At 40.0% G+C, this 144,179-nt stretch overlaps 4 protein-coding genes and 1 pseudogene across 4 annotated transcripts in view; 3 read left to right on the plus strand and 2 right to left on the minus strand.

The window, feature by feature from the left end:
- LOC102185916 (putative olfactory receptor 2W6) overlaps positions 1–757 on the minus strand; it is a 1,000-nt gene extending 243 nt beyond the window's left edge. The window contains exon 1 of the mRNA XM_005682830.2: positions 1–757. This exon is cut by the window's left edge and continues 243 nt beyond it. Within this exon, the coding sequence (XP_005682887.2) occupies positions 1–702 (702 nt within the window). The 5' untranslated portion in view covers positions 703–757.
- Positions 26,733–27,774, plus strand: LOC102174383 (olfactory receptor 2B11). Its single transcript, XM_005682801.2, has one exon. It carries the CDS (start codon positions 26,750–26,752, stop codon positions 27,704–27,706), a length of 957 nt encoding a protein of 318 aa, XP_005682858.2. The 5' UTR covers positions 26,733–26,749; the 3' UTR covers positions 27,707–27,774.
- On the plus strand, positions 29,532–56,142 carry LOC102185650 (olfactory receptor 2H2-like). Its single transcript, XM_005682829.2, has 2 exons — positions 29,532–29,599; positions 55,185–56,142. Exons 1-2 carry the CDS (start codon positions 29,532–29,534, stop codon positions 56,140–56,142), a joined length of 1,026 nt encoding a protein of 341 aa, XP_005682886.2.
- On the minus strand, positions 63,417–111,024 carry NLRP3 (NLR family pyrin domain containing 3). Its single transcript, XM_005682796.3, has 11 exons — positions 110,987–111,024; positions 108,965–109,026; positions 108,476–108,778; positions 104,230–104,334; positions 101,969–103,724; positions 96,193–96,360; positions 90,014–90,184; positions 88,814–88,984; positions 67,537–67,707; positions 66,895–67,065; positions 63,417–64,008 (listed from the first exon to the last, which is right to left on the minus strand). Exons 3-11 carry the CDS (start codon positions 108,756–108,758, stop codon positions 63,909–63,911), a joined length of 3,096 nt encoding a protein of 1,031 aa, XP_005682853.1. The 5' UTR covers positions 108,759–108,778; positions 108,965–109,026; positions 110,987–111,024; the 3' UTR covers positions 63,417–63,908.
- On the plus strand, positions 141,962–142,345 carry LOC102185357 (annotated as a pseudogene).

Genomic DNA, 144,179 nt, shown 5'->3' on the forward strand with positions numbered 1-144,179 from the left:
GCGCCCTGCTGCTGACTTGATCCTCAGCACAGCAGCAGTGATCATGCCATAGGAGATGAGGATCAGAGAAAGGGGTACCAGGAGAAGAGCAACCCCCAGGACAAAGGCAAATGCTTCCACCAGCATTGTGTCTTCACAGGATATGGCAATAAGAGCAGGCATCTCACACAGAAAGTGGTCCACTTCGCAACGCCCACATCGGGACAGGTGCATCGTCTGGGGACACATAACAAAGGAGTTTAGAAAGCCACAGCACCAGGCCACAGTCACCAGTTGCAGGCAGAGATGTGAGTGCATGACCGCAGTGTAGTGCAGTGGCCGGCAGACAGCCACATAGCGGTCGTAGGACATGACAGCTAGGAGAACACACTCAGTTGAGCCCAACACCATATAGATATAGAGTTGGGCCACACAGCCATGGTAGGTGATGGTCTTCTCTGGACCCCAAAGGTTCCACAGCAGCTGGGGAACAATGCTCGTTGTAAAGCAGAGGTCCAAGAAAGATAGGTTCCCAAGAAAGAAGTACATGGGTGTGTGGAGCCTGGAGTCCACAACAGACAAGAGAATGATGGCTGTGTTGCCCGCTAGAGTCAGGATGTAGAAGATCAAGATAAAAGCAAAGAGAATTATTTCCAGTTGAGGCCGGTCAGAAAAGCCCACCAAGATGAATGCCTGATGGTAGCTGTCATTGTCCCTTCCCATAATCTTCACCAGTTGTTATGGAGACACAGAGAAAAGAATTAGGTAAGATAGCAGGTGAAGACTACCCAACACTCTCCAATTTCCACTTATGGGTCTGTGAATTTTGGAAGGTCATTTGCCCTTCCATTACTTTTTTAGCATACACTTATGGATATATTTCTTATGCAAAGCAGTGTGCTTGATACTGCTGAAGATTAAAGGGTGAATTGACTTGGGAGTTGTTCTCCCTAGTGAATAATATATGCAAATAATGACAAAGAAAGGAGAAAGTGGAAGTTCTCTAAAAGAAAACTTGTTTAAAAGCTGAGTGTTTTGCAAGTTATTTCCAGTTGATCAGGAAAGAACTTATAGAAGTGTGTATATTACAAGAAGGGCTTCCCAGTTGGCGCAGTGGTAAAGAATCGGCCTGCCAATGCAGGAGATGCAAGAGACACAGGGTTGATCCCTGGGTCAGGAACAAGCGTTGGAGTAGGAAGTGAAAACCACTCCAGTATTCTTACCTGGAAAATTCCATGTACAGAGGAACCTGGCAGGCTGCAGTCCATAGAGTCACAAAGAGTCAAACAAAACTAAGCACACATACACATTGCAAGAAACTGTTTTACCTGAGAGGTTCTCGTTTTTGCCTGTTTTTCAAATACCAAGTAAGAATTTTACATGTGGTAGATTGAACAATATGTTTCAAGGAGAGAAAGTAGTACATAAAAAGGCCCAATGGTCTAAATTCATTGATGATATTCAGGATATCCATGAATGTACATGTCAGGCAACTTCTTAATGACATGGAATTTTATTGAGATTAAACACAATACCTTTGACTCTAAAAGGAGGAGTTGAGATAGATTGGATTCTGCCTCAAGTCTGCAAATGTGTGGCCTAATATCTGACTTCTTTCTCTGTATCTTGGCTTTTCTTTGTGCAAGAGAGAGGCTAGATCCTTTCTACATCTCCATCCAGACGTCACATGTTTTCATGATTCATGACATCAGGTATATTCCACGAACATTGTTAACTTCTCATGATTTCTACAGTCAATCCCAAGGGATTTGTTGGGGCTCTGCCTTTTAGGAGAGCACTAGCTTTCACCCAAGCTTGTATCAACTGTGGTAATAGAAAATGGCATCATTGCAACACACAAGAAAGAAGCAGTAAGAACTAGAGTACAAAAGCTTTTTGAAAGGTGAGTGTCTCCATAAGGTTGCTGTCACCGCTGTTTCGAGCCTGATAGTGAAAAAGTTATGAACACTCTCCAGTTGAAGCTGCAGGTAGAAATTCTGTAAGTTCCCTTTCAGTTCAGGCATAGGACTGAATCTAATTTCCCATTTCCATTAAGGCACAAGAAGCTCAGCAAAATCCCATGAAGAGATTAAAGGGTGCAGGGAATGATCAGAAATAACCAGGCAAGTACCAAAGACTTTACTAGGTCAACTGAGTATTCAAAAAGGAGACTTTCCTACACAAACACGCTGCTGGCATTGGTTGTGAAAAACAACTTGCACTGTTTTTCCCACAGACCTGTCACAGCTCTCACTCAAGTTTAAAAGAATCAATAAACAGATCCTGTGAGTGACAATTACAATGTACACAAATTGCTTAGCTATATATATAACTTAGGACATGACTCCTCAGCCAAATTGCAAACATCACATTTATTTATAACTTACCTATTCTAAAAGACAGTTTATGAATGTGTTATTCTTTCGTTCCAAGATGCCCTAATGCTCAGTCCTCTGTCCCTTACCAGAGACTCACCCTGTTTCAAGTATAATGTACTTGATTTTTCATGCTTTTCTTTTTTTAACTCATCCTTAGTTCAGAATCATGAAATTGCAAGGAATAAAGCTGTTGCAAATGGAAACTGAAAAGAATTAAGCTGTTCAAACACCAGTAGTAGTATAATTAGCATTGTTGTTCAGTTGCTCAGTTGTGTCTGACTCTTTGCAACACCATGGACTGCAGCATGCCAGGCTCCCCTGTCCCTCACTATCTCCCAGAGTTTGCTCAAACTCATGTCCATCGAGTTGATGACGCCAACCAACCATCTCATCCTCTGTTTCCCTCTTCTCCTCCTTCCCTCAATCTTTCCTAGCATCAGGGTCTTAAAACTATAAACTTGTACTAATTTTGAAAACTTTGGCCTAAAAATCTGGACAGATGCATTGGACTTGATTCTCTGACTAAGGATTATACCCAAAGTTGTACCACCAACTCATAAAGGAAGACTACCTGAATGGGATTTAACAATACCAAGTAGTGGAGCTATCTTTATCTGCTTCAGGTGTAAACATATCCTAAACAATCATCACTCTTTTCACAATTACAATACATTACATGTTTTGAAGAGCTTTTACACCTACGCTTGCCCACCATCCTCACAACAACTCTGTGATGTGGGCAAGCCAAGCATTAGGATCTCCATTTCAGAGATGAACAGTCTCAATGACAGAAGGGTCAAAAGAATAGCCAACACTTGCAATTTCGTATCATAGCAGGAACCATAAAGCCACATGTGTGTGAAGTTGCTTCAGTAGTGCTGACTCTTTGCTGCCCTATGGATTGCAGCCCACCAGGCTCCTCTGTCCATGGGATTCTTCAAGCAAGAATACTGGAGTGGGTTGCCATGCCTTCCTCCAGGAGATCTTCCTGACCCAGGGATCAAACCCATCTCTTACATTTCCTGCATTGGCAAGGCCATTCTTCACCATTAGCTCCACCTGGTAAGTCCATAATCCTACTCATTAGCACAAAGTTTAATTTGCTCTGCTTCCTCCCCTATTCCTATCTAATTACACTTGTTTAAAGATGATCTTTTATTACTACTCCCACATGAATCTGCACATACAGACCTAACTATTATATTCTGAATACTTGCTGGGGTGAAATTTGTGATCATTCTCAACATTACCAGAGAAGGTTTGCAATGCTTGACAAACAGAACTGTGACAAAACAGAACAGCAGCAGAGGTTTTCTGCTCAAATTGGCTATTATTTCAAGAGGAGATTAAGAAGGATAATTTGATATGTGTAAATCTAAGGTGACAGGAGGCCCTTGGATTGTCTCAGCTATGAATGAGGAAACAAGTAGAATGTAATTTATCCTAATCTACCTGTCTTGGATCCACTTTGTTAAAATGTGATGTATTCTGTTTTTTAATTGGACACAGTTGCTGTATTCCAAGATGAAATTAAAGCATTAGTTGGCTTTGAGAACTTTCTTACTCTGTCACCCTAATAGATAAAAACCCTACTAGAATCATCACAAACATAATCATAAACCCTTCAAATGACCAATGGTACAGAAATAAGATTCATTTCTATAGCAAAGCACATATCAAAATCTTCACTGTCTTCCTCCCAGAAAGTAGAAGACCTAACAGTCTGTCGGCCCTCCTTACTTTGATTCCAGAGAGTTTTCTCAGGTATAAGGCAGCTAATTCTGGTCCCTTTTAGTTTCTGGATCTTCTGAAGGAAGGAAACTCCAACAAAAACTGATGGGAGATTGAGCACAAAAATAATTTATAGCCTTTATAGCCCATTAATGCCTTGAAGTGAAACTTTAAGTATCACAGCTTGAAAAAGAAATAGTTAACTGTAGGCAAAAGTTATCAGGAATGGCCACAGATGGTATCTCTTCTTAGCTAAACGGATGAGGTGGCATGGTGCCGCATTTCAAATCTGTATGTTTTATCTTACTCCTATATAAATAGGCACCCTAGGATTAAGGAGATAGTAGATGTTCCCCAGGGATGAAGGGAAGCACACATCACTAAGAACTGTAATACATATGGTGTTATTTCATTTTTGCATAATAAGGGGATGGGAGGACAACTTCAATGTCATGTCACCTTGGGGAATTGAAATAATCTAGGGGCCTGAAGATAGATATCAGTTTGTTTACAGAGTTAAGACCTTAGGGACTGATGCTCTCATCTAGAGATCAACTCAGGTCCCCACACGTGAAGGCAGAACTCACAAGGGACGTATCAAGGGAAATTCCAAAGTATGGGAGTCAGATTTTCTTGAAGAGAGAATAAATACTGAGTTTTACATAAAAATTAAGTTAGATCAATTTATTTTGATCCTGGACTCACAAAATTAAAACCATGTAATTGTGGGGAGTCAAGAAACTCCAAAGAGCTGAATCCACACCTTCTAACATGGGGGAAAATGGGGTAAGGGAGACCAGATATTATAGAGAGTGCTTTGGTCTCCTGATATATTGAGAAGTCAAGAGAAAAGTTGCTTCTTCCTTCTACTCCACCCAATGTGTCTTCATCTTGTATGGATAGCGCCAGAACTTGAGGCTGGTGTTCAGCCAGTCCAATCTATTTCAAGTGACTAGATAGTGTCTCTGCCCCTCTGCTTTCCACATTTACTGTTCATATGACTTTCCAGAGGCCAAGGCTGCCTTGTCTTGCCTCTTGCAGACCCACCAAACACAAACATGGGAAGGGGATATCAGTATTCCACATACTAGTAAAAATAATTTTATTATAATGCTTCATTTTATTTTTTCTTAGGCTTCAAAATCCCTGCAGATAGTGACTGAAGCTATGAAATCAAAAGGCATTTGATCCTTGGAAGTAAAGTTATGACAAAACTAGACAGCATATTAAAAAGCAGAGACATTACTTGGCCAACAAATGTCTGTATAGTCAAAGCTATGGCTTTCCATTCTTCATGTATGGATGTGATAGCTGGACTATAAAGAAGGCTGAGCATTAAAAAATTGATTCTTTTGAACTGTGGTGTTGGAGAAGACTCTTGAGAGTTCCTTGGACTACAAGGAGATCCAATCAGTCCATCCTAAAAGAAATCAGTCCTGAATATACTTTGCAAGGACTGATGCTGAAGCTGAAACTCCAATACTTTAGCCACCTTATGTGAAGAGCTGACCAATTATAAAAGACCCTGATTCTGGGAAAGATTGAAGGCAGGACGAAAAGGGGACAATAGAGGACAAGATGATTGGATGGCATCACTGACTCAATGGACATGAGTTTGAGCAAGCTCCAGGAGATGGTCAAGGACAGGGAAGCCTGGTGTGCTGCAGTTCATGGGGTTGCAAAGAGTAGAACATGAATCAGTGACTAAACAACAACAACAACAAAACAGTGTTTTATTTAGCTCTTTAAATTGGTGTTGGCACTACCTCTTGCAATAAGATAAGAATTTCTTTGAGAAGTTGTAGAAAACAGAATATATCTGATTTTCTTGGAGCACAGCTGGTCACACTTCATTAATTTAAAGAATACAGTCCTACATACAGTTTGAAATTATTCTAACTTTATATATAAAGAAATTAATTTCCAGACACGTGGTGAACTCAAAGTTAGATCGCTAATGGCCAGTGGCTGCCAAATAGGACAAGCTCTCAGACCTTCTTAACACACAACCTTTCCATGAAATCAGATAAAATGCAATGCTACTCATTGAAGTAAGAGATAATTAGTAATAAAATTCAAACTATGCTGTTAAGGCTACAAGTTTAAGCTCTTGTTTTTATAGAATAAAAATATGTGCTCACTGCACAGGATTCTATATTTTCTTGGACTTTGAAAATAGGAAGGCTTATGGAAAATTGGAGAGAATTTTTATATTGGGGCCTAAATATAATACCTTTTCTCTTCTGTAGTATGGCAGCAAGACTTTGAGGATCACTTATCACCTAATACCTGTCAGAATGGCTATCATCAAAAAGACCACAAATAAGGACTTCTCTGGTCATATGGTAGTTAAGAATCCTCCTTGAAATGTAGGGGACACACATTTAATTCCTAAGTTGGGGAACTAAGATCCCACATGCCGTGGAGCAACTAAGCCCATGCACCACAACTGAGCTCTCACGCTCCAGAGTCTGTGCATTACAACTAGAGAGCCCGCATGCCACACCTAAACAGTTGGTATGCCACAGTGAAAGATCTTGCATGATGCAATGGAGACCCAACTCAGTCAAAGAAATAAATAAATAATTCTTTAAAAAGAACACCTTGAAAAAAAAAGGCCACAAATGATAAATGTCTGTGAGAATGTGTGGAGAAAAGTGACCCCTTGTACACCATTGGTTGAAATGTAAATTGCACAGTCACTGTGGAAAACAGTATGGAGGTTTTTCAAAAAACTAAAACTGGTACTGCCATGCTGCTGCTGCTGCTGCTGCTGCTGCTGCTAAGTCGTTTCTGTCGTGTCCAACTCTGTGCGACCCCATAGATGGCAGCCCACTAGGCTTCTCTGTCCCTGGGATTCTCCAGGCAAGAATATTGAGGTGGTTTGCCATTTCTTTCTCCAATTCATGAAAGTGAAAATTGAAAGTGAAGTCGCTCAGTTGTGACCGACTCTTAACGACCCCATGGACTGCAGCCTACCAGGCTCCTCTGTCCATGGGATTTTCCAGGCAAGATTACTGCAGTGAGTTGCCATTGCCTTTTCTGGGTACTGCCATATGACCCAACAATTCCTGGGATTCCTTAAAAAACTGGTAATAGAACTGCCATATGACCCAACAGTCCCAATGCTGGGCATATACCCCTAAGAAAACAGAATTAAAAGAGATACATGTACCCCAATGTTCATTGCAGTACTATTTACAATAGCTAGGACATGGAAGCCACCTAGATGTCCACTGGCAGATGAATAGATAAGAACATTGTGGTACATGTATACAATGGAATATTATTCAGCTATAAAAAGTAATGCATTTGAGTCAGTTCTAATGAGATGGATGAACCTGGAGCCTACTATACAGAGTAAAGTAAGTCAGAAAAAGAAACACAAATACTGTATATTAACACATATATAAGGAATTTAGAAAGACGGTACTGACGATCACACATGCACAGCATCAAAGGAGACACAGATGTAAAGAACAGACTTTTGAGCTCAGTGGGAGAAAGTGAGGATGGGATGATTTGAGAGAAAAACACTGAAACATGTACATTATCACATGTAAAATAGATGACCAGTGCAAGTTTGATGCATGAAGCAGGGCACCTAAAGCTGATGTTCTGGAACAACCCAGAGGGATAGAGTGGAGAAGAAGGTGGGAGGGGGCTCAGGATGGGAGGACATGTGTATACATTTGGCAAATGTTGATATATGGCAAAAACCATCACAAAATTGTAAAGCAATTACCCTCCAATTAAAATAAATTAATTAATTTTTTTTTAAATTCCACTCCTGGATATTTATCCAAACAATATCAAAACACTAATTCAAAAAGATACAATGCACCCCAGTGCTATGTTCATAGCAACATTATTTACAATTGACAAGATATGAAAGCCACTTAAGTGTCCACCAACAGATAAATGGATAAACAAGAGATGTGTTATGGTGGGGGGGGACCTCCAAGATGACAGAGGAGTAAGACATGGTGATTACCTTCCAACCCCACAAATACATCAAAAATACATCTGTATTTGAAGCAACTACATAACATCAACTGAAAACTGGCAGAAGACCACAGACTTCCAAAAAGGTCAGTTGATTTCCCCATAATGGAGTAGGGCAAAAGAAGTAATGAAAAAGAGTGAGAGAGAGAAAGGAATCATGATGAGACCTGTGCTTCTGGGAAGAAGCTGTGAAGGAGGAAAGTTTTCCATACATTCAGACACCCCCTCACTTGTGGAGACAGTAGGGAGCTTCAGAGCCTCAGAGAAGAGTGCAGCAGCAGTTGTGCAGAGGGAAAAGTATAGAGAATTCCACACAGAGATTGGTACCAACCAGCATCCCCCAACCTGAGATGTTTGTCTGCATGCCTGATGAGGCAGCTGGAGACTGGATGTTGAGGCTTAGGCTTTGGAGGTCTGACCCCAGGGAGACGACTGGGGTTAACTGCCATGAAAACAGTCTGTGGGGGCTAATATGACATAGACAAGGAAATCCAGGGAAAAGCTTCTGCTTGCCAGAGAGGCAAGAGATCCCTGTCATGGGGTATACAAGAAGAAGGGCAGGCCTCCCAAAGACCCTCTAACTCCATAAATCACGGATGGCAGAGCACCAACATCATGAGTTCCAGAGGCAGTGCAAGCTGTGGCTTCTATCTCTGACCCCAGATGTGGCCACAACAGCCACCACTAATGCCACTAAGCTGTGAGCAAGTACAGGTCACTGCCCACACCATCCCAGAAGATTGTGCAGCCTGGCAATGCCAAGGGACCCAGGGCCAACTCCCCAAGGAGAATGCATGGCCCCCCTCAGGCTGTAGCAACAACCTGAAGATCTCTACCACCACAGGCACATTCCAGTTGTAACTGCTGGATTCCTCACTCTGACCAAACTGAGCAAGTGAGCCCTAATTAGCCCACTGCTTTTGCCCCCCTTCTGTCTGGGAAGGCAACTGGAGAGCAGCACATAAGCAGAGGTGGGGCCAAAGCTAAAGCTAAGCACAGTGGCTGTGTGACTAAAGAAGAGGACAATTGTGGACACTGAAAGCAAGTACAAGCTGGAGTAAAGCCAGATTAGAATCTGAACTGGCCCCACAGTGCTATAGCATGTACAAACTCCTTCCTAGAATTATTGAATGACTTCCTGAGTAGGCAGATTGGCTGGAGCTCACTGTGGGGGGCAAGAGCACTGACAGCTGAGGCCACAAGAAAATAGTCTTCTTACTACTACTCTCTCTATATTTAATTTTCTTCTGTTCTTTTCTGTTTTGTTCTATTGTTATTTTTATTATTCTTTAAATTTTTATTCTTTTACTTACTTTTTAATGCTTTCATTTTTAAATAAATTTATTTTATTTTATTTCCTATTTCTACTGCACTCCTTTACTATATTGCATTTTTCTGGACTTAGAAAAGGCAGAAGAACCAGAGATCAAATTGCCAGCATTCATTGGATCATAGTAAAAGTAAGAGAACTCAAAAAAAAAACATCTACTTCTGCTTCATTGACTATGCTAAAACCTTTGACTCTGTGGATCACAACAAGCTGGAAAATTCTTCAAGAGATGGGAATACCAGATCACCTTACCTGTCTCCTGAGAAACCTGTAGGCAGGTCAAGAAGCAACAGTTAGAACCGGACATGGAACAAAAAACTGATTTAAAATTGGGAAAGGAGTACTTCAAGACAAAGGTGTCCACTCTCATAATTATCATTCAATAAGATTTGGAAGTCTTAGTCACAGCAGTCAGAGAACATAAAGAAATAAAAGGAGTCTAGATTGGAAAAGAAGTAAAACATTCAGTGTTTGCAGAAGGCATGATGCTATACACTGAAAACCCTAAAGATGCCACTAGAAAATTACTAGGGCTAGTAAATAAATTTAGTAAAGTCACAGGATATGAAACTAATACACAGAAATCCTTTCCTTTCCTATACACTAACAAGAAAAATTCAGAAATAGAAATTAAGGAAATAATCCCATTCACCTTTGCAACAAAAAATTAAAATATCTAGGAATAAACCCACCTAGAGAGACAAAAGACCTGTATGTACAAAACTATAAGATACTGATAAAAGAACTCAAAGACAATACAAACAGATGGAGAGATATATCATACTACCCAAAGCAATCTACAGATTCAATGCAATCTCTATCAAATTACCAATGGCATTTTTCACAGAACTAGAACAAAAAATTTCACATTTTGTATAAAAACATAAGAGAGCCCAAATAGCAAAACAAACTTGTCAAAAAAAACTGAGCTGGAGGAATCAACCTGCCTGACTTCAGACTATACTGCAAAGCTACAGTCAACAGGCAGCATGGTACTGGCACAAAAACAGAAATATAGACTAATGGAACAAGATAGAAAGCCCAAAAATAAACCTATTCACCCATGAGCACTTTATCATTAACAAAGGAGGCAAGAATATATGATCGAGAAGAGACAGCCTCTTCAATAAGTGGTGCTGGAAAAACTGAACGGCTATGTGTAAAAGAATGAAATTAGAACACTTCCTAACATGATACACAAAGATAAACTCAAAATGGATTAAAGACCTAAATGTAAGGCCAGAAATTATAAAACTCTTAGAGGAAAATATAGGCAGAACACTCAATGACATAAATCAGAGCAAGGTCTTCTATGACTCACCTCCTAGAGTAACGGAAATAAAAGCAAAAGTAAACAAGTGGTACCTAATTAAACTTAAAAGCTTTTGCACAGCAGAGAAAACTATAAACAAGGTGAAAAGACAACCCTCAGAATGGGAGAAAATAATAACAAATGAAACAACTGACAAAGGGTTAAGTCCCAAAATATACAAGTAGCTCATACAAGTCAATACCAAAAAATCAAACAATCCGATCAAAAAGTGGAAAAAGACCTAAGCAGACATTTTTCCAAAGAAGACATAAAATCCCATGGACAGTGGAGCTTGGTGCAGGCCACTGTCCATGGTGTCACAAAGAGTCAGGCACGACTGAGCGACTTCACTTTCACTTTCACAATGGCTACCAAATACATGAAAAGATGCTCAACATCACTCATTATTAGAGAAATGCAAATCAAAACTACAATGAGATATCACCTCACACCAGTCAGAATGGCTATCATCAAAAAGTCTAAAACAATAAATGCTGGAGAGAATGTGGAGAAAAGGGAAAACTCTTGCACTGTTGGTGGGAATGCGAATTGATACAGCCACTAAGAAGTATGGAGATTCCTTTTAAAAGTAGGAATAAAACCACCATATGACCTAGCAATCACACTCCTAGGCATATACACTGAGGAAACCAAAATTGAAAAAGACACATGTACCCCAATGTCCATTGCAGCACTATTTACAATAGCTAGAACATGGAAGCAACTTAGATGTCCATCGACAAATGCATGGATAAAGAAGTTGTGGTACATATACACAGTGAAATATTACTCAGTCATAAAAAGGAATACATTTGAGTCAGCATTAATAAGGTAGATGAACCTAGAACCTATTATACAGAGTGAAATAAGTCAGAAAGAGAAAAGATAAATATCATATACTAATGTATATATATGGAATCTAGAAGGATGGTACTGAAGAATTTATTTGCAGGGCAGCAATGGAGAAGTATGGAGACATAGAGAACCGACTTATGGACACAGGGAGAAAGGAGGAGAGGGTGAGATGTATGGAGAGTAACATGGAAGCTTACATTACCATATGTAAAATAAATAGCCAACAGGAATTTGCTGTATGTATCAGGAAACTCAAACAGGGGCTCTGTAACAATCTAGACAGATGGGATAGGGAGGGACGTGGAAGGGAAGTTCAAGAGGGAGGGAACACATATATACCTATGGCTGATTCATGCTGAGGTTTGGCAGAAAACAACAAAATTCTGCAAAGCAATTGTCCTTCAAGAACAAAACCAGAGCATTAAAAGAAGTAACCAAGATGGAATCTAGCTTCTCTGTTCAGCTTTAAGTAAAGTCATATTCATGACTTCTTTTAAAAAGTCATACAGGACTCTTTTCTTCTTTCAGGAGAAAAAAGAGTAGTCATCATAATTTTATGTTTGAAAAATTGAAAGGACATATAAATAAAGATCATTTATTTTAAAAAGAATGAAATTAGAACCCTTCTTAATGCCATACACAAAAATAAATTTTAAATGGATTAAAGACCTAAATATAAGGCCAGAAACTAGAAAACTCTAAGGAGAAAACATAGACAGAACACACTTTGACCTAAATTGCAGCAAGATTCTCTTTAACACACCTCCTAGAGTAATGGAAATAAAAACAAAAATAAACAAATGTGACCTAATTAAACTTAAAAGCTTTTGCACAGCAAAGGAAACTATAACATGACGAAAAGACAATTCTCAGAATAGGAAAAAATATTTGCCAATGAAGCAACTGACAAAGAATTAATTTCCAAAATATGGGCAGAATATGGGAGGGGATATGTGTATACCTATGGCTGATTCATGTTGAGGTTTGACAGAAAACAGCAAAACTTTGTAAAGCAATTATCCTTCAATAAAAAATAAATTAATTTTTTTTAATTTACAAACAATAAATGCCAGAGAGGATGTGGAGAAAAGGGAACCCTTTTGCACTGTTGGTGGGAATTTAAATTGATACGGCCACTATAGAGAACAACATGGAGCTTCCTTAAGAAACTAAAAATAAAACTACCATATGACTCAGCATTACCACTTCTGAGCATATAACCTGAGAAAACTATATTTTAAAAAGACCCATGTACCCCATTGTTCATTTCAGCACTATTTACAATAGGACAACAGTCTATGAAACACTTTTGCTTATACATTGGGGAAAGTAAGCACTTGTCTGCACATTTTTAAATTGCCTTCAGCCAACTATTTTTCATTAAACAGTTGCAAGGGAGTATGCTATGGTACATTATTTACCGTTTGTTTGACTTAAAAATGTTAATCACACTTTGGATTTGTGTTTAGTTTATTCACTTCTTTGAAAATGTCTCCCATCTACTTCCATGACCCAGTTCTCAATTTCTAATGAACCAGTCTATTAGATTTATCATTCATCTGAAAAATCTGAAAATAATAAAACTACTTTTATTAAATGTGTCTTTAAAAATGCATCCCTGTGACATTGTTGTCAAGTCTGCATTTTAACCTAGAAATTGACATTAACAGAGAGATGAGAAACAGAGAAAAAGTAAATCGGCAGAGATAGATCGGTTTGGTTAGATGAGAGGGAGAAGGCATGGGACTCATCATATTCATCATCGTGGGAAATGAGGCAATTCTGCCTTCAACATTTCCTACCTAAGCTCTCTTGGGCTCTCTACTATAAGTGATACTCCTTTAAAAGTGATACTTAAAAAAGAAATCATCCCTTTGTTTTAATTAGCCTCTTGTTTGCAATATAGAATCATCTACTCAGAAATATTCAGGATAGGTGAAAGAAATACCTGTTCTGCTATATGTGTGTGTGCATGCGTGCTAAGTCACTTCAGTCACAAAGTGTCTGGCTCTTTGCGACCCTATGGACTGTAGCCCACCAGGCCCCTCTGTCCAAGGGATTCTCTAGGCAAGAATACTGCAGTGGGTTGCCAAACCCTCCTCCAGGGGATCTTCCTGACTCAGGGATCAAACTCACGTCTCTTCACATCTCCTGCATTGGCAGGCAGGCTCTTTATCACTAGTGCCACCTGGGAAGGCCACATGTGGGCTATATGTGGGAGGAGATTAACTGTGTAAAGGAAGATGGGGAAGAAAAACTAGCAGTGAGCTTCTGGATTCTCAGAGAAGCATTTTGGGGGAAAGAACATGTGAAAGTTGAAGCATACCTCCCATAGTATCTATCAAACATCATCTTTCAGTTTCTTTGTAATACCTCTCATGAAGCCTTTGTGAATTTCAGAAATGATTTAATTTTATAATGAAAGATTGTACAGGTCAGAAGCTGTTTGGCTCCTGATTCTAGAAATTGGGAAAACAATGTTATCTGGAAGATGAATCTGTACTCAGTGAGAAAATCTTCCCAGTGCTATGTCCTGAATATCTGAAATATTCCCCAAAGCAGAACAAGGAAGAACAAGGAGCTACAGAGGTGTGGCATCACACAGGGGACCTCAACATTCAGACTCAGAACTGGAATGGCAGTCTAAACAGAGCCTCAACTAAAGCCAGATTACAAGATGTAATATCATACAGGTTTGCCGGTAGCTCATTTCTGTGCTATACAGCAGATCCTTGTTGGTTATCTATTTTAAATATAGAAGTGTGTACACTTTGTTGTACACCTGAAATTAACACAACATTGTTAATTAACTATACTCCAATATAAAATAAAAAGTTAAAAAATATAAAGGTAGACAATTATATAGGTATGTTTTATACAAGGTACATACTTATGTAATTTATATTATATAGTATCGCTATAAATATAATATAAGTGAGCACGTATTTTACATATGTATATGCTGAGAATTCTGTGGATGCAGAGACCTATATTGAAGAACACATCAGCACATTCAGATTGTCAGGGCAATGAAAGAAAAAAATGTTCTGGAAACAAAAAGAGTAGGCAGAGAGAGTGGAAGATAAGTCTGGAAATCTGGATAGCCCCTGATTTTTCTCAGAGCTCTTCCTGCTCCTACTTTTGCCCCTAAAAGCATCTCTCATTCATTTCCTGCCTCTCATAGCTTGTCAAAGCCACAGCAAACACATCATAAAAATTAGGTTTCTTTTTTTTCTCACCCATCTGGACAATTTTTCTTATTTTAATTTAATTATCCTATTTAATTTGAGTCTAAGCGAGAAACATGGCAGACGGTATGGTCCAGTGGCAATCCATCCCAAAGCTGATCTGAAAATAATTACCTGTATTTTTCTTCTCCTGGTCTCCCATAGAGTGTGTAACTATCTCTGCATAGCCTGTTAGCTCTGGACTCTACCATATCAGTTGAATAATTAGAGCAACTATCTGGAAGCAATTATAAATTAATTATTCCAGAAAAACCTCTAGTAGTCATAAGGTATTAGCAAACATAAAGTTTTAATCCAGAGTCATACTCTCAAATGACCTGGAAATGATTTTAATAGTATAAGTTCAGTTCAGCTCAGTTTAGTCGCTCAGTCGTGTCCGACTCTTTGCGACCCCATGAATTGCAGCACACCAGGCCTCCCTGTCCATCACCAACTCCTGGAGTTCACCCAGACTCACGTCCATTGAGTCCGTGATGCCATCCAGCCATCTCATCCTCTGTCGTCGCCTTCTCCTCCTGCCCCCAATCCCTCCCAGCATCAGAGTCTTTTCCAATGAGTCAGCTCTTCGCATGAGGTGGCCAAAGTACTGGAGTTTCAGCTTCAGCATCATTCCTTCCAAAGAAATCCCAGGGCTGATCTCCTTCAGCATGGACTGGTTGGATCTCCTTGCAGTCCAAGGGACTCTCATGAGTCTTCTCCAACACCACAGTTCAAAAGCATCAATTCTTCAGCTCTCAGCTTTCTTCACAGTCCAACTCTCACATCCATACATGACCACAGGAAAAACCATAGCCTTGAATAGACGGACCTTTGTTGGCAAAGTAATGTTTCTGCTTTTGAATGTGCTATCTAGGTTGGTCATAACTTTTTTTCCAAGGAGTAAGCGTCTTTTAATTTCATGGTTGCAGTCACCATCTGCAGTGATTTTGGAGCCCCCCAAAATAAAGTCTGACACTGTTTCCACTGTTTCCCCATCTATTTCCCTTGAGGTGATGGGACCAGATGCCATGATCTTTGTTTTCTGGTAGCTCATTTCTGTGCTTTAAGCCAACTTTTTCACTCTCCACTGTCATTTCATCAGGAGGTTTTTTAGTTCTGTTTCACAAATACAAATTAAAACCTGTCATGTTGTCTGTAACACTGTCTCTCATAAAGGGTGCTATTTAATCATTGTTGTTCCTTCTTTTCAGTCTTTCTATTCTCTTTCTTCTCTTAAAAAAAAAATCCTGGGGTTTTTTTTAAATTTTTCTTAATTTTATTTATTTTTCCCAAATATTATAAGTCTTTATTTTTTCCCATTTGGTTTTTCCTATTTGGTTAATCTGAAAATACAGTCCTTATAAACCAAATTTAATTTTTGAAACATTTTTCCCACAGAGGCAGTCCTTCATTTTTCTTTCATTAATGGTGTGGTGGTGGTGGTTTCCTCGCTAAGTCACGTCTGACTCTTGCGACCCAGGAATCAAACCCGGGTGTCCTGCATTGCAGGCAGATTCTTTACCAGCTGAGCCATGATTCATACCCACATGACTGACATAAAGTTGTCTGAAACTGATTATTAATTTATGTACAATATATGATGACTTTAGTATACTTAACATAGTTTTTATTGTGACACAAATAAATTTTGATGATCTGAAAGGAAACCTTGCTTTTCTTTTTTTTTTTTTTTTTCATTTTAATTGGTTGGAAAAGATGCCAAAGAGACCAAATCATGGATGTTAATAAATAATGATCTTATCATCTTCTATTTATTTCTGAGCATAGGTCTTATTCCATATAACTAGTAAAGGTCTTATTATACCAATCAGTGAACCGTTTGACATGGATACTGTGGACATTACCATCCAATAGGGTACGTCGAAGGTACTGACGTGCAATAATTATCCATGCCTGCATCACATGGATTGCATGTTTTGCTCAGAGACAGGTCAATTCCAACATCTTTATGGGTTTAAGACAAATATAACTCAGAAGTGTGATTATGTGTCATCTCAGTCAGTGTTTGCCAACGACCATTCCTGAAGATCGAAAACCCAGGGCTCCTACATTGCAGGCAGATTCTTTACAGTCTGAGCCACCAGGGAAACCCAAGAATACTGGAATGGGTAGCCTATCCCTTCTCCAGGAGAGCTTCCTGACCCAGGAATTGAACAGGGGTCTCCTGCACGGCAAGCGGATTCTTTATCAGCTAAGCTACCAGGGAAGCCCAAGTGTAAACTACTATTTATTAAATTATATACCATGAATACTAAGAAATTTACATTTATTATTTCAGTTTTTCTCATAACAACCCAGGGCTCAGATATTACTATTTCTATTTTACAGATAAATAGACTGGGCCTCAGAAAACTTTTGCAACTCATTCAAGGTCCAATAGTGAATAAATGGGTGCTGGGATCAGAATTCAGTTCATTTGATTACAAAAGTCTATTTTTCACCACCAATTTTTATTGATTTCATGTTCAATAAATATTGGTCTGGAGATGTTTCTTGTGGTTATCAAGTACAAATATTTTTCTCCTTCAATTTTAACCATACCTGAAATAACATGAAATTCCAGAAATATAGGCAATCTGTATTCTACGCTCCCCCTCCACAAGAGAACCTTCCAGTCCATTCCAAGGAGAAGAGGCATCTCTCTTCTCCACTAACTATAGCCACATTAAGTATTTTTATCACACTTGATCATTAAACTGATCATTCATTTGTTCACTATTAATTCAATTATTAATCTGTTTAATCCATATCAAGACAGACTGCTTCAGGTTATATTCTCCCAGAGTTTGGGAGATTGTTGGAAATACTGATATCAATACTTTTTTAATAGCCTAAATATAAAAATTTTAAGAAAGAAATTTCAGAAAATCTTGAAAGGTCTGTCATAATTAGGTTCAGCTTTCTAAAGCATAAAACCAAATTGGTGCTAAAAACAAAGTGGAAAACTCTCTCTCATATCACAGACGCTAGAAGTCAACAGCTCATGGCACTTCCGTGATCATCAGGGACTCTGGCTTATCTGAATGCTCCATCATTCCTGATGTGCAGCTTTCATCTTTAAGTTTGCCTCAAGGAGAAATATGGCTGCTAGAATTCCAGCCATCAGGTCTAAACTGGACACCAAAAAAATGGAGAAAAGAGAATTGACATATATTTCTATGAGATTTCCCAGCATCTCATTCATCTCATTACAGTCTTCTATCAAAGAAAGTAAAAAATATAACTCCTTCACAAGGTTCCTCACAGTCTAGAGTAAAAAGGACTGCCAAAAACAAGAGTGGCACAACAGATATTTGAAGCGTGGAAGTTTATCATTAGTATAAAGAGACTCTGTCTCAGTCTTGACAGTTTCTATTTCTACCAGCATTTTCTTATCACAAAATTCTAAACTTCATCTATTTTTTTCCAACTTCACATATATTTAAGCCTCTATATCTTTGGAAATCATCCCATCTGAACATCAAGACAGTTCCCAAGAATTCCTACATCCCACATCTGGCTCACCATGAAAGAGAGCGCATGTGAAATAAATTGGAATTAGGGAATTGTCCCTCCTTATCAATGTCAAAGCGGAGAAGGCAATGGCACCCCACTCCAGTACTCTTGCCTGGAAAATCCCATGGATGGAGGAGCCTGGTAGGCTGCAGTCCATGGGGTTGCTAAGAGTCGGACACGACTGAGCGACTTCACTTTCACTTTTTCACTTTCATGAACTGGAGAAGGAAATGGCAACCCACTCCAGTGTTCTTGCCTGGAGAATCCAAGGGACGGGGGAGCCTGGTGGGCTGCCGTCTATGGGGTCGCACAGAGTCAGACACGACTGAAGTGACTTAGCAGCAGCAGCAGCATCAATGTCAAAGAACGTTCAATCTACTGTACAGTCATGCTCATTTCACATACTAGCAAGGTTATATTCAAAATCCCTCAAGCTAGGCTTCCACAGTACTTGAACCAAGAACTCCCAGATGTAAAATCTGGATTTTGAAGAGGCAGATCATATCACCAACATTCATTGCATCACGGAGAAAAGGAAGTTCCAGAAAAATATCTGCTTTGGCTTTGTTAACTACACTGAAGCCTTTGACTGTGTGAATCACAGCAAACTGTGGAAAATTGTTAAAGAGATGAGAGTACCAGATCACCTTACTTGTCTCCTGAGAAACCTGTATGCAGGTCAAGAAGCAACAGTTAGAACCAGGCATGGAACAGTGGACTGGTTCAAATTTGGGAAAGGAGTACAAGGCTATATATTATCACCCTGCCTATTTAACTTATATGCAGAATACATCATATGAAATGCCAAGCTGGATGGAATCACAAGTTGGAATCAAGATTGCAGGGGGAATGTAGGGACTCTTGGGAACTGTCTTGTTCGGATGGGATGATTTCCATTGCTGGGGGAAATGTCAACAACACCAGATATGCAGATAATATCTCTCTAATGGTAGAAAGTGAAGAGGAACTAAAGAGCTTCTTGATGACCGTGAAAGAGGAGAGTGAAAAAGCTGGCTTGAAACTCAACATTCCAAAAACTAAGATCATGTTATCCGCTCTCATAACTTCATAGCAAGTAGATGGGGAAAAAGTAAAAACAGTGACAGATTTCCTTTCCTTGGACTCCAAAATCACTGTGGACAGTGACTACAGTCATGAAACTAAAAGACGCTTGCTTCTTGGAAGAAAAGCTATGACAAACCTAGACAGTGAATTAAAACCGCAGAGACATCACTTTGCCAACAAAGGTCCACATAGTTACTCAAAGTTATAGTTTTTCCAGTAGTCATGTACAGATGTGAGAGTTCAACCATAAAAAAGGCTGAGCGCCAAACAATTGATGCTTTTGAATTGTGGTGTGGGAGAGGACTTTTGAGAGTCCCTTGGATTGCAAGGGAGATCAAACCAGTCAATTGTAAGGGAAATCAGTCTGAATATTCATTGGCAGGACTGATGCTGAAGCTGAAGCTCCAATACTTTGACCACTGGATGCAAAGAGTCAATTCACTGGAAAAGACCCTGATGCTGGGAAAGATTGAGGTCAGATGGAGAGGAGGGAAACAGGATGAGATAGTTGGATGACATCACTGACTCAGTGAACAGGAAGTTGAGCTAACTCTGGGAGATAGCGGAGGACAGAGGAGCCAGGCATGCTGCAGTCGATGCGATCACAGAGTTGAACATGACTTAGTGGCTGAACAACAAAAACCCACCTCATCACCCAGGCACAATTCACCATCTTTTTGCAGGCAAGCTTTCTCTCCTCATTCTAATCCTAGACAAAATGCTTCCTAAAACTCCAGAGCATAAAAAGAAACCACTGCCATAACCTAATATCATGCCAAATCAAGATATCTAAAACTACAGGCGAAAATAAATAAGTTGAAACCTACAGAGTAAAAATAACTCTCCCCAAATGTCATTATCCATGATGTTTTATGGTACACACTAGCTTTTATTTACATGAATTAAAACTTGTACCACTTCACACTGGCTGCCTACCAAAAGATGTTTTTATCCATCCTTTCCATGTGACAAATAGAACAGGCAGTTGAAACCATGTGTAGTAGTCAGAAAAAAAAAAAAATCCAAAGCTATTACTCTGTGCCAGTCACTGTTCTGAGTGCTTTATGCTTTATAAAAATCAACTCATTTTTGCACTTGTAATAGACTGAATAGTGACAGGAGGGTTTCCTGTAGTTTTCTGATCATGAGTGAGGCACACAGAACTTAGGTAACTTGCTCAAAAACACACAGACAGTGACTAGCTGAGTTTGGTGCTAAAGGCTGTTCAGTGTCCACTTTCGGATTGAACTATGTGCTAAACAGATTAATCTTTCATTCTGATTTTAAAGCAGTCTTGAGCTACCTGAAAAAGTTAAAAATACAGAGTTCTCATTCCTCATTATTGGTCCATTTCCTCTGGTCTTCTGGTCTTCTAGGATTTACCATTAATTGCAATACTCCAAACTCTCACACTATATCAATTATCAGATAACCCCTCAGATACTAATTAGACAAAACATCAGGGATAACTTACAGCCAGAGGAGAACAAGGTTTTTCTCTCAATGTCTTAGGAGAAAGAACAGAGCCCTTTTAGACATAAATGTAGACAATGAGGTCAAATTTCATCTAAGGGATAATTTTGAAGTGAGCATGGAGCATGACATGGGAAGGTTTGTCATCTTAGAGTCTTATCCTCAGAGGTAACCTCCACTACATAAGCACATAAGCTTGCTCCACCAAATCAAAATGTCTGCAGGGACTCTGGAGACCAAGACTATAGCAGATCCATGGAGCTCACCCAGAAAGCACTTAGTCTCCGCAGCAATCGTATTGTGACGGAAGGCAGTCTTTTCTTCTAGACTAAGAATAACCTCTCCACATCTACTCAGAGGGCAAGCTGCAGGTAAGGGTGAAGTCCTAGCAACTTCATGAGAGAAAGCATGTTGTATCTTTCTATAATATAATGTTTCCAGTGACTTCATCCCTAAATGTCTCTCCCCAACAAAAGGCACCACATGCTGCTAATAAAGCCTCCATTCCTTAACCAAGCTAGCCCTTAACTCTAGACAAACTAAAACCTGCACCGTGCATAGAGGTGGTCAGTCTGTGGCATCAGGAACACTGGTCTGCAATGGAGACCAAGGTGATATGGGACAGAGGACAGGCAGATCAACGAAGAGTGGCCAAACATTAAGCAGCGTATATAATACTGTGCACCATAGAAGCTAGAAAAGACATCCAGGAACAGAACAGGCTGCCCCTGCCTCTAGGTAGATGAGCTATTCAATATTCACTGGAAGAGTGGATGTTGCTCAGAGTAAATGAGACTCCAATCTCATTTATGCTGCCTCTGAATATTTTTGACAATGTTGAGTCATAGTCACAAAAACAATATTAAACCCTGTATGGCCATGAAAAAAGAGAAACAGAGCAAGTAAAGCCAAACAGTCCCAAAGACAGCAACTTTCCAGCTGCATTTTAGCAGGAAAATGAAATATAAAGAGAACGTCAAAAGGCAATGGAAATGGGTAGGGGACCAGCTTTATGCAGGAGAGGCCATCCTGTCTCAGTGACATGTGTCTGCTTGCAGAAGCTGGTTGCCCCCGCTGTGAGGGTTTGTGTCCCTTCTTTCTGGTCCCAGAGACCCATCACTACTGAGTTCCAGCTCCTTCTTCCTTCCTCCCTATCTCGACCCTATCACCACAAGAAAGAATAACCCATGCAGCTCAGCACTCTATATACCATCTGGAATAAGGAGTTATTTGAAGAATGAGACCTTTGGATTTATGAACATAATCAGTTATCACTTCATAAATTAATTGCATTACTCATGCTAAGTGCTTTGAATGGCACAATGTGTAAGACTTTCATTTTTAGAGAAATTACAATCTCTGCCAAAATTAAAAATTAACATATTGGAAATTATTAACAACATAACACTTATAAGATTTTCCTTTATGCAAGGTCTTTAATATTTTTCAGAATATTTAACAAAGATTTGTGAATATAAAAGGGAGTTGTTCATACTTCGGAGGCAATGATGTCCTGGCTCAGCAGTTATGACATCTGGGGGCTTATGAGGAGGTAACTTACCCTCTGGATGAACCAATATCAATGGACTTAAATATTTTACCCCATGGAGTCATACTGCAGCTTCAACCTGAATGAGGAAGATGTTCTTAAGCTTTGTGAACTTCTCTGCTTCCCTGGAGTTATTGAAGTAGGACCTGAAACAGTCCATATATAGTGTCTGGTACACAGACTAAGTGGTGGCACTCATTCAGTACTTCCTATCCTTTCTCATGGTTTGCTAGAAAATGTTTGTTTGTTTGTTTGTTTTATAATCTCTATAAGTAAAACTCTTTGAAAAATCATACCTCAGGCTTCTTGTGAGGATATGATTACCTATGCTCCTCAAACCTCTCTGTCTATGGGATTTTACTGGGGATGACCCATAGTGAGGATGCTTTATGAAAGAAGTAGAGGTTGAGCTATAATGAAATCAAGCATATGATGTACAGTAAAACAGCCCAGATTTGCAGTTGAGGTGTGTGTGTGTGTGTGTGTGTGTGCGCTCGCGCGCACATGCATGGTCATCCAGAAATGCCTGGTACACTGAACTGGAAATTACAAAAAATCTCTTCCCAATTCCCTTACCACTCTCCCGCCTGTGACATTACTCTTCTCTTTCTGGCATTTTTTTCATCTTAGTCATTTGCACAAATGCTGCTGCTCTCCCAGTCACTAACTGCTTTTACAAAAGCAAAGTTCTAGATGAAAAAAACAAGAGCAAAACTAAACAAGTGGGATTACATCAAACTAAATTTCTGCATAGCCAAGGAAATTACCAACAAAATGAAAAAGCAAATTACTGAATAGGAGAAAATATTTGCAAATTATAATAACTGATAAGGGGTTAATATCCAAAATATGTATATAAATTCTCCATCCATGGGATTTTTCCAAGCAAGAGTACTGCTGTTGCTGCTGCTAAGTTGCTTCAGTCATGTCCGACTCTGTGCGACCCCATAGACGGCAACCCACCGGGCTCCCCCATCCCTGGGATTCTCCAGGCAAGAATACTGGAGTGGGTTGCCATTTCCTTCTCCGAAGCATGAAAGTGAAAAGTCAAAGTGAAGTCGCTCAGTCATTTCCGACTCCTCGCGACCCCCTGGACTGCAGCCCACCAGACTCCTCCGTCCATGGGATTCTCCAGGCAAGAGTACTGGAGTGGAGTGCCATTGCCTTCTCCATTGGGTTGCCATTTCCTTCTCCAGGGGATCTTCCTGACCCAGGGATCAAACCTGGGTCTCCCGCATTGTAGGCAGACACTTTACCATCTGAGCCACCAGGGAAGTCAGTTGTGTAAAGCTGTTATTAAATACTCTCACTCACACTGAGTGTTTAATCAAGTAAGATAAAAAAAAAGCCAAGCCAAATCTGAAAAAAGAAGAATATCATATAAGAAACGAATCACCAGTCCAGGTTCAATGCAGGGTACAGGATGCTTGGGGCTGGTGCACTGAGATGACCCAGAGGGATGGTACTGGGAGGGAGGGGAAGGGGGGTTCAGGATGGGGAACATGTGTATACCCGTGGCAGATTAAAGCTGATGTATGGCAAAACCAATACAATAATGTAAAGTAATTAGCCTCCAATTAAAATAAATAAATTTAATTTTTTTAAAAAAGAATAACTTGTATTTATTATTACAATAGCCTGTATCTATTTTTTCTTTCTTCCTCCATACTTTAAAGATTCCTTGGTGGCTCAGACCATAAAGAGTCTGCCTGCAACGTGGGAGACCCAGGTTTGATCACATGGATGGAGGAGCCTTGTGTGTTACAGTCCATAGGGCCACAAAGAGTCAGACACGACTGAGTGACTTTACTCATACTTTTATCTTTTTCAATATCCCTGCAACGTTTCCCTTTCTTGTATAGTTTAGGTTCTGAGAGGAAACCTTAGAATCAGAAATTAGGAAAGGAAAGCAACATGATCACTTTTCATTTTAAAAAGGGAGCAAACCTGATTTTGCCCTGCTGCAAATGTATCAAAATCTAAGTGCTGATTTCCCATTAGAGATAAAATAATGAAATTCAGTAAGAACTATCCTAGAAGTGCTTTTGATAGAATGGGGTGGGGGGAGAAGTGTAGCAACTGGATGTTCCACAAGAATATTGTAAACTTTATAGGAAATATATAGTTTTGCAAAAGCAGGGGAAGAAATGTAATTTGCATTTATTTATCCATTTCAACCCCACAGTTTGAGTTATTTTCAAATGTATTAGAGTTCTTTAGAATGTAAGACTGTGGGGGTGGGAGGAAATATGTTTATTACCTCATCTAGACTGAAGAGATCTCTATGAATTTTAAGAGTTTATGTATAAAGCACCAAACATGCAGATGTAGAGAATGGACATGGGGTTGGGGGCAAGGGAGGGTGGGATAAATTAGAAGAATAGGATTGGCATATATATATATATATGTCAGTACTATAATATACATATTATAGTACTAGCTAGAGAGAAGCTGCTGTATACACAGGGAGCTCAACTTGGTGCTCTGTGATGACCTAGAAGGGTGGTGGGGAGTGGGGAGGGAAGCTCAAGAGTGAGGGGATATATGTATACATATAGGTTATCCACTTTATTGTTCAACAGAAATTAAAACAACATTGTAAAGCAATTATACTCCAATTAAAAATATAATATAATTGGCATTTAAAATACCAATTTTTAATAAAATTGGAGAAGGATTCTAAGGATGAGATGGTTGGATGGCATTGCTGACTCAATGGACATGGGTTTGGGTGGACTCTGGGAGTTGGTGATGAACAGGGAGGCCTGGCGTGCTGTGGTTCATGGGGTCACAAAGAGTCAGACATGATTGAGCAACCGAACTGAATTTGGTATAAATAATTTTAAAATGAATACTTCATAGGTTACCTGCACACAGGACTCAATTCCCTTTCAATAGTTTCATGGATTATATCATCTCCACCAAGAGCTTGAGGGCATACAGTCCTATGGGGAGTGCAGGAGTTTGGAGACTGACGCAGCTCAGTAGTAAGACCCCTTGAATCAGCAAATAGCAACCCAGTTGCTTTCTGACAGCAATGGAATCTGGAAATCAAATCAGTTGTGTCTTTCAACTCCGAGAGGAAACAGCTACTTGGCAAAGAAGTTATAGAGGGAATTCAAATGGCATTCAAACTGTCTGTTTTCTCTAGAGGCAATTGGATCCTTCAGTAGAAAACTTGAGGTGCTGTGTTTCTTCCACTGATAACACTTTTCTCTGTTTGCTCAGAATTCTATGTTCTGGGGTCTCTTTAGTTGACATGACTGAGTCAAACGTGGGCGTGACTTAGCTCCTCCACTCAGAAGATGTTGAACTGTGTTTTTTATTTACTGACAAAGTGAATAATAGTGCTGCGCATGTATGAACCGTCATGGAGGGAGAGACCATCATGGTACGGAGGGCCAGGGAGGCAATACAAGCCTTAGGAGGTGAGTAGGATGTGTTCTTATCAATAAACCCCTTATCTGTTTACAAAGCCCTTATTCTTATTTTATACCACCTTTAAGCTCCCTCCCACTACCACCTCCAAAAGGCAAAGCAAGAATGCCTAAGAAAGTGATCAATGCCCTGTTAATGACTATGTAGAGAGAATTCAAACCTTCTGATAGTGATGGGAGCTATAGCAGACTCTGACCAAACTGGAAGAAAATCACTTTCACAAACCTAATGTCCCTTTATCATCCTCAAGACTCTGTAGTTGAAGCAGGTACTTTCTCCCCACATTACAGATGCAGAAATTAAAGTTCAGAAAAATTAAATGGCATAGTCAAGGTCACAGACTAGGAAGGAGAGCAAGACATATATGTAACTCTTCTAACTCGTGGTTCTGATTTCCCCAGTATTTCAGGGTCCCTACAGAGGTAAGGCTTCCCTGGTTGCTTAGGTTGTAAAGAATCCACCTGTAATGCAGGCGACCCCAGTTTGATTCCTGGGTCAGGAAGATTTTCTGGAGAAGGAATAGACTGCTTATTTCAGTGTTCTTGGATTTCCCTGATAGTTCAGCTGGCAAAGAATCTGCCTGCAATGTGGGACAGTTGGGTTTGATCCCTGGGTTGAGAAGATCCCCTGGAGAAGGGGATCTTGACTACCCACTCAAGTATTCTTGCCTGGAAAATTTCATGGACTACAGCCCATGGGTCCCAAAAAGTTGGATACAACTGAGTGACTTTCATTTTCACCTTCAAAGAGGTAAGGAAAATCAGATAGGTGGAACCTGTGAAAACAAGAGCAAGCGCAGGAATGAGAAAGACAATTTTTCATTTCTTTCTTTCTTTCTTTCTTTTATCCCAAATTTCTCAGTTCATCCCAGGTGCTGGAAAATGCCTCAGCATGAGAAGTGACAACCAAAGCATTTGGGGGGATCCCCCTAAGAACTTCATCCTTCTGGGTGTTTCTGACAGGCCATGGCTGGAACTCCCTCTCTTTGTGGTCCTCCTAGTGTCCTATGTGCTAGCCATGTTGGGGAACATTTCCATCATCTTGGTGTCCCGCCTGGATCCCCAGCTCCACAGCCCCATGTACATCTTCCTTAGCCACCTCTCCTTCTTGGACCTCTGCTATACCACCACCACTGTTCCTCAGATGCTGGTCAACACGGGCAGCTCCAGCAAGACCATCAGCTACAGTGGATGCACAATACAGTATGCAATTTTCCACTGGCTGGGATGCACTGAGTGTGTCGTTTTGGCGGCCATGGCCCTGGACCGCTACGTGGCCATTTGCGAGCCCCTCCGATATACCATTATCATGCACCGCCCTCTCTGCCAGCAGCTAGTGGCTGTGGCCTGGCTCAGTGGCTTTGGCAACTCCCTCGTTCAAGTGGTCCTGACAGTGCAGTTGCCTTTCTGCGGGCGACAGGTGCTAAACAACTTCTTCTGTGAAGTGCCAGCCATGATCAAGCTATCATGTGCTGACACAGCTGTGAATGACACCACACTGGCGGTGCTGGTGGCCTTCTTTGTACTTGTCCCCCTGGCTCTCATCCTTCTCTCCTATGGCTTCATTGCCCGTGCAGTGCTCAGAATTCAGTCCTCCAAGGGTCGGAACAAAGCCTTTGGGACCTGTTCTTCCCACCTGGTGGTGGTCTCCCTCTTCTACCTACCTGCCATCTACATGTACCTGCAGCCTCCTTCCAGCTACTCCCAAGAGCAGGGCAAATTTATCTCCCTCTTCTATTCCATAATCACCCCCACCCTCAATCCCTTCATCTATACCCTGAGGAACAAGGATGTGAAGGGTGCTCTGAGAAGACTTCTGGCAAGGATCTGGAGGTTCTGCATAAGGTAAAGACCTGAGATGCGGTAGTTTCCATTAGTTAGAGAAAACTAGGCAGGTGTATTGTGTGCTCAGAGTACTTTTCATTAAGGAGTCAATAAGGAAACAGTGTACTTGTGTTTGAGAGAGCCCAAAATTCCCTACCCAAAGTATCTCACTTCCTGTGTTCTCACAGTATCTAAAGTCCCACCTTTCCCAAGGATCTTTAATTCTAAGAGGCTATAATTAGGAATCATTTAAACAGAATGGATGAAAAGACGCTTGCTCCTTGGAAGAAAAGCTATGACCAAGCGAGACAGCATATTAAAAAGCAGAGACATTACTTTGCCAAGGTCTGCCTAGTCAAGGCTATCGTTTTTCCAGTAGTCATGTATGGACATGAGTGTTGGACTATAAAGAAAGCTGAATGCTGAATAATTGATGCTTTTGAACTGTGGCACTGGAGAAGACTTGAGAGTCCCAGGGTCTGCAAGGAGATCCAACCACTCAATCAAGCCTAAAGGAAATCAGTCCTGAATATTCTTTGGAAGGGCTGATGTTGAATCTGAAATTCCTATATTTTGGCCATCTGATGCAAAGAACTGACTCATTTCAAAAGACCCCGATGCTGAGAAAGATTGAGGACGGAAGGAGAAGGGGGCAACAGACGATGAGATGGTTGGATGGCATCACTGACTCAGTGGACATGAGTTTGAGTAAACTCCAGGAGTTGGTGATGGACAGGGAGGCCTGGCATGCTGTGTCCATAGGGTCATAAAGAGTGGGACACGACTGAGCGACTAAACTGAACTGAACTGAATTGATGTCCAGTTAAGTATCAAATTATTTAGCTTCTAATTTCCTGATCTTTTCCCTTTTTCATGTTCCTGTTTTTCTTCTGCTTTTCCCATTTGTCTCTTTCTAAACTTTCTTCCTTTTCCCATTACTTCTAAGCATAAGTAAGGTGAAACTAAGCCAATCTTATACTACTTATAAGAAATTTATGCTCTTCTTCATTTATTTAAATCTTCATAAATTATATGTGCCTTTGAAAAATTTCCAAAACTGAAGTAGATTGCTTTCTTATTCCTGTCTTAAATGGTGCTTTTTTTGAGCTAAACTTTTTTCTATAGAAAGTTTTTCCACCATTGACTGAGAACTAGTACAAGCATATGTATTGTGAATATATAAGACTCTATATTGGTTCTATGAGTACCAAAAAAAAAAAAATGGTATAATCTCTTTTCCAAAAAGGGGAATACACTCTAATTGAGAACACAGGATATGAATACATCATAATTAATGACAATAAAAATTTTAAATAACAAGTTCAAGTTTATTGCAATAGCTAGTATTTGTAGAAGACTTCCAAAATGTAAGAAGTAGATTAGGTGTATTTACACAGACCATTTTGTTTAATCCACAAATAACTTTATAATATAATCACCATTATGATTCTTCATTGTCATAAAATAAATTGATTATTAAAGAGGTTGCAATAGCTTGGGCAAGGTCTTTCCAGTAAATGAAAGAACTGAGACCAGAACTAAACCAGAACTGTGTGGGCCACTTCTCTTAGTAGTAGAACAGATGATAATGTTAGAACTTTATATTTGTATTTTGTTTTTTCCTGTTCTAGATTTATTTAAATTTAATTCATTCATTTTTATCCCTCTGCCATGCATATGCCAAATATGCAAGCATAAGAAATAATGTATAACAATAGTAATATAAATAATGTATAAAAATTAGGAAAAAGCAAAACTGAAGAAGTCCTTCTACAGTAAGGACAAAAAAAGGAATATGAATCACAAAGCTAAAGCATTTGATTTAAGAGGAGTGAAAAAGTGAAAAAACCATGACTATTCCTGTTACCAAGACAACAAAGGATTTTCCCCCGCTGGGCGACCATGTATTAGCCACTGGGTAACAGTGAACATACATAATGATGCATGAGAGCTTACTCTTCTCATTTTTTCCTAATGACACAGATCCAATTCAACAAAGCAGTGTGACATGGAGGAAAGTCAATCCACACATATAGCTATGAAATGAACTGACCTAATTCTAGAACACATTGATAGTATTAAGTTTCTCAAAAAAGATGCTAGATTAAAGATGATCTCAAGGTCTTTTCTATCTTGCAATGTGAGGTGGAGACTAATTTTCTTTTTAAATAAGGACTGACCTTAGTGACTTGATTGACCATTTGAATGAACTTATGGTTGCTGGGGGAAAGGTAGAGGGGGAAGGATAATTAGGGAATTTGGGGTGGACACGTACACACTGCTATATTTAAAATGGATAACCAACAAAGACATAATGCATAGCACAAGGAACTCTGCTCAGTGTTATGTGGCAGCCTGGATGGGAGGCGAGTTTGGGGCAGAATGGATACATGTATGTTTGGCTGAGTCCCTTTCTTGTTCAGGCCTGAAACTATAACAACATTGTTAACTGAGTATATGCAATACAAAATAAAGTTTTTAAAAAATAAATAAATAAAGATAAGGTTGTAAGAAAAATCTGGCAGCTTCCAGATAATAATATTCTTTCTGGGTCCCTGAAATCCCTAGGTAAGAAGTCCAGCTACCCTAAGACATCCTTACTAGGGAAACTGCAGGTAATTCTACTATACAAAACAAACGAGACTTCAGCCAGCTGTGCCACACCTGAGTGGAACCATCCTAGACCTGCCCACTAGTTAAAGACCATCCAGTGACCTCGGTAGACATAATATGGAGCAGAGGAGTCTCCCTCCCAGCTGAGCTCTGCTCAAATTCTTAACCCACAAAATGGTGAGACAGAGAAGTCTGGGGGGCTACAGTCCATAGGACTGCAAAGAATTGGACACAACAGAACTGACTTAGCAATAAAATGGTTGTTACTCTAAGCCACTAAATTTCACTCTGGGTGGGACAGCAGAGGGCAGTGGCAGGCAGCCATAGATAACTAGAATACCAGGGACCCCTAGACTATTCAATATTAATTATATAAAGCCACAGGTAATCATGGTGAATTTTCCAGAAGCATCAATGTTATGCAACATTTTCGGGGAAAATATTTAAATAACTCAACTAATAAGTAAATAAAACATGTTTATATTATAATCAACTGACATGATAGATATAAAAATATAGGTAAATTTTTATAATGAAACACAAGGCTCTAAATATTTTATATGCTCTTGGTGCTCTGCTTTGTTTTACAGTAAACTTCTTGAAATTCACTTTCCTCTGCCTTTATAACTACTTTGTAGAAAAATGAGAAAAACTCATGAAAAGGAAATAATAGAATGTGTGTGTTTTTCATGTATTCTTTCAAAAATATCATTTTTCCCAACAAAGATTTGGAAATATGTTGGTTTGTACTGTGAATATAGACAGACTCCTTAAGAGGTTCTTGGATGTAGTTGTATGTTGCCAATTAAGAGCAAAGCCATGGTCTTCAGTGGTCACATCTTGAATACTTTACTCAAAATGACTCAGTGTCTAACCTGGTGTCTCAAGGCGTCTATCCTGAGTAGACACCCTCTTCAAGTGAACATGAAAGTCAGCAGAATATCAAAATCTTCCTCAAGAAAGCTTGGTAATATATATTTTAAAATTTCACTGCCACCTATAGAGGGTCAGCCTTTGATCGATAAAGGTTTTTCACCCGCTAAATATGGGGTTTGCAAAATATTCAGGAGTTGTTAACCATATTATCTTGTGGCAGAATCATTAGTTATTGAGATTTGTTACTCTCATTTATTCTGGGGGTGGAGGTGCAGTTAAGCCATCACAGTGTTTCTCTAAGTGCTTATTTTACTGAAAATCACAGACTTGGCATTTTATAATACAATTATGGTGCATGGTTTATATTAATATTTTCAAAGTCATCACATTTGGCCATCTCGAGAACATAGTAACAACCAATGACCTTGAGAGTTGTTGAGAATAGATATTACTGCTGGCACATCCTGACAATTTCTTTTTCGTTCCCTTTTACCCCAAGGAAATCTGTTCACTATGTTGCTGACTATGTGTCTGACACTTCACGACCCCATTGACCACAGCATGCCAGGCCTCCCTGTCCATCACCAACTCCCAGAGTTTACTCAAACTCATGTCCATTGAGTCGGTGATGCCATGCAACCATCTCAACCTCTGTCATCCCCTTCTCCTCCTGCCTTCAATCTTTCCCAGCATCAGGGTCTTTTCAAATGAGTCAGCTTTTCACATCAGGTAGCCAAAATATTGGAGTTTCAGCTTCAACATCAGTCCTTCCAATGAACACCCAGGACTGATCTCCTTTATGATGGACTGATTGGATTTTCATGCAGTCCAAGGGACTCTCAAGAGTCTTCTCCAACACCATAGTTTATTTTACTGAAAATGACAGACCTGGCATTTTATAATACAATTATGGTGCATGGTTTATATTAATATTTTCAAGTTCATCATATTTGGCCATCTCGAGAACATAGTAACAACCAATGACCTTGAGAGTTGTTGAGAATAGATATTACTGCTGGCACATCCTGACAATTTCTTTTTTCATTCCCTTTTACCCCAAGGATATCTGTTCACTATGTTGCTGAACTCAGGTTTGGCTGCTCACTGCTCAAAAGTCATGAAAGAGGCCAGGTTGGTGGAAATGAAAACTTGCTTTGTTTCAGAGATTGGCAACCAGTTGGAGGTGGAGGGAGTGGATGACTGTCCAAAGGCCAACTCCTTTTGGCAGAAACAGCACAGTCAGCTCAGGCAGTCATCTTGAAATTGGTCATTGGTAGTCCAACCAGCATCATCTTAATTGTTTTTGTTTGTTTGTTTGCTTTATTATTTTATATTGAGATATAGCAGATTAACAAACAATGCTGTGACAGTTTCAGGTGAACAGTGAAGAACTCAGCCATACATATGCATGTATCCATTCTTCCACAAACTCCCCTCCCTTCCAAGCTGCCACATAACATTGAGCAGAGTTCCATGTACTATACAGTAGGTCCTCGTTGGTTATCCATTTTAAATATAGAAGTGTGTACATGTCTATCTCAAACTCCCTAACTGTCCCTTCCCCCCTTACCTTGATTATTTTAAGTACCGTTGATCTTCGGTTCCAGGGTCAGTTTGTTCCCATTTCCTTGAGGCCAGTTATCAGAATTCTGGCAGGTTATGTCACCACTACAGTCTGGTCATCATGTAATTAACTTGTCCACAGGGTAGATGTTTCAATATCTATAAGACAGCTCACAGGACATGACTCAGAATATTATCTACAGCCTCTGAGAAGGAACCAAAAGGCCTTGACTATGCTTAATGACTAAACTATTATTATTTAGTCTCCTTTGTCTACTTTCCTTTGTTTCTATATGTCCTCATTTCTCTGATTAAACTTATTATTTGCCTAATGTTTTTCCACAGAGAAAGGCAAGCTGAGAACATGGTGGAGGTGGGGGCAAGCACCCTAGGGTCTTGCTGTTTCAATTATATAATGTGCGAAACGCACACCACGAAAATTAGAATCATGATCTTACCCTAAGTATACTGAGATTTATCATTTTCTTCCTTTGAACCTCAATATCATCTATTTTAGGAAATCTTCCTTGCTGAGCTAAAAGAGACACACCAAAAATTCCTCTAGTCCCATTTCCTCAGCCCCAGCTCCTGAAACCTCCCTTGGTCATCTCTTGGCACACATACTCAATTCTCATGTTCACTTTTTATTCTGGCTCTAAAGCTATTGCCTCTCAACGTCAAGTTGACTCCTTTGCATTCCTCTTTGCAGAACTGGGACTCTGAGTAAAAGGCTTCTTACTGGTTGGCAGCTTCCTCTAAATTCTTCCAGTTAGAAGCATGGTAGTCAGGCTATAGGAGACAGAATTACTATTTCATCCTGCTTTCTTATATGTCTCAAATTCATCTCAGATTTACCTCAGCTGCAGCAGCATATTCCAGAGGCAGCAGCTGCCCCAGTATGCAACACTTAAAGAACCAGACCTTCATATCCCTCCGGAACAGCAACATCAACCCAGCAGCTCTCCTTTCTCAGAGGCTGAGATTCAACCCCATGGGACCCTCTTCCAAAGATCCAATAAATCCAACTTACCTGCTGACTGAAGTTGCTTCCCCCATGAAACTTTTGTCTTTTTCTCTCTTGTCAAGTGGACAATCACTAATCTAACCATTCCTCATGTTCAATTTTCTCTGTTAAAACAACTGGTCTGGTTTCTATCATGACTATAGTCAAAGAGGGCAAAGACAATACAGAGAGTGCATAGGATCAGTGTAGAAAAAAGTGAAACCAATGTTAGTGGAGTGTAGACTTCATAATATGTCAAGGTTGGACATAGAAGCAAGTCAGCGGAGTAACTAAAAATGCATCCTTGGTAATGCATTTCAGATCATTGCCTGCATGTCCATGAATATAATTCATTGTTATCCTCGTCCATACTCAGTGTCAGCCATGCCACGGAGAAATGTCATCCCACCACTGTGTCCACCAGGAAAGGCAGTAGTTTGAAGCAGTCTCTCCACCTAGAAAAATATTGCAGTCAATAGTTTACTACATGACATCTATTCTTTTAAGGATAAAAATCTAAGTTTTAAAAAATCCTCTATAGTGAGAGAAAATGTCAAAGGACTAAATCTTCAGGAAAAACATGTAGCAAAATAACCCTCTGAGATATACTTCTTTTAGGTTTAAAGCCAACGGTTTTATTGAGGTGTTACTTCATATCACACAATTCATTCATTTATAATGTACAATTCAATATGACACCTAAAGCACAAGCTACAAAATTTTAAAAATAAACAAGTGAAACTGAAAATGTTCTGAACAGCAAGAGAAACCATAAGTGAAATGAAAAGACAACCTAAGGAATAGGAAAAAATATTTGCAAACAATATATCTAATACAGGGTTGATATTCAAAACATATAGAGAACTTGTACAATTTAATAATAAAAAATAACCCAGTTAAAAACTGTCAAGAACTTGAGTAGAGTACATGAAAGGCCAAAATGTACATGGAAAGATACTCGACATCACTAGTCATTAGGGAAATTCAAATCAAAGTCACAGTAAGCTATTACTTCACATCTGTTACAATAGCCATCATCAAAAAGACAAGGGCTAAACGTTGGCATGAATGTGGAGAAAAGGGAAGATTTGTGAACTATTGGTGGGATAGTAAATTTTTCAGCCACTACTGAGGTTCTTCAAAAACATAAAAATAAAACTACCATATGATCCAGAAATTCCACTTCTGGGATAGGAATGTATCCAAGAAATAAAAACACTAACTCAAAAACATATTTGCAGTTATGTTTATAGCAGCATTAGTTACAATAGCTATGACTTCGAAACAGTCTGAGGGCCTGTCAATGGAAGAATGAATAAAGAAGTTGTGACACAGATATAAGTGTAGATAGAGATAATGAAATATTACTCAGCCATAAATAATGAGAAAGCCCTGCCAATTGTGATCAGGATGGACCTTGAAGGCATTATGCTAAGTGAAATAAATCAGACCAAAATAGACAAACATTATATAATCTTATTTATGTGTAGAACCTAAATAAAAATAAAACCTCATAGAAAAAGAGGTAAGACTTGTGTCTGGTGAGGAAGAAGGAGGTGAGAGAGGGAACTAGAGAAAGGGGGCCAAAAGATCAAAGTTCCAGTTATAAGATAAACAAGTAATAAGAATGCAATGTACAGTGGGATGATATGAGAGAATAGCATTGAAACATGTATTTTACCCTATGTGAAATAGATTGCCAGTCTGGGTTCAATGCATGGGACAGGGAGCTCCAGGCTGGCGCGTTGGGATGACCCTGAGGGATGGGATAGGGAGGGAGGTGGGAGGGGTTTCAGAATGGGGAACACATGTACACCCATGGCTGATTCATGTCAATGTATGGCAAAAACCACTACAATATTATAATTAGCCTCCAATTTAAATAATTTTTTTAAAAGAATGCAATGCACAACATGAGACTATAGCTAACATGGCTGTATGCTATATAGGAAAGTTACTAATAAAGTAGACCTTAGAGTTTTCAACACAATGATATTTTTTTCCTTCTTCTTCCTTCTTTTTTATTGTTTCTATATGAGAAGATGGATGTTATTGAATCTGTTGTGGTAATCATTTCACACATATATAAATCAAACCATCAAGCTGTACACCTTGAACTTGTATAGTGAATATGTCAACTATTTTCAATAAAACTGGAAAAATAGAAAATTCAATGGCTTTTAGTATAGTCACAGATTTGTAAACTCATCACAATTTTAGATTTCTTTGCTTCAGAGAATGCTCACTCCCCTTAGTCATCACACTGCAAAAGTTCATTTCAGCACACCCCTAGTCCTAGGCACCCATCTACTTTCTATCTCTATGGATTTGCCTATTTAGGACATTCCTCTGAAATATTTGAGGTGCATTTTTTCTTCCCAGTGATTCCTGGTACCCTAGAGTTTCCCCACTGAGGCTGAAGCACCTGCTGTTTCAGTGGTGTAAAGAAACCACTCTTAACCTTGACATTTATCTTTAAAAACCTAAAGGAAAACAACCATGAAAATTCATTGGAAGGACTGATGATGAAGCTGAAGCTCCAATACTTTGGCCACCTGATGCAAAGAGCTGACTCACTGGAAAAGACCCCGTTGCTGGGCAAGATTGAAGGCAAAAGGAGAAGAGGGTGGCAGAGGATGAGATAGTTAGAGAGCATCACCGACTCAATGGACATGAATTTGAGCAAACTGCGGGTGATAGTGAAGGACAGGGAAGCTTGGAATGCTTCAGGCCCTGTCGTTGCAAAGAGTCAGACACGACTTAGTGACTGAACTGCAAAATTCAGTTTCTCAACAAAATTTCCTGGAAATTGTTCTATCCTTTCCATATGGAATAGTTTTGGTACTCTTGTCAAAAGTAACTTGACCCTATATGTGCAGTTTTATTTGTACATTCAATATTTTATTTCATTGGTTTATATAACAATTTCTATATATATGGAATAATTACTTGATAATCATAATTAAAACTTTAAGAACCATAGAGTCTATGTAAAAGAAAAAAAGCTAAATGGAAAATGTGGCCATGATTATTTGAGGGTCAGGAATTTAGGCAGGACTCTACTGAATAGTTCTTCATTGACATCGGCATGGTCCCAAAGAATCAGAGTTAGGAGCTCTCGCTTGGTGTGATGTTCCATAAGAGCTAATAAGGAAAGGATACACGTTCAAACTTTTCAAACTTAAGACTACAGAAGCAGGGACTTCCTGATTATGTGGCTAAGACCCCATGCTCCCAATGCAGGGGAATTACTAAGTTACTAAGATCAATCCTGGGTTTGATCCCTGGTCAAGGAATTAGATACCACATGCTGCAACTAAGAGTTCGCATGCTGCAACTAAAGATTCTGCACACCAATGAAGATTAAAGATCCCCATGCAGTCAAATAAATTAATTAATTAAAGTAACATACACTTTTTTTAAAAAAAGAACTACAGAAGCAGAAGTCAAAACTCAACAAGAAATGACCATTTTCCACCTTTTCCCCCCACATATAGTCATGCACTCCCTCATTCGCTTCATTACCTGCAAGGTATTTGTCTTTGTCCTTCTTACTTTCTTCTCAGTCTCTCTGTGTAGTTTCCCAGCTAAACAACTTCAACCTGAGAAGAGAATGCAATGTAACCAAGCACTTTGGTGGTTGTGTTCTAGGATGTTGGTCTCTTTGCTGGTCAAGGTAAAGTTCACTCCCCAGCCTTCCTCTCTAATCTACTTCCTAACCCACCCTGTGGCAGGTGGCCTGACAATTTAGTGCATGAGAAGAGTTTTTCCTAGTACCTCAGACCTACATATTTTTACAGAACCAAATGAAGGAGATGAAAGTGGGTAGGCAGCAACCAGAAACAGCTATGTTGACAACTTCTCAGTTCTTCCTATAGATATATAAACCCTGGTTTTACAATGGTACCAAAATATGCATTCACTATTCAGATATGTTTTTATTTCAAGCACTGGCATTTGAACTATGTAAGTCATTGTTATTAGTAATTACTTGATAGTGTAGCCATAACAAAATCTAAGTGGCAAAGGGAAGGTGCAGGCATCCTCTAGTCCAAGGCCACAGTATTAAGGAAGAGGAAATGGAGTGCCCCAAAAGTAAGGTAATATTCACAGGCTTCTAAATGATAACTAAGTGATAACTGACCTGAGATGGAAACTTAGGAAATATGTTTGTGCTTTTTAGAAACACAGCACTTCCCCTCTAGCATTTTGCGGATTTTGGTTTTTGTAAAATTTTTTGTACTTTGTGCTATGAAGTAAGAGAAAGAGAAAACCTACAGATAGATCTTTCCCCCTTGATGTTTTTCAGCCTATCATTTTGTCTCTACCATAGGCAAAAAAAGAAACTTCTCTTCTGTATAGCTCAGTCGGTAAAGCATCTACCTGCAATGCAGGAAACCTGGGTTCAATTCCTGGGTCGGGAAGATCCCCTGGAGAAGGAAATGGCAACCCACTCCACTATTCTTGCCTGGAGAATCCCATGGACAGAGGAGCCTGGTGGGCTACAGTCAATGGGATCACAAGAGTTGGACACAACTTAGCGCTATCTTTCTTAGGAAAAAAATATGTATATAGTTGGCTTTGCATTTGTGCTTATGTACATACATAAAACTATGATGGTGACTACTGCAGGAAAACAGAATGGAGTTAGAATGAGGAAGTTTAATGCTTCTCTTTACATAAACTCAGTATACATGTGGGGGCTTCCCAGGTGGCACTAGTAGTAAAGAACCCTCCTGCCAATGCAAACGATGTGGGTTCTGTCCCTGGGTCGGGAAGATCCCCTTCTCCCCCCCGCCCCCCCCCCCCCGAGAGAAGGACATGGTAACCCACTCCAGTATTCTTGCCTGGAGAATCCCACGAACTGAGGAGCCTGGCAGGCTACAGTCCGTAGGGTCCCAAGAATAGGACACAGCTGAAACAACTTAGCACACACACACGCAATACGTGAATTTTCTTCTATAAGGACATATATAATTTATTTGTGCATGTGTTCAACTGCTTTTCACATTTTTCAGTTTCCATATCAAAAATTTTAATTTACACTTATAAACAATTTTTGGTTGCAAAAAATTTTAAAAAAAAAATACTTAGCTGGCAAAAAGTCATTTGAGTTTTTCCTTAACATCTTACAGAAAATCTAAACAAACTTTTTGACCACAGTAGCACTTTTCAGCTGACAGAATTTTTAAAAATATTTGGGTCAGTATTATAAACACAAAGATGACCCACCAGCTGAAGGATACATATAATTTAGAATATATGTATATATATATATGAAATACTTTCTCCTGAATCCCAAAATCTTTTCTGAGTATCTTTACATTTTTGTCCATGAGGAAGAAATCACCAGATTCTGAATCCAAACACCAGGCCAGGGAAAGCATGAGAATGGGACCCAAACTGAGAAGGCCCCAAGGTCAATAGGATTTATTGAGTTTTCTGCTTACGGAATGGTTTAAAAACAGTAAAATCTAACTTAGGTGAATGGAAAGACAGGGGGAAAGTCCCTTAAGGTGGATACCTATAAATTTTCCATCTCTAATAACTAGGAGCAGATATGGTTAGGTCCCAAGGTGATGGAGAACTCACCATAGGAGACATTCAGACACAAAGCTGATTTTCTTCTGGGAAAGGAGTCCCAGTTGCCTCATCAGTCTCAGCAAGCTTGAGGTTTCTTGAAATAGGCAGGAAATTTCCACAGCACTAGTACTGTCATCTCTTCATGATTCTGTGCCCAGGATGCTAATAAAGACAGGTCTCTAATATCAATCCTTCTTCAATGACTATGGTGTCCTGGAGGTAAGTCATTTATACCCTTGCTCAGGCTGTGATCAAACTTGGGCTGAAATACTATAAAATGCACATGAGAAGGGAAAAGGAACATATGTGATGCCTTTGGGAATGGCTATGATTAGGTACATCGAGGGGAAAAGTAAACCTATTCCATGTACAAAGAACAATATGAGCAAATCACACTGGTAAAAATAAAAATAAGAAAACCAGAACTGTCTTATGAAGTTTGAGGATGTGAAGTTCAAACACGATAGGATATTATTGAGCTATGAGAAAGAAGGAAATCCTACCATTTGCAACAACATAGATAGAATATGAGGGCATTATGTTAAATGAAATGTCAAGAAAAATAGGTAAATACTATATGATATCACACCTGTGGAATCTAGAAAAACTGTGTCCGACTCTTTGTGACTCCATGAATCGCAGCATGCCAGGCCTCCCTGTCCATCACCAACTCCCGGAGTTCACTCAGACTCTCATCTATCGAGTCGTTGATGCCATCCAGCCATGTCATCCTCTGTCGTCCCCTTCTTCTCCTGCCCCCAATCCCTCCCAGCATCAGAGACTTTTCCAATGAGTCAACTCTTCGCATGAGGTGGCCAAAGTACTAGAGTTTCAGCTTTAGCATCATTCCTTCCAAAGAACACCCAGGGCTGATCTCCTTCAGAATGGACTGGTTGGATCTCCTTGCAGTCCAGGGACTCTCAAGAGTCTTCTCCAACATCACAGTTCAAAAGCATCAATTCTTCAGTGCTCAGGTTTCTTCACAGTCCAACTCTCACATCCATACATGACCACTGGAAAAACCATAGCCTTGACTAGACAGAACTCTGTTGGCAAAGTAATGTCTCTGATGTAATGGACCTATTATTGATGCTTTGGTGGTAACCATTTGCAATATATAAGCATATCAAATCAACACATTGTACACTTTAAACTTATGCAATGTTATATGTCAATTAAATAAATTGACAATAAAGCTCTCTCAATAAAGCTGGAGGGGCAGGGAAAAGAAGCAACTTCATCTGAAAAAAAATTATGCCCAGAGTACTTGAAGGCGGAACAATGAGTCAAAGGATAAAAGCAAGATTTGTCTTACTAAAAGACTAATTAACCTGGATTTAACAGGAGGAGAAGGCAATGACAACCCACTCCAGTACTCTTGCCTGGAAAATCCCATGGATGGAGGAGCCTGGTGGGCTGCCATCTATGGGGTCACACAGAGTCGGACATGACTGAAACGACTTAGCAGCAGCAGCAGCAGCAGCTGAATGAAACCCAATGAGAATGATTACCATTTTTGGTGTGTGGAAGATATCAGCATACAAATATTTGGGGGGATGCTATTTTTTAATTAATAAAATTCATTTTCAGAGAAATTTTAGGTTCACAGCAAAATTGAGGGTAAAAAATTCCCATATATTCACTCCCCCTATACATGAATAATCTCCCCACTATCAACATCCCACACAACAGTGGGATGTTTGCTACAACTGATGAATCTACATTGATAAATCATTATCATCCAAACCCATAGTTTACCTTGAGATTCACTCTTGGTGTTGTACATTCTATATATTTTGATAAATGTGTAACGATGCATATCCACCATTATAGTATTGTACTATAATTCCACTGCCCTAAATATCCAATATGCTCTGCCTGAGAAAAAATGATCTTTGTTTGAAAATTCTGTCAGTGATTTGTCTATCTTTTCCTGGATTTATAAAGTGAGGAAAACATACAAACCAACATTTTCTATAATCATTTTGGACATTTTTACTACCAATTAGCTTGTGTTATAACCAGAAGTTTATCACAATAGCTACAGTTTATCTGTGCTCCACAGCATTATGATTTTTGTGTAATGCTTTGTATTCATTTTACATTAAATTATTTTCCAAATAAGTAGTAGAGATAGATGTGAATTCACCAAGGATGAGCCCAGTTCCACTCAAACCAATAGGTTTTAAGATTTATGCTTTTGCATTGCAGTATTCTGACAATTCTCCCCAGATGATCAGCTCTACTGGTCATGCAGAGTATGTGGTCCAGGATGGGTGAATTTCTCAAAACCAAGAAGGGCTAAGGAGAGTTCATGGAGAATGGCCAAAAGGGGGGCTTCCAGGCTGCTAGGACAGGGCAACTGAGAACCAGAAAGGTGATAAAGTCAATCGACATTTTCCACCTCCTAGGATCTGTTATTGCCCCTCACTCTCTATAATCTCTGCCCTGGTACATGCCAGCTTTCAGCATCAGTGATGTCCTTACATAATGGGAATACTTTATGGCAAGTGGATCTACGTTTGTTCACTCAAGAGTGCTCTGGAAAAAACACGGGTGCTGGTAAGAACAAAACAAGGAAAAGAAGTTTCCACAAATTCTTGGGTCTTCAAGGATTTGCACTAACCAGCGTTGGGAAGATTGACTTGAATAGCTGGAGCTTTGCTTAGAAGGGTCACAACAGCTGTGAAAATAAAGAGTTTCAGCAGTTTATCATTGATAGTCTAAACATTGTATGACTGAAGATTTGCCATTATAGAACAGGATGCTGCAACACAGATAACAGATGATGGTTTCTGAGATTCAAGTACAAGGGTTTCTAGAACAATATAATCCTAGACCTGGAAATATTATATTCCATTTTTATAAGTTATTAAATTAGAGGCTACAGATAAAGTGAATATATTTCAAATAAACACATAGTAAGTAAGTGTTAGTGCCTTAGTCATGTCCGACTCTTTGAGATCCCAGGGACTGTCACCCACCAGGCTCCTCTGTCCATGGGATTTCCCAGGCCAGAATGCTCGAGTAGATAGTCATTCCTTGCTCCAGGGGATCTTCCCAACCCAGGGATTGAACTAGGTCTCCTGAATTACAGGCAGATTCTTTACTGTCTGAGCCACTAGGGAAGCCCCAAAATAAATAAACCACAAATAAACACATAGTGGTGAACAAAATAAACTCCTCATAGAGCCATTAAGTGATAGCTGAGTACTCCCCTAGAAGATAAAGTAGGATTACCACACAAATCTCATGACACTTAACATTAGAGGCTTCCCCTATCAGAAGTGCAGAGCATTTATCAATAGCATGTTACGTTGGAAAAGAGAAACTTGGGGCTACAAGGGAACAGAGATCATTTAGATGAATATATATATATATAGCTAAGGAGTCAAGGAATATGGAAAATGGAAGGCAGAATTCACCAGAAGGAAACTCAATCTACCTTTGCCACATCCCTACTATAGCATAGCCCAGAAACTACCTCTTCCCTTCATACATTTCCATAGTGCCATGTTAAGCTAGCACATTCCAGACTCAGCTTCCAGCTCCAAGGAGGTATCTCCTACCTGAATTGATCACAGGCTGGAGGGTGATTAGAAAGTAAATGAAATATAAGTTCCTCCTTGAAATAATGATATTGATACAAAATAAATGCATCATAAGGATTGTTTTGGGGTAAATGATATCAGTTAGAAAGTAAATAAATGTAGTCACAAATATTGAGCAATAATTAATGTTGGCATTATTACTGAAAAGTATTAATGAGAAACAGATACTGTTATGACATCTGCTTGAAAACCAATGGTCAGAAATGGCACTGTTCTCGTAAGTGTTAAAAAATGGGCAAAAAGAAAAGAAATGGCACTGTTCTAACTGAAGTTGCAAAGTGATAAATATTTAGTGAGTGCTTCACTTTGAAAGTCCCTTAGAGGGATGCTGAAATGAATTAAGTAAAGTTCTTGTCTCAGTTCAGTTCAGTCACTCAGTCGTGTCTGACTTTTTATTCAGCTAATTTCATACTAATTTCAAATAATGCATTTTTTTAAATTATCAACCATTGATGTAAAAGAACTACAGTAGGAGTGCTTGGGTGATACAAACTGAAATTGTCAGCAATCCAAGTATTTAAGATTTAGACCAGGATAGAAATGTGAATATATTAAAGTCTCAAGGGAACATCTTCCTAGATTCCAAGTAGCTGAAATAAAAATAATCTCCATTTGGCCTCAGAGGTGGCAGGCACCATGATGATATGATCATCAGAGTAGCCAGAGGGCATCGGAAAGAAGCTTGCTGCACTTGTACAAGAACAGGTTCAGCATGATGTCAGCTAATGGCAGGGCTGTGGGGAGGTATCAGAAGATGTGAAATAATCAGAGATCCCTAGCAGGGTGAAGAGGGGACCTAGTTATGACTGTTCATCTAATTAATTAAATTTATGCTATGGGAAAGAGAAGGTCCTAAGCAGATAGAAGAGGAGGAGGATGATAGAACAGCTATTTCCAAGAGGACTGTGTGAGAAGTCCAGGACTTGCTTCAGTATCAGCATGAGGGAAGCTGGACCTGCACTGCTAGTAGTGAGTAATAAAGAGGAAAATGCCAGGGAGCACCGCCAGTAACACAAGGAAAGTTTGGGCATGCACTTAACTTATGTGTTCAGCAGGGAGTGGAGAAGAGGGTGTTCTCAGCTTCATTATTTCTCCTATGCCATGCTTCATATCATTATTTTATATCCGACTCAGAAACACTTTATGATTCTCCAAAATATGCACAAAGTCCAGGTGAGACATTGCCCTTCCGTCAATGACCATCTCTTTTGTTGTTAGTTTTCTTTTATGTTTTCCTGGAGTTTAGGAGCATATACATGGATTCTCTATTCTTCTCCACCACCCGTAACTATGACTTCCTTTAGTTTAGGCCCTGAATGGGGTTTTCATGAATTATCAAGACTAGACAAACAGAAAGACAGGGGAGGAAAGGCAAGTTAGGGACCAGCACCCTGAGGAGGAACCACAAAGCCAGCACCTCAGGGTTTTGGCAGAGGTTACATCCTAAGTACAGCCCATTAGACCACCCAGTGCTGGTTACAGAGGAAAGACCTGCAGTGAAGAGTAGGATGTCCTTACTCTTTTTCTAACCCATCTCCCGCAAGCAAAGCCATCAGTAAAATCAATGTAGCAATAGTAATAATGCCTCATACCTGTAGAAATTCTCACACAGGGTCACAGGACACCAATGGAATTCTCAAAATCATCAGGGTCATATGGGCAGTTTGAAAATGTCCCTGAGTCAATTTTGATATTTATTGCTTAAGTTTTGAGAAACATCAGTTCAGTTCAGTTCAGTTCAGTCGTTCAGTCATGTCCGACTCTTTGCAACCACATGAACTGAAGCACATCAGGCCTCCCTGTCCATCACCAACTTCCGGAGTTCACCCAAACTCATGTCCATCAAGTCGGTGATGCCATTCAGCCATCTCATCCTCTGTTGTCCCCTTCTCCTCCTGCCCTCAATCCCTCCCAGCATCAGAGTCTTTTCCAATGAGTCAACTCTTCACATGAGGTGGCCAAAGCATTGGAGTTTCAGCTTTAGCATCAGTCCTTCCAAAGAACACCCAGGACTGATCTCCTTTAGAATGAGCTGGTTGGATCTCCTTGCAGCCCAAGGGACTCTCAAGAATCTTCTCCAACACCACAGTTCAAAAGCATCAATTCTTTGGCACTCAGCTTTCTTGACAGTCCAGCTCTCACATCCATACATGACCACTGGAAAAACCATAGCCTAGACTAGACGGACCTTAGTTGGCAAAGTAATGTTTCTGCTTTTGAATATGCTATCTAGGTTGGTCATAACTTTCCTTCCAAGGAATAAGCATCTTTTAATTTCATAGCTGCACATAGACATGTATTATTAGGAAAAAAATCACAGGCGGCTCCATAGAGTTGGGGGTAAAATGGGACAAACATATCTTATAAGCTAAAATGTTTTGGAAGGAAGATCAGCTAGCCAAGGCTTTTCCAGATGTGGGAAGAGAGTATCTTAAGAGGCTGCTTGTTGCCTGAGCACTTGCGCACACATTGACAAAAAGTACATATCAGCTCACAAAATCTTGGTGGCTTCATTACTGCTTGATGGAAATGCCATTCAGTGACACAACATTAGATGTTGAATTCTGCTCACTAGCAAAGAGGTAGATATGCCTCAGGATGAGTACAGAAATGGATTGCTTTTGGGGGCGGGAGGTGGTACAGGAAGTGGCATGGGGGTAGAGTTCCAGTTAGAGTAAACAAATTTTAACCAAAATCACTTACATAGAAGCTAAAGGGCAGCCTTGATTCCAAAGAAGAGAATAGAAGAATCACTTATGCTACTACCGAAGGATGGCAAGGGTTGAGGTGTTTTGTGGAGGCTTTATTGAAGTTTTACTGAGTTATAGTTAACATATATCACTGTGTATTTGACAGACATACATTATAAAATAATTACATGCTTCATCTCATGTAGATATTATAGAAAGAAAAAGGGAGAAAAAAGTCCTATCCTTGTGATAAGAACTCTTAGGATCTGTTATTAGTAACTTTCATGTACATCATAAAGTGAGAGTCTAAGTTGCTCAGTCATGTCCTACTCTTTGCAACCCTATCGACTATAGCCCACCAGGCTCCTCTGTCCAAGGAATTCTCCAGGGAGTGGATAGCCATTCCCTTCTCCAGGGGATCTTCCAGACCCAGGGACTGAACCCGGGTCTTTTGCATTGCAGGCAGATTCTTTACCATCTGAGCCACCAAGGAAGCCCATCATAAAACAACGTTAACTATACTTATCATGTTGTATTATATCCCTTACTATTCATTTATCTTATACTGGAAGTTGGTACATTTTGACAACCTTATTCCAATTCCTGTTCCCCCAACCTCTGCCTCTGATAACAACAAATCTGATCTATTTTTATAGGAGTTGTGTTTTGTTCTTTTTGCATTCCACATTTAAATGATATCATACTGTATTTGTCTTTCTCTGTCTGACTTATTTCACTTAGCATAATGTCCTCAAGATACAATGACATTGCTGCAAATGGTAGGATTTCCTCACTTTTTTTTTTATTTTTGCTAAATAATGTTACTATATATATATATATATATATATATATATATCACAGTTTCTTTATCCATTCATTCAACAGAGAGGTTGTTTCTAGGTCTTGGCTATCGTAAACTCTGGTACTATTAACATAGGAGTGTAGATATCTTTTTGAGTTATTGCTTTCATTTCCTTTGGCTCTATTTCCAGAAGTGGATTTGCTGGATCATACGGTAGTTCTAATCTTAATTTTTTGAGGATCTTATATACATTTTCCATTACGTCTGCACCAGTTTACTATCACACCAACAGTGCACAAATTTTCCCGTTTCTCTATATCCTTGTCAGCATTTGTTATCACTTGTCTTTTTGTGATGGTCATTCTAATTGATGTAAGGGGATATATCATTGTAATTTTGGTTTATATTTCCCTAATAGCTTGTGATGTTTAGCATTTTCTTGTGTTCCTATTGGCTTTTTGTATATCTTCTTTGAAAATATCTATTCAGGTTCATTACCTATTTTTAATTGGATTATTTGGTGTCTTTTTTTGTTTGATTGCTTGGTTGGGATTTTGAGGGGGTGGGTTTTTTTGTGTTTTTTTTTTTTTTTGCTATTGAGTAGTATGAGTTCTTTATATATTTTGGATATTAACTTCTTATCAGATAAAGGATTTGCAAGTATTTTCTCCCATTTTGTTGGTTATCTTTTCATTTTGTTGAACATTTCTTTTTGCTGTGCTGAAGTATTTTAGTTTTATGTAGTCATGTTTATGTTTTATTTTGCTGTTTATGCTTTACGTGTCACATTTTTAATATTGCAAAGACCTATGCCAAGGTGTTTTCTTCCCTATGTTTTCCTCCAGGAGTTTTATGTTTCAAGTCTTACACTAAAGTCTTTAATCTATTTTGGATTAAGCTTTGTGAGCTGTATAAAAAAGTTTCATTCTTTTTACATGTGAATATTCAATTTTCCTAGCACCATTTATTGAGCTCTCTTATTGTTGGTTGGCTGTCTTGGCAAATGTTAGTTAAAAGTATATACTAAGTTTATTTCTGGGCTCTATGTTCTGTTCCAATTATTCATTAGTCTGTTTTTTTGCCAGTGTCATACTGTTTAATTTCCTAATTTTATACTATAATTTGAAATGGAAATGTGACACCTCTCACTTTGTTCTTTTTCATCAAAATCAAAGTGAGAGTGATAGTTGCTCAGTTGTGTCCGTACATTAACTTTGTATCCTGAAACTTTAATGACTTTGTTAATTTGATTGAATAGTTTTTAGATGGAGTTTTTAGGATTTTCTATACCTAAAATTCCCCTTCATGGATCACTGTCTTGTTGTAGCAAAGGAGCTCGCATAACTCAATGAAGCTAAGAACCATGCCGTCATGCAGCGTCATTAGGATGAGTCAAGACGGATGGGTCATAGTGGAGAGTTCTGACAAAATATGATCCACTGGAGGAGGGAATGACAAACCACTCCAGTATACTTGCTGTGAGAACTCCATGAACTGTATAAAAAGGCAAAAAGGTATTGTTGTAGCCAAACAGCCCAGGAAACAAACTCACTCAGAAGAACAGTGGAGATAGTGGAGTGCAGTTTATTACACCAGCAGGTCCAAGGTAGAGTTTCCTCTTTAGCCAGGGACCCTGACAGTTTTTTGTGTCTACCTTTTATACCTAGTGTGTATGTACCCAAGCCTACATTCCCAATTTTCTCAAGTCTGCTCTGGAAAATGTTACAAGGAGATATAATTAACTTACAGTCATGTTTCACGTTCTGAAGACCAATTAGCCATACAGTGTAGCCCACATCAATAAGTACCATTAAGATTACAGAAGGTATTTGATAATATAGTGAGTTATCATTTTCTTCTTCTCCTAAGAAGTCTAGGTATGAGGTCAGCCTGGTCTGGTGTTAATCCATCCGGGAGGCCTGCTCGGCCACTGGTATGTTATCTCCATGGTTACCAGATATGTAGTCCAGAGTTCATTAAAAGTATAAAGTGGAGTTAGTTCAGTCTGAGCGATCTGCTTCTTCCCTTCTTCAATATGATACCGAAGGATGAGCCCTCCAGGTCAAAAGATGTCCAATATGCTACTGGGGAAGAATGGAGGACAAATACTGATAGCTCCAGAAAGAAGTGGCTGGGCCAAACTGGAAACGACACTCAGTTGTGGATGTGCCTGGTGATGAAAGTAAAATCCGATGCTGTAAAGAACAGCATTGCAAAGGAACTTGGAATGTTCGGTCCATGAATCAAGGTAAACTGGACGTGGTCCAGCAGGAGATGGCAAGAGTAAAATGACATCTTAGAAATTAGTTAACTAAAATGGATGGGAATGGGTGAATTTAATTCAGATGACCATTATATCAACTACTGTGGGCATGAATCCCATAGAAGAAATGGAGTAGCAAGAATCTGAAATGAAGTGCTTGGGTGCAACCTCAAAAATGACAGAATGATGTTTTGTTTCCAAGGCAAGCCATTCCACATTACAGTAATTCAAGTCTATGCCCGAACCACTGATGCTGAAAAAGCTGAAGTTGATCAGTTCTATGAAGACCTTGGGCTTCCCTGATAGCTCAGTTGGTAAAGAATCCACCTGTAATGCAGGAGACCCTGGTTTGATACCTGAGTCAGGAGGATCTGCTGGATAGGGGATAGGTTACCAACTCAAGTATTCTTGGGCTTCCTTAGTGGCTCAGCTGGTAAAGAATCTGCCTGCAATGTGGGAGACCTGGGTTCTATCCTTGGATTGGGAAGATCCCCTGGAGAAGGGAAAGACTTACCCACACCAGTATTCTGGCCTAGAGAATTCCATGGACTGTATAGTCCATAGGGTTGCAAAGAGTCAGACATGACTGAGTGACTTTCACTTCACTTCATGAAGACCTAGAAGACCTCTGTTGACAGCCAAAAAAAAAAAAAAAGTCTTATTCATCATAGAGGATTGGAATGAAAAAGTAGGAAGTCAAGAGATACCTGGAGTAACAGGTAAGTGTGGCCTTGGAGTACAAAATTAAGCAGGGCAAAGGCTAACAGAATTCTGCCAAGAGAATGCACTGGTCATACCAAACACCATTTTTCAACAACAGAAGAGACGACTTTACACATGGACATCACCAAATGGTCAATACCAAAATCAGATCAATTACATTCTTTGTAGCCGAACATGGAGAAGCTTTATACGGTCAGCAAAAACAAGACCGGAAGCTGACTATGGCTCAGATCATGAACTCCTTATTGCCAAATTCAGACTTAAATTGAAGAAAGTAGGGAAAACCACTAGACCATTCAGGTATAACCTAAATCAAATCCCTTACAATTATACAGTGGAAGTGACAAATAGATTCAAGGTATTAGATCTGATAAACAGAGTGCCTGAAGAACTATAGACAGAGGTTCATAATATCGTACAGGAGGCAGTGAACAAAGCTACCCCAAAGAAAAAGAAAAGCAAGAAGACAAAGTGGTTGTCTGAGGAGTCTTTACAAATAGCTGAAGAAAGAAGAGAAATGAAAAGCAAGGGGAAAAGGGAAAATACACCCAACTAAATGCAGAGTTTCAGAGAACAGCAAGGAGAGACAAGAAGGCCTTCCTCGATGAATAATGCAAAGAAATAGAGGAAAACAACAGAAGGAGAAAGACTAGAGACCTTTTTAAGAAAACTGGAAATATCAAAGGAATATTTCATCCAAAGATGGGCACAATAAGGGACAGAAAAGGTAAAGTCCTAATAGAAGAAGAAAAGATAAAGAAGAGATGGAAAGAATACACAGAAAAACTGTACAAAAAAAAACTTAATGACCTGGATAACCACGATGGTCTGGTCACTCACCCAGAACCAGACTTTCTGGAGTGTGAAGTCAAGTGAGCCTTAGGACACACTGCTGTCAATAAAGTTAATGGAGGTGATGGAATTCCAGCAGAGCTATTTAAAATCCTAAAGATGGTGCTATCAAAGTGTTCCTCTCAATATGTCAGCAAATTTGGAAAACCTGACAGTAGTCACGGAACTGGAAAAGATAAATCCTCATCCCAGTTCCAAGAAGAGCAGTATTAAAGAATATTCAAACCACCAGACAGTTGCACTCATCTTTCATGCTTGTAAGGTTATACTCAAAATCCTTCATGCTAAGCTTCAGCATTGCATGAACTGAGAACGTCCAGATATTCAAGCTGGGTTTATTTTTTTTCACCATATATTTAAGGTTTCTTTATTTAAAAACACATAGGGGAGGCAAATAAGAAGATATACTTTGAATCTAAGCTTGCAGATTACACCTTTTCTTTAATAGCCTGATTTGCCAAAAAAATATATGATAAATTGCTGAAAATGAAAGGTATTTTTTCAGTAGTTACTGAGTTTTAAGGTTTCCCTGGTGATGGTAAATAATCTGCCTGCAATTTAGGAGACCCAGGTTTTATCCCCGGATGGGGAAAGATTCCATGGAAAGGAAATGGCTATGCACTCCAGTATTTTTGTCTGGAGAATTCTATGGCCAGAGGAGCCTGGTGGGCTGCAGTCCACGGAGTCGCACAGAGCTGGACATGACTGAGCAAACATACTTTTACTTTTTCACTGAGTTTTAAATTCTAAGACAGATATTAACACCTCGTATACATACATACACATACATACACATACATATATATATGATATTAAAATAACAATTGATTCAGACTCATCAGATTCATACATACATATATTAAAATAACATTTGATTCAGTATATATATATTTATTAAAATAGCAATTGATTAAAATAACAATAGCTTAGACTCATTAAAACAACTTTCTTGTTAAGTAATAATTATTTTTCTTCCCTCACACAATTCATTTCTCATCTAGATTTTTCCAAAGAAGGCTATGTTATTGTCACAGACCCTTCTGTTATTAGAACTTAGGAGGTCATTTCTTATAGAGCAAAATATCTGATACTTACATGGAGATTTCCAAAGATTTAGCATCTTTATTAGTTCTTAAAATCTACTATGATATCATTGCACAGAAAGTCAACTTCTAGTCAACAATTTTAAAATAATCTGACTCTGGATGTTCAGAACTTTCGTTAGCTCTCATTTGCTGTAACTGTGGATTTTTTTTCCTCCTCTCTTGAAAATACATATCAATAAAACCAGAAAGCAACAATCATTCATTAGCAAGTAAATAGCTGCCACATTGTATATGTTTTATTTAGAACACCAATGTTTCAGTCATTAAATGGAGGCAAAATGATTTGTAAATACTAAGTGCCCAGAAAACAGGTATTAGCATCTATGAATTTTGCATGCCACTTGGACTAGTCTGTTAAGCTGGATTTAGAAAAAGCAAAGGATCCAGAGATCAAATTGCCAATATTTGCTGGAACATAGAGGAAGCAAGGGAATTCCAGAAAGACATCTACCTTTCTTTCATTGACTACGCTAAAGCCTTTGTCTGTGTGGATCATAACAAACTGTGGAAAACACTTAAAGAAACAGGAATACCAGAACATCTTACCTGTCTCCTGAGAAACCTAAATATGGGTCAAGAAGCAACAGTTATAACTTTGTATGGTGCAACTGACTGGTTTAGAATTAAGAAAGTAGTACAACAATGTTGTTTATTGTCACCCTGTCATTTAACTTATACGCAGAGCACATTGTGCAAAATGCTGGGATGAATGAAACACAAGATGGAATCAAGATTGCTTGGAGAAATATCAACAACCTTAGATATGTGGATTATACCACTTTAAAGTCAGAAAATGAAAAGGAACTAAAGAACCTCTTGATGAGGATGAAGGAGGAGAGTGAAAAAGCAAGCTTAAAACTCAATATTTAAAAAGCCAAAGCCAGGACATGGAAACAACCTAGATGTCCATTAGCAGATGAATGGATAAGAAAGCTGTGGTTCATATACACAATGGAGTATTACTCAGCCATCAAAAAGAATACGTTTGAATCAGTTCTAATGAGGTGGATGAAACTGGAGCCTATTATACAGAGTGAAGTAAGCCAGAAAGAAAAACACCAATACAGTATGCTAACACATATATATGGAATTTAGAAAGATGGTAATGATAACCCTGTATGCGAGACAGCAAAAGAGACACAGATGTATAGAACGGACTTTTGGACTCTGTGGGAGAGGGCAAGGGTGGGATGATTTGGGAGAACGGCATTGAAACATGTATACTATCATGTAAGAAATGAATCGCCAGTCTATGTTTGATACAGGATGAATGCGAGTCTGAGTGAACTCCGGGAGTTGGTGATGGACAGGGAAGCCTGGCGTGCTGTGATTCATGGGGTTGCAAAGAGTCGGACACAACTGAGTGACTGAACTGAACTGAACTGAACTGACAGGATGCTTGGGGCTGGTGCACGGGGATGATCCAGAGAGATGATATGGGGTGGGAGGTGGGAGGGAGATTCAGGATTGGGAACTCATGTACACCCGTGGCAGATTCATGTCAATGTATGGCAAAACCAATACAGTATTGTAAAGCAAAATAAAGTAAAAATAAAAATTTTTTTAAAAAAAGGCCAAGATCATGACTAGAGAAGGAAATGGCAACCCACTCCAGTATTCTTGCCTAGAGAACTCCATGGACAAAAGAACATGGTGGGATACAGTCCACGGGGTCACAAAGAGTTGGACACAACTGAGCAACTAACACTGAAGATCATGGCATCCAGTCCCATCTCTTCATGGCAAATAGAAGGGGGAAGAGTAGAAGCAGTGCCAGATTTCCTCTTCCTGGGCTCTAAAATCACTGCGGATGGTGAGTGTAGCCATGAAATTAAACATGATTGATCCTTGGGAAAAAAGCTATGACAAAACTAGATAGTATGTTAAAAGCAAAGACATCACTTTGTCAACAAAGGTCTGTATAATCCGGGCAAAAGTCTTTCTAGTAGTCATGTATGGATGTGAGAGCTGGACCATAAAGAAAGCAGAGCACCAAAGAATTGATGGTTTTGAATTGTATGTTGGACAAGACTCTTGAGAGTCCCTTGGACAGAAAGGAGAACAAATGAGTCAATCCTAAATAAAATCAACCCTGAATACTCATCAGAAAGACTGATGCTGAAGCTGAAACTGCAATACTTTGGCCATGTGATGTGAAAAGCCAACTCTCTGGAAAAGACTCTGATGCTGGGAAAGATAGAAGACAAGAGAAGAGGACGACAGAGGATGAGATGGTTGGATGGCATCACTGATTCAATAGACATGAATTTGAGCAGCCTCCAAGAGATGGTGAGGGACAGGGAAGCTTGGCATGCTGCAGTCCATGGGGTTGTGAAGAGTCAGATATAACTTAGCAAATGAACAGCAACACAGAATTAAATCATCTGCAAATTGGAATCCTTTCCAATTCTATTGCCTTTTGTATATCTTTCATGCCTGATTCCTCTGGCTAGGACTTATAGAACTATGAGTGGTAAGTGAGTGAACCCTTGTATTATTCCTGATCTTAAAGAAAAAGCTTTCAAACTTTTCACCATTGAGTATGATGTTAGCTGTGGACTTGGCATATATGGCCTTTATTATGCTGAAATAGGCTTCCCTGGTAGCTCACTGGTAACCAATCCACCTGCAATACAGGAAAAGACCTTGGCTCAACCTTCCTTGGGTCAGGAAGATCCCCTGGAAAAGGGATAGGCTACCCACTCCAGTATTCATAGGCTTCTCTGGTGGCTCAGATGGTAAAAACTCTGCCTGCAGTGTGGGAGACCTGGGTTCGATCCCTGGGTTGGGAAGACCCCCTGGAGGAGGACCTGGCAACCTACTCCAGTGTTCTTGCCTGGAGAATTCCCGTGGACAGAGGGGCCTGGCAGGCTACAGTCCCTAGGGTTTCAAAGAGTTGGAAATGGCTGAGTGACTAAACACAGCACAGCATGCTGAGATACTTTCCTTCTATACCTAATTTGCTAAAAAGTTTTATCATGAACAGATGTTGAATTCTATAAAATGATTTTCTGTATCTATTGAGATTGTCATATGATTTATCATTTCATTTTATTAATGTGGTGTATCACACTGATTGATGTACCTATGTTGAATTATCCTTGCATCCCAAAGCCAAATTCCTTTTCATCATGGTGCATGATTCTTTAACGTGCTGCTAAATTTGATTTACCAGCATTTTATTAAGAAATTTTTCACCTATAGGTACCAAGGATATTGGTTTTCGTTTTCTCTTCTGGTAGCATATCTGAAATCTGACTTTGGTATCAGGGTAATGCTGGCCTCATAAAATGAGTATGGGAGTTTTCCTTCACCTTTGATTTTTTGGAAGAGTTTGAGAAGGTTTGGCATTATTTGTTCTTCAGGTATTTGATAAGATTTACCAATGAAGCCATCTAATCTTCGGTATTTCTTAGTTGGGAAATTTTTGATTACTCATTCAATCTCCTGACTAGTAATTAGTCTATTTTGATTTTCCATTTCTTCCTGATTCAGTCTTGGTTGTTTGTATATTTCTAAGAATTTTTCCATTTCTTGTAGGTTCTCCAGTTTCTAGCATGTAGTTGATCATAGTGGCAAGGGTTAATTTTGAACATTCACTTACCATATTCTTGGCTTCTAGGAAAATGCTAGAATTATCCAAGTTTGAAGAAAGGAACAGATGAAAATATCCAAAAATTAACAGGATGAAAAAAAAAGTCAGCAAAACACCAGAAAAATTATTAATATAAGATAATAGATACAGTTTTCTAAAATTACAAATCACTTTTCTCTGCCACCTGTAGGTGATATTCTAATTGATGTCTTGCTTCTTGCAGTCCCAGGTGGGCACTAGATGGACATGTCAATGGCACCATCCCAGATGACTTCATCCTTTTGGGTTTTTCAGATAACCCCAGCCTTGAAATGACCCTTTTTGTGACTGTGTCTGTCTCTTACATGATCACCCTAGCGGGCAACACCACAATCATACTTCTGTTCCACCTAGACCCTTACCTCCACACCCCCATGTACTTCTTCCTCACCAACCTCTCCATCCTGGACCTCTGTTTCACCACCAGCTGCATTCCCCAGATGCTAGTCCATCTCGGGGGCGCAGACAAGACCATCAGCTACCTGGGATGTGCAGTCCAGCTCTATATCTTCTTGGGACTGGGAGCTGCTGAGTGTGTGCTGCTGCTGGTCATGGCCTTCGACAGATATGTGGCAGTATGCCGACCCCTACACTACACAGTCATCATGCAGCCTCACGTGTGTCACAAGCTAGCATTTTTGGTCTGGTCAAGTGGCATATTTGGCACCTTGGTGCAGTCACCCACCACCATGAAGCTCCCCTTCTGCCATCATCACCGGGTGGACGACTTTGTCTGTGAAGTCCCTGCACTGATCCGTCTGGCCTGTGGAGATACACACTCCAATGAGCTCCAGATTTCTGTTATTGGCTCTGTTTTCCTGATGGTGCCACTCCTGCTCATCCTTATCTCCTATGGTCACATTGCCCGGACAGTGCTGGCCATACAGTCCCTTGAAGGGAGGAGGAAGGCCTTCCAAACCTGTTCCTCTCACCTGGTGGTTGTTTTCCTCTTCTACTGCACAGTCACTGCTGTCTACATCCAGCCCCGAAGCCATTTTTCCCAGAAGGGAGGAAAGTTTCTAACTCTTTTCTACACTGTGGTGACCCCCACTCTCAATCCTCTCATCTATACCTTGAGGAACAAGGACATGAAGGGGGCTCTCAAAAGGCTATTTGGGAAAGACAGAACCTCCAATGTGTAGTAAGCAAATCAGCTCAGATTCATGAGCTAATTTGTCAGCCTTTGTCCAGTTCAGTTGCTCACAGCATTAAATATGTGGTATTTCTTTTGTGGGAACTCTCAATTATCAACAAGAATGTGAAAGGTCAAAAGCCTGATTTGTCCAGACAAAAGATCTGTCAATACTAAAATCTGATGCATCCTGCAATGTTCTTCTTAAATTTAAATGAAAGTGCAACATTGTTCCTATCAGGCTACCAGCACATAATAGACACCATTTTTTTTTCAATTTTTATTGGAGTATAGTTGCTTTACAATGTTGTTAGTTTCTGCCATACAGCAAAGTGAATCTGTTATACATAGACATATACCCCTCATTTTTAGTTTTCCTTCCCATTTAGATCACCATAGAACATTGCGTAGAGTTCCCTGTTCTATAGAGTAGCTTCTTATTAGTTATCTATTTTATATATAGTGGTGTATGTATGTTAATCCCGATCTTCCAATTCATCCCATTCCCTTCCTCCTTGGTATCCATAAGTTCGTTCTCTATGTCTGTGTCTCTATTAAAAGAAAGAACTTATTATAAGGAATTATTAACTAGCTATTGAAGGAGGGAAAGGCAAAAGGAAGTAGCTACAACCCCTAGCACCGAGGGAACACAAGAAAATGACTGAAATGGCTAAATCTGACTATTGAGAAGAGCAACCTTAAGATGCCGCCAAGCAACAAGCAAGGTCACCTGGACAGGCTTTTTCTACCTGCAAAGGTTTTCTTTCAGTGGAGACCAGTTAGACCAACTCCAGCTCATTGTCAGCACCATTGGGTTTACCTTCTGTGCTGTTTCTTTCACTAGTACCTGGTTGGGAGACTGCCTTGGAAGGGACAGTATCTATAATAGTAAGTGGAATTCTTGACCAATTTTCACAGCTAATGACATCACCTCAGTTTTGGCCCTAAAATGGATCAGGCTGCATCAATTCTGGCTGATAGGTCTCTGGGCCAGATATTCCAGGACTAGGAACAATTTGAACAACAGGGATTAAGAAGGGAAAAACTTATTAAGTTATGTCACCCAGTTTGGCCACAATATCAGTTAGGAAATTGAAAGTGGAGTGAAGTACACTGTGTTCAAATTTTCATGGCCTTGCATTTAGGTAATAGAACCCCAAAAGAATTTAAGGCATGTGTAACTTGGAGGGATAAATCCAGGAAGTACATAGAGGACATTTTAATAGAGCCACCCTACAGGACCATTCAGTATACTTAGTAGCGAATGAGGCCATCCATGAGGAAAACCCACAATGGAATTACTTGGTGATTTCAATTGATAGAAATAGATGGGACCATATGATTACCTTTTTAATAGAAGGTATGAAGAAACTTACAGTAAAACTTGTTAAATATGAAAAGGCAAAAGAGGTCCAATAGGGGTAGGATGAAAATCCTGTGGTATTCCAAAGGAGACAAGTGGAGATTTTTTAAAAGTATACAAACAGATTCCTCCTCTCCTGAAGGACAGGCCCTTTTGGATTCCATAGGCCAGTCTTCCCCAGACCTCAGGCACAAAACTCTGAAAGTGATTTCTGAATCACTTCAATGAATGAGTTGTTCCAATTAGCTTATTCAGTTTCAATAATAACCATATGGCCTTAAATGCTGAATGCACCCAGAAAAATATTTTAAAGGCCCAAATGTTGGCAGTGGCTTTTTCTGCTCAGAGAGCCACAAAAGGGAAGCTGATTTTTCTGATCCAATCTGGCCCTGGAAGACCAGTCAACATACAGGTACCCAGGCAGGACTAGTGTACTCCATGCAGACAAAAAGGGCACTGGAGGAAGGATTGCGATCAAGGTGCCCCTGGCAAACAAGCAGCACATTGGAAGAAAGAATGCCCCAGATGCCAGAGAGTGATGGGTGGCCCCTGGGCCATTGATAGTTTTGCAAACAGAAGACTGAAGGAATCAAAAAGTGGCTCTGACTAAAGATACCACCTACCTAAGTAATGTCAAGCCTTGGGTAGTCTTTGATGTGATGGACCGCTTGATAGAATTCCCTATAGATTCTGGAGCAACCTCTCAGAATTAACCCAAAGAACTGGAAACCTTAGTAATCACAATGAATATGTAATGAGGGTGTCAGGGAGAGGCAGGGGCACACTTTCCTGGAGCCCTTTTGTGCAGCATCAATGGCTGATTGTTTCTAAATTTCTTTCTGTTTGTGTCTGGCTCTCCCATCCCTTTAGTGGGATGACACTATGTTAGGGGCCACTCTGTTTCTCAAGGGGCAAGGGAACCAACCTCATCACCAAATAGTTCTAACAGAAGATAAAAAGGAACAGACGAAATCTGAAGCTAAAATAGAAGCCTTAATGGACCCTGCAATGTGGAATATCAATGTTCTGGGCTTGGCTGAAGATATCCAGCCAATGATTGTCAAGTCAAAATGATTATATAGAGTATCTAAATACAAGGTGCAAATTTCTTAAACTTAGAGAAGATCCACAAAAATGTTTGTAAATTGAGTACCAAAATGAGAGGTCACTAGTTTGACTAACAATAGTTGATATTTGGAGCCTGATGGAAGTTTGGAGGGGACGTTTTCTCCCCTAAGCTAAATGAGGGAATGTAAAATCTTACACCATAGGTGAATGGGTGCATCAGTCCTTTGATAATCATTGAAGTGGCTATCCGATTCTTTGAAAAAGGAAAAGAAAAAAAAAAAAAACTGTCCTTATTTTACAAATGCAGTGTTTATAGGACCAAAGGTATGGCTTCAAAAATAATCCAAAGCCCATCAATCCTTTTACCACTCCCCAAATCTTCCCTATTTATCTTAAGAGGGTTCTAAGCATTAAACAAAAGGGAAATAAAGTAAACCAAGAAGAAATTTGCCTGTACCTTTGAGATGTAAATGTCCTACCTGGTCTTCCCAGGAACCTTTATCTCCAACACCTTTTCAAGACAAATTTTGAAAAGCAAGTAAAATAACTTAGAACTTGACTTGTCAAGGATAAATAGAAATCCTAAGAGTCTTTTCTGTTGTTTAATTGCTAAGTCATGTCCAACTCTTTTGTGACCCTGGGGACTGTAGCCCTCCAGGCTCCTCTGTCTATGGGATTTCCCAGGCAAAAATACTGGAGTGGGTTGTCATTTCCTCCTGCAACGGATCTTCTGACCCAGAGATCAAACGCACCTCTCCTGCACTGGCAGGTGGATTCTTTACCACTGTACCATCAGGTAAGCCAGTCTTTTCTGTAAATATTAGTAAAAAGATTTAGCCATCTAGAAAAATGAGTTTGATTTGTTCCATCTGCCAGAAGCCTAATTGCAATCCAACAGTTTGTAACTGATGAGTTTTATGATATTGTACCTGACTCAAGGCTGAAATTTTGTAAGAGGGACTATGAGACCTCTGTGCGTGTGTGATTGTTAAGAATTTGTATGTGTGTTACAGCTGCATGGTATTGCCAAAAATTAATTCAAAAGAGTTCTATTTAATTGGCTTAAAGGAAATTGAGTGCTTATACAAATACTCAGAAACAGAAAATAATCTGGCCAGAATAAATTTCAGGTTCATGTCATCTGGAAAATATTCAGTACTAAACTCATATTTAGTACAAAACGTGGCTTAGGCTTGTTGGATTAATATAGACATGTCTTTAGAATAATCAATGTTAAGTACAGAACTTCTGTTGTACCTATATTTACTAGAGATCAAATAAGACCTTATTCTGTTACAAATTTGTTAACAGGAAAGGTGAACTTAATGTGGAAAAAACTTTTAAAGAAAGTAGAATGTGTGCTTTCAGTAAAGAAGATATAAGGAATCGAATTGTATTTTATTAAGGGAGAAGAAAGTAACTCTGTCTTAAAGCTGACTGTTTCTGAATAGAAAACAAATTAAGTGATGTATATAGAAAATGATGGGAAGGTTTTTGGAAAGTGGACCCTGAGAAAAGCGTTTTGTGCATTGTCAGGATTGACTGAGTTTGGAATAAATTTAACTGAGTAATGAATTTTAAAAGTAAGCTGATGTAAGACTTGAATGGCCTTCCCTGGTAGCTCAGACAGTAAAGAATCTGTCTGCAAATGCAGACCAGGGTTCAATCCCTTGGTTGTGAAGATCCCCTGGAGAAGGAAATAGCAACCCACTCCAGTATTCTTGAATGTGGCTTTTCTCTCTGTTAAGAAGGAGACCCAGGTTTGATCCCTAGATCAGGAAGATACCCTGGAGAAGGGAATGACTGCCTACTCCAGTATTCTTGCCTGGAGAATTCCGTGGACAGAGAAGCCTGGTGGGCTACAGTCCATGAGGTCACAAAGAGTCAGTTAGCAACCGAGCATGCACACATACATACATTGTGAAACAATCATCCCAATCAACCTAATTAACGTATTCATTATCTCACATAGTTGCACTTTTCCTTTTGTGTATATATGTGTATTTGTGTGAGATGAGAACATTTAAAACCTACCCTCTTAGCAAACTTCAAGGATACAATTCAGTATTGTTAACTGTAGTCACATTGTTGTACATATAGCTTTGTTTTTAAAATGTGTTTTCATTATATTTGTAATTTATTTATATTATATAAGGCAGAAATATAATGTTTCTATATACATGGCTGCTTGTCCCGGTCAGATTCATTGACTAGTCTTTGCTTTTCTCAACATTTTTGGTGTCATAAATCATATTTCCATGCATGCCTATGCTTGTGCATGAATTCTATCCTGTCTATATTACATCAATTAGTTATTAATCTCTAGTGTGGCAAGTTCTGCTATGTTGTTGAGTTTCTCCCAGATATGCTTTGATTCTTATTTTTCACATTCATTTAAACATTATCTTGCTCAATTCTGTGGAAATCTCTTGTCAGTATGTTCATAACAATTGCATTGAATTTTAGTTTGAGGGGAGGAATAATGAGCAGTGAATGCTCCTGAATCTTCCCATCCATGAATATCACATATCTCTCAATCTCTCCATTCATTCAGGTCTTTTTTGTATGATTTTTACATTATTTTTAAGAAATTTATTCCAGGTGAATATTGACTGAAAGAAAAATGTACAAGTTAAATTTTATTCAAGATCTCACTGAGGACTTTAGTCCAGGAGATAGCCTCTCAGATACCTCTGAGGAACTGCTCCAAAGAGGTGGGGAAGAAGCCAGTATACATGAGATAAATCCAAGACAAATTCTTAAAACTGAAGGCCTTAGGGAATGAGTATAGCTAAGAATACATCTTGGTAAAAGATTATTGCTAGTCATACAGAAAAAATATCTCAAGTTAATGATTACTGTGCTTTTTTATGTAAGGTAAGATGAAAGAAACTGGGTTTATTAAAATTCTTCCTGAGATACATCTAACTAAGAAACCTGTTTGCCCACACACAAAGCATCTTATAGTCATCTTTAATTTCCTCTGTCTGAAGCACAGAGTGCACTGTTGGTCAATGACTACAGTGGATGAATCTTTGTAGATTTGGATGGTGACAAAAATTATCTTTGCTTTTCTTTTGCCTGTACACTTAATAACTTTTATTGCTATGATTAATAGGATTTTGTTATATTTTAAGTTGCAGGTATTTAGAAATACCATTTTTTTAATTATTTAAACTTTTTATTTGGAAATAACATCATATGTACATAAAAGATGCATGAATAAGAACAGTTTGAAGGATAATTTAATAACTTCCTCACCCCAACATCTACCCATTATTAACACTGACATTGACATTCTTGAAGAATATAGTCTCCTTTCCCTTTTCATAGAACTTCCTCATTTGGAGTTTGTATGGTGTTTGCTAATTAAATTTTGGGTTCTCAACCAGAAACACACAATAGTGATATCAGTTTCTCCTCAAGTCATCTTACCCAAAAGAAGGCATCCATCTGCCCTCCCTGATATTTGTTATTATACCATCAGGGTACTGTCTAGTTTCTGCTTTTTATATAGTTAGTATTTTTCTTCTGGAACTGATTAGCCAATGTAAAAAGATAATTTCAGACTACATAAGAATCCTGCTCATCATTTAAATTTCCTTCTAGGTTTTAGCACCCATTGCTGCTTCATGCCTGACCTAATTTTTACTATGATGATTGGAAAGAATGATTTCTTTCCAACTGCTTGTGTTGATGTTTGCATACTGATTTTCTATCCATCATCTTTACTAATTTTTTAGCTCTCCTAGTGAGGAAAACTTCATGGATTTTTCCAAGTTAATAGTTATACTGTGGGGTCTTTATTCAGATATTTCTCTTGACCTTTTAGAGGTAAACTCTTAATTCAATTTTGAAATCCTATTGCACAGAAATTTTTCTATCTTTCCAGCTTAGCTGTCTGTTTCTAATTATATTTTATCCTGAATGTCAAGGTATTTTCAGCAGAGAGGCAGTCTGCAATACCTCACTTTACTAAGATGCAAAAATACAAATATTGAGACTAGAGTTACTCAAAAGTGCTGGTCCTACAGAAGACAAAGACAAAGACTTTGCATCAGAATATAAATTACATACTGCTTCCCTATTGAAAGAGTCTTAACATGAAAAAAATTAGCTCATCTGGAAAAGCAGTTTTGATCCCTGTGTCTGAAAGATCCTCTGGAGAAGGAAATGGCAACCCACTCCAGTATTGTTGCCTGGAGAATTCCATGGACAAAGGAGCCTGGACGTCTATACTCCACGGGGTTGCAAAGAGTTGGACATGATTGAGTGACTAAATTTCACTCTTTTCAGAAATCCATAGGCTACACTTTGACAAGCAAGGTCTAGATGACTCACTTGAAAAAGGAAGTAATATTCCTATCTTGAACAATTCCATATGGTTCGAGAGTTTCTCCATGTGTGGAAAAGTAATTAATCAATACATATTAATGAGTTAATGCTATGTGAAGTGTGATAGATGAAATGCTCTTGTGATGAGATAAATCCAAGACAAATTCTTAAAACTGAAGGCAAAATGCATTTTGTATGTAATACTTCTATTTATGAATATAGGCTCCATCTACCCTAAAATTTTCCTTTGCATGATTTTCAATCTCCTGTCTTACCAGAACTGAAATTTCAACCATCAGAGTTAGAGGGATTGTTTTTCCTCATTCATTACAATTGAATCATTTGGCAAAGAGATTTTGTAAATACATGAAGCAATTTAATTTATCTTTAGTAGTTTAGATAAATAAGTAAAAGGCTTTCTAGGCACCCTCTCTTAAAACCAAGGAAAGGAAACAATTTAACTCAATAAATACAATAAAGTTTTTTCTATTTTCAAAATTTCCAACCAGCTACAATATAATAAACATCAATTATTTTATTAGAATATATAACAGTTCAAAAAATAAAAATAAATAAGTTGCTGCCACAAAATTGCAGCATAATATATAGTTAACTCATTCTGTTATGGTCAGTTAAGAGAAAGATGGCAGGAAAGATGATATAGTCAAAGAAAAAAAGTAGGAGAGGTACAAAAGAAAGGAGAGTTAGAGTAAAAAGAGAAAAAGAAAGAAAAAGTGTCTTCCTGAATGAGTTAGATACATGAGGTCACCAAGAGGAGCACATCCTCTGACTGAGCCGCTGCGGTCAGAACTGTATCATTTGATGATCTTACTGCACTGTGTCTTCAACCTAAGGGTAAAGGAGAGTCTCACATTCACCAGGCAGAAGGACCATCAGCAAGTTTTCACTCTTCCTCACTGGACCAGAAGAATTGCAGAGATGATCTTAATGCTGAAGGAGGAATGCTCACTACCACTTGTCTACACCCGAATGACAGAGTGTTTCCGCCACTACCGAGAAGGCTCAAAGACAATGGTTAATTCAGGCTTTTCTTCTTGAAGTGTTTCTAGGGCACGTTTTGTATCATAGTTGAAATACATTTCACACAACCTATAAAAGCAAAAAGAGAGCCTTGGATTACACTCTTCAAATGAACACTTTCAGAGTTCATTTTTCCTTTAAAAATCTCGTCTCCTCTCTTAACCTCACACTTCTAAGCTTTCCAGTGCTGCACATCATGCCTAATGTGGTTTCTGTTACATTTTTAACCTTCAAGTTTGGAAATGTTTAAACATGCAAATATAAAGAGAATAGTATAATTAATCCTGCCATCTAACTTTGACAGTTAACAACTCATAGACAGTGTTGTTTCATCTAAAACCCACCCGACTCCTCACATCAGTGGATTATTGTAAGCACAGCAGTTCAAGCATCTATAAATATATCAATGTGTGAAATGAAACAACTTTTAAGAGAGAATTACAATGCAATTATCACACCCAAAATGGTTAACAATAACTTTCACATATCAATATACGTGAAATCAGTGTTTCAATTTCCTCAATGGTCTGATAAAAATTTTATATTATATTAATTTAATCAGGAGCCATATAAAGCCCACACATTGAGAATTCCCTGATGGTCCAGTGGTTAAGATTTAGTGCTTTCACTCCTGTGGTCTAGGTTTAATTCCTTGTCAGAGAAACAAGTTCCCACAAGCCACAGCCCACTCCTCCACTCTGCCAAAAAAAAAAAATCCACATATTGTAATTGCTTGGTACACCTATCAATGATATGAGTTCTTCTTCCATCTCTCTTTGTTTTTTTAATCTCCCTTACAACTTAAATTGTATTATGCTATTTGTCTTGTATCATTTCTAGCAATCTTGATTTGGATGTGTTATGGATGGTTTATGTTCCTTCAAAATTCATGTGTTAAAGCCTTAACCCTCAATGTGATGGTATTTGGAAATGGAGCCTTCAGGATGTAATGAGGGTTACATGAGTTCATGGGTATGAGTCCTCAAGATGGGATTAGTGCCCTTATAAGAAAAGACACCATAGCACGTACTCTCTCTCTCTCTGTCTCTGTCTCTGTCTGTCTTTCTCTGTGTGTACCACATGAGAATACAACAAGCCCAGAAGAAAGCTCTCACTAGAAACCAAATCAGCCAGCACCATGATCTTGGATGTTCCACCCTCCAGAACTATGAGAAATGAATGACTATGATTTGTTTAAGGCATATAGACTATTCTATTCTGTTATGGCAGCCTGAGTTCACAAGGCAGGTTGACTACATCCATGGATTCCCCAGTCTGTGTTGAGCTTGTCCCTCATCTCCAGAGTGTCCTAAAGATATAGATAATAAGTAAACAAGAAAATGATATATGATGTTTCTCAACACAGTGGAGGGAAATAAGCAGAGAAGAGGAAAGGCATTGCTGGGTTGCTATTTTCAGTAGGATGGTTATAGTCAGACTCACAGAAAAGACCTTTGAGCAAATAATTTAAGGATTCACAGGAATAAGACATGTGGACATCAAAGTGTAGGAAGTCCCAGGCAGAGAGAACAGGAAGAGTATAGTGTCGGAGGTGACAGAGATTTTTGAAACAGCAAAAAGAACAATGTGAATGGAGAAGGAACTAGGGTTAGAAGATGACTACAGAAATAGCAGAATAACGTAGGGCCTTAGACACTGCCATGAGTTTGTGGCTTTTGCTTTGTGAAACAAGCATGTTAGTAGGAGTGATATGCTCTGACTCACGTTTTAGCTATACCCTCCGTCTGCAGTGCTAGATGCAGAATAGCCTAGTAGAATGCCACCAGGACAGTCCAGACAAGAGGTGACAATGGCTTGAGCCAGGAAAGGAGATGTGAAGCTGGCAAAAAGTGGTCAATGAGTGGGCATGCTGTGAAAACAGAGTTAAAAGGACATGCCAATGGAAAAAGTGCCAAAGACAACACAAGGCTTTCTGCACCTAAACAGTTCAGACTGAGCTGCCATTGACTGAGATGGGTGAGAAACAGATTTTACACAGAGGGGAACAGCACAGGTTTGGGTTTGGACAAGTCAGGTTTGGGTGGCTTATTAGATATCGAAGCAGAAAGGTGAGACAAGCATTTAGACATGGAATTCAGGGAGATATGAACTGGAGGGAGGGGTACAGCACATATGTGGTCAAACCAGAAGACTAGTTGATATTTAAAAAAAAAAAAAAAGAAAGAAAGTATAGAGAAGAAAAATTAACTCAGAGATTGAGTTCTGGGTATTCGGCATGCAAAGGTCAGATGATGAAGAGAAACCAGAGGAGACTGAGCAGAAATAGCCAATGTAATAGGAGAAAATTCAGAGTAGAGTATGTTGTCCCTAAAACCAACTGAAGGAAATGTCTTTAGTGAAGGATGTGATTACCAATGCTAGCAGAAGTTACAAAGAGTTAGGAAGCTCTTACTAGAGAGGTAATCAATGGGTGGCTTAGTGGTATCAGTGATGATGGAAGGGAGCAGATGGTCCCAAAACCCTGAAGATAGGCCAGATTTTACGAATTTATGATCTTGATGTTGCTGGAGCACTTTTCAACTAGAAATTCTCATAAACGAGATGCACAACACCCTACTATGCAAGGACTTTTACAATAGACGGGTCTAATTTTACAAAGTACAATACCTTGTATAGAAATATAATTCTATTTAGCTGCTTTCATTGGGAATTGTGTTTCTTTCAGGAATATTTCACACCCAACTAAAATTTTATTGTTCCAAACATCTGGACGAAGGTGAATATGGAGGTCATGACTCACACACAGTATATATTAAAAAAAAAAAAAAATCTGCAGTTGGACAAGGTTCAGCCTTCAGACTGAGCAACTAAACTGAACTGAACTGAACAACCTTGCCCAGAGTTCAAATGAAGCCGTCCTGGATTTTGGAAACTGCAAAAACTTTCTTTAGCACTGTGAGCCCTGCCATACAAATCTCTGCAGGGCACACTTACCTCAGGCTTTTCAGGAGGCAGCCCTGCTGTTTGAGCACTTCACAGAGAAGCATGACCCCCAGATCACCCAGGTCGTTGTTGCCTAGGCTCAGCTTTCGCAGGCTCTGGTTAGAAGTTAGAAGTGTGGAAAGATCCCAGCAGCAGTGTGATGTGAGGCTGCAGTTGTCTAACCTGCAAGAAAGAAGGTGACTTTTTAAAAATGTCCCCATAATTATCCTACACAGGTCTCACAGATCTTAGCCTGTAATGTTTCAAATGTAGGGAAAGCTCAGGATTAACAAGCTTTGAACTGCTTTATATGCCAAGAGTTATTCTCTTCTCTTCAAATGAGAGTATTTTTTCCAATCTACTAGATTATGCAGATCAAATTAGTAAGAGCAGTTTGTGAAACAGTTCTTCCCAAATTCTGTGTCTCCCCACAAATTTTCCTAAAACAAAAGTGCATACCAACCCCAAGGAACTCTAGTATTTACCTTTACACTATCTAAAAGTACAACTCCTCCCAGTACCATAATCCTGTAATAATCCAAACCCTAGGAAGACATTATCACTTCTCAGATATAGATTCATCATTCTCCCAAACTACCCCATTCCCTGGGGCCACTATGCATTCCCATCACCATAATAAGCTAAGAGACTTACTCCAACACTTGAAGCTTGCAGTTGTGGTGCAAGAGTCCCTCACAGAGTAGCTTGACCCCCATGTCTCCAAGAGCATTGCCCTGTAGGTAAAGGTGGGTGAGATTCTGATTTGTACTGAGCACTGAGGATAGGGCTGGACAACAACCTGACGTAAGGCCAGAATTCACCAACCTGTGGAAGGAATAAGGAAAAGAAAATTCAGTGTTGGGTGGGGAGGATAAATCAGGAGCTTAAGATAAACATACACACACTACTATATATAAGATGATAACCAACAAGGGCTACATAGCACAAGGAATTCTACTCAATATTCTGTGACAACCTATATGAGAAAAGAATCTAAAAAAGAATGAATATATGTATATGTATAACTGAATCCCTTTGCTGTACACCTGAAGCTAACACATTGTAAATCAACTATATTCCAATAAAAGTAAAATAAATTAAAAAAAAAAAAAAAAAACAGTCCTCAGTGCCCAACCTTTCTTGGACATCACACAGCTGTCTCAACATAGGAATGTCATCTTATCTGAAAAGTTTTACCCTCAATTTACAGGCCAGAAGCCAGCATCTTGAATATAATCTGTAGACAGTATGACTCCCTATCTCTGGCCTCATAAGAGATACAGATGATGTCTAAGCAGATGCTTTCCTGGGGTCGGTAGAAGAGACAGAGCAAAAGCAAACTGATTCACATTACCTCCACATTTCTCCTTCTTCCTACATATATTCCCTCTGACTATACATGTTCCTCACAACCACTTCTTCAAGAAAGACATCCCAGATTATCTCTTATTATTAATACTGCTGCTGCTGCTGCTGCTGCTGCTGCTACTGCTGCTGCTATGTCACTTCAGTCGTGTCCAGCTCTGTGCTACTCCATAGACGGCAGCCCACCAGGCTCTGCTGTCCCTGGGATTCTCCAAGCAAGAACATGGGAGTGGGTTGCCATTTTTTTCTCCAATGCATGGAAGTGTAAAGTGAAAGTGAAGTCGCTGAGTCATGTCCAACTCTCAGTGACCTCATGGACTGCAGCACACCAGGCTCCTCCGTCCATGGGATTTTCCAAGCAAGAGTACTGGAGTGGGGTGCCATTGCCTTCTCCAACTATTCTCATTATTTTTATATTAACAGTACAGAGACTACCTTATTTGATTTTTCTATCAACCGGGCAAGGGGGCAGTGTAGCTTTAACTATAGAATATTTTTTTACAGATGAGAAAGCTGAAGCTCATCAAATCATGTTCCCCTTAAGGTCAAAGAGAAAGTATTTGGAAGAGAAGGAACGTATACTAACACCTTCTAGAATCATCCCCTGCTCTGTTGCCCCTTCTATCTACCTCATACTATGTTCTGCACTATAAAGGGCCTCTCAGAGCATAAACCCTAGTTTTGCATTATATTCAGTAAAATTAAGACTGTTGATGTACTACTACTCTTGGGTCAAGTTGAGCATACACCATACATTTGTGAAACGTATATCATACGTTTGTGAAAAAGCATTTCACAAGCTGCTCAACTTTATAACCAGATAATACTATAATATAGCATTATCACCCAACAACAGCATGAGGGCTCTGAAATAGAGAGCTGTGTCACTCCTGAAAAGCTCAGAGGGTGGTATACAGCATACAGAAAGTCACAGTGTGAGACCTTAAACAAAGCCTTGATTTAAGAGTATCTCATGCAGGCACATTCCTTTCTGCCAGAACCCTTAACCATGATATGTTTTTAAATTCTAAGGTGTCTTGAAATCAGGAAAAATAGAAGGAAGTCATTCAGATTGTACAGCATGAACAGATGGCCAAAAGGAAACAGAAGTACTTACCCACCCACTGGTCTCCATCTTCCTAGTCAAGGATGAATCACAACAAAAAGACTGAGCAAGCAAGACAAAGAGGGAAATGAAGCCCGAGAAGGATGAGCAAAAGAAACTGAGTGGCTTACAGCAAGTTTTTATCTCCAGCTATGAAGAATTTTATCAGAGGATCTTTAGTGAACATGCAGAAGGGTTTTTCAGGACTCCTGGCTGTTAGAATGAATGTTTGTAGTCCCCTACCCCCAAATTTCATTCGTTGAAATCTTAACTCCCAATGTGATAGTATTAGAATGTGGGGCCTTTGAGATGTGATTAGGTCTTGAGGGTGGAGTCCTCATCATGGGATTAGCACCCTTATAAAAGAGACCCCAGAGATTTGCTTTGCTCCTAATACCATGTGAAAACACAAGAGTGGCTGTATGCAAGGCAGGAACAGAGTTCTTATCAGGAACCAGGTGATCTACAGACCTAACCCTAACCCTAACCTTGGATTTCCAACCACCAGAACAGTGAGAAATAAATATTCATTGTTTGAGCCATCCAGTCTGTAGTATTTTTGTTATTGCAGTCCAAATGGACTAAGATACTGGCAAAGATGAAGAATACTCCAGGAGTCTGTAGATAGTCATCAAAAAGGAAAGAAAGAATATTTTGAAAGTTACAGAATAGTAATTTTTACCACTGTTTCCAAAAAAGGGTTGGAAGGTATTATACAACAGATGTCTGAGGAGAAGTACACAATGAAGTTGCAGCAATTACCAGCAGATAGGTTGGTTTTGTTAAGATAAGTCACATCAGGCTTATCAAAACCACTGAGATTGACTGAAGGGTACACAGGGCATATAGTGAAATGTTTAGAAAATCAAACCACCAAGACCTACCAAACAATCTATTAGATTTGAGGAATGTAATCAACATCACAAATCTTGGTTTCACCCAATCCATTCAACTCAGATCTACATTTACATTTACTGAACATAGATATTTCACCATGTATTACATGGTGATTGATTTTTTTTTAATTACTAATGATTTTGTGATTTATGTCACAAAAATGTCTCACAAAGAAAACTGAGGAAGGTTTAACATCTACTGAGTGCCTGGCTGTGTGATGATAAATTTAAATAGGATTATTTCATTGAAGCATTACAAAACCAAGATGCAGGTGTTATTTTTAGCTTTATTTTTAAATAGAAAAACTGAGAATCAGAGAAATTAATGGAAGAATAAGAAGGCATTTTCTAGATTGATGGTGGGAATGGGAGAGTAAGGGTAACCTTTCAGGCAAAAGGAAAATGCTACACAAGGGTGAGGAAGGGTGAAAAAGTGGCCAGGTTCTTAGAATTAAAAATTAATTTAGTATGACTCAAAACAGAGTGAAGAGCCTGGTAGGCAAAAGGGAAGGAAGAGTGATCTAGGGCTGACTTCAAAGAAAAACTTCTGAAGGTTTTTTTGAGCAAAAGTCCAATATTAACCAATTTGTACTTTAGAAAATTCCCTGCAGTGTTATGTAAAAGAAAGATGAAAGGCAGAGGGGATTGAAAGTAAAAACAAAATAAAAATTATCCTCTGTTTACTTGTCAGCCCCTTGGAAAGTCCCACTATTCAACAACATGGAATAGACAGGGCAAGAAGAGGGCAAAGGAGAGGGATGAGAAATAAGTTACAAGAAATAAAGATTTGCAAATGCTTAGTATGTGATGCTTGTGTAACACTGTGGAGGGGGCAGGGGCAATATGCGGTCAGAAAGAAAGGTCTAAAGTTCAAAATAAGAAAACTTGACTGTATCTAACAGAATATAAAATGCCTAAGTTTTGCCTTATTAATTCTGCTTATAGGTTTCTGTCTAAAAAGAAATATGCTTACATAAAGTATATACAAATATGCTTTTTTCAGAGTTATTTGTAACAGTAAAAAAGAAACTCGTCCAATAGTACATCATTCAATGAGAGGCTAACTACATTACTGTAATGTAATCTACAGAGCATTACCAAAATCTGTAGATTTGTATATAGCAGCATGGCAATGTGTCCACAATAAACTAAAAAAGCAAATCATGGAAAAGTATCCATATAATGATTCCTGTTTGGACAGACATAGTGTTATGGGTTGAACCATGTCCCCCAAAACTTCATATATTAAAGTCTTATCCCCCAGTATTTCAGAATGTGACCTTATTTAAAAATATGGTTATTGAAGATGTAATTAGTTAAGATGAGGTAATTAAAGTAAGCTCTAGTCCAATAAGACTGATATCATTATAAAAGGGGGATATTCAAACACAGAGACAGACACACATCAGCACAGTTAGAATACCGTGTGCTGAAAAAACTAAGGTTGAAGTGATGCACCTACAAGTCAAGGAATGTCAGATTGCCAGCAAACAATGAGAAACTGGAAGAGAAGTATGGGACAGAGTCTTCCTCACAGCCATCAGAAGAAACCAACCCTGACAACACCTTGATCGTGGCCTTCTATCTTCTGCTATTGAAATAAAATAAACTTTGGTTGGAACTATTTTAACAGCAGAATACACATTCATCTCAAGAGCACTTGAAACATTTTCTAGGATGGATCATATGTTAGGCCACAAAACAAATCTTAAAAAATTCAATAAGATTGAAATTATGCCAAGTATCTTCTCTGACCACAGTGGTACAAAACTAGAAATCAATAACAGCAGGGTAACTGAGGAAACTCAAATACATGAAAATTTAAACAACGCTCCTCTAAACAACCAATGGGTCAAAGAAAAAATGTTACAGGAAATAAAAAATAGCTTGAGTTAGACAAAAATTAAAACACAATATACCAAAACTTTTAGGATGCAGCAAAATCATTTCTGATAGGGAAGTTTCTAGGTATAAATGCACACATCAAGAAAATTGAGAGATCTTAATTAAGCAGCTGGACTTCCCTGATGGCTCAGAGCTTAAAAAAAATCTACCTGTCAATACAGGAAAAACAGGTTCAATCCCTGGGTCAGGAAGATCTCCTTAGAGAAGGAAATCCCAACCCACTCCAGAATTCTTGCTTGGGAAATCCCATGGACAGAGGAATTTGGCAGGCTACAGTCCATGGGATCCAAAAGAGTCAAACACAACTTAGCTACTAAACAACAGCAACAATTAAACAAGTAACTTTACACCTCAAGGAACTAGAATAAGGTGAATAAAGTAAGCCCCAATGTTACAAAAGGAAGAAAATAAAAAAGATTATAGCAGAAATAAATAAAATAAAGAACAGGGAAATAATAGGAAAAATATTAGCCAATTAAGTTGGCCCTTAGAAAATTTACAAATGTTTAGCTAGGAAAAAAATAATAATAATAATAGAGAGAGAGAGAACCCAATCAATAAAATTATTTAAAAAAGGTGAGACATTAAAACTGATACCACAGAAATACAAAAGATCATAAGAACTGCTATAAACAACTATAACCATCTGGACAATCTACAAAAAAACTGAAAAATTCTTAGAAACATGCTAAATACCATTGAATCAGAAATAGAAAATCTAAACAAACTAATCACTAACAAAGAGAATGAAGTAGCACTCAAGAAAACTCACAACAAAGAAAAGCCCAGGACCAGATGACTTCACTGGTGAGTTTTAGCAAACATTTAAAGAAAAATTAATGCCAATTCTTCTCAAATTCTTCCCAAAATCAAAGAGAAAGGACAAATCACTGACTCGTTTTATGAGGCCAGTTACCTTGATACCAAAAAGGACACTATAAGAAAAGAATTCTAGAGGCCAATCTCCTCGATGAATATAAATTCTCAACAAAACACTAGTAAACTAAATTCAGCAACACATTATTAGGATCATGCACCATAATCAAGTGGAATTTATCCTCAGATGCAAGGACTGTTCAACATATGCAAATCAATCAATGTGGTATATCACATTGCTGCTTCTGCTGCTAAGCTGCTTCAGTCCTGTCTGACTCTTTGTGACCCTATGGACCATAGCCCTCCAGGTTTCTCTGTTTGTGGGATTCTCCAGGCAAGAATATTGGAGTGGATTGCCTTGCCCTCCTCCAGGGGATCTTCCCCACCCAGGGATTGAACCCACATCTCTTAGGTTTCCTGCATTGGCAGGGAGGTTCTTTACAAGTAGCACCACCTAGGAAGCCTGATGTATCACATTAATGAAACATTCAAGTCAATGTATGGCAAAACCAATACAGTATTGTAAAGTAAATAAAGTAAAAAAAATTAAAATTAAAATTTAAATTAAAAAAAAAAGCACACACACAAAAAATTAAAACAGACTCGGGAGCTGGTGATGGACAGGGAGGCCTGGCATGCTGCGATTCATGGGGTCACAGAGTCGGACACGACTGAGCGACTGAACTGAACTGAACTGAACTGATGGGCATGGTAGAGGGGAGGAAGGAGAGGGTGGGGCATATGGAGAGAGTAACCTGGAAAACATACATTACATATTTAAAATAAATAGCCAACAGGAATTTGTTAGCCAACAGGAATTTGCTAGCCAATGGGAATTTGCTGTGTGACTCAGGGAACTCAAACTGGGGTTCTGTAACAACCTAAGGGATGTGATAGGGAGGGAGGTGGCAGGAAAGTTCAAGAGAGAAGGGTCATAGGTATACCTAATGCTGATTCAAAAAGTTTCATTCTTTTACATGTGAATATTCAATTTTCCTAGCACCATTTATTGAGAGACTGTCTCTTCTTCTTGAGTATTATTGGTTCTCTTGGCAAATGTTAGTTGAAAGTATATACTAACTTATTTCTGGGCTCTATATTCTGTTTCAATTATTCATTTGTCTGTTTTTTTTCACCAGTGTCATACTGTTTAATTTCCCTAATTTTATACTATAGATTGAAATGAAGTGTAACTCCTCTCACTTTGTTCTTTTTCCTCAGAATGAAAGTGTAAGTGAAAGTTGCTCATTCATGTCTGACTCTTTGTGACTCCATGGACCATACAGTCCATGAAATTCTCCAGGCCAGAATACTGGAGAGGGTAGCTATTCCCTTCTCCAGGGGATCTTCCCAACCCAGGGATCAAACTCAGGTCTCCTGCATTACAAGTGCATTCTTTACCAGCTGAGCCACAAGGGAAGCCCCCTAATTTCAAAGTACGTTATAAAATCATAGTAATCAAAACAGTATGGCAGTGGCATAAAAACAGACAATAGGTCAATGTAACAGGATCAAGATCCCAGAAATAAATCCATAAATATGCAATCAACAGATATCTGACAAAGATGCCAAGAATATTCAATGGTGAAGATAATCTCTTCAATAAATGGTGCTGGAGAAATAAGACATTCATAGTAAAGAGAATGAAGCTAGACACCTGTCACACACTACTCCCCAAAATCAACTCAAAATGGATTAAATACTTAAATGTCGGGGTGTCCCTGGACTCAGTGGTAAAGAATCCGCCTGCCAATGAAGGACACAATGTTTTGATCCCTAACCGAGGAAGATCCCACATAACATGGAGCAACTAGATCTGTGTGTCTCAACTATTGAACTTGTGCTCTAAAACCCAGGAGCCACAGCTAGGGAAGCCTGCAGGCCCTAGAGCCCGAGCTCCACCACAAGAGGAACTACCACAATGAGAGGCCCATAAACCAGAACTAGATAGCAGCCCCTACTCACAGCAACTGGAGAAGGCCCACACTCAACAACAAAGACCCAGCACAGCCATAAATAAATCAAATTTAAAAAAAAAAAAAAAAGATTGAAAGGGACACAGGAGGGAGTTTAAAAAAAAAAAAAAAGAAGTAAATGTATGAAAACATAGAACTCCTACAAAACTCCTTGACATGGGATTAGTGATCATTTTCTTTAATATGACACCTAAAGCATTAGCAACAAAATTTAAAATAAACAAATGGGACCACATAAAACTAAAAGCTTTCACTTAGCAAAAGAGACAATTAACAGTGAAAAGACAACTTACAGAGTGGGAGGAAATATTTGCTAATCATGTATCTTATAAGAGGTTAATAGTTAATATCCAAAATGTATAAAGAACTTATACAACTGAATAGACAAAAACAAAACAATCCAATTTAAATATGGGTAAAGGACCTGAATAGATATTTTCCCAAATATATTCAAATAGCCAATGGGTACATGTAAAGTCATTTGGAGAAGGGAATGGCAACCCACTCCAGTATTCTTGCCTAGAAAACGCCATGGACAGAGCAGCCTGGCAGGCTGCAGTCTATGGGGTCCTAAAGAGCTGGACTGGAGGAGGAAATGGCAACCCACTCCAGTATTCTTGCCTGGAGAACTCCATGGACAGAGGAGCCTGGCGGGCTGCAGTCTATGGGGTCCTAAAGAGCTGGACTGGAGGAGGAAATGGCAACCCACTCCAGTATTCTTGCCTGGAGAATCCCATGGACAGAGGAGCCTGGCCGGCTGCAGTCTATGGGGTCGTAAGAGTCAGACACGACTGAGTGGACTAAGCACACACACACACATGCAAAGTCATATTGAGATATGACTGCTCACCAGGGATATGTAAATTAAGCCACAATGAGATATTACCTCATGCCTGTTAAAATGACCATCATCAAATGTGTGTGTGTGTGTGTGTGTGCGTGTGTGTGTGTGTGAAGCCACTCCAGTCGTGTCTCTTTGTGACCCCATGGACTGTTGCCTGCAAGGTTCTTCTGTCCATGGAATTCTCCAAGCAAGAATACTGGAGTGAATTTCCATGCCCTCCTCCAGGCGATCTTCCACATCTCTTATGTGCCCTTCATTGGCAGGCAGGTTCTTTACCACTAGTGCCACCTGGGAAGCCTACCATCAAAGATGAATGATAAGAAATGCTAGGATGAATGTGCAGAAAAGGAACTCTTGTACACTGTTGACGGGATTGTAAACTGGTATAGCCACTATAGAAAACAGTACGAAAGATCCTAAAAACTTAAAAATAGGACTACCATATGATCCAGCAATTTTACTGAGCATACATCCAAAGGAAATGAAACCACTATCTCTAAGGACTTGAAATTAGTATGTCAAAGAGATATGATAAAAGTATAGATATCTACAATGGAATGCTCATCAGCCATAAAGAAGAAAAAATGGTCACAATTTGCAACCATGTGGATGGATCTTGAGGCATCATGCTAAGTAAAATAAGTCAGACAGAGGAAGACAAATACTGTATGACCGCATTTAAAACAGAATATTTTAGAATTTAAAACAGAAACTAAAACAAAAAACTCAAACTAAATTCATAGAAAAAGAGATCAGATTTGTGATTACCAGAGGCAGGGGAATGCAGGAGGGGCAGGAGGTGGGGACATATAAGATAAACAAGTACTAGGGATATAATGTACAGCCTGATGACTAAAGGCAATGTTATCTGTATGGTGTACTTGAAAGTTGCTAAGAGAGTAATTCTAAAACATTTTTGTAGCTGAGGTGATAGATATTATCTATGTAATCATTTTGTAATATATGCATGTCAAGTCATTATGCTACACACCTTAAACTTACAGTGCTGTACATCAACTATATATCAAAAAAATTGAAAGAAAAAAAGTAAAAACAGAGACTTCTCTGACAGTCCAGTGGTTAAAACTCCACACTTCCCCTGCAGGGGCTCAGGTTTGATCCCTGATTGGGGAACTAAGATCCCACATGCCTGGCAGCACAGACAAAAAAAAAAAAGTTGTTAATTTTAAAAAGAGAATTTAAAAAACGATGTCTGTTGTTTAAGTCACTCCCTTTGTCATACTTTGTTACAGTAGCCCTAGAAATCTAACACCCACAGTATATTAAAATAGGTGGGTAGATGGACAGATAAATGGATGGGTAATTGCTCATTCATAACAAAATGTCTGGAAGTTTGCTCATCAGCCTGTTGCAAATAGTTCTCTCAGGAAGTGAGCTGAAAAGGAGCTTTCACTTCTTACTTCACATATCTCTATTATTTAATATTTTACCCTAAGCATGTATTACTTTTGTATTTAAAAACTTTACAAGCAGGACTTTCAGTTTCCAGACCAGCATGTAGAAAGCTTAGAAGTTGCTATTCCATCCTAACAATGTTAGAAGCTGAATAAGTTGACAAACCAATTCTTCTTAAATCCACAAGAGAAATGTGGTCACAGCACAACCCACTGACCCTAAAATGACACAGAGGCAAATACAAAGAATCACAACTTCCAGAAACCAATGAGCTTAAACCTCCATGGGAATCACTGGCCAGGTAGGCTCAAACAGTAAAGAATCTGCTTGTAATGTGGGAAACCTGGGTTTGATTCCTGGCTCAAGAAGATCTCCTGAAGAAGGGAATAGCTACCCACTCCAGTGTTCTTGTCTAGAGAATTCCATGGACACAGGAGACTGGCAGGCTAGTGTCCATGGACTCACAAAGAGTCAGATACAACTGAGCAACTAACCGTTTCACTTTACTTCAAAGGCTAGTTGTGGACAAGTCTGAGAGATTAAAAACATTAGGAGGACCCAGTCATAAAGGGATCTACATACTTCTGTGAGTTTTACTTCCAAGGGTGCTCAACCAGGTTCCCACACTAAATATAAGAGAAAAATCCCTCTGTGCTTCAGGGTAGTGGTTGCTGGTTATTTTACTTTGCCTTGCTTTGTTTTACTTTGTTTTATTTTTTAGAGAATGCTCAGTTTATTATTGGAAGGGAGTAGGGGAGAAGGACATGCACATGAGAACCATCTGTGGCTCAGACCTGGGACTCTGGGGGTGGACAGAGTTGTTCAAGGGTCTGTAGTCCTGAGCGTCCTCCTGAGTTTGGTCTTGCAGGCAAGATGCTATGGCTCCAAAAATAAAAAGAATGGAGGAGAGAAGCCAGGTGCCCAGCCATAACTGATATGTAGAGCTGAATGACAGGCACTGAAGGGCTTGGGATGGACTAGAAGCAATACACTCACGATAAATTCCTCCAACTTATTTTTCCTTTTTGGCTATGCCACGTGGCATGTAGGATATTAGTTCCCCAACCAGGGATCACACCTGCACCCCCCTGCAGTGGAAGCACAGTGTCTTAACCACTAGACAGTCAAAGAAATCCCAGGAATCATTTAGAAATACAAACATACTTCAGAGATACTGTGAGTTCAGTTCCAGACTACCATAATAAAGGAAATATCTCAAAAAAGTGAGTCACATGAATTTTTTGGTTTCCCAGTCAGGAAGATCCCCTGGAGGAGGAAATGACAACCTGCTCCAATATTATTGCCTAGGAAATCCCACAGGCAGAGGAACATGCCAGGCTACAGTCTATAGGGCCACAATGAGTGGAACATGACTGAGCAACTGAGCACAATAGTAAGTGCATGTAAAAGTTTCTTTTACACTATCCTATAATTAAGTCTGCAATAGCATTATGTCTAAAAAAACAATGTGAATACTTTAATTAAAAACTACTTTATTACTGAAAAATGCTAACCATCATCTGAGCCTTCAGTGAGTCATAATCTTAGCTGGTAGGAGGCCTTGACTTAGTGTTGATGGCTGCTGATTGATCAGGGTAGTGGTTGCTGAGGGTTAGGGTGGCTGTGGCAATTTCCTGAAATAAGACAACAGTGAACAACAAGGTCCTACTCTATAGCACAGGGAACTATATTCAGTATTCTGTGATAAGCCATAATGGTAAAGAATATGAAAAAGAATGCATATATATGTATAACTGAGTCACTTAGCTATATGGCAGAAATTAAGACAACATTGTAAATCAATTATACTTCAATAAAATTTTTATAAAGAGATAACAATGAGGATTGCCACATTAATTGATTCTTTCTTTCACATGAACACTAAGAAGAACTGTATGGTTATTAATTGACCAATTTCAATACTGTGTCTCAGGCCTATTGACAGGGAGAGACATGGAAACAACCAGTTACTAGAGCAGTCAGAACACATACATTTATTGATTAAGTTCACTGACTCATACAGATGTAGTCTGTGGTGCCCCCAAAACATTTCTAACAGAAACATCAAAAATCTCTGATCACAGATCACTGTAACAATTATAACAATCAAAAAGTCTGAAATACTGAGAGAATTTCCACAATGTGACACAGAGACACAAAGTGAGGAAATGCTGTTGAAAAATAGTGTGAATAAGACTTACTCAATACAGGGTTGCCACAAACCTTCAATCTGTAAAAAATGCAATGTCTGTGAAGCATAATAAAGTGGAGATTAAAAAAATAGAGGTATGTCTATATACCAGAGTACTCTGTTCCTTTCACCTATACTTGTCCTCAGGAGAAACTAGTTACCCAAAGCCTAACCTGCTGGGATAGTATTAGTCTAATTGATCTTAAGGAAGAGAAACATTCAGCTTTGGCCCTCTCTGGCCATCTTGTTCTGCTGAGAAGGGAGGAAAGAACTGAGATGCAGTTGAAAAACACTGAAAAGTCACAGTCCAGAGGTATAAATTCACTAAAACTGAGACCTAAGCACAGGACTGCTTCCTCTCTCCTCAGACTGCATTACCACATTATTGAAGTTCTATTTACAGTAGTTCCCTTTACCAGTACAACATGTTCAGTCTTCAAAATAAGTTACAGGACATTTTAAAAGGCGAAAAAATAAAGTTTGAAGAGACAGAGAAAACATCAGAACCAGAGTCTAAGATGGCAGGAATGTGAAATTATCAGACCAGGAATTTAAAATCATTATGATTAATACCCTAAGAGCTTTAATGGATTAAGTAGACAGTGTGGAAGAACAAACGGGCAAAGTAAGAGGAAAGATGGAAATTCCAAGAAGGAAACAAAAGGAAATACTAGTGATAAAACAAATAGTAAATTAAAAAAAAAAAAACTGTAACAGAAAAAAGAATGTCTTTAATGGGATTGTTAGTAGTAGTAGACTGGACATAGCTGAGAAAAAAATCTCTGAGTATGAAGATATCTCAATAAACACCTCCAAAACTGAAAAGTAAACAGGAAAAAAAAAAAAACAGAATATCCAAGAACTGTGAAATAACTATAAAAGATGTCATATGAGTATAAGATACACATAATGGGAATACTATAAGAAGACAAGAAAGGAACAGAAGAATTACAGGCAAGGAGTGTGACCAAGAATTTCCCCCAAATCACAGATCCAGGAAGTTTAGAGACACCAAGTAAGATAAATACCGAAAAATGGGGAAAGAAAAAATCCTACAGATTGGCATATCATTTTCAGAACACAGAAGATCAAAGGTAAAGGAAAAATCCAGAAAGAAGCCAGAGTAGGGGAAAGTACTTTATCTGTTTAGGAGCAAAGATAAGAATTACAACTGACTTATTATCAGAACTATGTAAACAAGAAAAGAGTGGACTGAAATATTTAGTGTTGGGGGAAAAAAATTTCTAGAATTCTGTACCCTTTGAAATTAGCCATCAAAAATGAAAGAGAAATAGTTTCTCAGACAAACAAAAATTAAGTGAATTTGTTGCCAATAGAACACCTCACAAGAAACGAAATTTTCGTTAAGTTTTTAGAGAGAAGAAACAATACACAAAAGATGTTCAAAAAAAAAAAAAGAGCACCAAAAAAGAAACAAGTGAAAGTGAAATAAAAATTTATTTTCTTGTTTTTAACTGATCAAACAGATAGTATCATGTTCAAAACAATAGCAATAATGTATTCAATTATTTATATTTAGGTGTATATATACACTCATAAATTGACTGAATGACAGCAATTATATAAGGATAGAAAGAAGGAATTAAAATTACTTTGTTATTCTAAACTAGTTACATTGTAAATGTTGTTTAGGGTCATTTGAAAGTAGATTAGTCCTAGATATGTACTGCAAACTCTGGAGCAACCACTAAGAAAAGTTTTTTAAAAGTAGGATGGAGGGAATTTCCTGGCCTTCCAGTGATTAGGAAGGTGCTTTCACTGCCGTGGGCCAACTTCAGTCCCTAGTTAGGGAACTAAGATCCCGCAAGGTGGACAGCAAGGCCAAAAAAAAAAGAGGCAAAATGGAATTATACTAAAGGTTCAGTTAAAGTCACAAAAGGCAGAAAAGGAGATGAAAACAACACTAAGATCAAAGAACAAGAGCAACAAATGGAAAACAGGAACAAATATGAGATATTAGTTCAATTAAGTCAATAATCAACTTGATTATCAATGATCTAAATGAATCAATTAAAAGCATATATCGGAGAGTGAACAAAAAAGTGAGACACAACTGTATATTGTGTATAAGAAATCTACTTTAAAAATAAACACATACCGTTTAAAAGCATAGGAATAGAAAATATAAAAAATAAAATAAATGTAAAGGGATAGAGAAGGATATACCATGCTAACACTAACCAAAAGAGAGCAGGGGGGAACAAAGGAACCAGAAACTGTGTGGAGTATATACACATATATGCAATGTAATATTATTCAGCCTTAAAAAGGAAGAAAATCCTGCCATTTGTGACAGCAGGAATGAACCCAGAGGACATTATGCTAAGTGATAAAAGCCAAAGATCTTTAAAAAAAAAAGTCAGACTCATAGTAAACAGAGTAGAATAGGGATTACTAGAGAATGGGGGGATGGGGGGAAAGGAAGATACTGATCCAAGGGGACAAACTTTCAGTCCTAAGATGAGTGAGTGCTGGAGACAATGTACAGCATGGTGACTGTAGTTAATATGTTGTGTATTTGATATTTGCCAAGAACAGATTCATACTGGGCTTCAGACCCAGGCTGTCCAACTTCAGAGCCCACACTCATAACCACTCTTATTCCAGGGTAAGGGGAGTATCACCCTTCTTGCCCTAATTTAACAATCCTGAATACTCATTGGAGGGACTGAAGCTGAAGCTGCAATACTTTAGCCACCTGATGCAAAGAGCCAGCTCACTGGAAAAGACCCTGGGAAAGATTGAGGGCAGGAGGAGAAGGGGGAAGCAGAGGATGAGATGGTTAGATAGCATCACCAACTCAACGGACGTGACTTTGAGCAAGCTCCGGGAGATAGTGAAGGACAGGAAAGCCTAGTGTGCTGCAGTCTTTGAGGTTACAAAGAGTTGGACATGACAGAGTGACTGAACAATAGCAACGGACTTCTTCATCCAACAGCAGAGGAATACACATTCTCTTCAGGTTCATGCATAACATTTACCGAGACAGGCCACATTCTGGATTATAAAATCTATCTTAACAGCTTAAAAAATAGAAATCATACTGCAATCAAATGAAACTAGAAACAAATAACAGAAAAATAGCTGGAAAATTCCAAAACTTGTGGACACTAAACAACACACTTTAAAATAATGCTTTCAATATTTAACACAGCATACAAAACAAAAAGTGAACCTTAATGTAAGCTATGAACTCTGGGTGATTATGATGTGTCAATGTAGGTTCATTCGTTGTAACAAACAGCCATTCTGGTGGGACATGTTGATAATGGGGGAAATTTTTATGGGGGCATATGGGAAATCTCTGCATCTTCCTTTAAATTTTCCTGTGAATCTAAGTTGACTCTTAAAAAAATGTCTATTTAAAAAGAAAAAAGCACAAGAGCAATATCTAAGTTTGATGAGCTTTGTTTTCAAAGCTGAGGCTCATACGAGAATTCCCAAGGAGTATGGAAACATTTAGTGAAAAAGAAAACCAACAGTGAATTCCCCAGACCACAGGAAGAGAAGTCAAGGAGAACCCAGAGAAGCAGAAGCTGTAAAATTAGCAGGAAGACTGCTGCTGCTGCTCAGTCAATTCAGTTGTGTCTGACTCTCTGTGACCCCATAGACCAGAGCCCGTCAGGCTCCTCCATCCATGGGATTTTCCCAGCAAGAATACTGAATTGCAAGCTCAATGCATGAAACAGGGCACTCAAAGCCGATGCACTGGGACAACCCTAAGGGATGGGATGGGGAGGAAGGTGGCAGAGGTTTCAGGATGGGGGACACATGTACACCCATGGCTGATTCATGTCAATGTATGGCAAAAATCACCACAATACTGCAAAGTAATTAGCTTCCAATTAAAATAAATTAACTAATTTTAAAAAAAAAAAGAATACTGAACTGGGTTGCCATGACCCCCACTCCAGGAGATCTTCCTGACCCAGGGATCAAACCCACGTCTCCACAAGGGAAGTTCTAGGAACTTCCTAAAAATAAGAGCAAAGGATTTCAAGGAGGAGATAAACAGAATTAAAGGCAGCAGGTTCCAGCTAGGATTAGTATTGAGAAGGATCTACAAGAGTCAGAAATAGGATCACTGAAGGTCAACTGAGAGTTTATGCGCTAAGCCTCTTCCATTTGCTTTGTATGGAGTATTTTCCCCTGGCTTCTTCACAGACCCCATGTCACCTACATGAGAGGCACTTACTGAACACCTGGACAAAGATGTAGCTCTCTCTGCCACTCCAGTTTTTATTATACTATATATAATTGTGCTTGTCTATTGTCTAGTATCTATCATCATTCCATACGAGAATGTTTGTGAAAACAAGGTCTTGGTTTGTTTTAGTCACTGCTGCTGTCAGCACCCATGACTGAGCCCCCAGAGTACCCAGAAAATAAAGCAACCAAACCACATCTGTTGGACAAACCAAGAGCTGCTGTTGTGGCAGAGCAATAATATCAGGGAAGGAAATGAAGGCATTGAATATAGACTCTTTTAGTAAATTGATGTGGCAATATCTGAGGAAGGGCAATGGGGAGAGGCTCAGGGAGGTAATGAGGCTTTGTTTTTATAGATTTTAATTATGGACTAATAGATTATTCCTCAGCAAAGACCTTTTCTGCTCCACTTAGTAATGATCTAGTTTGTATTCATGTCAGTAATGTGAATGAAGACATTTACAGTTTGCTTGTTATATTTCTGGGTAGTATTGACAGGATCATGCTTCAAAAATGCCTAGACAATGAGTCAAAAGAAAGATAAGATGAAAATTAGCAGAGCTAAATGTGAGAACCCATATAGTTGGATAGAGCAGGATATAGAAGCCCTTTAGAGAGTCTATTGCTGCTGCTGCTACTGCTGCTAAGTTGCTTCAATCGTGTCCGACTCTGTGCGACCCCATAGATGACAGCCCACCAGGCTCCCCGATCCCTGGGATTCTCCAGACAAGAACACTGGAGTGGGTTGCCATTTCCTTCTCCAATGCATGAAAGTAAAAAGTGAAAGTGAAGTCGCTCAGTCGTGTCTGACACTTAAGTGACCTCATGGACTTGGTAGTGACCTACCAGGCTCTTCCATCCATGGGATTTTCCAGGCAAGAGTACTGGAATGGGGTGCCATTGCCTTCTCCAGAGAGCCTATTAGCCAACTCATTATGAGGTTTTGCTGGAGTTAAGGGAGGATTTGGTGGGTCACACTGGACTCTGTCTGCATTGGGTTCCACTGCCTTTTATCTGGGTGTCCTTGGACAAAGTTTTTAAACTCTCTGAGCCTCATTTTATCCTCTTTAAATTAGAGATACTGATATCTACTTGTCAGTTTTTATGAGGCCAATGGAGAATAAACCATGCAAAAAACACAGAAGGGCAGTGTTACATGGTCAAGTGCATGTAACAGAGGGTATTTCTCTGGTATAATAAGAAATATGTTTGGTCTTTGTCCCTCATTCCTATCTCAGAGGTCCTAAAAACCTTGGAATTTCGTGGGGGCTTCCCTGATAGCTCAGTTGGTAAAGGATCTGCCTGCAATGTGGGAGACCCCGGTTCAATTCCTGGGTCAGGAAGATCCACTGGAGAAGGGATAGGCTACCCTCTCCAGTATTCTTGGGCTTCCCTTGTGGCTCAGCTGGTAAAGAATCTGCCTGCAATGCAGGAAACCTGGGTCGATCCCTGGGTTGGGAAAAGCTCCTGGAGAAGAGAAAAGCTACCCACTCCAGTATTCTGGCCTGGAGAATTTCATGGACTGTATAGTCCATGGGGTCACAAAGAGTCAGACACAACTGGGCAACTTTCACTTTCAGGAGTGTCTATTGCTAATCAAAGGAGCCTCTTTTGATCACATTTGAGTTTATGTTAATGGGGTGACTTAAAGTGGGGCCCTTAGATTGGCTCAAGATAGGGCTAATCATCAGAAAGGCCAAGTGGTTAGAAAGTTGGAACTTTCAGCCCCACCCACTAACCTCCAGGCAGGAAAGGGAAGGAAGGCTGGAGATTAGGCTCTATAAAATCTCTTGAACAATGAGCTTTGGAGACCTTCTGGGTTGGTGAATCTAACCAACATAGCATCTACATACCAGGAGGATGGAGCACCCCAACTGCATTGAGAGAGAAACCCCTGGGCTCCAGACTCTTCTTTACCTCATCCTATGTGTCTCTTCATCTGTTTGTATACCTTATAACATCTTTTATTTAAAACTGTAAACATAAGTATCTCCCTGATTTCTGTGAGTCAATCTAGCAAAGTTTCATACCTGAATAGGGGGTTGTGGGAATCCCCAATTTGTAACCAAGTCAGATAGAACTGTGAGTAATCTTGGGACTCATTACTAAAAATTAATGTCTGGCATTGGCAGGGCTAGGGAGGCAATCTTGTAGGACTGAGCCCTTAGCTATGGGTTTAGTGTCGAAATCTAACTGACTTGCAAGACACCCAGTTCATGTCTGCAGAGAATTGGTTACTGGTATTACAAAACACTCCAGAGTTGTGTGTTACTATTTCCCACAGACTTCCAATAGAACTCATGATCTGATGTGACTGCCAAAAATATAAGGAAACCTCAGTCCTCACCACTGACAACATAGTGCCCTACCATAAGAGGTAAAAGTTCTACCACACATCATCAGGAGTGTCATGTTCAGATCTGAGTACTGCATTTCAAATAGGGACATTAAAAGATCAACTCTTACCTAGGAGAGCATAACTAAATAGGTGAAAGTACTAAGCCATGTCCTAGTTAAATATTTAGAGACATCCAAGTAAAAGATGAGAACTAGAGTGTGAGTGTTGCCTCTAAGGAATCAAGATCAGCATCTCTTAGCAGACCCTGAGGAGCAGAACAAGGGCCAATGCACAAAACAATAGAAGGGGCTGTATAGAGATAAGAACTGCAGGCATTGCAGCAATGACTAGCATGCTTAGAAGTTTTCACACATAAAACGGGTGAATGTCTTAGAAGCAAGTGTTCGTTCAATGATGAACTGGACTGTACAATTCCTAAGGTTTCTTTTGACTCTGAGAGTCTCCAGACTCTATATGTAATAAGAAAGAACAAATCTGACTCCATATTAGACCTAGTTCTTTCATTTTAACCGTGGGCCCTGTTGACTGTGCTTAGTCATGCTGGCTCTGCACCCTTGTAAAAGAATGTTTCCTGGGTTTCCCTGGGTGGTCTAATGGTTAAGAATCTGCCTGGCAGTACAGGGGACGGGGGTTTGGTCCCTGGGCCAGGAAGATCTCACATGCCTCAGAGCAACTACTGAAGCCTGAGCACCTAGAGCCCATGCTCTGCAACAAAAAAGCCACCACAGTGAGAAGTCCATGCACCACAGTGAAGTGCAGCTTCTACTCCCCAAAGCAGAGAAAGCCCTCACAACAGCGAAGACCAGCACGACCAAAACAAACAAGAATCAGTTAATCCTAGCCATTTGCAGCGACATGGATGGACCTAACAGTGTCATACTGATTGAAGTCAGATAGAGAAGGAAAATATCATATGACATCCCTCATATGTGGAATCTAAAAAGAAGTGATGCAAATGAACTTACTTACAAAATAGAAAGAGACTCACAGACTTAGAAAACAAACTTATGGCTGCCAGGGGAAGGAGAAGCTAGGGACTTTGGGAAGGTCATGTACACACTGCTGCTGTTGCTGCTAAGTCGCTTCAGTCATGTCCAACTCTGTGCAACCCCATAGACGTCAGCCCACCAGGCTCCCCCATCCCTGGGATTCTCCAGGCAAGAATACTGGACTGGGTTGCCATTTCCTTCTCCAATGCAGGAAAGTGAAAAGTGAAAGTGAAGTCGCTCAGTCATGTCCGACTCTTAGCGACCCCATGGACTGCAGCCTACTAGGCTCCTCCATTCATGGTATTTTCCAGGCAAGAGTACTGGAGTAGGTTGCCATTGCCTACTCCACAAGTACACACTACTGTATTTAAAATGGATAACCACTAAGGACCCATTGCATAGCACATAGAACTCTGCTCAATGTTATGTGCCAGAATGAATGGAAGAGTGGTTTGGGGGAGAATGGATACATGTATCTGTATGGCTGAGTCCCTTCACTATTCACCTAAAACTACCCCAACATTGCTAATTGATTATACCTTAATACAAAATAAAAAGTTTTAAAAATAACAATAAATTAATTTTAAAAAATTATTGTTAAAAAATGTTTCCTTTGCCTGAAATATACAGAATAGCCTATTCTCAAGACTCTGATCTTTAAGAGTCATTTGGAGATAAAGAGTTGCAGAACAGAGAATAACATTTTTCTTAGAGGTTTACAAGAACAGCTTTACCTGCCCTGCATGGACAACTGTAAGAACAAAGGATTCTGACACTAAGGAGTTTGCAACAACCAACCGCATCCCTCCCTCAACTTGCCTTTAAAAGTGCTTTGCTGAAACCCTTAATGGAATGCAGGGTTTTGGAGTGCAAGAGCCACTGATCTCCTTCATGGCCCTGTAATAAATCTTTCTCTGTTCCAAACGCCAACATTTCGATTTGTTTGGCCTCACTGTGCTTTGGGCATAGGAACTTGCATTCAGTAACATGTAGACATAACAATTTTGGGGGGATCCAAAATCACTGCAGATGGTGAATGGAGCCATAAAATTAAAAGATGCTTGCTCCTTGGAAGAAAAGTTATGACCAACCTAGACAGCATATTTAAAAGCAAAGACATTACTTTGCCAACAAAGGTCTGTCTAGTCGAGGCTATGGTTTTTCCAGTTGTCATGGATGTGAGAGCTGGACTATAAAGAAAGCTGAGAGCCAAAGAATTGATGCTTTTGAACTGTGGTGTTGGAGAAGACTCTTGAGACACCATTGGACTGCAAGGAGATCCAACCACTTCATCCTAAAGGAAATTAGTCCTGAATATTCATTGGAAGGACTGATGCTGAAGCTGAAACTCCAATACTTTGGCCACCTAATGTGAAGAACTGACTCATTTGAAAAGATCCTGATTCTGGGAAAGATTGAAGGCAGGAGGAGAAGGGGACGACAGAGGATAAGATGGTTGGATGGCATCATTGACTCAATGAACATGAGTTTGAGTATACTCCAGGAGTTGATGATAGACAGGGAGGCCTGGTGTGCTGCAGTCCATGGGGTCACAAAGAGTCAGACACGACTGAGTGACTGAACTGTATAGAGACATAACAAACTTATTAGCAGTAGGTAGTATCTAGTACTTCAAACTACTTCAGATATTGTCTCTTCCATTCTCTACCCTCAACTCCATCTGATTAATCTTTTTTAGAGCAACCCCATTCATATTTTCCAAATAATGTGTCACTGAAAATAAGTTGCTTTATTGCTAAGACGTTCATAAAGACTTACCCCAGTTTCTGCAAATTACAGTGTGGATTCTTTACTTTTTCACACAAAATCCCAACTCCTGAGTCTCCCAGAGCATTTTCCCCCAGGTAGAGTCTGGTCAGGGAATGGTTGGTGCTTAGGACGGATGCAAGGTCCTCACAGCTTGCCGATGTGAGACAGCAACTGACCAACCTTTCAGAGAGATGGCAGATGGTCACAACACCTCTCTCACCCCAGTCCACACACTGCTGTGAGTCAAGAAAGCACTCGTCCTGTCCTTGCCTATAGTCCAGTCCGCACATGAGAACAGTATATCCAAGCTCTTTACTAACTTTTTGTTTCTTTTTCTGTTTGGTGTAATAGCAAGAAAACACCCTCAAAGCCCATGAAATGTTACATCTTCCTAGATCTCTATATTTATTTTTATTGAGGTAAAATATGTATAGCATAAACTGTACCATTGTAAACATGTGTTCACTTATAAGTGTTACAATATAGCAGCACTTAAGTACATTCACATAACTGTGCAACCATCACCAGAACTCTTTTCCATATTCCTAAACTGAAATTCTATACTCATTAAACAATAACTCCAAATTCCCTTCCCCCAAAACCCTGGAAACCACCATTCTACCTTTTGTCTCTATGAATTTGACTATTCTAGTTATTACATATAAATGGAATCATATAATATTTTCCCTTTTGCTTCTGGCTTATTTTACTGAATATATAGCCCTGTTGTGTTTTGCTTTTTTATAATAGCCACCCTAACAAGTATAAACTAGCCCTACCATTTTCAAGTGATTTTTTGTCTTCTTCAAAATTCGTCTCCCACAAGCATTCAGAGAAGAGCTACATAGACTGTCCAGTGACTGTATTGCTTTAGCCCCGTTTTTCCTATTTAATGTGAACCAAGGCCTTATCATCAAGTCCCAAAACTCTTCTAAAGCAAAATACATTGGTTTTATTTTCTTAGCTAGGTTGTAAATACCTTAAAGGCAAGCATAATATTTCTGATTTTTTTTAAGTTCCCCTCCAGGGCTGACTATGTGACTTTTCCCACCAAAAATGCCAACTAAATTAATTATTGACAAACATCCAGAGATAAACACAAGGAATCCTCTGAGTAGCCCAAGGCCATTTTCACATTAAAATTCTGACACATCATGGCTCATTAAAGCCACAGCTATTACTTCACGAGGGAAATTAGTTCAGCCTCACCAGAGCTTCTTCAGATTGCAGAACAGATGCCTCAGTCCCACACACAGGAGTCTGATCCCGAAGTCTCCCAGGGCGTTGTGGCTCAGGTCCAGTTCCACCAGCTTCTGGTTGCTGCTCAGGACTGAGGAGATGCTGAAGCAGCACTGATGGGAAAGGCAGCACTGTCCCAACCTTCGTTACAAGCACAGAACAGAGAAATCTCAGAGCAGAGGCTGCTTTTCGGTCACTGCCTTCTGGTCTCTGCTGGGTTTTAGCACCAGGCAAGGGCAATGTGTTCTCATGCTACAAAGAGAATTAAACTCAATTTATAACTAAATTTTCATGAAGGGAAGTATCATCTTGGGACTTCCCTTGTGGTCCAGTGGGTAAGGGCTCTGTGTTCCCAATGCTGGGGGTCTGGGTTTGATCACTGGTCAGGAACTAGATCCCACATGCCACTCTGAATATCAAAGATCCTGAGTGCTGTAACTAAGACCTGACATAGCCAAACACATAAATAAATATTTTTTTAAAAAAAGGAAACTATCATTTTATCAGAAATCCCTGACTACAGCTCAAGACATAGCGGGAAAACAAATTCGAGTCAGTTCTAGTGAAGTGGATGAACCTAGAGATTGTCATACAGAGTGAAGTAAGTCAGAAAGAGAAAAACAAGTATTGTATATTAACACATATATATATGGAATCTAGAAAAATGGTATTGTTGAACCTATTTGCAGGGAAGGAATGGAGACACAGACATAGAGAGCGGACTTGTGGACACAGTGGGGGAAAGAGAGGGTGGGATGAATGGAGAAAGTAGCATTGACATATACACACTCTGTTAAAGTAAATAGCTGGTGGGAAGTTGGTATGCAACACAAGGAGCCCAGCCTGGTGCTCTGTCATGACCTAGAGGGGTGGGTTGAGGGGAGGAGAGGGAGGCTCAAGGAGGAAGTTATATATGCATAATTATGAGTGATTTGCTTTGTAATATGGCAGAAACCAATACATTATAAAGCAATTTTCCTTCAATTAAAAAATAAGTGAAAAAAAAAAGAAGAAGAAGAAGAAGAAGAAAACATTTGGGAAGATAGTTCTCAGGCTCTGTGGCTCACAATCTGTGACCACAGCTGCCAGGGAGTACCCTCTAAATAATGGGCAATTCTCAAGTATTTAAACTGCATGTTTCTGTTTCATAAATGAAAACAATGGTTAGCCGACGAGCTCCACCTCTTTACCACATGTTCCTAACAGCTGAAACTCCCTCAGATGGATACTGTTCTCTCTAGGGCTGTATGCATCTTCCTTTTCTCTTGGACAATCTTGTCCCTGCTGTTTTATATGATGTTTTAATCCCAGCCCTCCATCTACACTGAAGGAGTGAGCATCTCTGATTCTTGATTTGCTTTACACAGACACACACCATCACCATCATCACCACCATCAGCACCACCACCAAAACAATTATTGCGCTCCGAGAAGCAAGAACAGTATTCCAGCTCATTTCAAATGTCCTAGGAGCTTGTTGGATTACCTTTTCTGCCTCCATTTCCGCACCAACTAGAAGCAAATAGATAACTAAGTCTTTATCAGCAGAACATCTCATTCTCACACGTCTCCCTGTTTGTGTCTCACTTTCTAGAATCACAGAGGGGAATCACATCCACAGGGGTGATGGAGAGAGTGGCATGGTATAGAGAGGAATGTTAAATGTTAAAATCAGCCAGAACCTCGAAGGCAAAAAGAACATTTTATAATTTATCAAAACAGGTAAGAAGAAACTCTTAAGCAAGGAAATGCCATGATCAAAGCATAATTTTTTAAATATTAAGTAACCGTCTGTCTTCTGTACAGAGAATGAATGGTGGGTGGCAAAAGTAGATCTAGGGACACCAAACAGACAACATTCACCTGATACGTATTTTTGAGCACAAACAAATGATAAGAGCTTGTCCAGACATTATAGAGAAGACAATTTCAGGACAAACATGAATCCTGTCATGAGAAGTTAGTGGTCTTGGAGGGCATTGCAATATCTAAGCAGATAATTGTGGTTATCGGATCTGGGCTGCTGGAGTTGAGACAGGCTGGGGCCTGGGACCCTTTACTGCAGTGCTTGCACCTGGATGAAAGTCTCCTCGGGCAATAGAATACAAAAGAAACAATAAGAGAGGAATTCCCTGGTGGTCCAGTAGTTAGGACTCCACAATTCTTATGTAGGGGAATACAAGGCCACACAAGGTAGTGCAAGAAAAGGGATATTAAAAAGGAAGAAAGAAAGAAACTATAAGGGACTAAAAATAAATGCATGCATGCATAGTTGAGGCAAATTATGAATAAAAAGATACAAAAAGGCCAAAATCCCAACTGCCATTTCTGAAGTACCAGGAGCAAAGTAGGGTAACTGCACATGATCCCTGCACACAGTACCACTGAGGGGGTGAGCAGACCACCTAAGCCATTCCTCTGGTCCCACCCACTGATCTGCCCCTACCCTCACTGTGTTTAAGAAACTAACTCACCCTACCTCAGAGAGCCAGCAAGGGTACCTTTACTTGTTTTTGCTCCCTCATGCAGCAACACTACCCCCAGTAAAGCCATGGCTTTACTTCCTTATTTACTTAACTTAAAGTTTCTTATCTGGCATTTTACTGATTTCTATTGATTAAAGAGTCTATGGGAGGACTTTCCTGGCAGTCAAGTGATTAAGACTCTGCACTTCCAAAGCAGGGAACATGAGTTCAATTCCTGGTCAGGGAACTAAAATCCCACATGCCCAGTGGTGTAGCCAAACAAAAGGCAAAAAGAGTCTAAGGGACTTGCCTGGTGATTCAGTGGTTAAGACTCCACTTCTACTACAGAGGACATGGGCTCAATCCCTGGTCAGGGAACTAAGATCCCTTATACTGCATGGCACAGTCAAAAAAAAAAAAAAGTCTAAGGACCCTGGATGGATGGTAACAAAATGAGAATGAGGAAAAGTAGAAAATGGCTTGTACAAGGGTGAAATTAAGAAGACTGGTGATAGGGTGGTTATTAAGAGCAACACAGAAAGGTATGAAAATGTCCTGAGGTGGTGGGCTTTAAAACTGGCTGTGAAGTCCAGATTTGTGATGCAGGAGGGTTGAGGGATGGCCCGTACAACTATGTACTTGATTCAGGGCATGTGAGTCTAATTCACAGTGTGGGCTCATCACTTCAGTTTCTCAGTCGTGTCCAACTCTGCTTCCCCATGGACTGCAGCACACCAGGCCTCCCTGTTCATCACCAACTCCCGGAGTTTATTCCAACTCATGTCCATTGAGCGGTGATGCCATCTCACCAATCTCATACTCTGTCATCCCCTTCTCCTCCTGCCTTCAACCTTTCCCAGCATCAGGGTCTTTTCAAATGAGTCAGTTCTTTGCATCAGGTGGCCAAAGTATTGGAGTTTCAGCTTCAGCATCAGTCCTTCCAATGAATATTCAGGACTGATTTCCTTTAGGATGGACTGGTTGAATCTCCTTGCAGTTTAAGGGACACTCAAGAGTCTTCTCCAACACCACAGTTCAAAAGCATTAATTCTTTGCCCCTCAGCTTTCTTTATAGTCCAACTCTCATATCCATACATGACTACTGGAAAAACCATAGCTTGGACTAGACAGACCTTTGTCACAAAGTAATGTCTCTGCTTTTTAATATCCTGTACCGATTGGTCATAGCTTTTCTCCAAGGAGCAAGCGTCTTAATTTCATGGCTGCAGTCACCACCTGCATTGATCTTGGAGCCCAAGAAAATAAAATCTGTCATATTTCCAGTGTTTCCCCATCTATTTGCCATGAAGTGATGGGATCGAATACCATGATCTTCAGTTTTTCAATGTTGAGTTTTAAACCAACTTTTTCACTGTCCTCTTTCACTTTCATCAAGAGGCTCTTTAGTTCTTCTTTGCTTTCTGCCATAAGGGTGGTGTCATCTGTGTATCTAGGGTTATGATATTTCTCCAAACACTCTTGATTCCAGCTTGTGCTTCATCCAGCCCAGCATTTCGCATGATGTACTCTGCATATAAGTTAAATAAGCAGGGTGACAATATATAGCCTTGACTTACTCCTTTCCCAATTTGGAACCAGTCTGTTGTTCCATGTGTGGTTCTAACTACTGCTTCTTGACTTACATACAGATTTCTCAGGAGGTAGGTAAGGTGGTCTGGTATTCCCACCTCTTTAGGAATTTTACACAGTTTGTTGTGATCCATACAGTCAAAGACTTTGGCATAGTCAATAGAGCAGATGTTTTTCTGGAACTCTCTTGCTTTTTCTATGATCCAACAGGTATTTGCAATTTGATCCCTAGTTCCTCTGTCTTTTCTAAATCCAGCTTGAACATCTGGAAGTTCATGGTTTACATACTGTTGAAGCCTGACTTGGAGAATTTTGAGCATTATTTTTCTAGCATGTGAGATGAGTGCAATTGTTTGGTAGTTTGAGCATTCTTTGGCATTGCCTTTCTTTGGGATTGGAATGAAAACTGACATTTTCCTGTCCTGTGGCCACTGCTGAGTTTTCCAAATTTGCTGGTATATTGAGTGCAGCACTTTCACAGCATCATCTTTTAGGATTTGAAATAGCTCAACAGTAATTCCATCACCTCCACTAGCTTTGTTCGTAGTGATGCTTTCTAAGGCCCACTTGACTTCACATTCCAGGATGTCTGGCTCTAGGTGAGTGATCACACCATTGTGATTATCTTGGTCATGAAGATCTTTTTTATACAGTTCTTCTGTGTATTCTTGCCACCTCTTCTTAATATCTTCTGCTTCTGTTAGGTCCATACCATTTCTGTCCTTTATCGAGCCCATCTTTGCATGAAATGTTTCCTTGGTATCTCTAATTTTCTTGAAGAGATCTCTAGTCTTTTCCATTCTATTTTTTTCCTCTATTTCTTTGCATTGATCACTGGAGAAGGCTTCTTATCTCTCTTTGCTCTTCTTTAGAACTCTGCATTCAAATGGGTATATCTTTCCTTTTCTCCTTTGCCTTTAGCTTTTCTTCTTTTCTCAGCTATTTGTAAGGTCTCCTCAGACAACCATTTTGCCTTTTTGTGTTTCTTTTTCTTGGGAATGGTCTTGATCACTGCCTCCTGTACAATGTCACAAACCTCTGTCCATAGTTTTTCAGGCACTCTGTCTATCAGACCTAATCCCTTGAATCTATTTCTCATTTCCACTGTATAATCATAAGGGATTTGATTTAGGTCACACCTGAATTGTCTACTAGTTTTCCCTACTTTATTCAATTTAAGTCTGAATTTGGCAATAAGGAGTTCATGTTCTGAGCCACAGTCAGCTCCTGGTCTTGTTTTTGCTGACTGTACAGTTTCTCCATCTGCGGCTACAAAGAATATAATCAATCTGATTTCAGTGTGGCCATCTGGTGATGTCCATGTGTAGAGTCATTTCTTGTGTTGTTAGGAGGGGGTGTTTGTCACAGTGTGGGCTCATAGCAAGCACTTTATTATAGACCCACAAGACATGCCCTGTGACAATTTAATCCACGCAAAATATTTTGATGGGTTCCAGCTCAGGTAGCCATTTCTATATTTCATGGAACTCTTCTATTCTCATCTGTAAGTGTGACTAATGAAGATACGGAAGACACTAAAAGTCATGCCCTTTCCTACCACCAACAAATGACTTATTTTCAGTTCCCCTTTATTCTTCCCCATCCGAAACTTCTCAAATAACTGTCCTCCAAACCATTTGGCCTTCCATCTGTAATAGGCTGAGCTGTGTCCCCCCAAAAAAGTTTATGTTGAAGTCTCAACCCTTAGCACCTTAGAATATAACTAAATTGGATTTTAAAAAGGTAATTAAGTTAAAATGAGGTCATTAGGGCAGGCCCTAACCCAGCATGACTGGTGTCCTTGTACGAGAAGAGATCAGACACACAGAGAGACCACGTGAAGACACAGGGAGAGGACAGCGATCTACAGCCAAGGAGAGAAGCAGCAGAAGAAACCAACACTTCTGACAACTTCCTCTTGGACTTCCAGCTCCCACGATTGTGAGAAAGTTAATTTCTATATTTAAGTCTCCCACTCTGTGGTACTTGGTTATGCCAGCCTTAGAAAATTAATAAACTGCTAAAATGGTCCTTCTTCTCCCTTTCTCCCTTTCTCACATACACATACACACATATACACACACACATTCTTACCACAGTCTACGAATGTTACAGCCAGGTTGTTGGAGTGTTTCGCATAACACCTTCATGCCTGGGTCTCCCAGGGTATTGCCACTGAGGTTCAATTCAGTGAGATTCCAGTTATTGCTCAGGACTGAGAAGATTCCCCTGCAAATGCTGGAGGTCAAATAGTTCACCAATCTAGAAATTGGAAGGAAGGAAGAAGAGAAAACAAAGTGAATCTCTAAGAATAGCAAACTGAAGTTGGGGCCAGGAGTGGCTGACACTACTGCAAAGGCATCCTAGGAATTAAGAAATGAGTCACAGAACCAAAGATTGGGCCCTGAGGAATGTAAAAGGCCAGAGGAGCCCTGGTAAGGCTGTTCTGCACATTTTATGATTAAAAGAGCCTGTGATGCACCAAGGAAACCAGAATTGAAAGAGACACATGTATCCCAATGTTCATAGCAGCACTGTTTACAAAAGCCAGGACATGGAAGGAACCTAGCTGCCCACTGGCAGATGAATGGATAAGAAAGCTGTGGTGCATATACACAATGGAATATTACTCAGCCATTAAGAAGAATGCATTTGAATCAGTTCTAATGAAGTGGATGAAACTGGAACCTATTATACAGAATGAAGTAAGTCATAAAGAAAAACACCAATACAGTATATTAACACATATATATGGAATTTAGAAAGATGGTAACAATGACCCTATATGCGAGACAGCAAAAGAGACACAGATATAAAGAACAGTCTTTTGGGGCTCTTTGGGAGAAGGCAAGGGTGGGATGATTTGAGAGGGCAGCGTTGAAACGTGTATATTATCATATGTGAAGCAGATCACCGGTTCAAGTTCAATACATGAGACATGGTGTTCAGGGCTGGTGCACTGGGATGACCCTGGGGGATGGGATAAGGAGGGAGGTGAGAGGAGGGTTCAGCATGGGGAACACATGTGCACCCATGGCTGGTTCATGTCGATGTATGGCAAAAACCACTACAATATTGTAAAGTAATTAGCCTCCAATTAAAATAAATAAATTAATTTTGAAAAGAAAAAGAGCCTGTGATGAATAGATAAAAAAGGTTATATTCATACACAAACACACACACACAATGGAATACTACTCAGCCATGGAGACACAGACATAGAGAATGGACTTGCGGACACAGCAGGAGGAGAGGGTGGGACAAATTGAGAAAGTAGCATTGACATATCGGTTTGGTTCAGTTCAGTTGCTTAGTCAGTCATGTCCGACTCTTTGTGACCCCATGGACTTCAGCACACCAGGCTTTCCTGTCCATCACCAACTCCCAGAGCTTGCTTTGACATATATACACTAACACGTGTCAAATAAATAATCAGTGGGAAATAGCTATCTACCACAGGGAGCCCAGCCTGGCACTCTGTGACAACCTAAAGGGTAGGATGGGAGTGAGGAGGCTCAAGAGAGAAGGGATATATATAGAGAGAGGTATGATTGATTCATGTTGATGTATGGCAGAAACCAACACAACATTGTAAAGCAATTATTTTCCAATTGAAAAATACAAAAATAATGAAAATTTGTCATTTGCAACAGCTTGGATGGACTTGAGGGTATTATAGTATACGATATTACTTATATGTGGAATCTAAAAAATAATACAAATAAACTTATTTACAAAACAGAAAAAGACTCACAGACATAGAAAACAAAATTACAGTTATCAAAGGGGAGGGGAGAGGAGGGATAAATTAGGAGATTGGGATTAACATACGCATACTACTGTATACAGCTTCCCAGGTGGCTCAGTGGTAAAGAAGGCCCCTGTCAAGCAGGAGATGTGGGTTCGATCCCTGGGTCGGGAAGATCTCCTGGAGAAGGAACTGCCAACCCACTCCGGTATTCTTGCCTGGAAAATCCCATGGACAGAGGAGCCTGGTAGGCTAAAGTCCATGGAGTCACAAAGATTCAGACACGACAGTAACTAAGCCACCACCACTACTATATATAAAATAGATAACCAACAAGGTTCTACTGTATAGCACAGGTATACAGTATTGTTATAATAACCTGTAACAACCTATTTGGAAAATAATCTGAAAAAGTATCTGTATATATACATATATATATAACATATATATATTATATATATATATAACTGAATCACTGTGCAATAGATTTAAAACTAATATGACATTGCAAATCAACTATACTTAAATTTAAAAAACTAAAATGGGAAAAGGATGAGGGGAGAGAATAATTTGGGAGTTTGAAATGGACATGTGCACACTGTTATATTCAAAATAGATAACCAAGAAGGATCTACTTGCATGGCACATGAAACTCTGCTCAATGCTGTATGAAAGCCAGGATGGGAGGGAAGTTTGGGAGAAAATGGATACATGTATATATATGGCTGAGTCCCTTCTCTTTTCACCTGAAACTATCACAACATTGTTTGTTAATTAGCTATATCTCAATACAAAACAAAAAGTTAAAAAAAGAAGTACAAATTACTATGAGTAAAATAAATAAAACACAAGAATAAGTTGTACAACACAAGGAATATCGCCAATAGCTATAAATAGAATGTAACCTTTAAAAATAATGAATCACTATATGTAAAATAGGTAGCCAATGGGTATTTGCCGTATTACTCAGGGAACTCACACTGGGGGCTCTGTGACAACCTAGAGGGGTGGGATGGGGAGGGAGGTGGGCGGGAGGTTCAAGAGGCAGAGGACACATGTATACCTATGGGTGATTCATGTTGATATATGGCAGAAACCAACACAATATTGTAAAGCAATTATCCTTCAATTTAAAATTTTTTTAATTAAAAAAACAATTTTTAAAAAATTATGAATCACTATGTTATACACTGGAAACATTGTACATCAACTATATCTCAATGAAAAAAAATATATTCTTAAAAGTACAAAACAGCCTGTGACTTTGGCTGACTGTAAAGAGCCTCTGGTTCCTCCCTCAGGAATCCTTCTCCTCCTTCATCAATTGGCTACCCTGCCCATGGCCCTGGACACTCTGCTAAATGACCCAGAGGCTGGTTCTTACATTAGCTGCATAATAGCATCAATAGTGATCACAAAAATCCCTATGCCAGGCCACATCATAGGAATAAAGCCAGAATCTCTGAGGTAGGACCAAGCATATTGATATTTTTAAGACTACCAGGTGATTCCAAAGTGCTACTCCTGTTAAAATGAAAATTCTGATTCTGTGGGTCTAGGATCAGGGCTGCAATCCTTCACTTCTAACAGGCACCAGGGGGGTGCTCATGCTGCTAGTCCTTCGAAGGCTCTACAACACACTAAGCAAGCTCCTGTCCTCCGAAGAAGGTAGCTGTCTTCTACCATGATGGGCATAAGGCTTTTCTTCAAGGTTTTAGTCTGAGTTTCTGCCAGCCTTCTTTGCAATCCTGTGATCTTAGTCAGGTGTCTTGTTTTCTGAGCTTCATTTTTAGTGCCCTAGTGAGATGTCTCAAGACATGGTAGCAGACAGGGCTGTATAGTTCGAAAAAAAAAAAAATCAATATGTAAAAAAGCTAGAAGTCTGGGACCTTGAGGAATTCAGATTGTTCATGTCCAGGTTGTCCTCAGAACTGAGCCCCTGGTGGCACAGTACCAAATCTACAAGTCTTCTTTCTCTCGACAGGTATCAATTGGTATGCGTCTAAGGATGAGATACTGCCACAGATCCTTCACTTTCAGTTGCATTAACTGAGAGCACTGAAAGGCCATCTCTTGTAATAAGTGACAAGTGGAACATCTACGGAGATCTTAGTTATAAGACTGAACAAACTAAGCGAAAATCTTTCTTGCAGTCATAACATACATGCTTCTTTCTAAAGACTGAAAATGAAAGTTCACAGAATTTGCAAACTATATCAGGCTCTTTTGTAGGTGCTGTAGTGCCGCCTGCTCTCGCTCCTCCCTCTTCCATCTTCTCTCTAGCTATTCTGAACTATTTGCCATTGTTAAAATGTACCCTGCTTTCCCATCCCACTCTGAACCCACTGTCCCCTTGGTCTGGGCTACCCCTTGCACATCCTTGGCTCTTTCATACTCCATCCTTCAGGATCCAGCTGGTCAAGTGCTCCCCCTGCATGCTTCAGATGCATTGCACCAATATTCTTGCCAAAGCCCACCCCCTCTACCAACAGCCCTGGATTCCTGCCTCACCCCACAACCCAACTGTAAGTTGTTGTGAACAGAACCTGGGTCTTAGCCACTACTGAAGCCTCAGCAGGTAGTCCTTGATGACCCAACAATAAATAGAAAAGTCATCCCGGTAGCAGTGCCAAGGAAAAGAGAGGGAGCTAAAAGCTTATTGCTGCCAGTGAAAGTGCCAGCTCCTTTTCTCCTTAATTTTGTCCCATGTCAAATATCCCCTATAGAGGTCAAACCCAAGCCTTCACAGAGCAGACACCTCCCCACAGCCACTGAAGCTGTGGTAGTTTCTGCCCAAAGATTTAGAAGTCAAGGAATTCAACCCTTCCAATGAACACACACAACTGACTTCCAACCCTCTAGCAACTGAGTAAACAGACCTTGAAGTGGGTGCTGTTGACAAATGAAAGTGTTAGTTCTTCAGCCATGTATAACTCTTTGTGATCCCATGGACTGTAGGTCACCAGGCTCCTCTGTCCATGGAACTCTCCTGGCAAGAATAGTGGAGTGGGTTGCCATACCCTTCTTCAGGGGGTCTTTCTGACCCAGGGAACAAACCAGGGTCTCCTGCTTTGCAGACAGATTTTTTGCCATCTGAGCCACCAGGGAAGCCCTAGCTGTTGACAAATGCCTGGCTGCAAGCACAAGGTGAGGGCCTTGGAGCTCTCTCTCCTTCCCAGCCCTATTTCTCCTCATTGGTTGTTCCAGTGAAGCCATGTCCCTCCCCATTTTCTCCTACATAAATACTCTTCTTCAGACCACATTCATATCTCCTTCATATAAGACCCCACTGCCAGGATTTTCTGGTGATCCAGTGGTGAAGAATCTGCCTGCCAATGCAGGTGACGTGAGTTCCATCCCTCTTCCTGAGAGATTCCATCCGTACAGGCCAATTAAGCCCACGTGCCACAACTACTGAAGCCTGTATGCCTAGAGCCTGTGCTCTACAATAAGAGAAGCCACCCCAATGAGGAGCCTGCGCACCACAACTAGAGATTGGCCTCTACTTGCAGCAACGAGAGAAACCCCACACACAGCAAGACCTAGTGTAGCCAAAAATAAATTAATTATTTTTTTAAAGAGATTGTCTAGGTAATAAAAGATTCCTTTTCCTTCTCTGCCACCTACCTACATTCTGCCAATCTTTCAAGGCAAGCTCAAACTTCACTCCTCCAAGAAATCTCCCCCAAGCATCCCACACTAAGGTCCTCTGTCCTCTGTGTTCCTGGACAGAGTCATACTGGTTGTTCTGCCCCTTAGGTGACAGGCTATTAAGCAATAAAGTCCCAAGTAAATTAGAAGCAATTTGAGTTTATGAACATTTTCTTCCATTATTTTTTTTTCACATAACACATTGTGCTAAATTGGTATCCACCAAACATTTGCTTATTGTTTCATTGGTTTTTTTCTCATGTCATTTGTCCACCTACTCTTCCTCTACTAGTCACTATCTGCCAATGAAGGGGTCTGGTAGAAATTAGCAATGATCGCATTGTTTTGAAGCTGTGGAAACTGCATTTGCAAGACTGTTGAAAACAAAGGGGAGAGAGCAAGTGCCAAGAATCAGATGACTAGAAAGTAGAAGACATACAGTACCAATTGCCTGAAGCAAGATCTCCTTACCCCTGAGAATATGCAACCTCAGAATCAGAGAGAACAGAATGGTCCATATGAGAGTGTCTAACTTCCTCCTCTTCTTCTTCCTCCTTGGGTGAGTTATGGAGCAACCTCAGGGAAAGGGATTCCACATGGCGACAGTTCTCAATACAAAAAGAAGAAACCACATGGTCCATTCTAGTGGACAGCTTGATCTCAATTTTGGGGAAATGGCCCATCGCCCTTTGCACAAAGTCCTCCTCCTGCATCTCATACAAACAATAGAACAATTCCAGCTGGCTGGGCTCAGTCTGTAGTGTCTTGGCCTTGGCTTTTGCTTCAATCCATTTCAGCAGCTCTAGCCTGATTTTCTGAGAGATCTTACAACTCAGTTTTTTCTCTAAGTAGGAGGTCCTCTCCTGGTTTATAAGGCCAAAGAGGAAACGGACAACAAAAATCAGATATCCCTTTTCGAATTTGCCATAGTTTTCGAGAAGGACCTTCACATCTCGGTTGGGAAGTTTTGAACAAGCCTGAGGCATGTTCCTCATCTCCCCATGATTGTCTTCTTCTAGCAGGTAGTACATGGCAGCAAAGAACTCCTGGAAAGTCATGTGGATGAAGCTGTAGAATTTCTCGCAGTCCACTTCCTTTTGGAACAGGTTCATTCTCAAGAAAGCAGACACATCTGCCTTCTGCAGGCCATGATTTCTGAGATCGCACTCCTCAAATAGGATTTTTTGGTTCCAGATTCCATCTGCAGCCAATGAACAGAGACCCCAGAGGGTAGCAGAGTTGTGGTTCTCCTGGCTCCCTCCCTGAGATTGCAACAAACTGGAGAGGAAGAAGATATACACTGCAGTGGTGGTCTTGGATGTCCGAGCAAGACTCTTGCCACTATCCATCTGCTGTTTCAGCCCAGTGCACACAATCCAGCAAACCAGAGGAATAAAGCACATGGTGAAGAGAATCTCATTCTCCTGAATCAGCCTGAAGGCTTCCCTTGCTTGCTGCTCATCTGAGAAATACTTTAAGAAATATTCCTTCCTCCTGGCCTCTGAGAAACCCAGGATCTCCACATGACGAGCCTGGCCCAGCAAGTGCTGAAGTTTCTCCAGGGCCACAGGTCTTGTGGTGATGAGGAGGGAGGCCTCAGGAAGCAGTCTTTTTCTGATGAGGCTGCTCAGGAGAATGTCTCCCCGCTCCACCTTCTGCCAGTTTGTGCAGAGTGCTTCTGTGTGCTCATCAAAGGCACCTTGCAGCTCGTCAAAGCCGTCCATGAGGAAGAGGATCCTGGAAGACTTGCTTACAATCTTGCCTATGGGTGGGTTTGGGCCAGGGCAGCAGCTGGCGATCAGGTCCCCCAGGCTCCTCTGAGTCCCAAGGCTCACCTCCCGGCAGTGAATGTAAAACAAATAGTCAAATCTATCCTGGTAAAGTTTCTCTGAGGCCCAGTCCAACATGATCTTCCTGGCCAGTATTGTTTTCCCAATGCCCGCTGCTCCCTGGAACACCACTGTGTGCACAGGCTCAGAGTGCTGATCCTCAGGATCAAACAGCAATTCCAAGTTCACGGAACTCACGGGGCTATCCTGTATCTTGGCCCAAGTCCTACCAATGGCCAGGAGCTCATGCTCCCTCTCCTGTTGGCTCCTGTGTTCCTTGATGAGACGCAGCCTGGTGAAGCGTTTGTTGAGGTTCACGCTCTCACCCAGACGGGCATTCCTGTCTTCAATACACTGGAATTTGCTTCTCACATATTTTCTGTACTTCTTACAGTAATCTATGTCAGAGACAGAAAGTTAGACCTCAGAAGAAGCTTGATCACATCAACAGAGACAAGCTATCATAGGGGCTGGTGGTCTCTAAGGAATGAAAACTGATATTGAAGAATGGGAGTTGCAGTTTCTCACCACTGCCTGGGGTATGGATAGCCCCAGAAAATACAGGGTGTCAAAATCTTCCTAGACACAGTTGAACAGAAGAACAGCAAAGTGCCATATGCATTGGCCCTGGCCAGAAAGTCCTTTTTCATTCAATCTTACTCCTTTACGTAGTCTGCAGCTCATGCCCTATAAAGCCTGAAACATTCAGTTGCCCATCCATGGTTCTGGGACTGCAAGCAGTGAAACATGCATCTATTTCTTAAGCTAAAGTGGATTTCCTAAGACAGATCTTTTCACCCCAAGGAACATGTTAGGATCACCAAGTTATCCACCCTCTGAGCTTCAAGTACCTACAGAACCAGGTCTCTAAACCCAATCAGAAGTACCAATGAGATTGCTTACCTTTTTTTTTTCTACAAATAGAGATTCTGGAAAGGTATCCCAGTAAACCCATCCATTCTTCTTCAAGGCTTTCTTCCTGACTTAGCACAGAAACATTTGTATTCTCTGAGAAATAAAGGAAGAAAATACAAAGTGTTAAAAACCACGACTCCTGATTAAGGTTATGTCATTGACACCCAACGACAAAGGTCCATCTAGTCAAAGATGGTGTTTCCAGTCACCATGTATGGATGTGAGAGTTGGACCATATAGAAGGCTTAGCACCAAAGAATTGAGGCTCTCAAACTGTGGTATTGGAGAAGACCCTTGAGAGTCTTGTGGACTGCAAGAAGTTCAAACCAGTCAATCCTAAAGGAAATTAACCCTGAATATTCATTGGAAGGACTGATTCTGAAGCTGAAACTCCAATACTTTGGCCACCTGATGCAAAGAGCCAACTCATTAGAAAAGACTCTGATGCTGGGAAAGATTGAAGGCAGGAGGAGAACGGGATGACAGAGGACAAGATGATTGGATGGTATCACAGACTCAATGGACATGAGATTGAGCAAGCTCTGGAAGATGGTGAAGGACAGGGAAGCCTGGTGTGCTACAGTCCATGGGTCTCAAAGTCAGATACAACTGAGCGACTGAACAGCAAAAGCAATTGAAATCCAATAGCCAACACCTGGCACAGGTCAAAGCCACCTGCCCTGAACTTCTCCCAAACCAAAATACAGCTCAGTTGAATGTCCAGTTGGAGGCATTCCTGTACTCCTAATTTCAAAGCAATGGATACCAACTAATATTGTGTCCTCATTGTATCCAGTCTTGGAATCTATCTCCCAAGGCTGGAAATCAGAAGGCAAACATCTGAGGCATCAAAGTTTCTCATCCTCATTTAGCTTTGGCAGACTCCCTCACTTGTGCTCTGGTTTTGAGACTATCCCCACACTCTCAGGTATCCCCAGGATGGCCAAAGGCCAGCAGTATCATCTGCCCTTGAGCCCAAATGCCTGGAATTCATCTGACCCATATTTGGAATCTTCAACAGCAAGAATAACCCATCTGACATATCTAATTCAGAATTCTGACTAACTTCAGATTCACTTAAAAAGTTTTTAAAGTATTGATTCTAGGACTCTACTCCCAATGATCCTTTTTCAGTTCTCTGAGGTGGAGCCCAGGCACCATTATATTTATCTATTTTTAAAATAATTTTTATTGGAGTACAGTTGATTTACAATACTGTGCTAGTTTTCTGCTGTACAGAAAAGTGAATCATATATATATATATATATATACATTCGTTTTTAGATTCTACTCCCATATAGGTCATTACAGAGTATCAAGTAGAAGGCACCTTTTTATTTTAAAAGCCCCACATGTATCCACAGTTGAGAATTATAGACCTAAACAATCAATAAATAACACATCCAAAACAGGTATCTTATAGGAGAAACTAGACACAGCAGAACAAGAGATAGGTACCAGGGCAAATGCATGGGACAGATAAATTTAGCTGAGCAGGAATTCCAGAGCTATATAAAAGATTCTGAGGTATCTACTTATTCTGAATGCAAATGCTGTTAACCCCCCACACACAAAACCACAAAATAAAATCTAAACATTAACTCAAACCAAGAGCAAAATTTAATTTTTACCTAAAATATAACACTAGCCAGCCCCCTGAAACAAAAAACAAAGCCCACAAAACACAAAAACTTCTAACCCTAGGTATAATTCTTCCACCCCCAAAACCTACATGTATAAGCCAAATGGTATAATGGTTATTCCACCAAAGACTCTTGGCATTGAATCCAGGCTTGGCTCTGGTTAGAACAGAGCTATGGACAACTATAACTTTTTCCAGGCTCATTTCACATGGTTTTGCAATCATTCTCCAGAATTATTTTTCATCTGGTGAAAATGAAATTCTTTATATCCATTAAACAACAGTTCTCCATTCCCCATTCTTTGCAGCCCCTGGAAACCACTACTTTGTCTCTATGAATTTGTCTACTCTAGGTACCTCTTATAATGGAATCACAGAATATTTGTCTTTTTGTGATTGGCTTATTTCACTTAGTATAATGAAATTGACAACTTATTTGAAAAAGCACAGGCCTCCAGGGGTTCTTGTGAGGAATAAATAAAATCCATAAAATCTGCTGAGTCAACTACTTCTGCAACCACGATTGCAAGTGAAAGTGTCAGTCCCTCAGTCTTGTCTGACTCTTTGTGACCCCATGAACTATATAGCCTGCCATGCTCCTCTGTCCATGGAATTCTCCAAGCAAGAATACTGGAGTGGGTTGCCATTCCCTTCTCCAAGCAGTCTTCCCAACCCAGGGATCAAACTCAGGTCTCCCATACTGCAAGAAGATTCTTTACCATCTGAGCCACCAGAGAAGCAACCTTGATTATTACACTTTAAAATGGTTATTGAGAATGTCAGTACTGATACAATTATAATTATGCTATTATACAGAATTTGTTTATAACATCACATAAACACACCTGCCTTCATGCCCCTATTTTTTTATCTCCCTCATTAGATCCATATTTCTTCCCACCTCACTCTGCTTGTGATCTGATGATCTATTTTATATTTGGCAGTATAAATACTTTTTAATTAACTTTAGATATGCCAATGTGGACAAAACAAGGTTAGAAGAAAAAATAGGGTAATCAGAAAATAATTCATTAGAAACAGAAGTTTAAGTCTATAAAACTGACTTCAAATGGCATAGATGTACTACATATATACCATCATTTTTGTCAGTTTCAGAAACACTGATTCATTTTTATTACTCTTTTTCACTAGCTCAACATCATCATCTTGTGATTTTCTAGGTTCCTCTGAGCCCTTTCTTGTACCCTTCCCTTGCTCAGAACACCAAGCCAGAAGGAAGAACCTCACCATATGTCCACAGAGATGAAAAGGATTTCTTTCACCAATTCCAATGCCCAAATTAATGGCCATAAGAAAAGCTTTTCTGCAGAAATTACATACTTCTATAAGCTGAGAGATTGCCCCCAAGCCATAGGAAGCAGAGATCCAAGTCTGCTGACCACGCAGGTAGATACTTAGATGCTAGATGAAGACTTGGAGTAAGTCCAGGCCCAGGAGAGATATGAACAAAGTGTAACTAATTAAAGAAGGTTCTTATGGGTATGTGAGCCCTTAAAGGAGTTAGAAAAAAGAAAACTGCTTTCCTCCATCTTCTCATAGCACTATCATGAGAAGAAAAATTAGATGATAAAGCCAAGATAATAAGTGATTAAAAAACAAACATATCAGCTTGGATTTGTCAAAGGATACCATCAACAGAGTGAAAAGACAACCCTCAGAATGGGAGAAAATATTTGCAAATCATATGTTTGATAACAGGTTAATATCTAGGACATATATATAAAGGACTCCTAAAGGTCAACAGCAAAAGACAAACATTTAAAACATGGGAAAAGAATTGAATAGACATTTCTCCAAAGATAAGCAAATGACTAACAAGCACATGAGAAGAGGTTCAATATCCCTAGTCAATAGGGAGATATAAATGAGATACCATCTCATGCCCATTAGGACGGCTACTATCAAAAAAAGAAAACATAAATGTTAGTAAGGATGTGAAGAAATTAGAACCCTTGTGCACTGCTAGTGGAAATGTAAAATGGTGCATCTACTGTGGAACATGGCAATTCCTCAAAAAATTAAACTAGAATTACCATATAAGCCAGTAATTCCACTTCTGGAAATAAACCCAAAAGAATTGAAAGCAAGATCTCAAAGAGATTTGTACAACCATATTCATAGAAGCATTATTCACAATGGTCAAAAGCTAAAAGCAATTAGAAAGTCCATTGATGGATGAATGAATGAACAAACTGTGGTATACACATACCACAAAATATTATTCCACCTTAAAAAAGAATGAAATCCTGCCATATGAGACAATGTGCATGAAGCTTGAGGAAGTTTATGCTGCTACACAAAAAGACAAATATTCTATGATTTCACTTATAAAAGGTACTAGAATAGTCAAATTCATAGAGACAGAAAGTGGTTGTCGGGGGCTGAGAGGAGGGTAGATTGTTTCTTGGGTACGGAGTTTTGCAAGATGAAAAAGAGTTCTGGAGATTGATTGAACAACTGTGTGAATGAGCTTACCAGCACTGCATCATACACTAAAACTTCTGATTGTAAATTTTATCTTATGTATATTTTATCATGATTTTTAAAAAGTACTGTCTTCATTCCACTCACCCCATTCTGGCTCATCCCTCTTAGCTTTCTCATAAAGGTCTCTCCTGTTGATTGCAGCAAAAATCCACTTGGCCATGGCCCATGCCTTCTCTTCCCCGTTAAAATCAATCATCAGGGTGGCTATATCCACATGATCTGCTTTTTCTGTCTGACCCCGAGGAATTGAGGTGCAGCCCTTTTGACTGGGATAGTCTTCTAAATGCATCTTGAATTTCTTAAAGTCTATGTCTTCCAGGTCCTCCAGGTAACGAGCCAGCTTGCAGCGGACACTTGCCATGATCATCTGCAGACCTGGTCAGAGTCCTTGGGCATAAATCCACACTTGGAATTTAGGTGGTGCAAACAGCATATGGTTAAGATGTCTTTTCAGAAATTTACCCTCAGAGAGAACTAAAGCATCAAAAACCCAGAAAATTGAAAGGAAAAAAAATATCACTGGATTCTAACAAGTCGCCATCTTTAGCTTTTAAAAGTGAGTCAAATTCTTACCAGAAAGTTTTCCTATTGGCTCGACCCAGGTGTGTGTCCTGAGCCATGGAAGAAAGGTGCTCCTATGGAGAGAAATAAAACCACCAACACAATCACATTAACAGTGCAATGTAGTCTTAAACTGCTTCCTGATGCTATCTTGATGTATCACCAAGAGAACTTTGATCCCACTGATTACTGGCTATGTATGACCCTGGGCAATCTCTCCACTATTTTTCAACTTCAGGTTCCTCATCTATAAAATGGCAGAGTGGAAAGATTTTTTTACCTTCCTTCCACCTGAAAGACTCTGGTTTCTTGTTTCTGTTTTGAACCAAGGAAAGATGAATGAGGGACAAGAGAAGAAAGGATGCCAGGAATGAGTAATTATGGTGATAACAGAACAGCATATGTCTAGAGAGAAGGAAAGAGAACATAGAAGCATGCAGAGGAAGGCGTAATCTGCAACAAACCCTTTATCAACACATTGATTGATTAAAACTGAAATGAGATGGAACTTGGGGTGATAAGGAAGAATGATAAATATATACATTTGTTTAATGTCTCCTTGCAAAATTCACAATTATAATAATTATTAGAACTCACATTTATTGAGAGCTTCTCATGAGTTAGGTACTATACTGATGCACAAAACTGAAAAATTATATTCCTAGTTCCGTGGTATGGAAGTAGAAACTGAGTCTTACGCTAAGTGACTTGCCCAGAGTTTCACAGCCAGGATTTACACTAGAGTCACTGATTTCTGAGTCATGCCCCTAACATTGCATTTTTCTCGGCACTAAAAGTATGAGAACATTTCTTCCACCATTTCAGTAGGTATCTCAGTCAAATAGGAGGAAAAAATGGTTGAAGATGATAACAAAATATAGATGAAAGTGAAAACGTTAGTTGCTCAGTTGTGTCCGACTCTTTGTGACCCCATGGACTGTAGCCCACCAGGCTCTTTTATAATTCTCCAGGCAAGAATACTGGAGTGGTTTGCAATTTCCTTCTCCAGGGGATCTTCCTGATCCAGGGATCAAACCCATCCTGCATTGCAGGCAGATTCTTAACCATCTGAGCTACCAGGGAAAACCAAAAATCAGATTGTTAAAAAACAAAAGCACTTTCCCAGGTTTTATCACACAGAGTAGTGTTCAGTCACACTGTAATGTTCAATGTCTTGGTTTCCTAACTAGACTTCAAGTTCCACAAAGACTTGAAATCAGCTGCTATATCTCTTGATCATACACAATTTCTAGATTTTGGATGGGTGAGCACATTGGCTTTGTTTGGAATTGATCTCTTCATATTATTGAATTTAGAAAAGGATCATAGGAAGGGAGAAGCCATATGAGCCCAGGACTCCTGCATTGCAGGCAGACTCTTTGCCATCTGAGCCACCAGGGAAAGCTTATGAAGCTTTTGAACTCTCCAAACTGGAATTCATAAAAACCCAGTTTAATGTTCAAGACATTTTAAACATGTTCAACACTCCTGTCTCCATTCCTGCCTCTCCACTCCTTGCATCATGCATCACCCACCCCCTGCCGTCCCCTGTCAAGTCCATCCCCTATGCATTTGGCAGGGGGCAGGAGGAGAGGGGCTAGTCCAGACAGATCGACCAGCTTTGCCAACCCTCTCAGGTACCACTGCATCAATCTTTCCATCCACATCAGGACTCTGCCTCTCCTCTGTGCTACCCTATCCCTAACCTTAGCACACCCCCACCCTGACCTTTACCTTCTCTGTCCCTTGGTTTCTAAACATGCTCATTTCTTTATATGCATCCCATCTATCCACTTTCTAGGGGAGTGAGTGTGAGCCATGGTCACTGTCCCTGACCCCCACTCCCCACACACATGCACTGGCACACATAGCGACCAAATATTGATAAACATAAAAGAAACATTCCAGAAACATTGTTGAAGGATAGACTTGAAGGCTGGCAGAAGGAACCTCTAGTCAAATTCTGCCCCTTGAAACAATCTCCCCACTCTTCCCCAGGCTATTTCAGCCACCCGGCTCCAGAGCTGGACTCACCCAAACGTCATCCTCGGGAACAGCCAGAGAAGAAACTAAACGAATTTATAGCAGTCACAACCCAGCAGGAAGGATGTGGTCTCAGTTTGGAACAAACAGGCTTGCATCACAGGCAAAAGCAGAGACTAACGGTTACTCACATTACTGGATTTTCCAAACTGAAGCTCTCAAAGCTGAGCCTGCTTGCAGCCAGAGATACCTGGCCTCCCCTCAACGGCCACTGGGGTAGAAAAAGGGAGGAAATTCAACTGCTGCTCAATGAATGTTCCCTCTGACTCTGACAGCAGCCATGTGAGTGTTTTGATGACACAGAGGGGGCTGTGATGGAGAATACCATAGCAGCATAAACAGACAATCGAAAGCATAACCTGGCTATCAAACTGCAGATCCCATTCATTTCCAAGCTGTCACATGGAGGAGGTCAGTAGACAATACAGTAACCACTGACTGTTATTTTTCTTCACCACTTAATTGACGTAAGTATATACCTGTGAAACCATCACCACCATCAAGGCTATACACATGTTTATCACCTCCCAAAGTTTCTCCCCACCCTATTATATGGGGAAAATTGACTTTGTGTGTGTGGTGAGAACACAATATAAGATCTACCATAAACAAATATTAAGCACACAATTTAGTATTATTAGCTACAGGCTCTGTGCTGTAGAGCAGATCTCCAGGACTTATCCATCTTGCATAATAGAAACTGCCCACTCTCTGACTAACATTTCCCTCTTCCTGTCTCTCCCCAGCCCCTGGAAACTGTCATTCTACTCTGTTTCAACAAGTTTGACTATTTTAGATCCTACATGAGTGATTTCATTTGATATTCATCTTTCCTCTCGTTTATTTCATTTTGTCATCAAAATCCATTCATGTTGTTGCAAATGGTAGGATTTCCTTATCTATCATGGCTGAATAACATTCCATTGTGATATTTTTCATATATGTATATGCTAATATACATATGAAATATTCATATGAATATATGAAATATTCCATATATATAGAATATATATAGTCCAGAATATATTCCAATATATATACATATATTCCAACATTCTAAATATATATGTATGTATATATATATATCACATCTTCTTATTCATTCATTTACTGATGGATGCTTTAGTTGTCTTTATTCTTTCTTCTGATTATGAACACTTATGCTGTTTCTGTGTCTTGGATATTGTGAATAAAGCCACAGTGAACATGGAAGCACATATCTCTTCAAGATCAGATCCTGATTTCAATTCCTTTGGATAGGCACAAACTCTACTCTCCGACTCACTGACGTATTTGTTCAACTAAAATTTATGGAGTACTGAGTGTGTGTCAAGCATGAACACAAAGCTGAATAGCAGCTTGCCTTACCCGAGAAGAGCTAGAGAAGATAGATACACCTGCGTTTCTAACTGTTACCATGTCTGCAGGACCACAGTGCAATAATGGCATAAGTTCCATGGAACATGGTAAGTGAGAGGCACTCAGCACCCCAGGGAGTGCAGGAAACTTGGAGCAAGAAGGAAAAGCATTCAAGTCTAACATAAGGATACTGGGGCATTGGTGGATGACTTTGTCTCTTTGTGTCTCAGTTTCCTCATCTGTAAAATGGGGATAACAATAGCACCAATCAGAGATGGTTGTCATAAAAATTGAGCAAATGGGTAAATGTGAGGCCTTTGGAACAGAGCCTGAATCACAGAAACTGGTATCAGTGGTTAGCTCCTCCTCCTACTGCTTTACAGAATGGTGTGCAAATGCTCTTGAGCGAGTCAGTTCCTAGGCAGGTTGATAAGAAGTCTGGGGTACCCTAGGAGGAGAGAGGGGTCTGGGGCTCTCAAAGAGTAGATAGCGATCTGGAGTTCCCAAGGAGGAGAAAATGACATTTTTTCTACATTCCTTAGTCATATAAAACGTTTTTTTCTTTAAGCCCAGAGCTGATGATTATGCAATAAAACAGCTCAGCTTAAACTCTGTACTAAGGATTATATAACAATATATCCAGCTTGAGGACAGTTTCTCCTTCTTGAAAACCTTCTGACTAATCCTGTTATCCTAAAATGTATATAATGGGAGGGGGTCTGGCAAGATCTTTTTATTGTTAGTTCTAATTCTGTCTTCTTAAAATGTAAATTGTGAGAATGGTTCTAGTAAGACCCTTAAAAGCTTGATATATTCTTCTGATTTACTGTAATAATCAATTTAAAAAGTATATAACTCCCTTGCTAAGACTAGGGAGGGGGCACTCTCCATCCCCCTTTTGATGTCTATGTCAGAAGCTTTCTCTGTACCTTTTACTTTAATAAAACTCTGCTATACAAAAGCTCTTGAGTGATCAAGGCTGGTCCCTGGTCCTGAAGCTAAATCTTCTTTGGAGATCATGAATCCAACATCGTTCACAGTAAGCTATCACTCTGAGAGACAAAAGAGAGACATCTACTCCCACTAAAGCAAGGGCAGGATAGCAGACCTGAGTCTCAAGCTCTACATGTTGTTAAAGGCCAGGGTGCATGCAGGAAGTGTGAGGACTCCAGATGCTGAGGCTACAGAGAGAGAGAGCAGATCGATCAACCAATATCTGAGAGGGAAATGCAAAGCAGAAAGCAGAGTTCAAATGTCATTCCAGAATTTTGAGATGATACTCTAATCATGTATAAAAACTAATCAAGAAAAAGAAAAAAAAAAACACCATGCTTTGCCTGCCTGTTATTCTGCATTCTGAAAACATTGTTTCAGATATGAAACTATCAAAATCAATACCAATAATAAACAAAGAAGGCCATAAAAAGAGAATACAACAATTCTCTTCCTATCTATTCATCACTCCCTCCTAAAACCTTGGTGACTAACAATGATATACTGTGTACCAAAGAAAAACAATTATACCCATGAAACACCTGCAACTCACTTCTGTAAAGCAGAGTTGATTGGAGTTCTGGGTATTGGGTTCCAAACCCAAATTTGCCACAAACTCTTTCTAATTGAATAATCTACAGGAAACCAAACCTAAATGAAAGTAAATCCACATGTTGCCCCAACCCGCTTCCAAGTACATATGAGCCATCCCTGATTGTACAGGTGGGAGGAAAATGAGGAAATGAGATAAGGGATTTTCTGAACAAAACAAAAATCCAGACATGAGACATGAAAGTATAGGCATGGTGACAAAGATCTAAAACATTTAAAGTCAAAATTCTATTGAAAAGTCCGAAGCAAAACAGCAATAACAGTGCAAAAAGTGAAAGCGAAGTTGCTCAGTCGTGTCCGACTCTGCAACCCCATGGACTGTAGCCTACCATGCTCCTCCAAGAGTACTGGAGTGGGTTGCCATTTCAAGTTACCCCAAATACTGCATGTATCTCTGGGCCTGAATGCCTCCAAGTCTTCACCCATCTTGCCCTTCCATTGACCTCCACACAGTTAACGTGATACGCTAACCACCCTTCCTAAGCCTGTGGGGAGAGTAGTTTCAGTTCTACAGAAGCCAGAAGGCACATTGCTTTCCTGGCAAAGATACTCTTTTAGGCTGCAGGCATTGCTGTCACTTTCCAATCGTCAAATCTGCACTAACCAATAGAGTAGCTACTAGTCTGGTCACGCATGGCTACTGAAATGTAAACTTAAATTAATTAAAATTAATGATTCAGGGGGCTTCCTTGGTGGTCCAGTGGCTAAGACTCCACACCCCCAAAGCAGGGGGTGGAGAACTGATTTGGGAACTAGATCCCAAATGCCACAACTAAGAGTTTGCATGAGGCTTCCCTGGTGGCTCAGTGGTAAAGAATCCACCTGCTGATGCAGGAGACACGGGTTTGATCCTTGATGAGGGAAAATCCCACAAGCTGTGGAAATACTAAGCCCATACTCCACAACTATTGAGTCTGTGCTCTAGAGACCAGGAGGCACAACTACTGAGCACACGTGCTGCAACTACTGAGGCCTGTGCAGTACAAGAGAAGCCACCACAATGAGAAGCTGGTAACAGGCTTCAGTAGTTGCAGCATGTGTGCTCAGTAGTTGTGCCTCCTGGTCTCTAGAGCACAGACTCAATAGTTGTGGAGTATGGGCTTAGTATTTCCACAGCTTGTGGGATTTGCAACTAGAGAAACACACGGAGAAGGCGATGGCACCCCACTCCAGTCCTCTTGCCTGGAGAATCCCAGGGACAGGGGAGCCTGGAAGGCTGCAATCCATGGGGTCCCTAAGAGTCGGACACGACTAAGCGACTTCACTTTTACTTTTCACTTTCATGCATTGGAGAAGGAAATGACAACCCACTCCAGTGTTCTTGCCTGGAGAATCCCAGGGACTGGGGAGCCTGGTGGGCTGCCGTCTATGGGGTCGCACAGAGTCAGACACGACTGAAGCGACTTAGCAGCAGCAGCAGCAGCAGAGAAACACATGCAGCAATGCCAGATGGTTGCAATGCTTTATTTTCAAAGCATCTTTAGTTTCTTTAGGTAGATATATTCCTAAGTATTTTATTCTTTTCATTGCAATAGAATTCAAATTGGAGAAGAAGAAATAAAACTCTCACTATTTGCAGATGACATGATCCTCTAGAAAACCCTTAAAGACTCCACCAGAAAATTACTAGAGCTAATCAATGAATATAGTAAAATTGCAGGACATAAAATCAACACACAGAAATCTCATGCCTTCCTATACACTAATAATGAGAAACTAGAAAAAGAAATTAAGGAAACAATTCCATTCACCATTGCAACGAAAAGAATAAAATACTTAAGAATATATCTACCTAAAGAAACTAAAGACCTATATATAGAAAACTATAAAACACTGGTGAAAGAAATCAAAGAGGACACTAATAGATGGAGAAATATACCATGTTCATGGATCAGAAGAATCAATATAGTGAAAATGAGTATACTACCCAAAGCAATCTACAGATTCAATGCAATCCCTATCAAGCTACCAGCGGTATTTTTCACAGAGCTAGAACAAATAATTTCACAATTAGTATGGAAATACAAAAAACCTCGAATAGCCAAAGCAATCTTGAGAAAGAAGAATAGAACTGGAGGAATCAGCCTGCCTGACTTCAGACTCTACTACAAAGCCACAGTCATCAAGACAGTGTGGTACTGGCACAAAGACAGAAATATAGATCAATGGAACAAAATACAAAGCCCAGAGATAAATCCACGCACCTATGGACAATTTATCTTCGACAAAGGAGGAAAGAATATACAGTGGATTAAAAGCAATCTCTTTAACAAGTGGTGCTGGGAAAACTGGTCAACCACTTGTAAAAGAATGAAACTAGAACACTTTCTAACACCATACACAAAAATAAACTCAAAATGGATTAAAGATCTAAACATAAGACCAGAAACTATAAAACCCCTAGAGAACATAGGCAAAACACTCTCTGACATAAATCACAGCAGGATCCTCTATGATCCACCTCCCAGAATACAGGAAATAAAAGCAAAATAAACAACTGGGACCTAATTAAACTTAAAAGCTTCTGCACAACAAAGGAAACTATGAGCAAGGTGAAAAGACAGCCTTCAGAAAGGGAGAAAATAATAGCAAATGAAGCAACTGACAAACAACTAATCTCAAAAATATACAAGCAACTCCTGCAGCTCAATTCCAGAAAAATAAACGACCCAATCAAAAAATGGGCCGAAGAACTAAATAGACATTTCTCCAAAGAAGACTTACAGATGGCTAACAAACACATGAAAAGATGCTCAACATCACTCATTATCAGAGAAATGCAAATCAAAACCACAACGAGGTACCATTTCATGCCAGTCAGAATGGCTGCGATCTAAAAGTCTACAAGCAATAAATGCTGGAGAGGGTGTGGAGAAAAGGCAACCCTCTTACACTGTTGGTGGGAATGCAAACTAGTACAGCCACTATGGAGAACAGTGTGGAGATTCCTTAAAAAATTGGAAATAGAACTGCCTGATGACCCAGAAATCCCACTGCTGGGCACACACACCAAGGAAACCAGAATTGAAAGAGACACATGTACCCCAATGTTCATCACAGCACTGTTTACAAAAGCCAGGACATGGAAGCAACCTAGATGTCCATCAGCAGATAAACGGATAAGAAAGCAGTGGTACATATACACAATGGAGTATTACTCAGCCATTAAAAAGAATACATTTTAATCAGTTCTAATGAGGTGGATGAAACTGGAGCCTATCATACAGAGTGAAGTAAGCCAGAAAGAAAAACACCAATACAGTATACTATATAATGCATATATATGGAATTGAGAAAGATGGTAATGATAATCCCGTATGCAAGACAGCAAAAGAGACACAGATGTATAGAACAGTCTTTTGGACTCTGTGGGAGAGGGAGAGGGAGAGGGTGGGATAATTTGGGAGAATGGCATTGAAACACGTATAATATCATATAAGAAATGAAGCGCCAATCCAGGTTTGGTGCAGGATACAGGATGCTTGGGGCTGGTGCACTGGGATGACCCAGAGGGATGGTATGAGGAAGGAGGTGGGAGGGGGGTTCAGGATGGGGAACATGTGTACACATGGCAGATGTTGATGTATGGCAAAACCAATATAATATTGTAAAGTAATTAGCCTCCAATTAAAATAAATAAATTTAAATTTAAAAAATCATTAAAATGGAAAATTGTGTGTCATGTATACTTTCTACAATAAAAAAGAATATCAATTATGTTATACATTTCCACTCCTCATTTTCTTTCTCTCTCGTTTAACCCAGAAGAATAAAGAAGTATAAACTCTATTCCTAGCACTCAGTTTAAAATAAGCAATTATATTTCGCTATACCAGCTACCTCTATAGCTGGTATATTGCAATTGTGGATCAACTACAATACTTAAAATGTTTATATAGAGACAGAGAAAAGACAAAAACAGACACACACCACATTTTTGCTTCCGAGATTATCCCTCAAAAGGTTACTGTGTGAGAAGAAGAAGACATTTCTGCTTCATGCAGTTCTGTATTGTCTCTGATAAAGCCCCATGGACCGAGGAGCCCGGCAGGCTACAGCCCATGGGGTCACAGAGTTGGACAAGACTGAGCAACTGAGCACATTGTCCATAGAAGGCAAGGACATGATGAACCTTAACAACCTTTTAAAAGTTATGGAAAAAAGCTAAAAAGATTTATTATTAAAGAGAGGAGGAAGAGAAACCTCTAACTCTTGGGTCTCTGAAATTAATCCAGAACAAGAGAGAAACAAAAAAAGAACTTCTACTTCTATGAAGTCACCAATCATGAGACGGCCTAGGGCTCTTGAAGCCTAGAACGGGAGTGAGAAAGACATAATGAGAGAGACCATCTTCAGGAAAATAAAGAGAATCCAGAGTTTTCTAGAGTAAGGAAGACACACAAGTGGGAAACAGCAACCCCAGTCCCACCCTCCTTGCAGTTTCAAGGTCTGAGTATTTGGGCAAATCACGAAACATCTTTGAACCCTGTGGACCACAGTAGTGGCAGGATGTTGGGATATAATGGGGACATACATTTTCAAGAGTGAGTGGTTTTCTGCTACTAGTGTGGGGAGAAATTGTGAGTGAACCAATAGAAGACTGATTCTTGCTGACACTGCTCAGCTAAGGAGAAATCCAAGCTAAACCACCCAAAATCTGTGATGTGCAGAGTTTTGACACATGTCAAGAACTTCCTGTGTTTTAGAAGGGGCCCACACCCAGCTGAGAGGAACAGCGAGAATGGGACAAAAAGCAGGAAGGTTGTACCCATGCTGCAAGCCTGCTGATGTGCATGGGTCCCTTCTCAGAAGAATATATTCAAATGCATAAAATAAAGCACATAAGATCACAAAGGAAGACGTTGAAATAGAGGTACCAAAATACTTTTTAAGTTTGTGGTATTTATGCCCAATAATTCATAATTTGAAAAAATGATGAGAGTAACTGATATGTCGGCCTTTCTGTAAAGTGATATGAAAATAACTCTAATTTCCACTGGTGACAAATGTATAGGATACATGGGCTGTATTGCCTGCATTAGAGAAAAATCAAGATCAAAATTTTTCCCATCCAAGTTAACAGACACCCCCCACCCTACCCCCACCCCGGATGACATCCACAGAAGCCTTGGGGATATATGCTACCTCTTCCTCCAATTGAAGTGAAGTGAAGTGAAAGTCATTCAGTCATGTCCAACTCTTTGAGACCCTATGGACTGTAGTCCATGGAATTCTCTAGGCCAGAATACTGGAGTGGGTAGTCTTTCCTTTCTCCAGGAGATCTTCCCAACCCAGGGATCAAACTCGGGTCTCCTGCATTGCAGCGCATTCAGTTTTTCCAAAAAAGCTGTCCAGGAAAAACTCCATTATTTTAAAGAAAAGTGATAATTTTTTTTTTAAAGAATGATCATAAAAACTATGTAAAGATAATACAGGAGGGAAAAACAAAAGAAGTAAAGGCATCTGGCAAATAAAAGATAATGACAAACACTTGAATATAGTAGCATGGTAGAAGTTAGTAGCATTCCAAAGAAAGGGAAGTTAGTGAGGCAGGCACAATAATGCACTCCCTCCCAGCACATCCACATGCTAATCCCCATAAATCATGAGTATTTAACCTTATATGACAAAAGGGAACTAAGGCAGCAAATAAATCAAGTTTTCTAATGAGGTGACAAAATTGAGGAGAGTATCCTTGATCATCCAGGTGGGACTAATATCATCACAAGGGTCCTTATAAGTGGAAGAGGAATGAAGAAAAGTTCAAAGTGATCTGATACAAGGACACATGGAAAAAAAAGAGACATCTGGAAGCTGGAAATGGCAAAGAAACAGATTCTTCCCTAGAATCTCTAGAAAAGAAGGCAGCCTTGCTGACACCATGATTTTAACATTGCAGAACCCACATTCAAATTCAGACCTGCAGAACCATAAGATAATCATTTTTTATTGTTACAAGTCAATAAATTTGTGCCAAGTTGTTATGGCAGCATAGAAAATGAATACAATTAAGAACCCCTACTTCTGGGACTTCCCTGATGGTACAGTGGATAAGACTCCACCTGCCAATGCAGGGGACACAGGTTTGAACCCTGGTTTGGGAAGATTCCACATGATGTGGAACAATTAAGCCCCTGCACCACAACTATTGAGCCCTCAATCTAGAACCCACATACCACACCTGCTGAAACCTGTGTGCTCTAGGGCCTGTGCTCGCCGACAAGAGAAGTCACCATGATGAGAAGCCCGTGTAACACAATGAAGAGTAATCCCCACTCATTGCATAGAGAAAGCCCATGTGCAGCAATGAAGATCCAGCACAGCCAAAAATAAATGAATAAATAGATAACCTCTAGTTCTCCCAGAATAGAGAAATAAACCCACATACCAATTACTCACATATCACATATAAATAAACCCACATATCAATTAATCTTTGGGGATTTCCCTGGTGGTTCAGTGACTAGACTCCAGGCTCTCAATGCAGGGGACTTAGGTTCGATCCTTGGCCAGGTAACTGGATTCTACATGATGCAACTAAGACCCGGTGCAGTCAAATAAATAAAATTTTAAAATTAATTAATTAATTTTAAAAATGCATCTTCAACAAAGGAGGTAAGAATATACAGTGGAGAAGAGTCACTTCAGCAAGCAGTGTGGGAAAAATGGACAACTGCATGTAAATCAATGATGTTAGAACACTTCATCACATCATATAAAAAATAAACTCAAAACGGCCAAAAGTCTTAAATATAAGACATGATTTCGAGTTTCTCAGATGGCCAGTGGCAAAGAATCCACCTGCCAATGCACGAGACACAAGTTCAATCCCTCATCTGAGCAGATCCCACATGTCACAAAGCAACTAAGCCCATGTGCCACAACTATTGAGCCTGTGCTCTACAGCCTAGGAACTGCAACTGCTGAGCCCACTCACCCTAGAACCATACTCTGCAACAAGAGAAGCCACCACAATAAGCTTTCCGCTTTGATTCAGCCTCTTCATTCCTTCTGGAGCTATTTCTCTATTCTTCTCCAGTAGCATATTGGACACCTACCAACCTGGGGGGTGCATCTCTCAGTGTCCTAACTCTTTGCCTTTTCATACTGTTCATGGAGTTCTCAAGGCAAGAATGCTAAAGTGGTTTGTCAATTCCTTCTCTAGTGGACTATGTTTTGTCAGAACTCTCCACCATAACCTGTCTGACTTGAGTGGCCCTATATGGCATGGCTCATAGTTTCATTGAGCCATGAAAGGCTCCTGGGTTTCCTTATCACCTCCTACATATCCTGGAAGGGCACTAAAGACTCCTGTGATGAAACTCAGTTCATCCTCCCCAGAATGTAGCACCTTGGTATGTTGACTATTTTGAGCTGAAGAAATTCAGAAATGGGATGTGCAGAAAGAACTTTCTGACCTTTCCTCAAAGCAAGTCATAAAATCCTCAGGTAAGAGTACCTTCCCTATACCTGGTAGAAAGGCAAAGCCTCATCCTAAAGGGATACAAAGAGGAATCAATGAACAGGCCTTGCTAAGTTCCCCCTAGTTTACAGCACTTAGCTCATACCCTTTTTCTGTCAGATCACATCTTTCCATGACTTTCCACTTTTCAATAAATCTATCAAATGTTTATGTTTAATTTCCTTTTCAGGTCTTCATTTCCTTATGAAGGCTCTTATGTCATGTAAAATGTTAGTCATTCAGTCATGTCCAACTCTTTGCAGCCCCATGGACTGTAGCCCACCAGGCTTCTCTGTCCATGGAATTCTCCAGGCAGGAATACTGGAGTGGGTAGCCATTCCCTTCCCCAGTGGATCTTCCCAACCCAAGGATCATTGCAGGCAGACTCTACATTTGAGCCCCAAAGAAGTAAAATTTACATTAAATAAATCCATACACTTTTCTTGTATTAACCTATCTTTAGTTACAGGGGTCCCAATTGAGAACTTAAAAAGATGAAGGAAAAAGTGTTTTCACTCCCCGGCATCTCCAACCCAGAATCATCAAGAGCACAGATAAAAAATGTTGCAAGAAAATAAAATTGCTAGAGGCAAAAAAGGATGTTCGGTTCAGTTCAGTCTATCAGTCGTGTCTGACTCTTTGGACCCCATGGACTGCACCACACCAGGCCTCCCTGTCCATCACCAACTCCCAGAGTTTACTCAAACTCATGTCCATTGAGTCAGTGAGGCCATCCAATTATCTCATCCTCTGTTGTCCCCTTCTCCTCCCGCCTTCAATCTTTCCCAGTATCAGGGTCTTTTCAAGTGAGTCAGCTGTTCACATCAGGTGGCCAAAGTATTGGAATTTCAGCTTCAACATCAGTCTTCCAAAAAGTATTCAGGACTGATTTCCTTTAGGATGGACTGATTGGATCTCCTTGCAGTCCAAGGGACCCTCAAGAGTCTTCTCCAACACCACAGTTCAAAAGCATCAATTCTTCAGCTCTCAGCTTTCTTTATAGTCCAACTTTCACATCCATACATGATTATTGGAAAAACAATAGCTTTAACATCCCTTGGAGAAGGGAACGGCAAACCACTTCAGTATTCTTGCCTGGGAAATCCCAAGAACAGGGGAGCCTGGCTGGCTACAATCAGTGGGGTCGCAAAGAGTCGGACATGACTGAGCAACTAACACACACAAGGTGATAAAAGGACTGAACACCAAAATCAACGAATTGGGTTCAATTGACATATATAGCCCACTCTACCTAAAAACAGTAGAAAACATATTTTTTTCAGGGGAACACTGGAACATTTGTCAAAATATACCATGCCCTGAACCACTGAGTCAAAAAAAAAAAAAAAAATCCTCAATGTAATTCAAAGAATTTAAATCATACAGAGCATGTTCTCTGGTAATAATGGATTAAACCTAGACAACAGGAAAGTTGTAAGACAATGGAAAATCTCTATGCTCTTCACTAGCATGAACCCAAAGGCATCTACAAATGTCAGTAGATGGGAAACAACAGGGCCTCATGCAGGCTAGCCCCACATCCCACATGCTCCACATGAGTAGGCAAAACAGGAATATTGGTAAATATCCGTTTAAAAAGAGCAAAATCCCCAGGAAGAGAGTCAAACAGGATGTAGTAAACCATATATTAAGAACTGAAAGTACCTTTCTTATTAGTAACCTGAGAATAAAGCCAGTTACATACTATATATGCTTTAAATTTTTATAAAATATTAATAATAAATTGTAGGCAAGTAAGAAATACCATCTAACACACAATATTGCAAAAGAGACTGAAGCTTCCTAAAATATGTGAAAGTTAAGTGTCAGTTGTACAGTTTTGGAGCAAATGTAATTAAACATTGGGCAAATCAGTGTTAGAGGAACTGACTTTGGGGCAACTGATTTGCTTCCAAAAGCAGGGGCATTAGGAAAGAGTCCCAAGCTTCTCAGTTCACATGCAGAATTGTCTGTTCACAATTTTTTACGTCTTGTAAAAAATGTAGAGGCTTAAATTTACTTTACTTAGGTGGCCATCAACACCACCTCTGAGGACAGATGTTGGTAAAAAGGAGGGCAGGGTTTTGAGTTTGGAAGAAGAATTAAGGTGAATAGAGAGAGTTAGAAAGAAGTGTACACTAAGAGCACCTCCTTGGCCCCTACTGTCATGTCACCCATGATTAGCCTTGATGAGGGGCAGAGACAGGTCTCAGAGATGGAGAAGGATATACATGGAATTATTACATTTTTCAATATATAAATGTATCAAAGCAATATGTATATTTTAAACTCCCACAGTGTTATATGTCAATTATATCTAAATAAAGCTAGAAAAAATAAAGCATTCAAATATATAATTTGAACTATATTTGATATATATAGAGATGTCTATGTATATATACCTCACTCATTCTCAAAAGAACTCAACAAGGGAATTTCCTGGCAGGGCTATTTTGATAGTCCTAAATAAAGTCTCCCTTACCATTTTAACAAATGTCAAAACAACTATTTAACAACAGCTATTGCTCACGTTCCTAATAGTATAATGTAATCCACTTTGCCTAGCGTCCGAAAGTGAGATCTTTGTGCTAAAAAGAGAAAAATTTCAAAATTGTGTATCAGGTCAAATATTTCATTCATTCTTTTTGTGCACAAAAGAAAACTGTCATAAGATATTTGCAAATGACATATCCAGTAAGGGGTTGATATACAAACTATTAATATAAAAAGAGTTCATACAACTCAATATCAATTTTTTTTAAAGCATTAAAAAACAGGCAGAGGATCTGAATGCTTTTTCAAAGACATACAGGTGGCCAGTAAGCACATGAAAAATACTCAATATCACTAACTGTCAGGGAAATGTAAATCAAAACCACAGTGAAATTTCACTGCCAAGGGTGCAGATTTGATCCTTGGTCTGGGAACTAAGAGCCCACCAGTCACATGGTGTGGCCGAAAAAAGGAATATTATTCGCCAACAAAAAGGAACAAATTTTAGTCACTTCTAGTGAGGTAACTTTGGAGAAGGCAATGGCACCCCACTCCAGTACTCTTGCCTGGAGAATCCCATGGACAGAGGAACCTGGTGGGGTGCAGTCCATGGGGTCACTAAGAGTCAGACATGACTGAGTGACTTCACTTTCACTTTCATGCATTGAAGAAGGAAATGGCAACCCACTCCAGTGTTCTTGCCTGGAGAATCCCAGGGAGGGGGAGCCTGGTGGGTTGCCGTCTCTGGGGTCGCACAGAGTCGGACACGACCGAAGAGACTTAGCAGCAGCAGCAGCAGCAGCAGGGAGGTAACTTAACATAGATCCTGTCATACATTAATGCACATATATGGAATCTAGAAAAACGATACAGATGAACCTAATGCAGGGCAACAATAAAGATGCAGATGTAGAGAACAGACTTGTGGACACAGCAGGGGAAGGAGAGGGTGGGATGGATGGAGAGAGTAGCATTGAGACACAATGCATTACCATATGTGTAATAAAGAACCAGTGGGAATTTGCTGTATGACACAGGGAGCTCAACTCAGTGCTCTGTGACAGGAGTGGGAGATGGGAGGGAAGGGTTCAAGGTGGAGGGAACATATGTAAACCTATGGCTGATTCATGTTTATGTATGGCAGAAAGAGCCACAACATTGTAAAGCAATTATCCTCCAATTAAAAATAAATTAATTTTAAAAAAGAAGATATGGTATATATACATATTACTCAGTCATAAAAAAATAAAATAAAATCTTACCATTTGTGACAATATGGATGGACCCACCAAGAGGTGAAACGTCACGCAGAGAAAAATAAACACCATATTTCACTTACGTGTGGAATCTAAAAACAAGAATAGATTCATAGACACAGAAAAAACTGGTAGTTGCAGGGGAAAGTGAAATAGGTGCAGGTGATTAGGAAGAACAAGCTTCCAGTTATAAAATAAATAAATCAAAGGGTGTATTATTCAGGATAGAAAATACAGTCAGTAATATAACTTTAATGGTAACAAATGGTAACTGGACTTAGTGTAGCAATTATTTCATAACGTATAAAAATATTAAACCACTATGTTGTACATATGAAACTAATATAACATTATATGTCAAACATAACTTAGTCCTTTTAATGAAAAAGTGAAAGTGGAAGTCACTCAGTCGTATCCCACTCTTTGTGACCCCATGAACTATACAGTTCATGAAATTCTCCAGGCCAGAATACTGGAGTGGGTAGCCTTTCCCTTCTCCAGGGGATCTTCCCAACCCAGGGGTTGAATCCAGGTCTCCCCATCGCAGGTGGATTCTTTACCAGCTGAGCCACAAGGAAAGTCTTTTTAATAAATAACTAATATTTTTAAAAATTTTTAAATAAAAAGCACCTATCATTGCACTGGACCTTCAGATTTCTGTAAATGGGAGGTTTATTCAAGGTAAATATTTAAAACACACCACAGTTTCGTAACCCTGCTCTGTCACTTCTTCTTTTTTTAATTTACAAGGATTCTCAAAACAAAAAAGGAAAGGAAAAAAAAAAATGGAAGTGGCCTGGAACTGCTGTCACAACGCTTTTCCTGCCCACATTCTGGGCACTTCTCCTTTCCAGAACCTGGTTCCAGCTGCGTCTTGGACGAGGGTAAGGGGGTCTCAACACTTCTTAGGTTTAGCTTCTCCTCTCCTCTCTAAACAAAACCGGCCACCTGGCCTGGCCTAGCCAAGTCTACAATGGGACAGCTGACCTCATTGCTAAACTAGAGGGGAAAAGCCAAGTTTGCTTCTGCTACTCTCTGCTACCCTCTGCTGGTTATGATTGTTAGTAGCACTAACCCTTCCACCCTCCTCCTTAGCTAAGGAGACTAAGATCAGAGAGTGCAGCAAGGATCAGAGAGTGCAGAGAATAAGAGAAGGGAGAAAGCTAGTCACTGAAGGAAAGATTGTGCAACGTATTGGAATTTCCAGGAGAGAGGTGAATGATAGGATACTGGAGAAAGATGTTATTTTTCTAGATGAACATAATATAGTTACTTAAAGGGACTTCCCAGGAGGTCCATGGATTAAGACTCCCTACTTCTATTGAAGGGGTCATTACCAAGACAGGGGAGTTCCGCGTGCTGTGTGGTCGACAAAAAAAAAAAAAAAAAAGTTACTTATAGGAAGTAGGGGAGAAATCCCCCTTGTTGTAACCAAGAGCCCCACATGGTGAAGCACTCACCATAATGCGGCATCTCCCCCCTCCCCTCTTGCTTAGGGTGACCAAATGCCCTTCTGTTCATCCTTCATCAAAACCTTCTCACAAGAAAAGCTCTTGTGAACAGGCAGGAAAGCCTTTTTCAATTGTTTAGAAATAAAAAGATATTAGAAATCATCTAGTCTAATACTCTTACTTTATAAAAGGATACACCAAAACTTAGAAAGATTAGCTTGCTCAAGGTTTAAAACATTCTCAAGCCTACAGCAGCAGTTCTCAAAAGAGAACCACTGAAGACCCCTTTGCTGCTAAGTCACTTCAGTCGTGTCCGACTCTGTGCGACCCCATAGACGGGAGCCCATTAGGCTCCCTCGTCCCTGGGATTCTCCAGGCAAGAACACTGAAATGGGTTGCCATTTCCTTCTCCAATACATGAAAGTGAAAAGTGAAAGTGAAGTTGCTCAATCGTATCCCACTCTTCCCGACCCCATGGACCGCAGCCCACCAGGCTCCCCCGTCCCTGGGATTCTCCAGGCAAGAGTACTGGAGTGGGTTGCCATTGCCTTCTCCCCCTTTGTTTACTAAATACCAGCAAAACTTGTCTGATTTTAAGTACTTTAAATACGTCTCAATTTGGGTACTTATATACATGGATAGAAAATAGAGTCTTAAGCAAATATTTTTAAGGCTTCCCAGGTGGCGCTAGTGGTGAAGAACCTACCTGCCAACTCAGGAGACATGAGAGACACAGGTTCGATCCCTGGGTCGAGAAGATCCCCTGGAGAAGGAAATGGCAACCCTCTCCAGTATTCTTGCCTGGAGAATATATTTAGTGACATCAAAACTGTAAAAGACCCCTTTACACTCTCAAAAATGAGAATCTCAGGGAGCATTTATGGAAGGAGCATATGTATTGGTATTTACTGTGCTTTGTGCTGTGCTTAGTCACTCAGTCATGTCTGACTCTTTGAGACCCAATGGACTGTAGCCCACCAGGCTCCTGTGTTCATGGCATTTCCCAGGCAAGAATACTGCAATGGGTTGCCATGTCCTCCTCCAAGGGATCTTCCCAACCCAGGGATCGAACCCAGGCCTCCCAAATTGCAGGTGGATTCTTTACCATCCGAGCCACCAGGGAAGACCAGTATTTACTGTACCAGAAATTAAAACAGAGAAAAATATGTTCAATAATCAGTAATTTATTGAAAATAGCAATAATAAACCTATTTTAATAATAAAACTATTTTTCATAAAAATGACTATCTCCTAAAACTAAAAAATATCTAATGAGAAAAGTAACATTGTTTTATACTTTGCACATTTCATTGCTGTCTGATTTAGTAGAGAAGAGCTGAATTCTCAAATCCACTTCTGCATTCAGTCCAGTACAATATTATACATCATGTTACCTGCCAAAAATTCCACTGTACTCTTATGAGAGTGAAAATAATAATGTCTCAACATTATTATGAGAATAGTTTTGACCTTGTATATCCTTTGAAAGGATGCCAGGTTCCACAAGGATTCCCTGACCACATTTTGAGAACTGTAGGTGAACACCTGTAGTCAATGTCTCTCAACTCTCCATCTGCCGCCTTTACATCCTAGGACACTATTATAATTATGTTATCCTTTTCCAATTAAAAAAAAGTCAAATTTTCTGTTAGAGTGTTATAGAAAACTCTGAAGACTACATTAGGGATGTCAGACTTGTAAAAAGAAGTTGCATAAGTCACTTCAAAAGGTCAGTTTTCTCTTCAGGGAAGCTGAACTAAAATTATGAAAGATATATGCAAATATTGCTGTGGGTAGTGAAAACAAGCAGTGGTTTCTAGCACTTGGCAATCCAGATAGGAGCTATTCTTTGGCACTGAACTGTTTTTCTCTAGGAAACTATATATGATACAGTATAGGGTAAAAAACAGTACTGCCTTTAATTTAACAATAGTTAATGGCTTAAGTCATACAGTTTAGGACAATCAGTGAGTTTAGGACTTTTAAAGTCTTCATCCTATGATTGGGAAGACAATAAAGGTTACTGCATGGAGGAAAGTTTCAGTCCTGAGACCTACAGAATGAAGAAAAGGCTCTGCAAAGCCAGGTATCTGCCTGTCTCCTGCTTCTTCATAGCTCTCAGCTCTGTTTTTGTTTTTGTTTTTTTTTCAGCTCTGTTTAGCTCTGCTTGGCTCCACACTCTCCTACCTATGCCCTCTGTTTCATGACCCCAAGAAAGGTATCCTTTTTTCCAGGTTTAATCCATACAGGGCCCCAAGTTCCGAGCACAGCGGGGCAGGAGGTCCCAAAGCACTGCACGCACCCCTCAAGGCAGTCAGACTCCCTGGACCTGGACAATGAGCTGCAGAGAAAGAGGAGAGGAAATGCAGGGGCCAGAACTCTGCTGGAGGCAGGCCATGCGGGTGGCAGATTGACCCCAGGGCAGCCAGCAGCAGCAAGGCCAGGAAGCCAGACATCCTAGAGTGTGAAATCAAGTGGGCCATAGAAAGCATTCCTAGGAATGAAGCCAGTTGAGGTGATGGAATTCTAGCTAAGCTATTCCAAACCCTAAAAGATGATGCTGTTAAAATGCTGCACCCAATATGCCAGCAAATTTGGAAAACTCAGCAGTGGCCGTAAGACTGGAAAAGGTCAGTTTTCATTCCAATCCCAAAGAAAGCAATGCCAAAGAATGTTCAAACTAATGTACAAATTGCACTCATTTTACATGCCAGCAAAATTACATTCAAAATCCCTCAAGCAAGGTTTCAGCAGTACATGAACTGAAAACTTGCAGATGTGCAAACTGGATTTAGAAAAGGCAGAGGGACGGAAGATCAAATTGCCAACATAAACTGGATCACAGAAAAAGCAAGGGAATTCCAAAAAACATGTACTTCTGCTTCACTGACTATGCTAAAGCCTTTGATTTTGTGGATCACAACAAACTGGAAAATTCTTAGAGATGGGAATACCAGACCACCTTATCTGTCAAACCTGTATGTGGGTCAAGAAGCAACAGTTAGAATTGGACGTGGAACAACAGACTGATTCCAAATTGGGAAAGGAGTACCTCAAGGCTATATATGTTACCCTGCTTATTTAACTTATATGCAGAATACATCATGTGAAACATCAGGCTGGATGACTCACAAACTAGAATCAAGATTGCCAGGAGAAAGCTAGAGCACTTTCTAACACCATACACAAAAATAAACTCAAAATGGGTTAAAGACCTAAATGTATGACCAGAAACTATAAAACTGTTAGAGGAAAACATAGGCAGCATACTCACTGACATAAATCACAGCAAGATCTTTTATGATCCACCTCCTGGAGTAATGGAAATAAAAACAATAATAAATAAATGAGACCTAATTAAACTTAAAAGCTTTTGCACAACAAAGAAAGCCAGAAGCAAGGTGAAAAGACAACCCTCAGAATGGGAGAAAATTACAGCAACTGCAACAACTGAGAAAGAATTAATCTCCAAAATATACAAGTAGTTCATGCAGCTCAATACTAGGAAAACAAACAGCTCAATCAAAAAATGGGCAAAGACCTAAGCAGACACTTCTCCAAAGAAGACATACAAATGGCTAATAAACACATGAAGAGATGCTCAACATCACTCATTATTAGAGAAATGCAAATCAAAACCACAACGAGGTATCATCTCACACCAGTCAGAATGGCTGCCATCAAAAAGTCTATACAATAAACATCGGAGATGGTGTGGAGAAAAAGGAACCCTCTTATACTATTAGTGCGAATGCAAACTGGTACAGCCACTATGGAGAACAGTGTGGAGATTCCTTAAAAAACTGGAATAGAATTGCCATATAATCCAGAAATCCCACTGCTAGGCATATACTCCAAGGAAACTAAAATTGAAAGAGACGCATGTACCCCAGTGTTCACTGCAGCACTATTTACAATTGCTAGGACATGGAAGCAACCTAGATGTCCATCAACAGATGAATGGATAAGGAAGTTGTGGCACATATACAAAATGGAATATTACTCAGCTATAAAAAGAATGCATATTTGAGTCAGTTCTAATGAAGTAAATGAACCTAGAGCCTATTATACGGAGTGAAGTAACTCAGAAAGAGAAATACAAATACAGTATATTAGCATATTATATGGAATTTTAAAAGATGGTACCAATGATCCTACTTGTAGGGCAGCAAAGGAGACATAAAGAACAGACTTTTGGACTCAGTGGGAGGATACGGTGGGATGATCTGAGAGAATAGCATTGAAACATATACATTACCATATGTAAAAAAGATGACCAGTGAAAGTTCTGTGCATAAAGCAGAGCACCCAAAGCCAGTGCTTGGGGATAACTTAGATGGATAGGGTGGGGAGGGAGTTGGGAGGCGGGTTCAGTGATGGGGGACACATGTGTACCTGTGGCCAATTCATGTTGATGTATGGCAAAAACCATCAAAATATTGTAATTATCCTCTAAATACAATACATGAATTAATCTTAAAAAATAAAAGCAAAAAAAAGAGAAAAGATTGCTGGGAGAAATATCAACAACCTCAGATATACAGATGATACCACTTTAATGGCAGAAAGTAAAAAGGAACTAAAGAGCCCTTTAATGAAATTGAAAGAGGACAGTGAAAAAAGCCGGCTTAAAACTCAACATTCAAAAAACTAGGATCATGGCATCCAGTCCCATCACTTCATGGCAAAAAGATGGGGGAAAAGTAAAAATAGTGACAGATTTTATTTTCTTGGGCTCCAAAATCACTGTGGACAGTGACTGTAGTCATGAAATTAAACGACACTTGTTCCTTGGAAGAAAGATCATCTATATCGTATTTCTAGATTCCACATATATGCATTAATATACAATACTTGTTTATCTTCTGACTCACTTCACTCTGTATGACAGTCTCTAGGTCCCTTCACATCTCTGCAAATGGCACAAATTTATTCTTTTTTATGGCTGAGTAATGTTTCTTTGTATTACTTTGCTGACAAAGATCCATATAGTCAAAGCTATGGTTTTTCCAGGAGTCATGTACAGACATAAGAGTTGGACCATAAAGAAGGCTGAATGTTGAAGAATTGATGCTTTTCAATTATGGGGCTGCAGAAGACTCTTGAGTGTCCCTTGGACAGCTAGGAGTATCAAACAAGTCAATCTGAAAGGAAGCCAACCCTGAATATTCATTGGAAGGACTTATGCTAAAGCTGAAGCTCCAATACTTTGGTCACTTGATGCAAAGAGCAAACTCATTAAAAAAAGATCCTGATGCTGAGAAACACTGAGGGCAAAAGGAGATTGAGGGCAACAGAGGATAAGATAGTTGAATGGCATCATTGACTCAATGTATGTGAATTTGAGCAAACTCGGGGAGATAGTGAAGGACAGGGAAACCTGTGTGCTGCAGTCCACAGGGTCACAAAGAGTCAGATACAACTGAATGATTGAACAACAATCCAGACACTGGAATATAGTTGCAAAGCTGCTAAGAAAACACAAATACCCAGATCCAGTAACATATCAAAAGAGTGCAGTGAACTGTGGGGGATGAGTGGCCAGTTAATTTCAGGGTTGTGGATAAGTTCCAATGTTAAGAAATTGTGCACTGTTGTTGGGATTGTAAACTGGCACAGCTACTATGGAAAACAGTATGGAGGTTTCTCAAAAAACTAAAAATAGAGCTACCATATGACCCAACAGTCCCCTCCTGAGAAAACCATAATTCAAAATGATACATGCACCATGATGTTCCTTGCAATACTATTTACAATGACCAGGACATGGAAGCAACAAAAATGTCCACCGACAGAGGAATGGATAAAGAAGACGTGGTGCATATATACAAAGAAACATTACTCAGCCATAAAAAAGAATGAATCGGTGCCATATGCAGAGATGTGAAGGGACTTAGAGGCTATCATACAGAGTGAAGTGCGTCAGAAGATAAACAAGTATTGTATATTAATGCATATATATGGAATCTAGAAATACTATATAGATGATCTTATTTGCAAAGCAGCAATAGAGACAGACATAGGGAACAAATGTATGGCTATCAAGGAGGAACGCAGGGAGCGGGGTGGGAGGAACAGAAACTGGGACTAACAAATGCACACTACTATATATAAAATCAGTAACTTATGCAAACCTACTGTATAGCACAGGGAACTCTACTCTGTGTATTCTGTGGTGACCTAAATAGGAAGGAAATCTAAAAAAGAGGGGATATGTGTATATAACTGATTCACTTTGGTGAACAGCAGAAACTAATACAACACTGTAAATCAATTTTACTCTAATAAAAATTAGGAAAAAATGGATTTAAAAAATAAGGAAATCCAGTCATTTCTGGCAACATGGATGAACCCTGAGGGCGTCATACTAAGTGCAATAAGTGAGACAAAGAAAAGTAAATACTGTATGTTATCACTTATATGTGAAAATTTTTTTAAAAGGCAATCTCATCAAAATGGAGATCAAATTTGTGGTTACCAGAAGCTGGAGCTGGAAGAATTGGAGGAAAATGGTCAAAGGTACAAATTTCCAGTTATAAGATAAATCAGTACTGGGTATGTAATGCACAGCACAATGACTATAGTTAACACTGCTATATGGCCTATTTGAAAGTTGTTAAGAAAGTAAATCCTAAAATATGGTTTTCCTTTTTTATTTAACTATGAGATGATGAATGTTAAATAAACTTATTGTGACAATCATTTTTCAATATACCTAGGTCAAGTGATTTGGCTGTACACCTTAAACCTAAGCAGTTCTGTATATCAATAATAACTCAATAAAAGTGAAACAAAAAAGAAATTGGTTATATAATTCATCATTTTAATAGAACCAAAATGATATATTTAATAAAAAGGCTCATGATATATTTAATAAAATTCAATATCTTTAGGAAATTCCCTGGTGGTTTAGCAGCTAGGATTCAGCGCTTTCACAGCCATGGCTCAGATTCAATCCTTCATGGTGGAACTGAGATTCCACAAGCTGCACAGCACAACCAAAAAAAAAAGAAAATTCAACATCTTTATTTTTTAAATACTTATCAATTACTGATTCTTAAATATTCTTTAAAATAATAATATAGTCATATGACTACTATATGCAGGTCAGGAAGCAACAGTTAGAACTGGACATGGAACAACAGACTGGTTCCAAATAGGAAAAGGAGTAAGTCAAGGCTGTATATTGTCACCCTGCTTATTTAACTTATATGCAGAGTACATCATGAGAAACGCTGGGCTGGAGGAAGCACAAGCTGGAATCAAGACTGCCAGGAGAAATATCAATAAACTCAGATATGCAGATAACACCACCCTTATGGCAGAAAGTGAGGAAGAACTAAAGAGCCTCTTGATAAAAGTGAAAGAGGAGAGTGAAAAAGTTGGCTTAAAACTCAACATTCAGAAAACTAAGATCATAGCATCTAGTCCCATCACTTCATGGCAAATAGATGGGGAAACAGTGGAAACAGTGTCAGACTTTTTTGAGGGGGCTCCAAAATCACTGCAGATGGTGATTGCAGCCATGAAATTAAAAGATAGTTACTTCTTGGAAGGAAAGTTATGACCAACCTAGATAGCATATTCAAAAGCAGAGATATTACTTTGCCAACAAAGGTCTGTCTAGTCAAGGCTATGGTTTTTCCTGTGGTCATGTATGGATGTGAGAGTTGGACTGTGAAGAAAGCTGAGTGCCAAAGAATTGATGCTTTTGAACTGTGGTCCTGGAGAAGACTCTTGAGAGTCCCTTGGACTGCAAGTGTTAGGGGAAGCACACTGATTGAAACCGCCCACCCTGGCCAGGCACCATAGTAACCATTTGCATGGGTTGTTTTATGACAGGAGATCCTGATAAGGAATACGGAACTAATAAGCCACCACCAACTGGAAGAGTTCAGGAAAGGTCTAAAGGAGACACCGCATGTCCATCCACTTCCCAGAATCCCTCTCTCTAGCATCCATCTTGGCTGAGTGATGTGTGAGCCACCAGGAAAGACTCTGAATTAGAATGATTGGCCAAAGACCACCCAGAAACTAATCCCATCACCATAAAACCCAAGACTGTGAGCCACGCAGCAGAGTAGTTCTCCTGGGTTCCCTTTCCCTACTGCCCTCCACCCGGGTGCCCTTTCCCAATAAAATCTCTTGCTTTGTCAGCACATGTGTCTCCTCAGACAATTCATTTCTGAGTGTTAGACAAGAGCCCAGTTTTGGGCCCTGGAAGGGGTCCCCCTTCCTGCAACACAAGGAGATCAAACCAGTAGAGCCTAAAGGAAATCAGTCCTGAATATTCATTGGAAGGACTGATGCTGAAGCTGAAACTCCAATACTTTGGCCACCTGATGTGAAGAACTGACTCACTGAAAAGACCCTGATGCTGGAAAAGATTGAAGGCAGGAGGAAAGCGACAACAGAGAATGAGATGGTTGGATGGCATCATAGACTCAATCGACATGAGTTTGAGTAAACTCCGAGAGTTGGTGATGGACAGGGAGGCCTGGCGTGCTGCAGTCCAAGGGACCCAAAAGAGTCAGACACGACTGAGCAACTGAACTGAACTGCAGTTGGTCATAGTTTTCCTTCCAAGGAGCAACTATCTTTTAATTTCATGGCTGCAGTCACCATCTGCAATGATCTTGGAGCCCAAGAAAATAAAGTCCGTCACTGTTTCCATTGTTTGCCCATCTCTTGCCATGAAATGTAGGGACCAGAAGCCATGATCTTCATTTTTTGAATGTTGAATTTTAAGTCAAATTTTCCACTCTCTTTCACTTTCATCAAGAGGCTCTTTAGTTCTTCTTCACTTTCTGCCATAACGGTAGTGTCATGTGCATATTGATATGGCTATTTCTCCCTGCAATCTTGATTCTAACTTGTGCTTCATCCAGTCCCACATTTTGCATGATACACTCTGCATATAAGTTAAATAAACAGGGTGACAATATACAGCCTTGATGTACTCTTCTCCCAATCCAGAACCAGTCAGTAGTTCCATGTCCGGTTCTAATTGCTGCTAATTAAAAAAAAAAAAAAAAAAAAGGAGGGAATTCCTTGGTGGTCCACAGGGAACTCCACACTGTCACTGCCAAGGATGAACCAAACAAAAACAAATGAAAACAACAAAAAATATGAATCTATGGGGTAATGACTGAAAAACTTTTAGAGTGTACTCAAATCATCTATCACAGTTCAAATTTTACAGTGTTTCAGAAACTCACCTCAACTTAGGAAAAAGGAAGATTTCTTGAGTCCGCCTTCCAGCAGTTCCACGACTAAGGAAGCCTTGCTTTCAGAGGAAATGCCAGTTAGTTTTGATGCGGACAGGATTCCACTGCTCTTTGAGGATAAAGGATGGTCAGATGGTGCTAAATGCAGGTTGAAGTGACTCCCACTTAGTGCTGCCATTTGCAAGGTTTCGGAAGGAGCCAGGAATCAGGGTTTTCATTATACACACAATTGGAATTCGACACAGGTATTCCAAAGACTGCCCTTTAAGAACTCATGATAAGGACTTCCCTGGTGGTCCAGTGGTTAAGTATCTGGATTCCAGTGCAGGGGATACAGGTTTGATCCCTAGTAAGATCCCATGCGCCCTGGGGCAACTAAGCCATCACACCACAATGCCTGATCTCTCCTGCCACAACTAAGACAGAAAGCAGCCAAATAAATTTTGAAAAAAATAAAGAACTAATGATATAATTATATGGCTACTGTCTCTCACACTTCTAAAACTGCAAGCCAAAGAAATACATTTAACCTTTTATTGAGTACATATATATGTATGCGTATCTTTGGAAGGAATGATGCTAAAGCTGAAACTCCAGTACTTTGGCCACCTCATGCGACGAGTTGACTGATTGGAAAAGACTCTGATGCTGGGAGGGATTGAGGGCAGGAGGGAAAGGAGATGACTGAGGATGAGATGGCTGGATGGCATCACCGACTCGATGGACGTGAGTTTGAGTGAACTCCGGGAAATGGTGATGGACAGGGAGGTCTGGAGTCCTGCGATTCATGGGGTCACAGAGTCGGACACGTCTGAGTGACTGAACTGAACTGAACTGAACTGATGTAAATATGCATGTATATTCAAAATGGGTACAAAATTCTGGGAACAATACTTACCCCGACATAGCCTATAAGTCTAAAAGTTAATGGAACAAAAAATTTCCTTTCATTTTCCTCCCTCTAGGTCTGGTTTCTCTTTGTTGTTCCCCATAAAGGGGAGAGTCCTCCACTTCTCTTTTAAATGTATATTTGGGTCCCTTTCCAAATGCAAATTCTACCTTATTTGTGGTTATTTAGGATAGATTTCAAAGCTTGTAATTTCAAAGGTAGATTGTGTTTACTTTTGAGGACTTCCCAGACTGCAGTGTAGATATTCAAACCAACAGTATTTGGAAGGTGGGGGTGTCTCCTTTTGTTCTCTAAAAGCACCAATAAAATTGTGGAAGTGGGAACTGTAGTGAAGTTAACCAGTGGTTTCTTGATGATGGATTCTCCCCTCATTCTTCCTTGTTGCAGATATTGAGAAAACAAAAGCCCTATTTCAGAAATACCTGAGGCTATGGACTCATTTCCAAACTAGAACAATGTGCTCTGATATTTCATCTCCACTAGTACTCTTGCCTGGAAAATCTCATGGACAGAGGAGCCTGGTGGGCTGCTGTCCATGGGGTCGCTAGGAGTCGGACACGACTGAAGCAACTTAGCAGCAGTAGCAGCAGCAGTCTCTTCTATTAAAAAAAAAAAAAAACAAAAAAAAGTGTTGGCCCACTACATTGATTAACCCATGCGCAACTCACAGGGTGAAATGCACCAGTCTAAGACCTATTGGGAAAGGAGGATTTGCTGCAAGGTCCCATGTTTAAAGGGCTTCCCAGGTTGTGCTAGTGATAAAGAATCTGCCTGCCAATGTGGGAGACACAAGAGATGCTGGTTCCATCCTTTGCGTCCAGAAGCTCCCCTGGAGAAGAAAATGGCAACCCACTTCAGTATTCTTGCCTCAGAAATCTCATGGATAGAGGAGCCTTGCCAGCTACAGTCCATGGGGTCACAAAAAGTCATACCGGACAGAACAATCCAGGTTAAAAGAGCTCCCTGTTCTCATTCTGAATGGCATTCAATAGGCAACATGCAGATTTTTTTTTTTTAACCCCAAGCCTCTTGATGAAAGTGAAAGTGGAGAGTGAAAAAGTTGGCCTAAAGCTCAACATTCAGAAAACAAAGATCATAGCATCCGGTCCCATCACTTCATGGGATAGATGGGAAAACAGTGGAAACAGTGTCAGACTTTATTTTGGGGGGCTCCAAAATCACTGCAGATGGTGATTGCTAAAAGACGCTTATTCCTTGGAAGAAAAGTTATGACCAACCTAGACAGCATATTCAAAAGCAGAGACATTACTTTGCCGACTAAGATCCGCCTAGTCCAGGCTATGGTTTTTCCTGTGGTCATGTATGGATGTAAGAGTTGGACTGTGAAGAAGGCTGAGCGCTGAAGAATTGATGCTTTTGAACTGTGGTGTTGGAGAAGACTCTTGAGAGTCCCTTGGACTGCAAGGAGATGCAACCAGTCCATTCTGAAGGAGATCAGCCCTGGGATTTCTTTGGAAGGACTGATGCTAAAGCTGAAGCTCCAGTACTTTGGCCACCTCATGCTAAGAGTTGACTCATTGGAAAAGACTCTGATGCTGGGAGGGATTGGGGGCAGGAAGAGAAGGGGACGACAGAGGATGAGATGGCTGGATGGCATCACTGACTTGATGGACGTGAGTCTGAGTGAACTCCGGGAGTTGGTGATGGACAGGGAGGTCTGGCGTGCAGCGATTCATGGGGTCACAGAGTTGGACACAAATGAACAACTGAACTGAACTGAACTGAACTGAGAAAAGACTCTGATACAGGGAAAGATCAGAGGCAGGAGGAGAAGGGGACGACAGAGGATGAGATGGTTGGATGGCATCATCGACTCAAAGGGCATGAGTTTGAGCAAGCTTGGGGAGATGGTGAAGGACAGGGAAGCCTGGTGTGCTGCAGTCCATGGGGTCACAAAGACTCAGAACAACAACAGGAAATGTGCAAAAGGTACTATCAGAGAAGTCACTGGAAGTGGAAAGAGAGGGAAGGCAAATTCACAAAACCTGAAGAGTAGCTGTAGTTTGAGAAATGGAAGCTCAGACTCAGGCGAGATTTTCCCTGCAGCGATGATTCTCAACTGTAAGACCAGTTTTTTATTTGCAGATGTGAGGAATCCCCACAGGCACAGACCAGCAGTGGGCACAAGAAAGCCCAGGGAGTGCCACGCCTTTTGTTCCTGCTCATTCCTTCAATTTCTGTCATCAAATCCAAACAATAGAGAGGCAGGAACCTGCTAGCTTCTCCTTCTTCCTCTTCTTTTTTTCAGAAATCTCCCTAAGAAAATTACTTGTGTTTAAATTTTCTTTAAACAACCTTTCACCCTAGAAATGGGAGAACTGAAATTCTGGTTAATTCTGATTTCAAACATCTGCACGGCATTTTTGGAATAGATATTGATCCCTGAGGCCTCCCGCAATTTCACCCTTACAATGGTGTTAGGGCTAACATGAGATTTTCTTACAACGGAGTTGGTGTCACAGAACCAAAGTTGTTAACGAGTCATTACCTACTGTGGCGGGCAGCTCCTGGGTCTGGTCATCTGCAGGAGTGCAGCGCCACGGGGTAGGCTGTTTAAAATATATTGCCCACCCTCAGAAATTCCTGAGCCAGGACAAAATGTACTTGGCTGGATGTGCACACATCTGGACCCTCCCCTTCCCAGTCTGAAGTGACTGACTAGGAGGCCACAGTTCTAGACTCTCCATTATGGCCAGCCCATCCCTCCCTCAGTTCGTGGCCTTTGTAAGGCTCAACCACCCCTGCGTCAAAGAAATTGACCCTGGCAGGGCAGGTCCCAGAAACTGCTAGAGCCTGGTGTGTGTGTGTGTGTGTGTGTGTGTGTGTGTGTGTGTGTGTGTTAGGGGGGGGCGGTGTCCACAGGTTGAAATGGGCTAGGAGAGACATCACTTTGAGGACAAAGGTCCATATAGTCAAAGTGAAAGAAGAAAGTGAAGTTGCTCAGTCGTGCCCGACTCTTTGCGACCCCATGGATCTTCTGTCCATGGGATTTTCCAGGCAATAGTACTGGAGTGGATTGCCATTTCCTTCTCCAGCGGATCTTCCCAACCCAGGAATCGAACCCACGTCTCCCGCATTGTAGACAGACGCTTTACCATCTGAGCCACCATAGATGGATATGAGAGTTGGACCATAAAGAAGAAGGCTGAGCATGGAAGCTTTGGAGCATTGATGCTTTAAAAATTGTGGTGTTGGAGAAGACTCTTGAGAGTCCCTTGGACAATAAGATCAAACCAGTCAATCCTAAAGGAAATCAACCTTGAATATTCACTGGAAGGACTGATACTTTGGCCACCTGATTCGAAGAGCCGACTCATTGGTAAAGACCCTGATGCTGGGAAAGATTGAAGGCAGGAAGAGAAGGGGTCAATAGAGGATGAAATGATTGGATGGCATCACTAACTCAATGGACACGAGTTTGAGCAAATTCTGGGAGACAGTGAAGGACAGGGAAGCCTGGTATTCTGCAGTCCATGTGTTAGGGAAAGAACACTGACTGAAACTGCCCACCCTGGCCAGGCACCACAGTAACTATTTGCATGAATTATATTTTAAGACAGGAGGTCCCAGTAAGGAACACAGAACAAGCCATCACCAATGGATGAATTTGAAAGAGGTCAAAAGGAGACGCCCCGTGTCCTCAGTTCAGTTCAGTTCAATCGCATCCGACTCTTTGTGACCCCATGGACTGCAGCATGCCAGGCTTCCCTGTCCATCACCAACTCCCAGAGCTTGCTCAAACTCACGTCCATTGAGTCAGTGATGCCATCCAGCCATCTCATCCTGTTGTCACCTTCTCCTTCTGCCTTCAATCTTTCCCAGCATCTGGGTCTTTTCCAATGAGTCAGTTCTTCCCATCAGGTGGCCAAAGGATTGGAGTTTCAGCTTCAGCATCAGTCCTTCCAATGAATATTCAGGATTGATTTCCTTTAGGATTCATTGGATCTTGCAGTCCAATGGGCTTTCAATAGTCTTCTCCAACACCACAGTACAAAAGCATCAATTCTTCTGTGCTCAGCTTTCTTTATAGTCTGACTCTCACATCTATACATGACTACTGCAAAAACCATAGCTTTGACTACATGGACCTTTGTCAGCAAAGTAACATCTCTGCTTTTTAATATGCTATCTAGGTTGGTCATAGCTTTTCTTCCAAGGAGCAAGTGTCTTTTAATTTCATGGCTGTAGTCATCATCTGCAGTGATTTGGGAACCCCCAAAAATAAAGTCTGTCATTGTTTCCATTGTTTCCCCATCTATTTGCCATGAAGTGATGGGATTGGATGCCATGATCTTCATTTTCTGAACGTTGAGGTTTAAGCCAGCTTTTTCACTCTCCTCTTTTACTTTCATCAAGAGGCTCTTTAGTTCTTCCCTTTCTGCCAAAAGGGTGGTGTTATCTGCATATCTGAGGTTACTGATGTTTCTCCCCATGCCCTACTACCTCCCAGAATCCTCACTGGCATCCATTTTGGTTGAGCATTGCTTGACCCACCAGGAAGTGCCCTGAGTCAGAGTGACTCGTCAGAGAAAACCCTGAAACTAATGCTATCACCAAATAACCTGAGACTGTGAGCCATGTGGGAATCAGACCTTTATTCCCACACCCTACTCCTCTTTGCATGGGCACCTCTTCTTAATAAAGTAATTTGCTTTGTCAGCTTATGTGACAATTCTTTTCTCAGACAATACATTTCTGAGTATCAGACAAGAGCCCAGCCTTGGGCCCTGGAAAAGGGGTTCCCCTCTTTCAACACATGGGGTCTCAAAGAGTCAGACATGACTTAGTAATTGAACAACAACAAGGAGAAATTATGAAAGGTGGGAGGGTCCAGTGGAGAACAGAAGAGAAGGCCAAGGGCATGGACTGTCCAGCCTCCAGCAACCAGAAGGCTCTGTTATAACACACCAGGCAGCAGTCCCTGCAAAGAGTCAGAAATCAGAGGTCAGATGAACTAGTTGAGTCCCTGGAAATTCCTTAAATACGCTGTTAACTTTTCCAGGGTTTGTTTTCAACTCAGTTAAGAAGTTTGATGCTGGATAACTTCCGAGGATTTATCAGGGTGTTAACTCTGCACTAGTAGAACAAGTAAATTTTAAAACAAAACAGGCAGACCAAGTTGGGTTGCTGCCACCATTGTGCCAGCTCCTTGGGTCTCAGTGAGGCTGGGTGATGCTCCAGAATGGGAGACTAGCCAGTTTGGGAACAGACTGGCTCCAGCTTCATTCAACATTACTACCAGTTACTTGATAATGATAGAATCCAACTAAGAGCAGTTTATTTTGACATCTCATGCTTCACATGCGAAGGACAGCAATTCCCAAGGGAAAGCTGCCATTGTGAAGAAATTGCCTAGCTTCCATTCCAGAAAACCCAGCACAGCATCATGGCTCAGGACCATCAGCCCATGCTGGATAGTTGCATCATCAGCACAGTTGTGGGCCAGCTCAAGGCCAGTGAAGACCCCATCATGCAGTCCCACCAGATGTTCCTATCAAAGAGCATCAAGGTTGCTTGGATTGGTACCAATGACATGTTCAGCCTTGCCCTGCACAACTTGGGCTGAACCCCTCCCAGCCTGCCACTCACGCTATTTCTTCTTCCTCTTCCACTTACTATTCAGCTATTCACATTCCTCCAGATGCGCCTAATTATCAACAAATGAGCAGGGCCTCGGTGGGAATGAGTGCAGTGTGCTGCTCTACTGAGCTGTTTTACATGATATTTGGATCCTAGACTAGCGGCATCTGATAGAAGTTTGTGTTGTACCAACATATACCTTGGAATGACTTAAGTAATGCAAAAGGTTGTCTATTTTTCTTATTTTTGGAAGTCTACTGACAAATTGCTTTAGTAACCCATAAAAGTGAAGGAGAAAGCCTCACTACCCAGATACTGATTTGTTCAGATGTTTCAATGCCTCATCATGCAATAAAACCATAAATATTTTCCTAACAACAACAAAAAGAACAAGCAATTATATCAAGTAATTGTGAGGATAAAGGCAGATTTTTTTTTTTTTTTTTTTTTTTTTAAAGTGAGGCTAGGGCTTCCCTGGTAGCTCAGAGGTTAAAGCGTCTGCCTGTGATGCAGGAGACCAGAGTTCGATCCCTGGGTTGGGAAGATCCCCTGGAGAAGGAAATGGCAACCCACCCCAGTACTCTTGCCTGGAAAATCCCATGGATGGAGGAGCCTGGTAGGCTACAGTCCATGGGGCCGCAAAGAGTAGGACACGACTGAGCGACTTCACTTTCACTTCCAAGGATACAAGCAAATGATAACCTTTCAACTAGCCTAAATAATGTAAAGAAAGACAATAAGAATACAAAGTAACATTCAAACTATCTGTTTTTAGCTTGGGAGACCTGGATCATTCAGGCCACAAGAGGAAGACAGCTGTGTTCACATCGAGTTGGTTATAGACAGTACATCTGTCTCATTTGTTAAGTCCCAGTAGCCTCCCTTCTGACACAGCTGGGGAGTCTCCAGGAAGGCTACCAGCATGAGCCAGACCCCGGGCCCACTCTACAATTCGGAATTCTGGCTATTACTATTTGTGATGAGGTTTAGGAGCCAGACCTTTATTCCCAAAGCCCACAACACAGGCTTTAGGATGTTATTTCTCAGCAAGTTACTACAAGATGAGTTTTTAGTTCCCAGACTTTCTACAGTTCTGGGAGAGGATTTTTACCTGACAATGCCTTTCCAGAACCTAATGGTGACTGAGACATACAGGAACCCTCGTCAGTGACTGGATTCAATTACAGTTACGGAGTAGCTGACTTTCTGGCCTCCAACTCCCATACTCACTAACAACTGTCTGTTTTCTTGTCAAGTCAGTAAGCAAGCAGCCCACATATCTTTCTCCTGGGTTTTCCCAAAATACTTAACTGAACTCTGGTACACATCACAGTTCCCTTAGCCTAAGGAGAACACTTCATTAACACTCCACTGTGTTAAAAGACCCAAAAGAGCCTATAATAGTATTAAAGAAAAATTATTCATGACACTATTTAAAGCACAATAAGGCAGTCTTTATTCAGGGGACTACTGGGATAAGTGTACAGACCACCGAAGTGGGATTTTGCAGTGGAAAGAATGATTGGGCTCAATTCCAAAGGCAAAAAGGAAAGGTGGAAATTCATAGCCAAGGAGCAAGGTCAGTGGATACAATATTACCAAGGGAAAACCTTTGGAGTAAAGGGGCATTCAGGATAAAGCAACCTGACCTAAGGGGATTCTTGCTTAAGGCAGGCCAGGGTGATCAGATATCACCTGAGGGATGGTGGGGAGGATGAGCAACCTAATCAGAGATTTCAAGGGTAATCAGAAATCTTGAGGGTGGGGGCTTCTGGTTAAACTGACTGAGCAGGATTCCTCCTAAATTTGGACAATGTTGA

The sequence above is a fragment of the Capra hircus genome, chromosome 7 (assembly GCF_001704415.2).
Source record: "Capra hircus breed San Clemente chromosome 7, ASM170441v1, whole genome shotgun sequence".
Classification (NCBI taxonomy): Eukaryota; Metazoa; Chordata; class Mammalia; order Artiodactyla; family Bovidae; genus Capra; species Capra hircus.

Coding starts and splice junctions, on each gene's coding strand:
- LOC102185650 (XM_005682829.2), top strand. CDS start 29,532: ATGACTATTCCTGTTACCAAGACAACAAAGGATTTTCCCCCGCTGGGC. Junction 29,600..55,184: donor GACCATGTATTAGCCACTGG/GTAACAGTGAAC, acceptor TGCTTCTTGCAG/TCCCAGGTGGGCACTAGATG.
- NLRP3 (XM_005682796.3), bottom strand. CDS start 108,758: ATGATCATGGCAAGTGTCCGCTGCAAGCTGGCTCGTTACCTGGAGGAC. Junction 90,185..96,192: donor TGTAACATTCGTAGACTGTG/GTAAGAATGTGT, acceptor CTTGTAACGAAG/GTTGGGACAGTGCTGCCTTT. Junction 67,066..67,536: donor TGCAAGCTTCAAGTGTTGGA/GTAAGTCTCTTA, acceptor TCTTTCTTGCAG/GTTAGACAACTGCAGCCTCA.
- LOC102174383 (XM_005682801.2), top strand. CDS start 26,750: ATGAGAAGTGACAACCAAAGCATTTGGGGGGATCCCCCTAAGAACTTC.